The 144179-nt window shown below is 38.1% G+C and overlaps 4 protein-coding genes across 4 annotated transcripts in view; 2 read left to right on the forward strand and 2 right to left on the reverse strand.

The window, feature by feature from the left end:
- LOC139725957 (pyruvate kinase PKM-like) overlaps positions 1 to 20629 on the forward strand; it is a 21507-nt gene extending 878 nt beyond the window's left edge. The window contains exons 2-10 of the mRNA XM_071637040.1: positions 2062 to 2153; positions 3838 to 3957; positions 5005 to 5191; positions 14352 to 14494; positions 15803 to 15930; positions 16689 to 16839; positions 17465 to 17617; positions 19267 to 19433; positions 20299 to 20629. Of these exons, the coding sequence (XP_071493141.1) occupies positions 2062 to 2153; positions 3838 to 3957; positions 5005 to 5191; positions 14352 to 14494; positions 15803 to 15930; positions 16689 to 16839; positions 17465 to 17617; positions 19267 to 19433; positions 20299 to 20590 (1433 nt within the window). The 3' untranslated portion in view covers positions 20591 to 20629. The remainder of the gene's footprint in view (positions 1 to 2061; positions 2154 to 3837; positions 3958 to 5004; positions 5192 to 14351; positions 14495 to 15802; positions 15931 to 16688; positions 16840 to 17464; positions 17618 to 19266; positions 19434 to 20298) is intronic.
- Positions 20630 to 26345: 5716 nt separating this feature from the next.
- On the reverse strand, positions 26346 to 29830 carry LOC139725984 (uncharacterized). Its single transcript, XM_071637067.1, has 3 exons — positions 28626 to 29830; positions 27858 to 28060; positions 26346 to 26473 (listed from the first exon to the last, which is right to left on the reverse strand). The coding sequence occupies exons 1-3, from the start codon at positions 29828 to 29830 to the stop codon at positions 26346 to 26348; spliced, it is 1536 nt and encodes a 511-aa protein (XP_071493168.1).
- Positions 29831 to 46108: 16278 nt separating this feature from the next.
- LOC139725959 (GTP-binding protein Rheb-like) lies at positions 46109 to 109787 on the forward strand. The gene is made up of 8 exons (XM_071637041.1): positions 46109 to 46243; positions 51723 to 51794; positions 83695 to 83845; positions 95705 to 95761; positions 96794 to 96800; positions 105309 to 105355; positions 107306 to 107387; positions 108957 to 109787. The coding sequence occupies exons 1-8, from the start codon at positions 46189 to 46191 to the stop codon at positions 109038 to 109040; spliced, it is 555 nt and encodes a 184-aa protein (XP_071493142.1). The 5' UTR covers positions 46109 to 46188; the 3' UTR covers positions 109041 to 109787.
- A 28448-nt stretch (positions 109788 to 138235) lies between these two features.
- LOC139725985 (uncharacterized) lies at positions 138236 to 142238 on the reverse strand. The gene is made up of 2 exons (XM_071637068.1): positions 141023 to 142238; positions 138236 to 139506 (listed from the first exon to the last, which is right to left on the reverse strand). The coding sequence occupies exons 1-2, from the start codon at positions 142236 to 142238 to the stop codon at positions 138236 to 138238; spliced, it is 2487 nt and encodes an 828-aa protein (XP_071493169.1).
- Between the last annotated feature and the right edge of the window lie 1941 nt (positions 142239 to 144179).

Raw genomic sequence — 144179 nt, forward strand, 5'->3', positions numbered from 1 at the left:
TCATTCTTGAGTATGAACACACACACTCATACACTCACACACACACACAAATTATTAACCCTTGCAATATGCACCGCACTGCGAAAATCAGTCTAGCTTGATTATTGTTTGGGGAACTCTTGCGATAATTTGCCCTGCGTGATGTGTATGAATGGCATGCGAAGAGACAAACAAATTTATTAATCCCACAATCCAACTTGCCATTCTAGGTTTGCACACACGGATGCGAGGGGTCATGCTCTGGTCATTTGTTTAGGCATGTGCAGTCTGGAAAAGTACTTAATTTTTTTTTGTCGTTGTTGTTGTTGTTGTGTGTGTGAACGGTGGCAAATAAAATCATTTTTTGCATTGCGATTAAAAAACCGATAACTCCTGCGTGTGCATGTAGCTAGGAAGTTGCAGGTTTTAAGTTGGAGAGCGTTATCAAACTTGATCGAACAATTAACACACATCTTGAAACTCCCTAAAACTCATATCGAAATGATCTCTGCTTAAAGCCTTACCAAAATACATTGTATCACGCAAGAGTGGGATTAAACAGTGATATGCCACATGCTGAATTGAGCTGAGCTGCTGATATTGTTTGATTTGTGCACAGAGTGTCTCATGAAGCATTCCAGGCATGCACAATAGACCATTGCTGTGGAACCAACCAAAGAAACAAATGAACACATACTTTAAAACAACAACAACAGATAGACAGACAGTTCAGATGTTTGTTACCTTGAATGATGGTTCCTTGTCATGTGAGGATATTCCAAAGTAAACAAGAAGTTGTTTAGAATCAAGGCATATATATTGGAAAGCACAGTGTCGGTAAAAATCTGCTGGAAGTTCTAGTAGACAAACAATATTAAGAAAACTGTGGCATTTTAAATAGTTTCTCTGTTACTACTTCTTACTTTTCTCTGTTCTACTATGCATTCAGCAAAATGAGCCACTGAAAAGGGTCAGCTTGATAGGGAATTTTTGGCTCAAGATGCTTGGTATTTCTTGTGATATTTCTTCTTCTTTTTTTTTTTTTCCTTCACAAAGCAGCACATATGGATTTAAAGATCAAGATTTTTTTTATTTGTCTTCAATGAAAGTAGATTTAACATGTTCACTTTACTACTCTACTGGTCAGGGAATGCTCTGTATTAATGTGATCATTGAAAAATGTTGCCAGTTATGCACGGATTGTTACAAATACCACTGAAACGTGACACTATATCACCCAATGTCGGTTTCAATCAATGTTTAAAGGAATATATTATAGTCCTTTATTACACAAGCGCTTGACCAAAAGTGTGTCAAGCATTTCTGTCATGTTTTTGTTTATATATTGAACCTTACATTGTGGCGTGCAGATGCAGGTTTGTTAAAGGACAAGTTCACCTTCATACAAGTTGTAGCCATGTGGGTTGAGTGAATGCAGCATTTTAGTAGAACACATGATCAGCGAGAGTTTGAGGAAAATCAGACAATCCATTCAAAAGTTATGAATTTTTGAAGTTTCTGCTCACTCAAGGCTGGATGAGAAGACTACTATAGCTTGTGATGTCACATGTGTACAATGATATAAAGAAAGAATAAAGAAAATTGAATACATTTTCTCTTTTCTCACCTAACAGAAGAACACTTGACTTCTCTCTTTCAGAAGGCAGGGGGAATAATACTACCCTTAACATATGTCAGTAACAAGTTGAAGAAATGTGCACTTTATTCAAAAAGTGAAGTTTCGTGAAATTCTCTTTTTATTTTCTTTATATTGTTGTACGCATATGACATCATACACTGTAGTAGTCTTCTCATCCAGCAGTGACTGCACAGATACTTTAAAAATTCATAACTTTTGAACGGATTGTCCGATTTTCCCCAAACTTTCACTGATGTGTTCTACTAATATTGTTGCATTCACTCAATCAACATGTATATGAAGGTGAGCTTGTCCTTTAATGATTTCTCAGTTGCTGTAATTACTTTTTTAAAGGTTTGTAAACAGTGTGTAGAGTGATAAAGAGATTATTTATGCTTTCATTCATGCCAAGGAGACTGACTCATGTTTTCTTTTGTGTGTAGGACCGGCCTCTCGCAGCGTAGAGACTCTCGGAGAAATGATCAAGAATGGAATGAACGTTGCTCGCATGAACTTTTCTCACGGAACCCATGACGTAAGACTGTTCTTTTCATGTTTTTGTTGTTGTTCTTGTCATTGTTGTTGTTGTTGTTGTTGACTTTTTATTTGGTACACTTACTTTCTAAGTAATAGGATTAAAGATATTTTACTAAATTACAAAGAGCCAGCCATTAATTGTACCAAGGAAAGATGACATTTAAAAATCTTTGCAATTATTTTCCCTTCCTTGTTCTCATAGTTGGATGCACTGTGTCAAAATGAGTCTGTTCAGATCGAAAGGCCAGGTCATGCGAAAAGTTGGCATAGGTTTATATAATCGAGGAGAGTAAAAAAGGATAGTGCTACTGTACCAGTAAGGTCTGCCAGAGTACAACACCTGAGATGAGAATATCCACAAGACTGGTGTCTCTTCCTTTTACCAATATTATTTGTCGGTGTGCAGAACTCTGCTATCATCATTGTACTGGTACCGGCAGTTATGGTGCTGCTCAAGTTTCTTGTGACGCTGTGCCACCGACAGACGAAAGGAATATCTTATGGTGTCTGCATCAGGCCATGCCTGGGACTTAATCATTCATTGGAACTGAAATACCTGTGTTGTGACCATCTAATGAGTAATCATTATGAAAGATTTCAAAATGTACAGTTTGTAATCATGATGTAGCATATGTAGCATTTGAAATGATGTGACTGACAATTGGTACTTTCAGACAGCATATTATGAAAGAAAATGCTAGTAGAATCTTCTTATGTTCAAAGTCAAATTTAAATTCTGTAAGATACAATGTATGTTTGCTAGATAAGCAAAACTGTCCAGTACAACCAGAGTAAGCAGTCTAGTTACCTTAATAGAACCTGTTAGATGGTGTGCCTACCTTTAGAAGTAGTCATCGTGGCTCAGTGGATTAATCCACAGTATCTCAATCTCAAGGTCCGTGGTTCCAGTCCGCTGGCAGCAGCAGTTGTACCCTTCATAGGCAAGGCACTTATTCCTCATTTCTGAGTCCTTTGGAGGGGACTGAAGCTATAGGTTGCATTGTAGCTTGCTCATGAGCCCCATAAATGAATGTTTAATTGCCACATGACATAAAATTATCACTTAATACAACAAATTGCGCATAGGAGAAAAGTTGCAATCATTTTCACCTTTCACCATCACCTTGTCATGAAACCTATGAGATAACTCAAATCCTGCCTAATGGAACAACATACAAATGTACGCAAAATTTGATCTTTTGCAAGTAGTTACCCCTATGTGGTCAATATTAACAAGTCCAACACGCAGCTACATCTTCTGGCATCCCAAGAACAGCCATGTTGTGGATTTTTTTTCTCACCAATCTTTATTCCAGATATTCCTATTATGGTCCATTTTAAGTCAGCAGTACATGCACATTTGTTGAATGATGTCATGAACAAATAAGATCAATTGTTTTTGTGATGTGTGTATTTACATATTAATTTGTATTCAAGGGCCACTTCTCATCTGCTTGATGGCTTCATCAGACCTAGAATCTGCTATTAAAAAAAAATAATAAAAAAAGATGCAAGCACCTGCACACATTTTTTTAATAGTTGCAAAGCTTGTACTTTATTCATGCTGAGCTGTCAAGGAAATTTTGTATGTCATTAAAAATGAGAGGAAATAATGGGTTCCTTTTCAACAGTGTAAACAGAATTTCACTCATTTGCAAGCTATGGGGTCTGTCTTTTTGCAGTACCACCGGGAGACCATTCAAAATGTGCGAGAGGCAGAGAAGAACTTCAACATGTCTCGCTGCATCGGCGTTGCCCTGGATACAAAGGGACCAGAGATCCGTACCGGTCTGCTTGCTGGGGTGAGCTTTCTCTTTAACTGGCCTCCTACAGATTTTATCTCCCTGTATCTCTGTCATCAAGTTTGTGCAAGAGTATGCTGGACATGTCAGGAATGTTTTCCGGGAAAATTAATTCTCCAGTTCATGGGAAAGGAAAAGTTCTACTCCATGTATGTCATGTGTAACATCTTGATCTATCACATGAATATGCAGTAGTGGTATGATTGGGACAAATGGCGATGAGATTAGTGATGCTTCAACATGAATGTGGATAGTTGTTTGCCTTGTTTCACTTCACATTTTCCCTTTGTTGTACAAACATAAAAATACTTACCGTGATTGTTCGGGTTTTTTTTTCTTCATCTGCTAACAAATCTCATTGCAGTTTAGTATACATGTATGCAGATTTGGACGTACAGTAGATTTAAACATGCTGTTGGCAACTTTAGAGGTACAGGTGTATGGTCTGGCTTTATAATGTAGTATTTCACACACTGAATAATTGCAATAATTTGAATTATGATGTCATACCATACCGATGAAATAAATGGTTTCCAGATATATGGTGCCTGCTCCAAACCCTATTGTTTGGTAACAGAGGCCTGTCATTGGCTGAATAATTCTTTAAGGGGATAGAGAAAGAAAAACAAATCCTATCAGAGGCAATTTTCTTTTTGTTATCTTCAACGACTACAATATGTTCCTTGTTATGGCAGTAAGTTTGAGTTGCTCTCTTGAGACCAGCATGTATATTATATGGGAACGCTGGCAACATTTTGCCAAATATAGGGAGATATAAAATCCATGTTCCCAGGTCAAAATCATCATACATCCATTGTTTGACTGCTCTAGAACTAGACACAATGTCAAGTTTCTTTCCCTGTGTTTGGGTTTGTTTGTTTGTTGGTTGGTTTTGTTCAAACTGACTGTGGCATACAGCTGTAAGTTAAAGAGTTAAACCGATATTGGATTTGTAAATCTGATTGTTTAGTGTAAATCTGATTGTTTGTGTGAGACAGTCATGTCGGTGTTGATGGCACTGTTTTCATCCACTTGTTTGGGTCACAGGGCGGATCAGCAGAGATCAAGTTGGAGGCAGGGAAGACAATCAGGCTCAGTCTGGACAAGGCTGACTCCGAGTCCGGCTCGGTGGAGAAGATCTACGTGGACTACGCCAACATGGGCAAGGTTCTGGACAAAGGTAGCACAGTGTTCATTGATGACGGCCTCATTGCATTGGAAGTACAGGAGATTGGTAAGAAAGCCTGCTTGACAGACCATTGTGTTGTGACGTGAGTTTATCTCGTGTATGTTTCAATCTTGACCTGCAATTCTTGATTGTGAGACTTCAATTCATTAGTGGGGACATTGCTTACTCCGTTGAGGACGAGTCCCGGGTATACTCAGGCAGGTGTCTATGGGAAATGCGCGTTGTAGCAAAATCAGTCCGTCCTCGACAGGTTAAATGCTTCATTCACCAAGCAGCATTTCAAGTCTGAAATATTATTATAAGTAAAAAAATGAAAGTAGTCAACCAAATCCAAGCCACATCATGGTGGCCTGTGTGTGGTACTGGTACATGGTTCACTTGACTAGGTTTATCTCTATATCATATCCATGGAGAAAAGCTGATTAAATCCCTTTCTGTGCTCATGCAATATAAAGCTATACATTGTAACTTCAGCATTCCAAGCTGTTTCAGGGATGTTCAGTTCATTCCTCTCAAAACTTGGTCTCGATGAAAAGTTAGACAAGCTACTCAGACGAAGCAATAATGCAACAGTACCTAATGAATTCCAAGATAATGCACTATGGACTTATACAGTACTAGGAGGATTGCATTGAGCTTCTTCATTGACTGAAGGTTTCTAGACATCCGTGCCAATTGGCAAAGAAACCACTCCAATGCATACATCAATCAGTGACTAAGATCCAGTGAGGGTTGAGCAACCATCAAGAAAGAAGCTTGGTGAGGTGCAATAGCTGAAAGGAGTCAAGTTACTTTAGATGGCTTTACAGCGTGATGTGATTAAGAGAGGACGTGATGGCATGATGATTGTATTGTCATGACATATTAGTGGGGTCACTTTCCAGATTGTTGATAATTCATAGAGTGTGTTAGTGTGGTTTAAAACGTCTCCGTTCATATCAAAGTTTGCATCACCTATGTAGGAGAGAGACATATTGAAGATTGTGCTTGTTCACTGCTGGGAAGTGATGCACAATTACATATGTTTTTGGTCTTACGGCCCACACTATTGTTTGGATGGAAAAAATGGGTACAGGACAGAAATTAAATGAGAATAAACTTATGTCAATGATATGACCAAAAAAAAAAAAAGTTTCTTGTCAACATTCTCAAAGCTCTCCATCGCTCTCTATCATTTGTTACCTAAATTGTGTGAAACATACAATCAAGTACGCTCTGCATTTGAATATTTCTGCTTTAAGAAAAATAACATATGGTTGATGATTGCAACAAACAGAATAATTTCCAATATTATTGTGTGAATAGTTTGTACATAAGTGGTGATATGTTGATTGAAGCTTTGTGTTTGATACTGAGTCAGTATTTTGTAGCGAACTGCTGAAACTTGGATCTTGAAGAAATGGTTTATGAACTCATTTTTACAGTTGTTAAAAGCATTTGTTAAAAGTTTATCACATCTAGAAGACTGCTGTCTATTCAGTGTTATCACCATGTTCAAAGACAAAACAGATTCTAGTCCGGGAGCCAGCGGGGGTCAGCCTAGCTGAAAAGGTTACCAATTTTTATGTGTATAGCAATTTAGTACATATGCCCCTGAGTATGGAAATGCACGTCTGGCTGGTCATCGGTGGTGGGTGTGGCCAGCAGGGCCACAAAAAGGACCCCCCAAAATTAGGCTAGCCTAGCTGGAAAAGTAACCCCATGAAAACAACTGGAACTTGTTCGTTACACTTACAGGATAAATGAATGACCATTGCCAGACGTTTTAAGTGGTGGGGGGTAGCCGCCAGACGCTCTTAAAGGCCCAACTCCAGCTAGGCTAGCCTAGCTGAAAAAGTAACCTCATGAAAACCACTGGAACTTGTTCGTTACACTTACAGGATAAATGAATGACCATTGCCAGACGTTTTAAGTGGTGGGGGGTAGCCGCCAGACGCCCTTAAAGACCCAAATTTTTCCAGCTAGGCTAGCCTAGCTGAAAAAGTAACCTCATGAAAACCACTGGAACTTGTTCGTTACACTTACAGGATAAATGAATGACCATTGCCAGACGTTTTAAGTGGTGGGGGGTAGCCGCCAGACGCCCTTAAAGACCCAAATTTTTCCAGCTAGGCTAGCCTAGCTGAAAAAGTAACCTAATGTAACCCACTGGAACTTGTTTGTTACACTTACAGGATAAATGAATGACCTTGCCAGACGTTTTAAGTGGTGGGGGGTAGCCGCCAGACGCCCTTAAAGACCAAACTTTTTCCAGCTAGGCTTGCCTAGCTGAACAAGTAACCTTGTGAAACCCACTGGAACTTGTTCTTTACACTTACAGGATATATGCATGACCGTTGCCAGACGTTTTAAATGGTGGTGGTGGTGGTGGGGGGGGGGGGGGGGGGTGTAGCCGCCAGACGCCCTCAAAGACCCAATTTTACCAGCTAGACTAGCCTATAATATAGCTGGAAAAATAACCTCCTGAAACCCATTGGAACTTGTTCTTGTGATACACTCAAAGGATAATTGAATGATTGTTGCCAGACAATAGCCGCCAGACGCCCCAAAGACCAAACTCTTACCAGCTAGGCTAGCCTAGCTGAAAATTAGGAAAGTAACCCCATGAAACCCACTGGAACTTGTTCTTACACTTACAGAATAAATGCATGACCGTTGCCAGACGCTTTAAGTGGTGGGGCGTAGCCCCCAGACGCTCTCAAAGACCCAATTTTACCAGCTATAAGGTTCACATATTTCAGAAATGATAGCAGTGTAATTCCATAACAATACCGCTTGCTTGCGAGTTCACCTGTCTATAATCTATGCATGCCTTATTCTTTTGTTCTGCTTCCTTGAGCCCCAACTCATGCATTCTTATGGTGACTCTCCCATGTCATTATCCTTGTTCATTGCAATTTGTTCTATTTTTTAAAAATATTCTTATTCTTCATCCCAATTATCACAAATTCTGAAACTCTGTCCTGAGTATAACTAATTCATAGCTGTACAAATGTAAAAATCTGAGAATCACCCGGAGGTCTCCTTTAATGGGGGAGTTTCTTGAGCGCACAGGGAAACATGCTTTGAAATATCAATAGAACAAGTGTTGAGACGAAATACTGTAGAAATATGAGAATATACAGTGCTGTGGTTTTGGTAGAAGAAATAGGGTATCTGTATTTGTCCTCAGTGATAACCAAAAAACTTATTAGGAAAAAATAATAGACATCAAAAAAGAATTGCCCAATCAAACATGTCGGGATTTTTCTCAAACATCAGTGTTCTCATTTTCTTTGCAGTGTAAAACAAAAATAAAAAAACAAAAAAACAGGGCCGGGTACGGCAGCATCCGGATGGAAATTGGTGGGATGGGCGTGAACCCGCGGGTATTATAACATACTGACGTGAAAAAAAAAAAACAAGACCAAAAACTACTTTCTTTCTGTGCCCTGGGGAGAAATATTCATCAATTGCATTTTGGAAATGTTGAAAATCACAACTTTTGATGAAATTGTCAGTATCTCTTCTTATATGAAGGCTTTTTTTATAATTAAGTTTCTTTCCTCTATGACCATGATAAAACAAACCCCTGATGATTAAATCAAAAAACAATCAAAACTTGGCAAATGAACTCTTTGGACATTAGCAAAAGGGAATACATTAACAGTTTTTGCAAACACTTTATACAATTGTCTAATACTCCATCAAGCTCATAAAAAATACAATTTTACTGCAACAAGAAATCTATTCAGTAAGACTCGTCCTCGATGTACATAGCTTAAAATGCCAACTTTTTAAAAATAATTTCCCAGCTCTTAAATTTACTTTAAAAAGGGGAAGTAAAGCTCAACACCTTTGGCCTATGACTTTTTAGGTACCGTATCACCTTACGGTTGAGGAGATGGGTAAAGAAAAATTATTAACGAAATAAAACTTATAGGAACATGCTTCACATGACCTCACCGTTTTCTTCTCTTAAGAAAGAAATGAAATCTGATGAATTATTTAAATTGTTCAAGAGTGTTTTTGAACATAGTACATTGCAAAAGCAGAAAAAATCAGTGTTTTTAAGAAACATAACTCACAACAACAAGGAATTCCTGTCGTGTCTAGTATTGCACGTTTTTGGTTTGGAGGGTTTTGGATGCTAATATTTCAAGACAAGTTTATGCTCCGGCACTTCAATGAACTTAAATGTAAAGTAATGATCAACCTCTCTTGCCAATAAACTCAACATTTGCTGTTCTTCAGTAAAGTATATGACAGAAACATATGAGAAACATGTCTAAAATTCATATGAATAAGCTCACAGCAACAACAAAAATATTATGTTATCTATAAACTAATACTGCATGTACTTAGTTTCGAGGGATTAAGATGCAAAATGTTATGACAAAAGCCCCTACGTGGCTACCAGCAATTATACATCCTTCAACTTCTTTAGCAAATGAGCTCATGTGTATCATCTTCTTGTTGAGAAGACGAAGATGAGTAATGATAAAATAACCAAACTATCAACTTTCCTTAACATGTTTTACATGAAATCATTATTGCCTTCTCGTAACGAAATTGAAAAAAACCAGAACATCTGAAATTGTTCAAAATCGCTTCTTGATAACGATGAAAGCAAAGGAAACTTAGTGTTTGTAACCACTATGACACGTGTCTACGGATCTGTCATGCTCATAAGAAACGTAACTCACAGGAATATAATTTTATACAGTAAGTACTTGGTTTGGAGGACATTTAGATGCCAGCTTTTCAAGAATAATACACCAGCACTGACATTAACTGATGAAAAAAAAAAGGAATGCTCAGCTTCTTTATCCAATTAGCTCATAGGTAATTCCTTGTAGTTGAAAAAAAAAACACGAGTACACATAAAAATATAGACTTCCCGTAACATGTATCACAGGTCATGATCTCCACATTTGCTCCTCTTAACTTAAAAGAAATAAATATACATTTAAATTTGTTTTAAATGACCTTTAAAAAATATGAAGAAAAAAATTATGTGTCTGCAAAGGCTTGACACGTGTCTAATGCTGGGTCACGCTCATATTAAACGTAGCTCACAGGAACAAGGAATTCACGTGTGTATAAAATAATACTGCAGAGAGGATGCAAAGTTGAACCCTTTATTGAGGGTGCGAAAATGTTCCCTTGGGTACATCTTTCCACCCACACTAAGTGGTGCTAGATTGCACCTCTTCTTGAGGGTGCATCTTTCCACCCACACTAAGTGGTGCTAAGTTGCACCTTTCTTGAGGGTGCGATCTTGCACCCTTAACCTTTCAGCGCACCTTTGCACCCCGTGTCGCCTTTACATCTTGGTGCAACTTTACATCCTTTGGTGAGGGTGCAAGGAAACACCCAAAGTTCCAAGATTGTGCCTTGTTTTGAGGGTGCAATCTTGGAACTTTGGGTGCTACTTTGTACCCGCAAGAAAGGGTGAAAGTTACACCCTCGGGAGCAACTTTGCCCCCTTGAAAAAGGCGCAACCTCGTACCTTTAGGTGCAACTTTACGCCCAAAGGATGCAAGAATGTACCATCTCTTGAGGGTGCATTCTTGTGCCCTATTGGTATGATGTTGCACCTATGTGGTGCTTATTTTGCTCCATGACTGCTGCAAAATTGCTCCTTTAAAGGAGCAAGTCAGTGTCACTGCCTGCTCCTTTATAGGGACAATATTGCCCATCATCTCAAGGTGGAACTTAGCATCACATAATCGGGTACGATTTAGTTCCTTAACTACTCTAAACCTTGAATAGTGCGAACTGATGTAAGCCTATTTGCTCAGTATATAACTTATGTTGTTGTTGCACTCTGCAAAGTAAATAGGATTAGTGTAACTTGGATCTTGTGAATCATGAAATGTGTGTGCGTGTGGAATTTGTGAGTTGTGAAAATGTTAATGTAAAAGTTAACTTAGTTGTGTTTGAATATTATACTGAAACCAAAAATTTACCCAATTACCTTTTCAATAGTGAGCACTATATCTATCAAGCAGTTAACCTTCTCGGCAAGAGTATACATCTGCATGAAGGAAGAGGTGAAAATATGATATGCAGTTGTCTGGATACGTTTTATTCAAAACGTTCTTGAATGCGTACTTATTCACATATTATATAAGAATAACATATGCTTCTTACCAGTACTCAAAGCCTCTAAAACAAGAGCATGCTTCTTACACTTCTAAAGTATACACCATATCTTAAAAACAAAATGTAAGAGGATTTAAGAAGCTGTTTGTATGCATTCAAACGAATCCATATTTCTATCTAAAATCTAAAACGTGTCTTGTAAAATGGGAATTCGTTTTATAATGACGATGCCAATTGTCTTAAAGTCCTTATCACAACATGTCTTAGAGTTCACGCTTATTGAAAACATGAGATTCTTGGCACGTAGATTACAACTATGGTTTAAAGAGTTAACTGAGATACGCATATCGTATACGGGCATTTCGATGAAAACATTTAAATACAAGGTACTGTAAATAATATGAAAATCAAACTTGATACCAGCCCTTATCGGCAACCAATACAGACTATGGAGGACTGCAGTTATAATTGTGTTCAGATATTGTTTTGGGTGATACACGCATGCCGACTGATTTGGGATCAATTCGAGTCCCTCGAGCTGAGATTCCGGAACTGCAATGAGCAAACCATCATTATGCATAACAAAGTGACTGAGAATAATTCATGCACCAGTTTCTGTTTCGTTGTTCTATACACAGAAAGTTGTTTCGTTTTCCAATTCTGTGCAGGCACACAGAGATTTACAGAATTCAATCATCTTTGGCTATAACGCCATGGTCGCGTGCAAAATGAATGCAGCTTATCTAACTTAACCTGTAGTTACTGAATAGGAGACTACTGTATATTCAATTTATACACTATTAATCGGATGATAGAACCTGTCAAAGAGTAAATTGCGGATATCATATGCCATTGTCAAATTCACTTTCTGTTCTATTGCGGATATCATATACCATTGTCAAATTCACTTTCTGTTCTATACATAGTATCAATGGAATGTTATGAACCACTTCAGCATTACCAATCATCATAATTATTTCCCTGAAACGGCTGCATTTGTATGAGCGGGAAGAGTTTGGCATCATACATAGCAAGAGTCGTGACTACAAAACTAAATAGGGCCTACATGTATTATACAAGGTTTTAGGACACTTTGAATCATGCCCCCCCCCCAAAAAAAAAAAACAACAACAACAAAAAAAAACCAACAACAACAACAACAAACAAACAAAACCAACAACTTAGTGAAATGTTGTACAATGTATGCCCTACTTCCATTAACCTATGATCTTTGACCTTTGAATACATGGTCCGCATTTTTTCAACGAATAGGCATTTGGATGCAACGTAGGTATTATATAAAAGAAAAAAAAAAATGTTTTAGGAAAATACATTTAACCACTTCAGAAATAATTATGGAACAAATAGCAAAACATTGACACGTTCACTTCTTCCGTAATGACATGACAGAAAACTTTCCTCACCGAATCGTTCTGCCGTAATTCATGAGCAAGTCATGGATAATCATATACTTAGTTCGATTAAAAGTATACATTGAGTCATTGCAAAAGCATTTAATGAAAAGTATGCTTCAGAACTACATCATTGTCATTTATTCTATAACACTAAAAATATAGAGCTATTGGTCCACCATATTGCCTAACAGGTCGTTGTCCTCCTACCACATTTGTTTAGCAAATAAGGCACAGAATTTAATTTTGCACTTGTTGCCAAAGACTCTAATCTTCTTTACCGCTATTCTCAGACATGGTATGCTGGTGCTGTATGAATTAGAAACGGAAGCTTACAAATATTCACCATCTAACAAGGCAAAAGCGAAGTGATGTCTCGTCCGCGTATATCGACTTTGTGATTACAGAGATTTTCAAATGGCATAGGCCTAGTTCGTTGACTTTTTGACTGTTGTCGTAGTCGGACTTCACCAATATTAACACTTGACAGCAATCATTAGATGATCTGAGGAGTGAATTTGGTGGTCATATAGCTCAAAAGTGTGGAAAGTTATTGAAAGAACACCAGAATACTATGTCGACAGTGTTTATCAGGTGAGATACAAACATAGAACAAGTTCCAGTGGGTTTCAGGAGGTTACTTTTCCAGCCAGGGCTATAGTCTAGCTGGTAAAATTGGGTCTTTGAGGGCATCTGGCGGCTACCCCCCCCCCCCCCCCCCCCCCCCCCCCACTTCTTAAAACGTCTGGCAACAGTCATGCATATATCCTGTAAGTGTAAATAACAAGTTCCAGTGGGTTTCAGTAGGTTATATTTTCAGCAAGGCTAGCCTAGCTGGAAAAAATTGGGTCTTTAAGGGCGTCTGGCGGCTACCCCCCACCACTTAAAATGTCTGGCAATGGTCATTCATTTATCCTGTAAGTGTAACGAACAAGTTCCAGTGGGTTTCATTAGGTAACTTTTTCAGCTAGGCTAGCCTAGCTGGAAAAAGTTGGGTCTTTGAGGGCGTCTGGCGGCTACCCCCACCACTTAAAACGTCTGGCAATGGTCATTCATTTATCCTGTAAGTGTAACGAACAAGTTCCAGTTGGTTTCATGAGGTTACTTTTTCAGCTAGGCTAGCCTAGCTGGAAAAATTTGGGTCTTTAAGGGCGTCTGGCGGCTACCCCCCACCACTTAAAACGTCTGGCAATGGTCATTCATTTATCCTGTAAGTGTAACGAACAAGTTCCAGTGGTTTTCATGAGGTTACTTTTTCAGCTAGGCTAGCCTAGCTGGAGTTGGGTCTTTAAGAGCGTCTGGCGGCTACCCCCCACCACTTAAAACGTCTGGCAATGGTCATTCATTTATCCTGTAAGTGTAACGAACAAGTTCCAGTGGTTTTAATGGGGTTACTTTTCCAGCTAGGCTAGCCTAATTTTGAGGGGTCCTTTTTTTGGCCCTCCTGGCCACACCCACCACCGATGACCAGCCAGACGTGCATTTCCATACTTAGGGGCATATGTACTAAATTGCTATATACATAAAAATTGGTAACCTTTTCAGCTAGGCTGACCCCCGCTGGCTCCCGGACTATTCATTAATCCATTTGTAGTTGGCCTTCCTGGATTGACATATACACTGTACTAATCAGCTGTATGATCGATGGTTCTCCTCTGCTTCTTTTCTGTTTTATCCTCTTGGGAAATGCTTGTAATGTGTAACAGGAGCCAGTTACTTGGACTGCAAGATTATCAATGGGGGTCTGCTGGGGAGCAGGAAGGGAGTAAATCTGCCTAATGCTGAGGTGGATCTGCCGGCTCTTTCAGAGAAGGACAAGGCTGATCTCCAGTTTGGGCTTGAGAATGAGGTGAGAACTCTTCTTAGCAAGATTGATTCAAGGGCAAGAAAATATAATTTTTATGGAAGTATGTTTTGTTTTTGTTTTTGCTTTTGTTTTTGAAACTTTGATGTAGCACTCATAGTATGTGCAATTTCTCAGCCTATTTAACAAGACTGTACGAGCTGAAATTTTCAGGATAGTTTTATTTTTGCAAATAGCCTTTAAGCCTAAAAAATAACAACAAGCGTATTATCGCTGGGGTGACAAGCCCTTGTATCTCAAATGTTGGTGATAAGGACTATTTTGGATTAATGGTCAGATAATCAGTGAAGTGATGTCCTGTCCAAATCCTAGCTGTCTTACCCCCAAAATGAAGCCACCATGGCATGTCAAAGGAAAGGTTATCCCATTTGATATAGTGCTTTGGCCACCATGTTTTTTTTTTGCTCTCCTGAACATTTGAAATTTTTTAGATACGAGGTCTTGTCGCCCCAGGAGTGCTTGAATAAACAATTTCTGTAAAGGTTTAGCAATATGTGATATCTGCCCAAAGAATCTTGGCTAAATAAACTTTTTTCGAAGTAAATGCTGAAGGAAAAAACAGAAATATAGCACGTTTTCGTTATAAATAACAACCATTGCAGAGTTGTGCTGCAGTGTTTGTAGTCATTTAACAGTAAGACCTTATACCCATGCTCCAAAGCTCGCTGGCTATGTGCCTAGGGTATGATGACTTTTTCTTGTCCTCTCTGTGACCTGTCTTCTCAATTGTCTGGTAGTAGTCAGAGGTCCATTTCATAGAGAGGTTTTTAGCGAATGCTAGCTACAAGAATGGCAGTCAGCATAATCCGAGTGAAACACTACTCATTCTTGCATGTCTGCTTCTATTAGAAAAGCAACTCTTCTCTTTCTGCAATTTCTGTTGATTTATATTAAAAATTGGATTTAATTAGGGAGTAAACTCCTCAACCTTCGTCTGAAGTTAATCTCCGTTTGGGCCCTGTCCCACAAAAAAAGTATGTAATTGTAAGCTACACTAATTCCAGTTTTCATGTTAAAAGATCCAATGCTCACAACTGATCAAATTTCGCCCACTGCTATGCAGTTTTTGTTTGCAGTTGCCATGGTAACAACTGCAATTTTCACAACTGGTAAGTTGCAGCCCAACTGCTGTGCAATGTTTGGTAGGCTGTGATTGTGTTGTAATTTTTCAATGTGAAATGGATGCAATGAATGTCTGCACCTTTAATAAGACTCTGTAGGCCATGACAGCCTGTCTGGCTCTAGACTGATGACATTAACCTTTTCATGTGGTCTGCCCCCCTCCCCACGAAGGTCGAGATGGTGTTTGCTTCCTTCATTCGTAAAGCTTCGGATGTCTCCCAAGTGAGAGAGGCTCTAGGGGAGAAGGGAAAACACATCAAGATCATCAGTAAGATTGAGAACCAGGAAGGGCTGGCCAAGTAAGTCCTCCCAGATCCAGATTCATTCATTTTTAGCTCACCTGAGCCAAAAGCTAGAGGGAGCTATTCCTATAATTCATCGTCTGACATGCATTGCGGATTAACTTTTTACATAGCTTATTCTTGAAAACCCCTTGACAGATTAACACCAAACTTAGCAGGTAACATCCCTGGTGTTATGGAATCTCAATTTGTTCAATTGAACCAGAAATGCTCTGAGTAAATACTGGTATTAGTAATTCAAGTTTGTTTATGGCAAATCCAGAGGTGGCCCCCATGGGGCCACGACCAAATCTGGGGCCACTTACTACATTTTGATCTTCTCGTTGAGAAGACTTTGAAGGCATTATTGCCAGTGTGACAGAATATAACTGGCCACCATGCTTCCTAGAGCCCCCGCCTCCTAAATGTGCTATGTTTTTCCTATCTGTAAGAATGCGTGGAAGGAGAACTTGCTTTACTCAGATGAGTACTAGATCCACTGGGTCTCTTGTTTTATGTAGATCATATGTCATGGTTACAGTGTGACAGACGAAAGAAATTCTGAAAACATCACTCACTCTGAAAGCCCTCAAGACACTATTCTCCTACTACCAAAGCCAATACTTGTCTTCACTTCTGGTGCTGCTTAAATTGATGTTGGTCCATCTTAATCAGCTGAACTTGATATTCTGCTTGATTTATCTTTAAATCTAGCTTTTAGGTACAGTAAGCATCAAACTTTGATATGTCCCTTCTATGCCTATCCTAATTCTCAGATTTGATGAGATCTTGGAGGCCAGTGATGGCATCATGGTTGCCCGTGGCGACCTGGGTATCGAGATTCCTCCAGAGAAGGTCTTCCTTGCCCAAAAGATGATGATCAGCAGGTGCAACAAGATTGGAAAGCCAGTTATCTGTGCCACCCAAGTAAGGAGCAGCTTGGAATCAGTCTGAAATGTTATTGTTTGATGCCTCATGCAAATACTTCATAACATTACTAACATGTTTGGAGAACATCAGTTGGGTATTTGATATGATGGGATAAGATTTTACAGATTGTACTATGCTATGTAATTCTACAAGAGATATATTGTTTCAGCTGTTTTGGTCAGAATTATTTTGTTTTGTTTTGTTTTGTTCAGCTGTACAACGTCTCACTGTATATGTTGCATTTTATCATTAGATGAATAATATTCCACATCCTCTATTACATGACGTGTTGAAATTCATGAGGTTAAGAGATTATGCCTGCAGAGAAAAGTGTACTTTAGCTGGAATGCTCTTGTGAAAGTGTTGAGTTTCTTAGCGATTTATTATTACTGTCTTTAAAGATCAGAATTCAACCTTCTCTGCCTTTCTGGTCAGCAGAGAAAAATTGATTTTATGCCAGTGTGCAAACGAAGACACAGTATGGGTACTGATCCTTCAAAATTCATGTTTATCCCTGAATTCAAAGCTAGCTTTCAGAGCTATTCCAAAAAGAGGAGAGTTTGTGTGCCATACCAACCTCTCTCCCAACCTCCGATGATAACCACGCCTTTCTCCCCTCCAGATGTTGGAGAGTATGGTCAACAATCCACGCCCCACCAGGGCCGAAACAAGCGACGTGGCCAACGCTGTTCTGGATGGAGCTGATTGTGTCATGCTGTCAGGGGAGACGGCCAAAGGAAAGTACCCTGTGGAAGCTGTGCGCATGATGCACAACGTGAGTACTCACTGCTTGCAGTAGTACTAAAGATAAGAATTTAAAATCAGGGAACATTTTTATGCCTCCGCCAACGAAGTGGCCGGAGGCATTATGTTTTCGGGTCGTTCGTCCGTCCGTCCGTACGTCCGTCCGTACTTCCATACGTCCGTCCTGTTTTGTTTTTGTCGATATCTCAAGAACCGTGAGGTGGTTTTGCATCAAACTTGGTATGAGGGTATATCCTGGGGGGATGATACTTTGTTTGGATTTTAGGGTCACGGGGTCAATGGTCAAAGGTCACAGGTTATTTTGTGAAAAAAAGGTTGAAATTTCATGTTTTTCTCCATATCTCGCAAATGGTTCAAGGTATCTTCATGGAACTTAGTATATATGCATGTACCGATGGGCAGTGATTATCTAGGGAAGTTGGGGGTCATGGGTCAAAGGTCAAGGTCAACTCCTCAAAATATCACTACTTTACTTATATTTATGCAATGCCTGAAGGATTTTTTTTCCTTGATGTATGCATGTATAACCCAATATATATTCTGTGGGAAGTTTCTTGCCAAAAGGTCAAAGGTCAAGTGAAAGTGCTAAATTGCACTTCTTCCTCCATATCTCAAAAGTAACTCAAGGTATTATCATGAAACTTACATATTTATGCATGTTCTACCTAACAGTGATTCCCTTTGGAACTGTGAGGTCAAAGGTCAAAGGCCAGGTTTAGATAATACTATTTTACCATTTGATACTGAAATTATACTTTTTCTCAATACCTTGAAAATTACTCAATGCATAAACTTATAAAAGGGTCAAAAGTCAAGTAAAAATCATCAGTTCCCCCAAATACCTGCACTCTTGACGTTTTAATCATTCATCCAATTGAACCTAGTTCTAGGAAAGTGAACATTCAGCACATTTGTGGCAAACCTGTCATTTTAATATTTTGCCAATTGTGTGAAACTGTCATCACACATTGTCAAGACATTGTACTATAGACCTATTAGGAGAACCATGCATTATGGCGGAGGCATACACCAGTCGCCGTAGCGACATTTCTAGTTTTTTTTAAATTCATTACTGGATATTTGTTGTTGGTTTGCATTGGAAAAAAAGACCCTTTCTGTTTTGACACTAAAGGACATTTTTAAAGTTAAACAGGGAGAGAAATTGCAATGCTTCTACAATTACCTCATTGACCCAAACCAACCACGAGCACTTGCCCCTCCCCCCCCCCCCACACACACACACAATAAAAAAAAAAAAATGCTCTGCATCCCCTGTTGAATTATTATACAATTAAAACAAAGTAAAAAGTGGTTTGGTTCAAAGCTTGACATAATTTGCAAAATACATTGTAAAAGTGAAAGTTTTTACCGTGTGAAAGTTTTCGCACGACCAGAAACTGGTGTGAAAATAAAAGCACATGAATATTCTTGCGTGTTATATGTACCACTTTATAATGTCTTGCTTCTGCGGAATTAAATATGTTAAATTCTTCTTACGAGTTCAAAAGATATCTCACGCAAAAATATCCACCTTAACAGTAGTTAACTCTTTGGTTGATTCTGAGCACAGTGGGATGGTGTGATATGTTACATACAGTCATGCTAGGAAGACCAATTTTGTTTCTATCCCCTTATCCCCACTCCCACCCCCATCTCTAGATCTCTCGTGAGGCGGAGGCAGCTGTCTTCCACAGGCAACAGTTTGAGGAGCTGACCAGAGAGGTGGACATGCCAACCAGCGCTGGTCTGACGGTTGCCATAGCAGCCGTGGAAGCATCCTACAAATGTCTGGCTGGAGCCATCATTGTGCTTACAAAGACTGGCAGGTGTGCTTACAAACTTGGCCGTAAAACTGGAGAAAAGCGACATTTTTGTGTGTTTTTTTACGTTATGGAGTGGTGTGTTTACAGTCCTCATAAGAAAGGAGAGTGTTGCTTAATTATTTTGTCAACTCTTTTCTTTTATAATACAGATGTAGCACAGAAAAGGGGGACATTGATTTTCATTTCTTTCATTCACTGTTCTTCTTTAGTTATTAGGCGCGGTCAGACTGGCAAAAGATCGAGAAGTTTAAGATCGCGATCTTTAAGATCTCGAAGTTTTGCCAGTGTGACCGCAAACTTCCCGCGAAACTTCTTGATCTGTTTGCGGGCAGTGTCTCCGAAGCGCGAGGTCATTGTCATGTACAGGTGTGCATTGTTACGTCACAATCACTATCCATTGGACGGCGCACTCTTTCTTGTGCGCGTACGTATGGCCCAAACTTCGCGATCTTAAACTTCTCGATCTTTTGCCAGTCTGACCACACAAATTTTAAGGGCCCAATGTTTTAAGTTTTTATGGCACGTTTCTTTTTTGCCATAAATTTTTACCCTTTTATATCTCTTTTTATCTGTTATATCTCTTTTTTTAATCTTTTATATCCCATTCGCGTACAATTTCTTGTACGCGAATGGGCGAGACACATTATGGCACTTGCCTTGTTCTTCATCTATAGTGGGCAAAGGGCAACCTCAGTATATGGCCTTTCCACTGACAAAGCACTGTCAAGGGGTATGAACCAACTTTGGTAGACTTTGATATCTTACTACTGGTCAGAAAGAAATCCTGTGCAATGGGTTATGTGGAAAAGATACCGTGGTAATCAGCTTACCGTAATATCACCTCTAGCACTGTTCTTCGTTTTCACAGATCAGCCCATATGATCTCTCGATTCCGTCCACTGGCGCCAATCTTGGCCGTGACGCGAAACAACTGCATCGCTCGCCAGATTCATCTCCATCGCGGCTGCTTTCCAATCCTCTACCCCCATCCAGAGGAGAAGGACCGCGTCTGGGCGGAGGACATCGACAAGCGCGTCAAGTACGCCGTGGAGACCGGCAAGAAGAGAGGCTTCTTCGAGGACAACACACCGCTCATCGTTGTCACGGGCTGGCGATCAGGACCAGGGTTTACCAATACCATGCGCATCATCTATTCATAAATGACACACCCCATCCCCCTAGCCCCTCCCACCTTGTTTCGTGTCAAGCAGAACATTACACCTGGTACACCATTGTCTAATATTGTCAAAACTTTTATCTATATAGGAGTATGAATATTAATGCATCTTATAAATCAAAGCAGGAAGAATTCTGCAGAATCCCCCTTTGTTCGTTTACATCTGGTCATCTGTTGTCTTTCGAAGAAGTGCACCCTTGTGTCATTATATATCTGCCAAAGAAGCTATTTACACATCCTCCAAAGGCCATGGTAGGTGAAGTACCGGTATCAAAGGGCAGTGTGTTTTTATTCATGTCTACTCAAGAGGGAATTGTATGCCAATGCCTTCTCTATTCAGTGTATGACAAAAAGTAGCAGGGTAGGCTCAGTGCAAGTTGTCCCATATGAGATTGGCATTTCAGAAGTATAAATTAACAGAGGTTGTCATAGACAGTTGCTGTAAATGCCAGCACTTCTTCATGAAATATATGTAGTTTCTTCTTTTGAAGTAAAACAGGAAACATGTGCTCACATATATATTTAAATTATCATTTGAGCCTGTAGAGTTAATACCTCATCTACATGGTGTCTTGCTCACTCACACTGCATTTGATGCATTGAGTCCTTTTGCTTGTGAGGATGCCGATGATGAGATGACTTGCCAGTGAGTCTATGTCACAGACTCAATGGAGAAGGCGAGAAAATTTGACTTTGTGCCAAAGAAAAAGTGCTAGACACAGGATGCAGTGTTTCCCCCACAGCTATGCCAGCCGGTTACACATTGCGTAACAGTCTGTCCGATACTCTGATGGCAATCAGTCAATCAGTGAATTTATTGTTACCTTTTTTTCCCCCTTCTTTTCAGACAGTATGTTAACAGTATGCTGAATGCAAAATGAGTTATATCCTGTGAATGGTTGGTGAACATAGTGAGAACATAGCGAGATTATATTATGCAATTTATGAAGAGACATCTATTTGGGTGCTTGATTTGCAAGCACTCTGCGTGGTGAATATGCTTTGGGTTTTTAGTTGACGTGGTGTGAGATAGGGTAAGGTTTTTGTCATCACACTTTTCTTGGTTGAAATTTTGCGTTCTGAAAATGGAGAGGTAAATGTCGTTGATAGATTGTGTTCAGTAAAAATGATCTAAAATTGTATAGCACAAGAAGAAGTGGCAAAGAGTGATATTTCAGTCAGTTTGTTGCTGTGCATGTTATTTTCAGCACGGTTAACTTATAAAACGAATAAAGTGAATGGTCAAGTCAAGCTTTTCCTTTCTGTTTGATGGAATGTGACCCTAATATTTCATCATGGATATGCCATGTGGGCATTTCTACACCACTCTTTGTTCAATGAAATTATGAAATCTTACAAGCCAGAATTAAGAGATAGTTATGTATAAAATGATATTGATATATTGGTGAAATACAGTAGTTGTCTAAAAAGGGTCTATTTTTTAGATGAATGAGGTTTTCACTGTGTGCTTGTGTTGTTTTGTGCTACTGTACCCATGTTGGCTCGATGTCTGTTTCAATACACACATTGCCTGCTATTAGAACTGATGTGAGCAATTTTTTTTAGCACTTTGAGTGCTGTTATATTTCATGTTATATTTTTGTTTGTTTTGTTTGTTATTAAGTGATAAGTGGGACACTTAGTGCAGCAGTATTAGGCACATGATATTCATGTCTCGAATTAGAACAGTGTAATCATAAGTGCTGCATGTCGTTACATACTACCAGTAGTTGTTGGGAAAGAAATCTTTTTATCCCTCCACACAGTGAAAGCTGGCCACACTTAATGTCAAAATTAAACCTGGTAGTGCTGCTTTAATACTGTTCATGGTGGTATGTCATTCAACAAAAGAAAGTCAAAAAGTACTGTGGCTACAGAGTTCCAGTCTCATGTGTGTCAGGTGTAGGAGCTTCAGGCTTCATTTATGTCATGGTATGCAAGTATTTATGTGTTCTACATCCATTAATTAGACTGCCAGGGAGCCCCATCAGTAGCAGTGTCAATACTATAAAGCTGTGTATACACTTCTGTGGGATGAACAGCTGGGCGTTCTGTCTCTAGGTTGTCTGAAATCAATCTCTAATGTGAGAAATTTTAAAGCATGATATGAGAGTTTGACTAGAGAAATTTTGTCTCCTTTGGTCGCTATGTTGTGACCCCTAAAAGCTTGTTCCATTGTATTCGATATAATGGCCTATTAAATAGCGTCTGATATAATAGTCTGTGATGGACAGATTGTATTGGTTTTATCAGAGGCAATAAAAGCAGTGGTATGGACAGAGTGATTTGTGAAGCTGCATATTATATTTGGTTATATCTGATTTTAGCAATTGTGGGGAAATGCCCACTACAAACATGGCTTGGATCATTAATTTGTCCACATTATACAGTGCACTCCCGTTATAACGAACACGTTTATGACGAAATTCCGGTTACAACGAAGTAAAATCGAGGGCCACAACATTCTCAACTCTATGTATTTTTATTGTTTATTCATTCGGTTATAACAAAATTTCGATATAACGAAAGAAAACTGCCGGTTCCGAGGACTTCGTTATAACGGGAGTCCACTGTACACACATGTACGCAGAAATCTTATTGGCATAGATGCAGAATAGATAATAAATACGAGCTCATTCTCACTTTTCACCATTACAAGATTTTCCCAGTATACATGTAGTTTTGTAACATGCATATCCATGGCACAACTCACACTGTGTAGTGAGCTAACTTTGGAAGCACATAACATAACAAGATTTTGTTACTGCAAGAGGATTTTACTGCCGCAGTGTAATCGGTTCTTATTTCCCTCACTTCCCTTGTTCATTGAGAGATTGAAAGAATAGGGTGAAAATGTCACTTCTCAATACACGTCTAAAGGATTCAGGAGGCACTTGTATGCATTACACACACGAACACGACGCTAAATGTCGGGCCTTACCAACACACAAAGTGAAGGGGGACTTTGACCCTCACTGTCCTCAAACCCCCTCCCCCCCCCCCCCCAAAAAAAAAAAAAATGATGTACCGCTGCCCCTGCTCTCTAAATGGCATTTACGCACACAGACCCACAAATGAAATTTATATTCATACCACATACTTTAGCACTGGAGGCTGTGCGATGGATGGGGCAAAAAACAGAATGTAAAAGAAAAACAAATTTATTTAATAGTACCATTAATGATTTCAGGGATTATCAGATAAGCTGAAATTGAGCATGCTCTACCAACACATTCTCTCCATGACTAATGCCAACTTTCAAAGCAGTAGCATTATCGTTTCAAAAGTTACTAGAGTTGAAAGTGAAGAGCATGCGAAGGATTTTCAAGAAATGAAATAGGGCCCTCTAAGACATACCACTACTGTAGAAAAACTGCTCAAAACACACTTTCCCATTCATTCTGTGATCCCAAACTTAAGGAAAATATACATGAAAAATAGCTTTCAGAAAATATGAAAACTCAAGATTGACTTGGCTGACCCCTTTCATCTTTTTGTGAGTCCTCACGTAAAATCAAGGGTTGTGACTTCTTGTTGGTTTTGTGATGCAAATATTACATGTATCAATATGACAGAACTCCATAAATGTATCATGCTGTCAGTACATGTACTAACAGTTTATTTACAGAACACAAATTTTCGGGCACCCTGCCCTTTACAAAGTTAGTTTATATATATATAAATGTATATAATTATGTATATATATATATGTATATTATATAAGTTGCCTATATATATATATATATATATATATATATATATATATTTATATACAATTGTATAGGCAACAAATTTTGCACCTGGGACGCAGCTGTACAGTATGTATTGCAACCCTCTTATTAAAGGGGATGGCTAGTAACCCATCAGTGGGAATGCTGAGGGATGATTGTTCCAATCCTTGTGGGATTCATTTAAGAGTACATTATATATCTACTGTTGTGTGAAAATTATTTGCTTCAGAATGGTCTCATATTCAAGTACATGTAATGTGCAGATTAATGCCCCGTCACTGACCAGGCACGCTAACCTGGAAACATTAAACTGCACATTACTTGAATATGAGACTATTCTGAACAAATAATTTTCACACAACAATAGATTTATAATGTACTCTTAAATGAATCCCACAAGGATTGGAACAATATTCATCCAGCATTCCCACTGACTCCAACTGATCAGTTACTAGCCATCCCCTTTAAGCTTTCGGGCTTCGCCCTTCGTCAGAAAGATTTGTTGCCAATACATTTAAGTCTCCTTGCACCCCCCCCCCCCATGTTTAGTTTTAGCCCATTGCTGCTAATATATAGGATTACTAATATCTTGACTTACCGCATACTAGCATTAACACATTGACACTCAAGAAAAACAATGGTTGAACTAATTATACGATCAAAAATAAAATGCATTTTATAGCATATGCAACTTCATCATAACCAAGGCAATCTATGTATGTACATTGTATTGTGTTGGTAATATCAGCTATGAATGCCACTTTAAGAATCGTTTGAAGCAATGATGAGAATGATGTGGACTGGTGAATTTAATGTTTGGGTAGTGTGCTGTGAAGGTATCAATAAAAATTGCTAGATGATCTGTCTCGCTATGTGGCAAAATCTAATATATCTCACTGATGTAGGTGAGATAAATCAAGAGCTACAGATTTCACTTTGGGATGAAATCCTGTGGAGATGCAGACTGCAGCGTTTTGGATCACCACTGTTCCACTTTTATCAGCCATCTCAATAATTACGTCTGCATGGCTTTTCAGCATGTTAATTGTGCAATGTTCCTTCGTGTGGTTGAATTTGGTTGATCATCATTGATGCCACAGAGAAAGTTGTTAAGATGTCGCTACACGATGGAGGTCAAGTTGTCGATGTACGGGTTCCTCCCAGCGGGCAGGGTCTATCTGGCCTTCATCAGTGAAGGTGACTTTGTAGCAGGCCGAGTGGAAGCAGTATCAGCCAGCTCATCCTTCTCAGCAAAAAAATGCATGGAGCCAGACGCGTTTGTTGAATGTCTCAACGTCCTGACAAAGACATAGCTTGTCATGATGTTGGCATGAACAGCAAGAAACGCCCAGGTCAAGGGGCTTCTCTACACAGACACATACACGTGTACAATGTAGTTGGCTGGATAAATTAGCTATGTTACTCCTCATGGCAGTAAAATCACTCTGCCATGTTTTATCTATCTGATATATTGGGGAGTTTCTCAGTAGGTCATGGAGCATTTTTTCCTCTTGTATGCACAGGAACGTTGTAGATCTGAACTGTCCTCTCAGGTGTTGGCAGACAGCCACATGGCTTAATAGTGACCCCTTCTTGAAGGAGTTAATCAGCAAGAGCATCCTTCTTCTGCTGTAGGTCATCACTATTAAATGATCTTTTGTCTGCGGCAGGCTGCAAACAGCACAAGTTTTGCAGAATCTTTCATCCCATTAGTCACTTGAATACTTGAATACTCATCCAACTCAAGTAAAGAAAGATAGAAAACAAATTTAGTGCTGATACTTATGGAGGTGGAAACAAACAGGCCCCACCCCCCACCCCCACCCCCCACCCCCCACCCCCCCCCCCCCCAAAAAAAAAAAAAAATCCATTGCTGGAATAGCAGCAAATTGATAGGTTACACACTGCCATCTCAAACTGCCCTGACAAGTAGGTTCATAGAACCCTGTAATGTGCTGAGACCATTGGCAACAGTCCCAGCTTCATGACAGTTTCCATGATTCCTAATCACTGTGTAGGTATCAGTTTAGCCATCTCGTCCGTCCACACTCTGTGTCTTGTTTCATCCATGCCTTCTCTCAAAAAGTCTAAGAGTCGCTTGATGTCACGGATCACATCCTTGAACTCCTTCCCATCTGTATATGAATGCAAGGGAAAGAAAGGTATTACGAGTCCATTGCTGATATGGGTACGAATGGAATGACTGTAATAAAATTGGAGGACACTGTACATGCATCTCGAACAGTAACTGGCAATAGATAGGCCTATCCAAGAACATATCTTCACACAGTCACGATCTAAAAACATCCACTGCATTTCATACCACAGGTCTACATGTAGACATAAAGACAGAATCTAACAAATAATATAAAACAGAATACACATGATATAGGCTAAGATGTAGAAACATAAGACAAGACTGAAACAAATGGAAAAGTTTTTATCAGGTGTACACTTCATGAAGAAGGTGAGCTTATACTACGAAATTCTCAAATCTTGATTTTAGCTATGCGAAAATTAAATTCCCTCTTTGCCTCTGAAAATAAAACATAGCAAAGTAACAAGACCTGACGTTGCAATGAACCTCAAAGTGTCAAAGAACAACCAAACTTTACGTACACTTTGTATTTGAAGCAGAGTCATCACCAATAAGCTAGTTAAGTCACTGATACCTCTCCCCAGGAACATAGTTTTTGTTAATAGTATTGGTGGAGATGAGGATTGGGTTTTAACTTACCAAGAAACCACTAATGAAATAGTACAGAGCATTTATCTGATGTTTATCTGAAGTTTATCTGATGAAAATTGGTTTTGGAATGGCCAAGACATTCCAAACCAAAAACAAAGTGATCCTAATAAAAGGTGGGTCCCACCTTTTACTAGGATCACTCTGCTTTGGATTATCTCAGCCACTTCAAAACCAATTTTCATCAAATAAATGTTGAATTCCTCATAGAATTACATGCTCTTTCACATTTCGGAAAAGGTTTCTCATTATCTCACACACACAAAAAAGAACAAAAAAGTTAGAAACCTGAAGTTAATTAGCTCTTCACTAAAACTATACAACTCCTTTAATTTATTCATTTTGAAAGGGGGGGGGGGGGGGAGTGGGGGAAGATCAGCTGGAGATGTTACTTCATCTCCACTTGGTAAATGTCAAATATACTGAGGTGTCTTCTGATAACTATAGAAAATGTCTCACAATTTCCTTGGAAGTAATTGAGGTCTATTTGAGTGACCTAAGATTAAATGTTGGCATGTTTGTCTCAACAAGCCTATGTTCAATTTGTGGGTTTTTCTGCCTAATTACAAGCTAATAGGTATTCATTTAATTTCAGAGGTCAATAGAGTACTGGTACATTTTTTTTCTTTCTCGTATTTGTCCTTTTCTTGAGGCTACACGCTAAATCTATTTGGATAATATAAAAATACTGTTGCTAGTAAGACTGTTGGCTGCTGGAACTCATCCCCCTTCCCTCCACCCCCCTCCCCCCTTTCCTTCTTCGGAGACCCCACCTCTGATCATCATGGCCCAATTGGCAAAGGCTCTGCTTGCTAGGACATCCAGAAGCCTATCAGGGTAGATGTTCTGCATTGCCATGGAAACCGCCAGTGTGAGAACATGGTGTCCATCTTCACTTGACATCAGGGCGACATGGTCCGCCAACCTGTTTGCTATCCTTCTGGATGACGACGGGAAATTCCAGCTGGACGGAGGCCTGAGCATCATTCAACCAAAATGAAAGGAAAGGTACAGGTACATATGTTACATTACCTCCATATTGCTCTCTTGTGCATATGTAGCTGACTCTTGTTGACGAAGAAATTGGCATTTCATTTGAACCAATTGTAGTTCAAGAACCCACATTGTAACATACAACATATGAATGGATAATTTGTCATTGCAAATACTAGATTTTACAAACTACATTTGTACAACATCTCCCAAGTCCCAGCCCTGTCTTAATTAACAAAATTGACAGGATTTTGAGACATAATGTACAAAAAAACATATATTACCCCTCCACCCCCCAAAAAAACACACAAACAAAACAAAACAAAACAAAACAAAACAAAACAAAACAAAACAACAAACAGAGAGAGAAAGGGGGCAGTAGGAATAATCGAGAAAATTCTCTAAATCGGTTTCAATTTTGACATTGATGTTTTACATGCTACTACAGACTTTGATATTGAGTGAGCGTCTCTCTTACTACTTGTCATATACATGTACTGGAACTACCTTTTTCATCAAATTTCACTTGAGAGTTGAAATCAGAATACCTGTGGTTTACTTCAGCCAGTGTTTTCATCAGAGTTGTGAAGTCAGTCAAGGTAATCTCCCCTGGATGTCCATTCATCACTCTCCGGATGACAGAATCAAACAGCAGCGGTGCTTCGATGCCAAGGGTCCCATAGACCTTGACTGCATCAATCAGCCAATGCATCTTCCATTCTGCCAAACTCTCGAGGATTCTGTCGCAAGCTGCTTCAAAGAAGTTCACGTCTGCATATCGAAGACCTCCCAAAGCACAAATTAATACATGCAGCTCTTCATCTGATATGTCTTTCATTTGTGCAGTCAAGACAGGACAAGCCAGGTCCAAGAGTATGTCCAGTTTGTACTCCATACGATGGAGAGCCTTGACAGCCTGAATGATGTTGTCCACAGTCCTCTCCTCATTAGCAGCGAGGATTGCAAGGAGCATGTTGGCAAGTTTGCCACGAGGAACACTCTCAAGGGTTGAACCGACAGCACTGATGATATTCAGAACCTGAGAGAGAGTAGTCAGCCGAGAGATGTGCCTCGGGGTCAGAAGGCTCACAGCCGTCGTGAGAGCCGACACTCTGGGATCATTCTGATCCAAGTGATTCAGGACACCGGCAAAGTGGGCAAGTTCTGAAGCATTGAATGTGTTTATCCGATGTTCTGCCTGAGCTAGGAAGGTGTACATCATGCTACTTTTTAGAGGTACATGCAGTTTTTGCAGGGCACCCAAAACTTCTACATACAGGGCATTGTCCATGTGGCGAGATTGCTGCAAAGCTTCATGACACAAATCCTTAAACTTTGGGTCGTATAAAACCGGCGCTGTTGTGATCCTGACTAGTCCATGGGTTTGTGTAGAACTAGACCTCCTGTCGTTCAAGTGAATGTCTGCCAGTTTGGACAGGGCACGGCCAACATGCACCTCCGTCCATCTTCCCTGACAACCCTCCAAGACCCTGATGACTTCGGAGGCTGTCGAGGCATCATGGATATCCTGCAGGACAGAGAGCGATTGCTGGTCAAGGTCCTCCAACTGCACCAGGGCTGAACTAGGGGCATCCTTGAAGTCCTTCTTACGTGGTCGATCCAACTGTCCAAGGGGCCACTGCCATGATGGCTGGGAATATCCTCTCCATTGCATCTGACATCCTCTGAATTTCTGAAGCACCAACACAGCTTTGCCCACAACATCTGCAGACAATACTGAATGCCGCCTCATTGCACATTCTTGTACAATAGGGTGCTTGACTCTATTTACCAACAATGGGTTCTGAACACTAAGCTTGCAACTTGAGCAGTATCGCAACATGAAGCATCTGGAGGTGGACGTTATTTGTGGATTGCAGGCCATAATTCATTCTGTTTTGCAGAAACTGTTGAGAGAATGATGGAAAGAGGGTGAAGTAACATTATCAAACAAAACAGAAAAGAGGTGTATGTTTGCAAAACATTAAACTCAATTTACTGGGGGGGGGGGGGGGGTGCATTTAGATAGGCCTACAGTAGTACAGTACAACTAGTGGACTCCCATTACTAGTATAATGAAGTCCTCGGGACCGGCAGTTTCCTTTCGTTTTATTGAAATTTTGTTACAACCAAACAAATAAACAATATAACGAACAAAGAGTGGATCATTTTCCAGCCTGGATTTTTACTTCGTTTTAACCAACCGGAATTTCATTATAACTGTGTTCGTTATACCATAACGGGAGTGCACTGTACCCCTACACACCTAGCCTATTAAAAGTACATTGTTTTGCCATATATCTCGCCATTAAACATTTTACCATGTTTACAGTGTCACATATTTAACATTCAAACACAAACACACACACACACACACACACCATATCACGTCATACACTAGACAGATTAAAAGATCCGTGTGTCCGGAGAGGAGTCTTTTATTTTTTTGACGTTATCGCTCTTCTCCGTAGAAGGAGGGGATCAGTGAAGCCAGACGCAGTCTCCGCGGAACATTTCCCCGACGACCAGATACAGACCTATCTTTCGGTCAAGTCATACACCTACACATAGGTGACTCATAGACTACGACAGCATGGAAAATGCTATTCTCAACTAGTCTGCGACCCAGGGTCAGGGAGGCAGGGTTAGGAAAATGCATGATTAAAAAAGATACCTGTGTATATATGCATCATAATTTATCGTAGATTTCTACAGTATATGTACCATCTACATTGATCCAGATGTTTCGTAAAGCTTTAATGAATTTTATCAAAACTCTTCTCAACATAGTATTTACTTTAGTAATTTAACGTTAGATTCCATAAATGGTTAGAAAGAACACTAAATTTTATTCAATGTTTATAATTTAGAGGGTAAGAAAAGTCAGATCTCGAGCGAAGAGGGACTAAAACTTACCCGGTTGTAGGAATAGAGGATCTAAGCACGTCCGTGGAAGTTTTTCGCAGTCATACACAAATCGTCATATCAAAATGTGTACTGTCGAAGTTAGAGCAGACTCTCTGCTCTTAGCATCTGAATTGTCAAAACATACAAATCTACGTTTGGGACTACAGACTGAGTTGAGCTGAGCCGAGTCTGAAGAATTTACATTGAATGTACAGCTTTTTTACAGTGGTGTTCACTGCACTCGCGAGATCGAGCAGGCAGACCATGCGTGGTTTGTGAAGTTAGTCTCCTATAAATACGTCAACAACAGTATTTTACAGCACATTCTGATCCATTTTGGGGCAATATTAGTTGGTACAAAACAGAATTAACGTGGTCAATCTATAAGACTTCGAAGAAGAAAACAAAAACGAGAAAGATGTGTAACATTGCGATGAAGAATAACTTTGAGGGAGAAGCTGCAGGAAGATGAGGGGGAACAAAAAAGTAACCAGTGGCGGATCCAGAGGTGCGGCGTACCGGGGGGCGCCCCCTCTTTATTTATACATTTGCGTACATGTACACATGTATTAATATACATGTATTTTTTCTTTCTTTTATTCCTGAGGGACCTTGTCTCACAAGCTATGCATGGGCGTCACCAGGGGGGGTGCGCTGGGTGCGAACGCACCCCCCTTCAGAACCTTAAAAAAAAAAAAAAAAAAAAAAAAAAAAAAAAACGCTTCAGTCTGCGAGCGACCTCAACGCCGGACACTAAAAAATTGTTCTTTTTTCATTTTTCTTCTTATTTTTTTTTCCACCAGGAGGAAAACTAAACAAAACAAAAACAAAACAAAAAACAAAAACAATCGCACCCCGGCTCTGGCAGCACTGATGCTATACATGTACATCACGTGTTTACTATCTATCGCCCGTACTGTATACGTAAGGTATATTTCATTCATTGTGCAACGGATTATCACTTCAGAAAATACAAAAGCTCCGTCGCATGGTAGGGAGATACCACGCCCACCCCCTCCCCCATTACAGGTCTCCAATCAGTGGCGTAACGGGGGGGGGGGGGGGCGGCGCTGGTTGAAAAAAAAAGATCAAAATGGTAATTCAAGGGTTGGTAAACTGCTTTTGAAATTGACATGAAAGGGTGAGCAAGAAATTATTTTTTTTTCTCTAAGATTTCTTTTATCCATAATTAAAGAGGCATCAATAGTGTGAAACATTGTTCAAAAAGCCCGGAGCCGACAAAAGATTGTGATTCAGCGTGATTCCTGGTTGGCATTCTGAATGATAAGCAGGATGGAGCAGTGTACTCAGAACATCCGAACGGCAAAGAGTCGCTGCAATGTTGCGCCATGTGATGTAGAATGTACACCTCTGTACCTTACACTTTGTTATATCAAAGCTAGATCACTGAGTGTTGTTTTACATACTATAGTCTATAAAAAAATGCCTTGCATTGCCAATAATAAGACTTGACCTGGGCTATTTCCCAACTTTTCCATGTATAAAACACACACACACAAACACAAACAATTAGGGGATGCTCTAAAGTGCAGATTTTAGACGTCCTTCCCCCGCTTGGTCACTTCGACGCCCCCTCGCTGGTCATACCTCCCCCAATCATGAACATAAACCGACATCCTTGACTATCAGTGGCACACCGCCTCCCCCTCCCCCCTAATTTCCAAAGCGAAAAAACATAGTTACAAACGGCAGTTTTGGGACTGTAAAATGTCAAAATTTTCACGCTCGCTCGCTCCGCTCGCTCGTTTTTAATCGCTGTGCCATTCTCCTGATGTTGCTGCCAGTATTAAATTGCCAGCAGTTGCGCCCGGTGCGCGATTTTTTTTTCCGTAACCCTAACGCGTCGAAATTCCCCATTGTGTCACTTGAGCAAAGACTATCAGTGTACAAGTTGGTTTTTTGTACGCATAAGCGTGGACTTCACGCAGTTAGGCGTTGAGTTCGTACTGTTACACAGTACAGCTGTATACAGAGTAACATTGGCATGGTCGTCTGCTAACCACAGAATCAGATTACAATGTGAGAATAGGACGCCGTCCTTCAACCAGAAACGTTCAACGGGTTTGTGTGTATGGGTATGTGTATGCGCGTGTGTGAGTGTTTGTTTGTGTATGTGTGTGTGTGTGTGTGTGTGTGTGTGTGTGTGTGTGTGTGTGTGTGTGTGTGTGTGTGAGCGTGTGTGCATGTGTGTGTGTGTTTCCACTTCACGTCATGTCATTGCCATCGCGTTCGGCTTTGCCTTATACCCCTTTCCCGCTGAAGAAAATCTTCCCCGGGGGCACCTGGGGGCACCCGGGGAACCCCTCAGTGTGAAAGGTCACTCGGTTGAAACCTAGGGGAAGCCTAAGTGAAACACCGATGAAATTTTGGGCAATTTTTACCCGAGAAGCGTCCTGGGTGAACACCGATAGTTCAACGGGAGATCACCCGGTGGTTCACCGAGAGCGCCCAGCGTGAAAGGTTGTCTCGGTGAAACACCGGGGAAAATATGCAGATTATGTCAAAGGTCATGTTTTGTTTCTGGTCATGCACACGTTTTCAGCTAGCTAGCGCGCACTCGACCTCCCAAATCCACACGTACAGGGTACTAGTAATTCATGTTTGTAAACATACACACGACACTACTGTGTGCAATGTGGCGTTCACAGTGCGACGGCATTGTTTTGCATCGTGCTGTGCATTGTATTGTTTACTAGTAATTAGCACGCCGTGTACTGTATACAAAGCTGATATAGGTTTACAGTGTACATATGTACTTGATCGATTTGATGCTTCCTCCTTCTTCGTCTTCCTCTAGTGTCTAGCTCTTAACTCTTCCAGTAAAGTCTGATACAGTGCGCCTCTTGCTTGATTTTTTCGTATTTTGTGCTTTTCTCGTCAAGTGCTGGGTTTACAGTGTGCAGGAGAAATCCGTTGACGTTTTGTGCTGTTGAAATTTGAGGGAATTTTGCAAATGGCTGGAGCGTGGACCAAAGACGAAGAGAGACTGTAACTTCAATTACGTAGCAATTGAGGCAGCAGTGAACGAAGAACTGAGCGGGACGTCGGCTGACGCTGCCGCGTACGAGTCCCTCCTCCGAAAACTTGCTGAACATGGGATCGAAAAAACCAAATCGCAGATGCACAACAAACTCAAGTACATAAGATCACCCACGTTGCGAGCAGAAAACCCGTCTAGGGGAAAGTTTCACTGAGAGCAGTGTGAAACGACGGCACTCAAACTTTCACCGAGAGGTTCCCCGGTGAATTCACCGGGGAACCTCTCGGTGGTTCACCGAGACGGGCAGCGGGAAAGGGGTATAAGATGGTATTTCTGTAGTTTTCTTCGCCGTCTGCTGACACTTTTCCTTTGTCTCGCGAGCACTATAATCGTGTATATCTTTTGTGTCATGTGTAATCTTTGAGTATTGTATTCACTGGTATATTGTTATCTATACTCTTTGTTTGCTACTCTCATACCCCAAGAGGGGGTCGAAAGAGTCAATAAGATTCACAAAATTCACAAATATTTAGGTCTGCAGCGATTGCTATTGTTAACAATGATCATGTTTATGAAGCCCCACAAAACCAGATTCGAAGAGGGCACTTGGTCTTTGGTAACATGGATGAACTCCCTATAGGTTAATTTGGGTTTATCCTCCAACTTCACAATGATTCAGAAAGGCGTAGTAATAGGCTCCTTTTTAGTTCAGGTTCATATCAACGTATATGATTACATTCTCATGCAATAACATCCATGATGGGGAAGGGAAGAGAAACTGCGGGGGAGGGGGGGGGCTAGTAATCATCGAATTTGAACGATGAAATCTCTCTATAAATATTTGAATTTATCAGCTTTAAAAAGGCATTGTGGATCGGCATTTAAAAATCAAAAGATGTGCTATTTCCATCAAAATCAATTCATTTTCCCAGTCCATATATATGTGCAAAATTGCTCTAGTATCACGGTTTGAATTGCTCTATCAATATTTTTTTTTGATGTTCACTACGGTCTTTATTATTGCCAACCCTATAGTCCTCCTCATCATTTACCATCGTCACCTCTACCATCACGACCATCACTGCAGGAAACCCAAACCCAAAAAGAAATGTGGATTGAGTGAAAGCAGCAACATTAGTAGAACACATCAGTGAAAGTTTAAGGAAAATCGGGCAATCGATGCAAAAGTTATGAATTTTTTTAAGTTTGGATGTTAGAACCACTGGATGCATGACATCATGTGTGGGCAATAACAAAAAGAAAATATAAAGAAAGCAAACATGTTTTCACTTTTCTTGAGTAATGGAAGAGCATTTGATTAACCACTTTCAGAAAATAGAGGGAATGATTACTATCCTTAACGTAAATTATGTCAGTATCAATTAAGTTGATGGAATGTATAATTTCATCGATTTTTTTTTTTTTTGGAATTCTCTTCATATTTTTTTTATATTGTTGCCCATCACGGTCTCTATAATACTCTTTATTCAGTGATCACAACACAAAAAATATAAAAATGAAAAACTTTGCATCGATTGCCCGATTTTTCGTCAACTTTCACTGATGTATAATGCTATTGCTGCGTTCACTCAATCCATATTGGTCTTTGGGTTTTGGTTTCCTTTAATATCAACCAATCATCACTACCATCATTGCTTTTATTAGATTACCATGCACGACCATAACAAAACATCATTACTATCATTTCACAACTGGATAATATCATCTTATCACCACGATTATCACTTGTATTACCATTGTATACATATCACCACAAGCAATGTATCTTCCACCACTATCAATACTTTTTTCCATGTCATCAATCCATCAACAACAACTTCACGAAATCTCTTTCAAAGTTCAAATTCAGCATCATCATCATTATCATAAGTCTAAATAAGCATTGCGACTGGCAACATATTCATACTCGATCCCTCCCTCCAATGCGCACATGGCCTAGCACCCGTAATTGAATGATGAAGAGAAACGATTGAATACTAAAACACTGATTTGTTTCTTAGTTTGTAAGAACACTAGCCGCATTCACACGTACAAAATAGCTGGTTACCGAGCGCACTCCAAAACTCGAGAGTTCTTTTTTATACTCGCAACTTTTTTATAAACTTCATGATCGATAATCACATTATAGAAACAAACACCAGGCTTTAACTGGTATCAGATTCCCAGGTGGGTTCATGACTTTAAATGTGTATAAACCATTTGTTGTCGACTGACACCCAAAAAGGGAAGCCATGCGTGATTTGTTGTCTCGAAGTCGTGCAGTATCGTACACATAAAAAGTGATGAGATATTAGAGCTGTGATAGAAGTTTACCAGTAAATGAAGTTTATCAATATCAGCATAGCCATATGTTTACTATGTGAGAGAGAGAGAGAAAAAAAAAGAATCAAACCCACAGCTCCGATTCTCAAGTAAAACACATTTGTAGAAGAGATTTGAAACGATCGTTTTATAATGTGTTATTTGGCACAAAATAATTTCACTTATTTTTGATAATATTAATCGATAACCAAATGAAAATCATTTTGCCCGATATTAGCCAAATTTAAGATCTTTTCATTTAGTTGGAGCAATGAGCATTAGTTCAGAGTCACAGAGGCTACTTTCGAGTTTGTATGAAATACATTCATATTCCTAGGAAACTGATAACTACAAGTTTGAACGATGATAGCACCCAAAATATCATGGTTATACAGTGTATACAGTTCATTATTGAGAAGGTTCGTTATTCAGAAGGTTCTTTATTCCGAAGGTTCGTTATTCCAAAGATTCGTTATTCCGAAGGTCCTTTATTTCTAAGGTTCGTTGTTCCGAAGTTTCGTTTTCCAAAGGTTCGTTATTCCGAAGGTTCGTTATGGACCCTATTTCATTGTCGGATCAATGAACCTTCTGAATAACGAACCCTATTTCATTTTCGGATTAGCGAACCTTCGGAATAACGAACCCTATTTCATTTTCGAATAAACGAGCCTTCAGAAAGCGAACCCTATTTTTTCGGATAAACGAACCTTCGGAATAACTAACCTGCGGAATAACGCCACAAATGTTCGGATCAACATACCCTTTTTGATTTTCGGATTAACGAACCTTCGGAATAACGAATATCCGAAACACACAAATTCCCTATACTTAGAGGTTTCTTAACCCTAAATTCAAGAAAGGTTCGTTAATCCGAACATTTTGTGACATATTTCGAAGGTTCGTTAGTCCGAAAATAAAATAGGTTTCTATTTCAAAGGCTCGTTTATTCGAAAATGAAATAGGGTTCGCTATTCCGAAGGTTCGTTAATACAAAAATCAAACAGGGTTCTGGAATGGGTCATAAGACTTTTTTTGTTCAAAAGTTATCTGGATGTCTATAACGTCCAAACGTTTTTCTGTCGGTCCTTAAAAAATTAGAAAGGTTTCTTGTTATCTTAACGATTAAAAAAAGTTTTTTTATAACGTCCAATTGAAACGTTTTGAATACGTCGAAAACCTTCCAGAAAAATGATGTTCTGCACAATGTTTTGACAAAACGTCCAAATAACGAACTTGCAACGTTTCAAGAACGTTTAGAAACGTCTAAATGTCAGCTAGGACCCAGATTTGTATCATGGTTGTACTTTGAGGTACTCACATGCGCTTTATTAGACCTTAACCGCCCACGATCTAAAAATGACGTCAAATCACGTCCATTTTCCTTGTTTACATAGTTTTCGTGAAAAAGGTGTCTTTCAGACGCCTTCCTTTTTTCTTTTCCAATTTACACCAAAAAGGCATGAATTAACGTGTAGATGACGTGCTCATGACGTTATACTGACGTAAATCTTGTCTTTAGAATTGTGAGTTACACGTCATTTAGACGAATCTAATGACCACCAATGACATCTTTGGGACAACTTTTATTTGAGCAAAAATACGACATATTGACGTCAGTTTGAAAAATACGACATATTCACGTCAGTTTGAAACGTTTATATGATGTCAAGTATCTGTGTTTATTTTCGTCTATAAGACTTTAAATTAGTAATCTACACGTCTTTACAACGTCTTCGTATAACCAACCAGGCGTCAGAAAGACGTCACAAATATGACGTCTTTTAGACATCTTCAAACAACAACACGACTTATTGGCGTCAGTTTGAGACGTCTAAACAGCGTCTGTTTTCTCTGCTTATTTACCGCAAACAAACGAGAGTTATGACGCCTTTCTAAAGTCTAGATAATGACGTCTCTCTATGTCTTCTATTTGAGCAAAAAAAAAATAAAATCTTATTTTTGACAGTTGACTGACGTGAAATTGTCGTCGTTCTGACGACAGTATGCATGTTGCAAACTGATATAACTCTATAGAATTATAATTCGTAGGCCTTATTATATGAAGTCACAAAGACGTCGCAAAACTGACGTAAATTTAACGTCACGTCATTAATATGACGTGGTAAATAGGTTGCAAAGCAAAGTAGATTCTATTTCACTAATACGTCGTAAATATGAAGTAAATAATACGTCTCAAAACTGACTTGAATTTTACGTCTTAACCCAGCTAACACAAAGACGTTTTCTAAACGTTCTTGAAACATTCCAAGTTCGTTATTTGAACGTTTTGTCAAAACTTTTTCAGAACGTCTTCTGGTGGAAGATTTTCGACGTATTTAAACGTTTCAATTGGACGTTATAAAAATGTTTTTTGAACGGTAAGATAACACTAAAAAAAACTTTCTAACGTTTTAAGGACCGACAGAAAAACGTTTGGACGTTATAGACATCAAGATAACTTTTGAAAACCCTCTAGAACGTTAAAAAAAAGTCTTATGACTCGTTCCAGAACCTTGTTTGATTTTTGGATTAACGAATTTCGGAATAACGAACCCTATTTCATTTTCGCCGGAATAAACGACCTTTTGGAATAGCGAACCCTATTTTATTTTCGGACTAACGAACCTTCGGTATATATAAGTATGTAAGTATATAAGGAATTTGTGTGTTTCGGATATTCGTTATTCCGAAGATTCGTTAATCCGAAAATCAGATATGGTATGTTATTCCGAACATTTGTGACGTTATTTCGCAGGTTAGTTATTCCGAAGGTTCGTTTATCCGAAAAAATAGGGTTCGCTCTCTGAAGGCTCGTTTATTCGAAAATGAAATAGGGTTCGTTATTCCGAAGGTTCATTGATCCGACAATGAAATAGGGTCTGTAACGAACCTTCGGAATAACGAGCTTTGTTTCATTTTCGGATTAACGAACCTTTGGAAAACGAAACTTCGGAATAACGAACCTTCGGAATAACGAATCTTTGGAAGAACGAACCTTCTGAATAACGAACCTTCTCAATACGAACTGTAACCATGATATTTTGGGTGCTATCATCGTTCAAACTTATAGTTATCAGTTTCCTATGAATGTATTTCATAAAAACTCGAAAGTAGCCTCTGTGACTCTGAACTAATGCTCGTTGCTCCAACTTAATGAAAAGATCTTAAATTTGGCTAATATCGGGCAAATTGATTTTCATTTGGTTATCGATTAACATTATTAAAAATAAGTGAAATCATTTTGTGCCAAATAACACATTATAAAACGATCGTTTCAAATCTCTTCTACAAACGTGTTTTACTTGAGAATCGGAGCTGTGGGTTTGATTCTTTTTTTTCTCTCTCTCTCTCTCTCTCACATAGTAAACATATGGCTATAACATGCTGATCTTGATAAACTTCATTTACTGGTAAACTTCTATCACAGCTCTAATATCTCATCACTTTTTATGTGTACGATACTGCACGACCTTGAGACAACAAATCACGCATGGCTTCCCTTTTTGGGTGTCAGTCGACAACAAATGGTTTATACAACATTCAAAGTCATGAACCCACCTGGGAATCTGATACCAGTTAAAGCCTGGGCCCTGTTGCATAAAACCCTTACCGCTGGACCTACTGCTCCTTTCTAGCGGTAAGTCTTCAAATTAGCGGTAAATTTTATGATCCTTGATGCTGATTGGCTGTGACGCCTAATTTTGACGGCAGTTACCATCGAAATTCAACGGTAAGTTTTATGTAACGGGCCCCTGGTGTTTGCTGCTATAATATTATATCGATCATGAAGTTTATAAAAAGTTGCGAGTATAACAAGAACTCTCGAGTTTTGGAGCGCGCTCGGTAACCAGCTATTTTGCACGTGTGAATGCGGCTAGTGTTCTTACAAACAAACAAACAAACAAACAAACAAACAAACAAACAAACAAACAAATCAGTGTTTTAGTATTCAATCGTTTCTCTTCATCATTTCAATTACGGGTGCTAGGCCATGTGGGCATTGGAGGGAGGGATCGAGTATGCATATATTGCCAGTCGCAATGCTCATTTAGACTTATGATAATGATGATGATGCTGAAAACTTTGAAAGAGATTTCGTGAAGTTGTTGATGGATTGATGACATGGAAAAAAGTATTGATAGTGGTGGAAGATTATATGTGGTGATATGATTGTATACGATGGTAATACGAGTGATAATCGTAGTGATGATGATAAGATGATATCCAGTTGTGAAATGATAGTAATGATGTTTATGATCGTGCATGGTAATCTAATAAAAGCAATGATGGTAGTGATGATTGGTTGATATTAAAGGAAACCAAAACCCAAAGACCAATATGGATTGAGTGAATGCAGCAACATTAGCATTCTATACATCAGTGAAAGTTTGAGGAAAAATCGGACAATCGATGCAAAGTTTTTCGTTTTTATATTTTTTGTGTTGTAATAACTGAATAAAGAGACTGCTACATAGAGACCATGATGGGCAACAATGTAAAGAAAATATGAAGAGAATTCCGCACAAAAAATCAATAAAATTATACATTCCGTCAACTTAATTGATACTGACTTAGGTTAAGGGTGTCATTCCCCTATACTTTCTGAAAGTGGTTAATGCTCTTCCATTACTCAAGAGAAGTGAAAACATGTTTGTTTTCTTTATATTTTCTTTATGTTGTTGCCCACACATGATGTCATGCATCCAGTGGTTCCAACATTCAAACGTTAAAAATTCATAACTTTTGCATCGATTGCCCGACTTTCACCGATGTGTTCTACTAATGTTGCTGCTTTCACTCAATCCGCATTCAATTCCTTTTGGGTTTTTGGTTTCCTTCAGTGATGGTCGTGGTGGTAGAGGTGACGATGGTAAGTGATTAGAAGGACTATAGAGTTGGCAATGATAAAGTGAACATCAAAAAATTATTGATAGAGCAATTCAAACCGTGATCCTAGAGCAATTTTGTACATGTATGGACTGGGAAAATGAATTGATTTTGATGGAAATAGCACATCTTTTGATTTTTGATGCCGATCCAAAATGCCTTTTTAAAGCTGATTAAATAAAAATATTTATAGAGAGATTTCATCGATCAAAATCGAGGATTACTAGCTCCCCCCCCCCCCTCCCGCAGTTTCTCTTCCCTCCCCCATCTTCATCATGGATATTGCATGAGAATGTAATCATATACGTTGATATGAACCTGAACTAAAATGGAGCCTATACTACGCCTTTCTGAATCATCATGAAGTTGGAGGATAAACCCAAATTAACCTAGGAGTTCATCCATGTTACCCAAGACCAAATGTCCTCTTCGAATCTGGTTTTGTGGGGCTTAATAAACATGATCAATGTTAACAATAGCAATCACTGCAGCTGTAGACCTAAATATTTGTGAATTTTGTGAATTTTATTGACTCCTTAGACCCCCTCTCTGGGTATGAGAGTACAAACAGAGAGTATAAATAACAATATAACAAACCAGTGAATACAATACTCAAAGATTACACATAACACAAAAGATATACAATATTATATAGTGTATATGGGAATACAAACATGAGTAAAATTAAAATATACACAGACGTTAATCTACATGTAAATAGCAGATTACAAATTTGACAAAGAAGGTTGCTTGACTATAACCTACCGCTACGTGTCGCTACGTATATAAGATACTTTATGATTTATTCCAAGCTTCAATTAGATTTCCAATTTACTTTTTGCAAGATATTGATGACGACGTCGAGTTTGCACGCATCCTAATAACGCAAGTCTCGCGAGACACAGGAAAAGTGTCAGCAGACGGCGAACAAAACTACAGAAATACCATCTAAGGCAAAGCCGAACGCGATGGCGATGACATGAATTGTGAAGTGGAAACACACACACACACACACACACACACACACACACACACACACACACACACACACACACACACACACATACACAAACAAACACTCACACACGCGCATACACATACCCATACACACAAACCCGTTGAACGTTTCTGGTTGAAGGACGGCGTCCTATTCTCACATTGTAATCTGATTCTGTGGTTAGCAGACGACCATGCCAATGTTACTCTGTATACAGCTGTACTGTGTAACAGTACGAACTCAACGCCTAACTGCGTCAAGTCCACGCACATGCGTACAAAAAACCAACTTGTACACTGATAGTCTTTGCTCAAGTGACACAATGAGCAATTTCGACGCGTTAGGGTTACGGAAAAAAAAATCGCGCCCGGCGAGCCACCCCTCCTTAATTTCCAAAGCGAAAAGGAATAGCTACAAACGGCAGTTTTTAGAGTGTAAAATGTCAAAATTTTCAAACTCGCTCGCTCCGCTCGCTCACATTTTAATCAATTCAATTCAAACTTTATTTCATTTTTCGAAAAGAACATAAACATTTCACTTTCTTTGGTATCATAAAATAAGGCTGCATAATCAAAACAAAGTAAATTGAGAAAACATAATTGCGGAACCTTGGGGTGACAAAAACGTTGTAAGGAAAATTGATTGACTGAAGTGATACAGACAATGTAATCGTTATGCCATTCTCCTGATGTTGCTGCCAGTAATTGCCAGCAGTTGTGCCCTGTGCGCCACCCCCCCTTAATTTCGAAAACGAAAAAATATAGCTACAAACGGCAGTTTTTTTGACTGTGTCAAAATTTTCAAGCTCACTCGTTCTGCTCGCTCGCATTCAATTTTATGCCATTCTCCTGATGTTACTGCCAGTAATTGCCAGCAGTTGCGCCCTGTGCGCCCCTTAATTTCCAAAGCGAAGAAATATAGCTACAAACGGAAGTTTTTTTTGCCTGTAAAATGTCAAAATTTTCAAGCTCGCTCGCATTTAATCGCTTTGCCATTCTCCTGACGTTACTGCCAGTAATTGCCAACTGTCGCGCCAGGTGCCCCCCCCCTAAATTTTCAAAGCGAAAAAATGTAGCTAAAAACGGCATTTTTTAAACTGTGAAATGCCAAAATTTTCGAGCTCGCTCGCTTCGCTCGCTCGCATTTAATCGTTGTGCCATTCTCCTGACGTTGCTGCCAGTACTTGCCAGCAGTTGCGCCCGATGCGCCACCCCCCTTTAATCTCCAAAGCGAAAAGATAGAGCTAAAAACGGCAGTTTTTGGACTGTAAAATGTCAAAATTTTCAAGCTCGCTCATTCCAATCGCTCGCATTTACTCGTTATGCCATTATCCTAATGTTGCTGCCAGTAATTGTAAGCAGTTGCGCCCGGTGCGCCCCCTTCATTTCCAAAGCGAAAAAATATAAGCTACAAACCGCAGTATGGGATTGTAAAATATCAAAATTTTCAAGCTCGGTCGCTCCGCTCGCTCGCATTTAATTGTTCTGCAATTCTCCTTTTTTTTTTCTTTTTACAAAAACTAAGGTCCCTCCGTGGGAGGGGTATCCCCCTCTTACACCCTCTCCCGCTCGGTTGCTTCGCTCCCTCGCCGAGGATCTCACACCGTCACATAATGTACCCCCGTAATAGTCCTTCATGATATTTTTATTTTTCCCATGCTCTGTAAACGCGACTTTTACACTCTTGTTTTTTTTTTCAAAAAGTTCCTACAGTGGGAGGGGGTATCCCCCTCTAACACCCTCCGCACTGAAGGAGCGGAATGGATCATCGCCGAGGATCTCACACCGTCACAATAATGTACCCCCGTATATAGTCCTTCATAGCGAAAGATTCGTGCATGTATACAATCACATGTATAATGTACAATATACAGAGTATGTGTAAATGTACATGATGACACAGGAGCCAAGAATCACACTAAAAAAAATCTCACAGTTTACATTTACTGTCAAAACGCACCCCCCTTGAAAAAAAGCTGGTGACGCCCCTGCTATGCTTCACTAAGGTCTCCTCGTTTGCCTTTCTCAAAATATTTGTTACCCTTTCTTTATCATTTCACATATACATGTTATTATAATATATATTTATGTATTTTCAAAAATTTTAGTGTTAGTTGTTGTTGTTCCTATATACTCTTGAAAGAAAGTGTCAATGTTATTGTTATGTTATTGTTATATTGCTTATTGTTGGAAGAAAGACAAATGAATAAATAAACTTGAACTTGAAACTTATAAACTTTTTGTTAAAATAAAGAAATAAAAAGAAAACATGAGGGGATGCGCGCGCCCTCCATTAACTTTGCAAAGGCTCCTCCCCTTTATGGAATTCCTGGATCACCATTGCCCCTGGTAAGAGTTATAAAAAGCTGCTCAGTGACAGGCAAGTGAAACAGTGGCTTAGAAGTATCGCGATTCAATCTCGATTCCTATTCTAAGCTTAAAGGGTGTGTACAGTTCTGGTCGAGGTGAAGATTGAACTTTTAACATTTTGCGAGATATTCAGAAACCACTCTATGAAAATGTCAAAGAGCATGCAGTTCCAAGGGGTATCAAAAGTTTATTCGATGAAAATCGGTTCGAAAATGGCTGAGATATCCAAAAACAATGTGAAACAAAGAGATCCTAATAAAGTTGTGGCATGTCGCCTTTTATTATTAACACTTTTTTGGATATCTCAGCCATTTGAAAACCAATTTTCATCAAATAAACGTTGAATCCTTCTTAAAATTACATGCTCTTTCATATTTCATAAGAGGCTTTTCATTATCTCATTTAAGAATGTTCAAAACATGAATCCCTACCTCAACCAGTACTGTACAGTCCAATCCAAATGTAAGTTAGTCTGATATAAAAAGAATAAAATCTTATGAGTTCGACAGTAAAAATTTGACTGAAACCAGATGAAAAATAAGGAAGTTACTAGTATGACATTTTGAAGTTTTGCTAATTTCTGCCCAAAACAGTTCTTGTATAAATAGTGGATATGAATATGCAAATGAGTGAGGCTAACCATAATATTATACCCTCACAATTTTCCATTGATCTTGTAAAAAAAATACGAAAATTCAATGTTTCTGTCATTGAAGTCTGAAACATGATGTTAGTCCTGGTTGAAAAAACTTCAGAATAGTCATCAATTACATATGTACGGACATAATTACGTTTGAATTAAAAAGCGGAAATTTAGTGTACAAACTCTATGGATAAGTTGTGAGGGTTTCGGACATACATGTACTTACTTTTCCATAATTTGCATATTCATATTGACTGTTCAAGAACTCTTTCCCCCAAAAGTAGCAAAACTTCAAAATGTAATAACTTCCTTTCATCCAATTTCAATCAAAATTACACCGTTGAACTCATAATATTGTACTCTTTCTCATCAGACTAACTTATATTTGGACTGGATTTCCCCTTTAAGACATCAGTGTCTGATACTGTAGCAGAAACACTATCAGAGAAGAGCGTCCTCCTTGTTGTTAATTATCCTACATCAATTATTATTTATTATTATTATTATTATTATTATTATTATTATTATCATTATTATTATTATTATTATTGTTATTATCGTTGTTATTATTATCATTATTATTATTATTATTATTATTATTATTATTATTATTATTATTATTATTATTATTATTATTATTATTATTATTATTATTATTATTATTATTATCATCATTATTATTATTATTATTTTGCCCTTCACATCTTACTTCCAGCTGCAAGACAACATCATCAAGAATAGGGCATATAGCCGATTTATACGCACACTGGAAACGCCTCCCGAGTACTATTACGCCAGAATAGCCTGAAGGAGAGACTATGCTTCGCAGCTGGATTTATCCGACATCATTATTACGATTCGGAGGCCGATCGGCGTTTTGATTATTGCCATCGAGCGCCGAGCTAGGCAAGGTTGCGACAAGCCCTGCCGATTTGGTCAATTTGTGTTATTTTCAGAGCGTTGAATACTTCTAGACAACCTCAGAATGCCTCCTGATACCAAGGCTCGGCAAATTGCCGTCATGGGCTTCCGATCAGTCGGTAAGACTCGTTGGTCTGAGTGTGTAAAATAAGAAAGGCTCAGTATGTTTATTGCCATTGTGAAAAGACAATAGTCCCATTCATTGGTTTGGTTGTGATGATGCGTATATTTGGATGTTGTTGTAACTGATCATGAGCTGAGATGAGGATGAAGGTGGAAAGAGACGGTGATACACGCTGTCTTGGAAATCCGTACATTGTTGTTTGTTGAAGGTTATCAGTTATGAAAAATTCGGTCTGCTCTGTGTAATGATAATGATTATTTAACGTTTCAGGTGTTGAATAAAGGCTGCCGCACCCCCTTATTTTCTTTTTCTTTTTACCTCCGCCAAGGGAGGAGGTTATGTTTTCATTGACATTATATTGTTTGTTTGTTTGTTTGTTTGTTTGCCTTGTGCAAAATAACTAAAACGTTGTGAACGGATTTGGATGAAACCTACAGAGAAGGTTGAGAATGATACAACACAAGTAACATGAGTAAATTTTGGTACCGTAGTGATCAGGAAATGATTTTTTATGGATTTTAATTTATGAAGGATTTTCAATATTTTAGCCAGTAGGATCAGAACTTGGGAGTTCAAGCTGCGTATTTTTGAGGTTTTCATACGCGCACTAGAGTGCATGCTCAAGTTTCTGGTGCAGGGTGAGGCGCGCCGCGCAGCTGGCATTGATGACGAAACAAAAGGCTTAGAACTCTATTTGGGGAAATCTGGCAATTTTCAGCATGCATACGTATGGGTAGAAATCACTGATCTCTGTGGAAGAACAAAATCAGAGGTGGAAATGTGCTACTTGGCAAAGGTCTGCACTCTCAGAGTGCTTCTCTACTCTAGTTTATCTTTGTGACTTTTTTATGTCCCTTTTTGTAAATAGATTAATCTAGGCCTTAAAGCATGCTGCCCATACTACATAATTGTCCCCGCCGAACGAGTTCGAGCAGGGGACTATGAAACGGGCTCCGTACGTGTGTGTGTCCGTGTGTCCGTCCGTCCGTCCGTCCGTGTGTCCGTCCGTCCGTCCGTCCGTGTGTCCGTGTGTGCGTCCGTGTGTGATCAAAATCTTCAATTTGCTGCTTCTCTGTCATTTATGAGCCAATTTTGATTCTGTTTGCTTTATATGATAGCACTACATGGGAGCTTTGAAACTTCTACACAGAATTTCAGTCGTGACCTTTGACCTTGACCTTTGACCTATATTGTACATTTTGCTACAAAATGCTACTCCTTCGCCATTTCTAACCCGATTTCGATTCCGTTTGCTTTATATGATGGCACTAGGTGAGGGCTTCAAAACTTCTACACAGAATTTTGACCTTTGACTTCTTTGACCTTTGACCTTGATTTTTGACCTATATTGTACATTTTGCTACAAAATGCTACTCCTTCGCCATTTCTAACCCGATTTCGATTCCGTTTGCTTTATGTGATGGCACTAGGTGAGGGCTTCAAAACTTCTACACAGAATTTTGACCTTTGCCTTCTTTGACCTTTGACCTTGATTTTTGACCTATATTGTACATTTTGCTACAAAATGCTACTCCTTCGCCATTTCTAACCCGATTTCGATTCCGTTTGCTTTATGTGATGGCACTAGGTGAGGGCTTCAAAACTTCTACACAGAATTTTGACCTTTGCCTTCTTTGACCTTTGACCTTGATTTTTGACCTATATTGTACATTTTGCTACAAAATGCTACTCCTTCGCCATTTCTAACCCGATTTCGATTCCGTTTGCTTTATGTGATGGCACTAGGTGAGGGCTTCATAACTTCTACACAGAATTTGACCTTTGCCTTCTTTGACCTTTGACCTTGATTTTTGACCTGTATTGTACATTGGCTACAAAATGCTACTCCTTCGCCATTTCTAACCCGATTTCGATTCCGTTTGCTTTATGTGATGGCACTAGGTGAGGGCTTCAAAACTTTACACAGAATTTTGACCTTTGCCTTCTTTGACCTTTGACCTTGATTTTTGACCTGTATTGTACATTGGCTATAAAATGCTACTCCTTCGCCATTTCTAACCCGATTTCAATTCCGTTTGCTTTATGTGATGGCACTAGGTGAGGGCTTCAAAACTTTTACACAGAATTTTGACCTTTGACCTTGATTTTTTACCTATATTGCACATTTTGCTACAAAATGCTACTTCCGGCGGGGACATATATTACGCACCGCGTAATTTCTACTTTTCCTTGTTGAACATGTATCAATGATACATGGTGTTTACTTGCTAGGACTCTAGTAGGAGTTTACTTGGATGTAAAGCGTTGCTCATTTACCCCTCCAGGTTTCACTATCCCTCTGATATGGGCCAGGCTGTACTTTAGGGGATGGCTATGTCAATAAAACCAATATTTCTTGAGGATAGTTTTGACATTTGAACTGGTTTTCACTTGATGCTTTATTGCTGTGACTGGCAAGTTTTGCTCATTTTGCACAAGTGTGTATTTGTAGGGTTCTACCTGTCCACTATTGAATGGGGAGGGCGCTTCAGGAATGAAAGCCTGGTACAGCAACTTTTATTAGACTGTTTTGATCACAGACTGCTCAAAAACAAAAACAAAAGCAAAACTCGTTACTTGGGCATATTGCATCAGCTAGACATGTTTTTTCGTAGACCCTTTTGATATTTTGCAAGCAAATTCCAAAGCTAAAGTTGGAAGAGAACTTTCAGCCCCTCTGAGAAGTACAGGTATGTTTTATCTGACATTTGTTTGATGCTCTGTTTAGATTGAAAAATTGAAAAAATGACTTTGTTGTATGCATCATATATCATTTTTTGTACTTAGCCGAAATATGGTGTGAAGAAAGAGAGAGATAATGTAACATGTTTTGTGTGTGTGTGTGTGTGTGTGTGTATTTTACTGAACAGTACATTGTAATTTACAATGTAATGTAGATACCTGATCATTTTCTCTATACTTCACTGTTAATGCAGTAATGTGCCCCCCTTGCTTTCCTACTCAGTTGATATTTGCTCAGGAAAACAGCAACTACAACAAAATCCCATGTACCTACAATGTATTCTGGCCACTTAAACCTGGTTGTGGGCTTAAAGTTTTACTATAAACTTTTTGCTCCTTTGCTTCTCCATATTCTGGGCTTGGTCTTTGTCACCTTTTACTCTAGGTACTCTAGTCCTACTGTCCGTTCAGAAGTTTAAGAACTTCTAGTCCATTATAATTTTTGATGTTTGGAACTGATCTGCTGTGCAGTAATTCATTGTAATTCTAAGTCTAATTCTGCTAGTCTGTCTGGATATACACTACTCAAAAAAAGTTAAGGACCACTTTTTAATGTGTGTATACAATTTTCAAACCGGGTGTTGTATTTCTAGAAATACCCGAATATGGCTGTCTTGAATCTCCTCAAACACCCTGTAACAATTTCACACATGGGTGGTTTCAGTTGTTGCATGATGTCTCTCGCATTATTGCATATCCTGAAAAGTGGGCCCATTGTGAAGTGGTACAAATGTGTACAAATGTGTACGTTTTAAAAAGTGGTCCTTAACTTTTTTTGAGTAGTATATATGATTTCTGAGCAAGGTATACAGAAGTTGTAGACTTTGTTGCTTGTTTTTGCACTTTCTCAATTTTCTATGAATTCCTTTTCAAACGAGGGTGCCATATTTTGGAGCAATATTCCATTGATGGGCAAGATTTCCCAAGTTCGATGAAGTGTTGTGAATCAAGGGAAGAAAATGAACATGGTGATATGAATGTGAGGTGACAGTATGGTATTGTTCCCAAGACACTGTAAAAAGCAATCTGGATCTCCCAACTGTGAGCTATGTTTGTGTTGTTTATACTGCACACTGGCTGGATGGTCCAGACCAGTAAAAATCAGTGTCAGACCATGCAACAACTTTTTCAGGAATGGACCAGTTAAAATAAAAAGAAGAAGAAAATCTGGGTACCTACTGGTCTGACAAGGACAGATCGGGCCAGTAGAAAAAAAAATGGGTTTACATTTGTAACTGTACAGCCCTGCTTTACCTAGATTCCTTTTAGTATCAATAAAGTGCATACATTCCACCATACATTAAAATAGTTTCAAAACTTGATTTTTTTTTTACCACTTGTCCCAGGTTGTATGCCTGAATTCAAGGACATGGGCATTTCCCCCATATGTAGCGGTATTTCCTCAATTATGACGTGTGTAGCACTGATTCACAATAGATTGAGCTTGATTGCTATCAGTCAGTTAGCAGTTAAAGGTGCAGTTTACCATTGGAAGCTGTGATTTTGAAAATGTTTGAGTTATCACATAAAATATGCATAAGTTTGGGTCAGTTGTATCACAAAACATCCTACCATATAAAAATTTTGCAATAAAACCTAAAATGAGATACTAATTACTATTTGTCTGAATAAACCATAACTGTAGACAGTTTCATATTCTATACATTTTTTTTTATTATACATGTAACTATTCATATTTTGTGCATTTAACATTACTTTACATTGACTATCCTGATTGAAATGTTTACATTGTTTGTTTCTATCCCTAACTCATATTTTAGAACTATTTTGAAGCACTAAAGCTGGGTTTTTGTTTCATCTGCAAATCAAATAATGCCTTTGATTGCCAAGATTTTTGTTATTGTGATCCAATTACTTTGATAACCAAGGTATAAGATTTTATAGTACAGATAGTGACTTTGAAGTTTCGTTTATGTGTTTGTTTTGGGTGATCAATTGTTTTTTTTTTTAATGTTTAACTGCATTTTATTGCTTAGTCGTGCTGTGTATTTTACAAACTATGTTCCTTTCAGCAAATTCCTTTGTGATACGCTTTGACATTCAAGTGCTTGTATTTGGCTAAATTACAGTTCTAAAACAAATAGGCTTTCTAAGAAAAAGTTATTTCAGGATTGTACAAATAATGAAATAAACTGGGGAATATAAGAAAATAAGATAAGAAGATAGATAACATTTAAGGAAAGAGAAGTGTCTACCTATGTTGCTCTTTAAATGCTCTGTCCACAATCACATATAATGTCATTATTTGCTATGTGTCAAACAATTTTCATTTGATATTTTGATAATTCACCTTTGATTCATTCCTCAAATATGTCATCTTCAATACTATTCATTTCTTAAATACGATTTTACAGTTTTGGAAATAAAAACAAATAAACAGATAGCTGATGTAGAGTAGATGATATAAAACAATTTATGCAATGTCCCATCATGGTGTTTAAGGTAGGGCATGGTAATCTTGCGACATATCAGTAAAGACATTTTGTTTGCCCTCTGCTTTGCATCAAGTGTGTACATGTTTTTTTATTACTACTTGTATTTCATTGTACTTGTATTGCAAGTACACTGTACTAGTACTAATATATGTGAGTGAGGCATCTTCAACAATGATTATGTTTAAACACCTGTATCACAGATTTGATTTTTTCTTGAGTACTAACCATACTGCTTCCATTTTCTTTGCACTGTCAATTTCTCTTTCATTCTTGCAGGAAAATCATCCCTGACAATTCAGTTTGTGGAAAATCAGTTTGTTGATTCGTATGATCCTACCATTGAAAATAGTAAGTATATTATTTGTAGTGTGGAGAAGAGGTATGTTTATAAGAACTTTGTCAAATCTATTCAGCAGGCCTTGTGTGGTAATGCTGTCGAGAGTTTCATATAAAAAATGTCAATTGCCTTTCTGTTGTGGCAACTTGCAAGCAATTTCACTAGAAACAATTTAAGTGCCAGCATAATTTTGAATATACACACAAATTATAATGCAAATGAAAGTGTGCATGACCATAAAGTAAAATGAGAAACATGCAATATATCTGTTGTCTGGGCGTCATGAATATTCATTTGTGCAAAGTGGGTGTGGCCTGTTCGGCCCACGTTGGAAAAAAAAAAAGATGGATCAAGACTGGGACGATGCTGTTTGAGGCGAGGGAAGAATAAAGTTTTCCTGTTACTTTAAGTCTGATATCATTGGTGGTGGTGATTTGTTTTGTTGTCAGACTGTGTGACATGTTGTTGTGCCACCAGTATTTTGCTCCCTTCCGTAATACTGTCATGCAATCTGCGTCACTTTGATTTCTTGATCATACAATTGTGCAACTTCTGCAACAAGCAGGTTGATGCAGATCTTGACACAATGCCAGGAGCGATCCAGCACAACCTGAATTCACAGTGCATCATAGGAAATGTCAACTGAGTTTGTGAGGAAAAAACATAGGGTAATGTGAACTGCATAATCAGGCACCCCCTCCTCCCCCCCCCCCCCTGCCTTTATGGCTCTTTGAAAAAAGGGGGGGGGAGAGAAATCAGAAAAAAAAAAAACACCCATGACAAAACCACAAACTCCAAGAACACACTTCATACTAAACCTACAAACAGGGAGGTGGGAAGAAAACACATGTAGAGAAAGGCATTATATTCTAGCAATATACTTGGATTACACTGTAGGTACAATTGGATTACACTGTAGGTACATGTACATAACCTGTTACATGGATGGAAAACCACTTGCCATTATCATCAAGATTTTGTCTCCAATATTTGCTTTAGTCCATTGTCTGACTTTTCTGACAGCAAACTTGACTGTTTCTTCATACTCTCCCCTTCTTTATGTCTCTGTCTCTTTGAATCCACAGTATAGATATTTGTTTTTATCTTTTTTCCTCTCACTTTGCCTTAATATCCCACAATATACTCCTTAATATTAGTGGTATTCCGTTCATTTCAAATCTTGTAAATCTATTTTTGTGCTCATCTTTGCATACTCTGCCAGTTACTGGCATGCACACTTAATGGATACCAGCATAAATTTGGGGCCCTGAGAGTTCTACTTTCAAATGTATTTGATATTTTCATCATTCATTCATTTTCATTCCAATTAGGGTGCTGCCAAGCTTTTTTATTTTTTTTACCACTTGCTCGGTCAGGCAAGCAGATTTCAAATTACTGCAGAACACTTGCCTGATCATGAATTTTACTTGTCTGAAAAGAGAGTTCAAAAATATAAGAAAGTGATATATAGAAAATGTTTTGTAGATCAAGTGCTTAATAACGCACAGTGATTCCCATGATTAAACACGTCGGAGTTACAAACTTGGTCCGATTGAGTGCTGGTGTTGCATTGCCTTGGGGCTTCTTCACTCTAGTGTTGGAAAGTTGCTGAAATGAATAAAGTGCATCGCATCACTAAAAGGGCTTCTGTATGGTTGACTTTGTAGGTTTGTAGGAGGGAAAAAGTGAAACAAGAAAGTGGCTTTAAAACTTTTTGCCTGCCCAATTCGGGCAAGCATTTTTTCTCATTGTTCTAAAACACTTGCGTGACTTGGGTTTTCACTTGCCCTGGGCAATCGGGCAAGTGCTTATGTACCCCACCTTGTTCCATAATACTGGTCAGGTGAATGTGTACATTGTTACCAGGAAGTGATGGCATCTGTTTACTTAATACTGTGTGAAATAGATCAAAGTACGTAGCCATCATACAGTGTGCTCAAAATATTTGCCTCGTTAGAGCCTCAACACATGATATTAAAAGGAAATAACAAACCTAGCACTACAAAATGACATTGAGAAAGGTATGATGGTAGAGGCTTGTTTGTTTTGTTGTTGTTTTTTGGTACCACCGTGTCACTGGCAGCAAATGTCATTTGGAAGCTCAATATTGATATATAGTGTTCTTGAGTGTTTCCTCTAAATGATACCACAATGTATTCATGATGGTTAAAAAAATAACAGAGTTAGGTGAAATGATGTAAGGAGATACAGCAAAGCATTAATGTACCAGTAGATGTAATGACTGAAAAGGTACTGTACGAGCTGAAATTTTTGCGGTGGTTTTATTTTCGCGAATTTCACGAATCGCCTTTGAACCACGAAAATAACAATGGGCGAATAACTAAGTTCAGTTAGACCCTCGCAACCGTAAAATTAACAACACGCGAAAATGTCCTCCAAGTAGCAATTCGCGAAAATATCTGTACGCGAAAATTTCAGCTCATACAGTATTGTAGATTATTTAAATGCAGAAAGATATACCACAAATAATGTTAAAGAAGGAAATTAGTATTAACCCTGTGTGTATAATTACAGAAACTTTAAAAGTCTAAACCCTACCATCAGAGCACATTTTGTCCTTCTGATATGAATTAATAGAGGTTTGATATTCTGTCATTTCGTGTATCAAAGTATAATGTGATCATAGGTACACTTACATTGTACACTGAACTCTTGAAATTACGTGACATAATACACCACAGTAATGTCAGTGATGAGCAGAAGATTACACTTTAAATCTCCCTAAAAATACATGTACAGTGTATGCCTTTTGTAAAGCACAAACTAAATGTTGAGCAACTTTAATCTAATTTTTTATACTGTACAACGAGGAATGTTTGCATTCATTTTAATTTCGCGAAGATTCGCAAAATCAAAGTGCACGCAAAAGTTCTTTTCTACACTATATGCATTGAATGCCAGTGGCAGTCCCCAAAAATTTCGTGCCACAAAAAATGCTGTCTGCTCCAATTTGCAAAAAATTCATGCCACGAATATATCATGTTTTACAGTATTAGGCATGCATTTTGTGTTGATACGTGTTATACAGGTAATTGGATGTACAATTGTATGTTCTTGTTTATGGCTATGTGTGAGAAGAATTTAGGCCCAGCATGCTGTGTTGATAGAAATACACTGCATACAGTAGGCACTTCAGGATAGATGTGTACTGATGCAAGTTCAGACTAACATTGGCCCCTATGTCAGTGTACTTTGGTTTCTTACAAAATCCCAATTATATCAAGTGAAATCAAACAGACTTTCAACAAAGGGATCTTTTATGAGTTTTGGGATACTTTGCAGAGACTCCAACTCTCCTGCTTTCGACGGGAGATCTCCCGCAGAAAGCCTATTTTTGTAGAATCTGCCGTTCTCCCGCTTCAGATTTAATTTCTCCCACTTGAAATGATTTCTTGCTTACAGTACTTTCATTGTATGTTGAAAAATAAGCCTTAAATAGCGCGAGAGAGCATCTAGAACCCTAGACCGCAAGGGACTTTGCGCTCATGATGTGCGTTTCGCGCACATCAAGCTGGAGTCTTCCGTTTGCTAGGGGTTTCAGGCGGGAGAATCTCCAGATCAGAAGGTGCTTGTGGTTGGAGTCTCTGACTTTGATGTAAAGAGCCAATAGACTCTTCAGCTTTGGCGGGTGACAGGGGAAATTGTTCACATTAACCTGTTGAGGACGAGTCCCGAGTATACTCGGGCAGGTACTATGGGAAATGCGTGTTGTAGCAAAATCAAACCGTCCTCAACGGGTTAACAAGTTTTTACACATTGTATGACCCAGGTGGACACCAAAGATGAGACAGCGTGGAAGAGTGCAATTGTGGAGATTTTTAAAGAGCACTTTGCAAAATGGGTGTTAGGAGTCTTTATCTAATATCCAAGGCATCTGTAATTGCCCCAAAATTTGTGGGTGATAATTTTTTTTTAAATTTTATATTGTACTTGACAATTGGTAGTCGAAGCAAACCATGTGGACAATTTGGGTAGAGTATTTTTCATACCAAATGTTCATGCATCTCGGCTGATAGACAAGATATTTTTGCAGTACGTTTAACATACTGACCTGTGTGCTGCATAACATTTTACAGTCATAGACGGATGATCAAATTGAGGTTTTATGTTGCCCTGTTAAAGTGTCTGAGTGTGTTGTATGTGAAAGTAATTGTCACTGTTCCGGTCGCAGTTTATTCCTACGCTGTGCTAGGTTCTACAGTTGTAGTTTATTGTCACAGGGTTGCAGGGCAAATTAATGCAGTCCACTCAGAACGTGAATAGCTGGTATTGTGTGTGCATTTATAGCAAATCACAGAGTAGTTTCACCATGTGTGTATGTGTGTGTTACCATGACAACCATTGACATTTCCCAAGAAAGGCTGTGTTTGCAGTCCTCTTGAATGCAGCTTTTAACCATTCTTGTGATTATAAAGAGCTGAAGGATGTTTCATGTGCAATGAAACTTGAGTGTCTGAGAGAGCTCAGTCTAGTCTTGTCTAATTTTTGGAAATGCTTGATTTACAGTGCATTGCTGTCACTTTGTGATCATTACAACACACACAAAAAAAGATACAAACACCCAAAAGATGCAAACAAACAAGTCAGTTCCACAAAAGAGGAGAATGCAAGACATCAACAACAACAACAAAATACGGCTTCACTATTGCAACTTGTGCAACTTGAATTTTTGTTTATTGTTCTATAGCTTTTTCTTTGTAATCGTTGCCAGGTAATTCCAAAATTTAAGCTTATATATCTGCTGTTCCTATACAAAAACCAACAAGTTTAAGATTTCACATGAAAGTGCTTCCTACCCCTCCCACCTTTTTTTATACTGTGAAAGTCAACTTGAATTCAAGCTATTACTCTGTATAATATACAATGTATGCACCTTCAGGAGATTCATGGACTACAAAGTGTATTTTTCATTTCAATTTATTTTCATATTTCTCACATATATCACAATATAAAATAAATTGATACGAAATCTATACAGAACATAATTCAAAATAGAACTTCACCGGAATGTTCAAAAGTTTGTCTTGGTATACACAAGGTCTGTATACATGCGAGTTAAACTGAGATCATAATGCGAAAAATATGATGGGGCCTGCGTAAAAGCAAGCTTGTATAGAGCCGCAGGTCCCGTGGTAAAATCAGATTAGGGGAAGCATAAGTACAGATATTTTTAGACCATACTATAATTGGGGGATCCGATTAAAACGAACAAGATCAAATCAAATGTTGCTATATAAAATACAGAATAAAACACTGAAAGGTCACATGTTGCAACTATAACCTACTACAAGTAAGGACATTGAGAGAACAACGACTGAGATTGTAAGGATTTAAGTGGGTGTGGAGGTATAGATGATGACGTAACAATTGGCATAAATACATAAATGGAAGGTGGGCTAAAAGAATTTTGTCGTGAATATAAAATATACACACAAGGACAATGGAGCTCAGGTGTCAAATTCCAGCGGGGTCCTAAACCATGCAGGCCGTGTGACCATGGTAACAGACAGCTGCCACAAGAATTCCAACAATCGAGTGTAACAATAAAAACTTAGAGAGCGCAACAGGCAGACTGAATTCAGGGGTCGCATTTAACTTTTTTTTGACTAGCCAGGCGGACTACTTAGAATCAATTTTGACACTGAAGCAATATTTTGGCTAGCCAGACGGACTAGTTACTTCAGAATTTTTATGATTTTTAGCTAGTCCGACGTGATTTTGGGTGGCCAATGGCCAGCGGACCATTGCCAATTTCGAACCCTGCTGATCGAAGAATAATAATGTACATGGTTAGGACCCCGTCGGACTACTTCTAGAAGATAAATAAGATAGACAAGGGAGGAAATACTGAGCAACAAGTACTATACAATATGCATGCCGTAGCTGCTCAAAAGATATTGTTTTAATTTTCGTTTGAATGAGGTTAAAGTGGTGCAGCTTGTAAGTTCCGTAGGGAGTTCATTCCAGTACTTAGGTCCAGTGAACATGATAGTTTTTTTCGCAGAAATTGTTCGGGTACGTGGAAGGTGATACGCATAACGTTGGCGGGTTGGATAATCATGAACTGTATAGTTTCTTGTGAACATTTTGGAAAATGCATCTGGTAATTGGCCAGTTGAGAATTGAAACATAAACAGGCAAACGTTGTAAGAAAATAACTCAGGAATTTTCAAAATTTTATTGCTCATAAAAAGTTCATTCGTATGCGATAAATATCCAGCGTGGTTTACAATTCTAATAGCGCGTTTTTGCACAATAAATAACAAATCGATAAGATTTTTAGAAGCATTTCCCCACGCCAGAATCCCATAATTAAGATAGGGAGATATCAAAGTTGAATATATACTCTGTAGAATATTACATGGAAAATGATAACTAAGTTTGTTTAGAACCCCTGTATTTCTAGCAATAATTCTACTTACATAACCAACATGGGTTCTCCAAGATAAATCACTATCAATGTAAAGACCCAAAAATTTTGTACTGTTGACCTGTGACAAATCAATGTTGTTGATCTTGACAGAAATAGGTAGTACAGGTGGGGAATTACTAAACAAAATATAATGAGTTTTTTCAAGGTTTAAGGAAAGTTTGTTTGCAAAAATCCAAGATTGAACAGAAACAAGTTCTTCATTTATTATGTTTATAAGTTCATCAGGATTTGGATGAGAAAAGAACAAATTTGTATCGTCTGCAAAACAAACGAAGGAAAGGATCTTAGATGAGTTCTGAATATCGTTGATATACAAAATAAAAAGAAGTGGACCTAACAGGGAACCCTGAGGAACCCCGCAAGAAATTAACTTAGGTTGGGAATCGTGACCGTGGATACTTACAAATTGTTTTCTATTTGTCAGATAATCAGAAAACCATTCTAGCGCCTTACCCCAAATTCCATAATGATTTAATTTATAAAGTAAACTATCATGATCTATTGTATCAAACGCTTTTGAAAAATCAAGAAAAACACCAACAGTATGAGATACATCATCTATAGCATGAGCTATCTTATCAATAAACTTGAGTAATGCGTGAGTTGTACTATGTTTTTTGTGAAATCCAAATTGAGAATCAGTAAATATTTTTGACTGAAGAAGAAAATTAAGGGTACGTTTATACACAAGTCTTTCGAGTATCTTTGAAAAGGAAGTTAAAAGGGAAATAGGACGATAATTATTAACAAAATCTTTTCGCCCTTTTTTAAAAATGGGAACAACTCTGGCTACTTTCATTTTACAAGGAACTTTACCACTAGATAAGGATTGATTCAAAATAAAAGTAAGGGGTGAAATTATTTCATGAATCACGTTTTTTACCAAAAAATTTGTGATTCCATCGTATCCCGAACTTTTTTTGTTATTTAATCTATCAACAATCTTTATTATTTCATCTTCAACAATCGGTACAAAAAATAAAGGTGCCACATTCCTATTATCCAGAAAAGAGTGAAATTCCTGGTGCGCTGAAGGGATTTTGTCAGCCAGATTTGGGCCAATGTGTACAAAGTAATCATTAAAAACTGCAGCTATGTCTATGGGGTCGTCAATACGAACATCATCCTCTTGAATATAACTAGGAGCATTATTGTCAGTATTACATTTCAACGCCTGATTTATCACCCTCCACGTACCCTTCACATCATATTTGCATTTATCGAATTGATTCATGAAATACATCCGTTTGGCTAACCGTAATGAAGAAGTAAGGATATTACGATACCGAGTATATCGGGACTTATTCATAACAGTGGGTACTTTACGATATTTACGAAACAGTTTATTTTTCTTATTAATGGATTTTAAAAGTGATTTAGTAACCCATGGCTGCCGAGGTACTTTTTTATGATTTGATTTAAAACATTTACGACAAGGGATAACAGTATTGAGCTGAGTAATGAAAATATCTATGAAAATATCAAATGATAAGTTTATGTCATTTTGATTATAAACAATCGACCAATCAACGAGTTTTAACTTTTCTCTAAGCCTGTTAATATTTGACTCTGACATCACACGAAAACCGGAAGTGTTGTGTTATGATGGATTATACAATTTGTGTACATATGTACATGTACCTGTAAACTCATGGGGCTGTAGCCATAACTGGTAATAGACTTCAACACAGAACCATAAACCAGTCCTTTTGAGTGTGTGTGTAATGCATAGATCTGAATGTAATGTATGATGTTTGAATACCTGTCTGTACTGCATAGTGTTTGGCAACCTGAGTGAATACAAATTGTAGGTATATATGTCATCTTATTTCTTGTTGAGTTTGTGTATTGAGCTTTTATTCCAGTGATTAAGAAAAGGATCACAATTTAAATGCAATGCATTGTGTAACACTGTAAACAGCAGAGTCACAAAAGCAGCAAAATCAGCTAGAATGACCCTTAGGGAGGTTAGTGTAATAGATAGCTTCCTCTCTGGGGTCTTTTAATAGTACTTTGAGGCTGTAAGTCACCTTCACTTGTGTGATACACATTGTCAGTTTTACATTCTCAACTGTATTGTGCAGAACAATTAAAGTACCTGATTTTAAGACTACATTGTTTCTCTCTCTTATTCATAATCAGTTATTGAATGCAAACATAGGCATTGCTTTACAGGTACATGTATGTACTATTGAAACTGTGAAACAAAAGATTTTCACATGCATAGAATTTTCACAATTTTTTTTTCTGAGCCAAGATTGGTGAAATCAAAATACATGAGAAAGTTCTTGTCTGCACTGTAGGCATATAATAATAATAATAATAATGATGAAGTCTTGTATAGCGCCGGTATCCAGTATACGCCGGTATCCGCCAAGTCATATGCATTGAATGCCACTGGCATTTGCGAAAATTTCATGCCCTGAATATTTCTGATTTTACAGTAACTGCTGATTGACCATTTTGATGTGTTATTTCTCTCTGTTATGATGTGAGATGCTGTGTACGGGGTATTAAAGGGGAAATCCAGTCCAAATATGAGTTTGTCTGATAAAAAAGAGTAAAATCTTACGAGTGCAGCGGTGAAAATTTGACTGAAATAGGATGAAAAATGAGGAAGTTATGACATTTTCAAGTCTTGTTATTTTCTGCAAAACAGTTCTTGTACAGTGGATATGAATATAATTTATGCAAATTACAGAGCTAACCATGTCATCCCCTCACAATTTTACATTGATCGCGTACAAAAAACCAAAAAAAAAAAGATGAAAATTCCATGTTTCTGTCATTGAAGTCTGAAACGTGTTATACCTGGTTAAATAACTTCAGAGTAGTTATCAGTTTATATGCCAGGATTTGAGCCGCGGGCGTAATTGCATTTGAATGAAATACAGGAAATTTCAAAGTTTTATGTACAAACTATATGATGGCAAGTTGTGAGGGGATGACATGCTCACTTTGCCTTTTGTATTATACTGTTCAAGAACTGTTTCCCCCAAAAATTGCGAAACTTGAAAATTCATAACTTCCTTGCTTTTCATCCGATTTTGATCAAAATTATACCATTGAACTCGTAATATTTTACTCTTTCTTATCAGACTAACTTATATTTTTGAACTGGATTTCCCCTTTAAGACATTTTGATCTTGTTTCAAATGATCACTACTGCATTGTATGTAGAGCTCTACATTATCATGTTTCTGTTTGATTTGATTATGAAGCTGTTTTGGTACTGTAAAACCCGAAAGGTTTGCCAGCTATTAGATTTTGCAAATTTTGTGAGAGCTAAGATTCAAAAACTAGAAATGCATGCTACAGTATAAAGTTCTTGTCAACACTGTAGAGGCATTGAACGCCAGTGTTCAACATGCTTTCACTTTTCTAGTATAATGAAAGAGCACTTGACTGAACTGCTTTCAGATAGCAGGGGGAATAGTAATTACTATCCTTAACATACAGTACGCGCAATAGAAAACGCCCGACGAAAGTGCGTCCAAATTTCGTCCCAACGCTTTTTTCGTTGTTGATTTCGTCGGGGACGTTTTCAACGCTTTTTGCGTCCAGACTTCATGGACGGATTTTGGACGAATTCAACGAATTCAACGAAATCCCCGAACGCTTTTCCGAAGCTGTGGACGCTTTCAACGCTTTCGACGCTTTCAACCCTTTCAACGCTTTCAACCCTCTGTACACATCACACACACAGCTACACTGTATACAAAGTTAGCTCTAATCGCGAATCGCTAGCTCTCCCTTCGTCGAAGTTGTCTAGGTTTCCCGTCCATTTCTCTCATTTTCTCTCTTTTGCTTTCGTATCATTGTATCCCTTTCTTTTCAGAGTACAATCATACTTCTGAGAGTTTAGTTTTCTCATTTTTATTAAGTGATTACCTTGTTTGCAACAATTTGGGGTGAGTTTTTGTTCGAGTGTTTGTTGAGTTTTTCGATTGAACGATTTGTCGATTATCTTCGTGTGTGCGAGGACATCGTACCCACTCGTTTGTTTCCGTGTAAGTATTTTTACCGTAAAGTGTCTTCATCGTTCGTCTTCACGCATCGGGTTTTCACCTAGTTTTCCTCATCGTAGTTTTCCACATCCATTTTTTTTTTCCGGTGCAAGATACTCTGTGTATTTTCTGCTACGGTAAAATGCCATCGTCGATAGTTTTTGTGTATTCATCGTAGTTTTCCACCTCCATTTCATTTTTGTGTGCCAGATGTGTAGCTAGGTCTGCGATGTCTGAATCGTTTACAGGTTTGTTTTGAGAGGGATTTTGAGGGTTTCGCGGTGGATGAGATTTACTGGAATGATAGTGATAATAATAATGATTCTACTATCTAGTGGTGTTGATATACGAGCTCTTTTGATGATGCAATTTATTTCGTGTGACCGACCATCATGACGTTGGCGATGACGAGTACGAAACGAGTAGCCTACACATGTACAATGTAGGCCTGTAAGACGAGAGTGACACTGACGACATGGCCTGGCCCTGGGGGCGGTTTTAGTGTTGGCTCGCTCGATCGTGCACTGGAGTGGTCTAGAGACCTGCATTTTATTTTTTCATATAATTGTATCCTTTTGCCTTTTTCACTCTGGTTTACTGCTACCAAAATTTATGTCTCTGAAGAAACTCAACCAGAAGTTAGACAATATGTTTGCACATCAAGCCCAAGTCTGTCAATTGCGATGTTCCTACTCCTTTAACTCGAAATCCCATTTTCTTTGCTCATTTTTCCACTGATAAATTATTTAGAACTGTACTGCATTTCTGATGAATTGCTTTTGTGTTATATCAAGAGCCTGCTGAGTAGGTGTTTCATTCTATCCTTTCAACTATCTTTCTATCACTTTCTTCTTTGACCCTGGATGGAAAAGAAAAACCCTATCTTGCCATGTAAAGACAGAACACATACCATCATGAAATATCATGACACTACTAAAGTAATAAAAGAAATAGGAAAGCGATGAAAATTCTTGTTTGTAAAATCATAAATCAAAGGTGATTTCATATGAACCAGCTCTTTGAAACGTATTTAATTTGCCTATTGATACTTGCTTTGCAAGTACACTGTATACGTTTTCTCTCCCATGGACTTTGTGTCCCCCTTTTTTTATGTGCTTTAATGATTATTATTCTAGTTTGTTTTGTCAATATCATCATTATTGCTGTATCATTATTACCATACTTTGATATGGTTAATTGCATTTGTTGATTGACTCTCACTTTCATTTCGTTGCCTCCTCTTGGTACTTGTGCAGATCCTTTCTAGGGCTTGCTGTTTGCTCACCCCCCCCCCCCCCTTTGCTGTTGCTATTTCACTCTTTACCTTTCTTTATCTCTCTGTTGTTCCTTATCTTGTTTGATGTTGCCTCCATATTCATCCTTTTCCTTCAATGGTTGCCCCCTGGCCCTCACGACTATTACTAACCTTCCCCTGCCTTTTGTCTGTCCATCCTCCTGCTCTAATCCCCCTCCCTTTACCTGTTGGGCTCCTTGCCCATGACATCCTACCCTCTCCTTTTGTTTTCTTTGTTTCGTGTCCCTTGCCTGTTCCTGACTGTTCTTGTTGTGTGAAGTCGCTTTACATGTATGTGGTTGCTTTTTCTGCCTATTTGCCATTTTGCTTCTGACGAAGATTCTGCTATGATCGAAAGCTTAGGTCCCTTTTGACTCTATCCTAAAAACATTCATGTACACTCCCAAAACTTGCTGGGCTGTAGTAATGGAAACTTCATTATCTAGCATGGGAGGGGGAATGCTTTCATTTTCTCAAGAGAGCATTTGTGTGAGAGAATGCAAAACTTGATTGAGTGTTGCCAAGTTGTTTTCAAGCTTCTTCATTTTATTTGATCTTAAGCATAATCACTTTCGTAAGTACATGTACAGTACGATTTCTTCTCCCCTGACTGTAATCGGAAAGTTCGCCATAACGATGATCGCTAATGTGTTTGGATGTGCCGATATGGGAAACACGTGGTTCAAAGGAATGCACCATGTGCTACTGCAAGTTTAATGGATAGAATGCGCCATAGGCTTAGTTACGGTAAACAGTTTACTTTCGATGCGAATGATTATTACGTCTTTCAGGATCGAGGAATAATACACACAAAACATGCAAACAAACAAATCCACGAACGAGTGTTGATAACCAAAATTCATATAATGAAAAGTAATAGGCAGTTTTGATGAGCGTGAAATTAATTGTCATAATTTTGCTGTTTAATCGGGTGGTGGCTGCATCACATAGGACATCGCAGTGAATTTGTCTAGGCATATGAGACATTTCATATATTTCTGTGATTGCATTTTTGAGTGATTAATCAATTCCTTTTAACAGTTCGGGAACATATAAATGCATTGTACTTAGATCAAGTACACAATAATCGACGGTTCGATGTATGCGCCTAAAGAAAGGCGAAAGAATCAGAACATCTTTGCAATGATTCCTTTAACTCAACTCACCAGCGAGTTCTTCGATCGATATTAGACCAGTGCGCGCATTCTTTCGACTGGCACCTGGGGTCTGGCACGCACCTGGTTTTGTGGAAATTTCCACAAAGGGAGAGGGTGGGGTTTTTCCAATCCCAAGAGACCGCATTACACAAGAAGACAATCTCGTCGCTTCTATTATTTTCCGTCACTTGTGTTTCCCCCTTATTCTTTGCTAATAATGAACATTTAGGTTGAACTTGATGATGGTTGTTCACACGTGGTTCCTTTTGTTGTGAGGTGTAGGTATTTTCTTTTTTATCATTCTTGGGAGGGGAAAGAAGAGTAAAAGAGGGAAAACTCATTTAAATAAACGAAGGGCACGTACGCTCAGCATCCACAGCAAGCCGTCTTTTACATCAGCATCGTTGATTATCATCACCATCATCAGGCATCACTCCGATAATTTTGTCCTTTTCTTATAAACATTTAGAAACACGATCACCATCACTCGAGATTTACACGTAGCAGTGGCAGATCCAGAGGGGGCGCATGAGGCGCACGCCCCCTTTATTTATCGTTAAAAGAAAAGAAAAAAAAAAAGAAGTGAAACCCGGAAGTGGCACCAGAAATATTACAGAATTCCTGGATCCGCCCCTGCCTGTACGAAAATAAATGACAACAAACAAAGTATCAACAACCTCCCCGACAACTACATAAACATTACCACAGAGCACACCGAAGCGGCTGGGATCAAACACCCTTCGAAATACTGCAGCAAAGCGGGAAATCGCCGTTACTAAAATGCGTATGTACACAGTGCGAGGCAATTGAAAGAATTACCTTTAAATATTTCAGAATATAAAGGGAACAAATTAAGTGATATGAAACGAAAGAAATCGTATACCAAACGAGAGGTATGAGAAACGACCTCCAATATTATAGGCCTTTAGCCGCAGCATATCAACAAACATGAGTAGGCACACGGAATATGCGTGTTTGGGATTCCTCCCTTCTATACTTCTTTCCTGAACTACTAGTATTCCCAATGCCCGAATGAAATAATGACTAGTTTGTTACTCTGATTTCTTCTTCTGAGGTAAGGAAGTTCGTTCATCCGAAAACGAAAGGATTGACACTCCGAAAGTTTGCTAATCGGACAATGCCCCCCCCCCCCCAAAAAAAAAAAAAACAGCCCACAAAATGCTCGTTAATCAAATTATTGGTTAATAATAGTGAAAGACGATAATAATGATAATAATGATAATAATAATAATAATAATAATAATAATAATAATATAACAAAAGACAGAAATAAAACAATATATGGCCCTATAGCAATTACCCGCAGCATGATTACATTTTCGAATCAACAAACATGGATAGGCACAAGGAATATGCGTGTTTCGGATTCGAAATAACGCCGTAACCATCGGAATAGCGCACCCGTTTTCTTTTTAGGAATAATGAACACCAAGGAAATGAATAAATTATTTCAAACTATAAGAATCCAACGTAATTCTTGCCTTAATGATTTTCCTCCCTTCTATATTTCTTTCCTGAACTATTCCCAATGCCCGAATAAAATAATGACTAGTTTGTTACTCTGAAAGTGGTGTTGTGAGTAAAGGAAGTTCGTTTATCCGAAAACGAAAGGATTGACACTCCGAAGGTTTGCTAATCGAACAATGACAAAAAAAAAAATAATAATAGATTTTATTTTCACACTAGGTACGAACGTCTGCAAGGTGTAGGGAATTTGCGTGTTTCGGAACATTTTATCAGTTTCGCATCAGCGAACTTTACGTGGGTACTACAAAAATGCCTCCCCCCTAAAAAAAAAAAAAAAAAAAAAGTATTACACCAACACTTGAGCATAACAACAAACAAGAAAGCTAACAAACAAATAAACAACTTAAGATTTAATCTCATTTAGCTGCTTTGAATATTTCACGTTCCGTCTGTATATTATACTTCTTTTCAGAATTATCTCTCGCTTCCCGCTTCACAACTAGGAAATAAACGATGTCATACTACAAGTATATAAGAATTAAACTTATTGTCTTGCTCTAATATAGAATTAATTATTCCAAAAGTTCGTTTATCCGTGAATACAAAAGGCTCGATACTACAGTACTACGAAGGTTTGCTTATCCGACAATAACGCACCTACCCAATCACAAACATTCGTGCATTTTCGGATTATGAATCATAATATAATTTGACTATCACATTTACGAACATCTATGCTAGTATTTCGTGTAGGGAAGTCGCGTGTATCTGAACGTTTCATTTTCGTACTAACGAACCTTTATATGGGTGCATGGGTACAACGAACATGACCCTCACCCCCCCCCAAAAAAAAAGAAAGAAAGAAAGAGCTTAGTCAAACTAAGAATCAGTCAGAATTAGTCGCTTTGAAAATTCCACGTACCGTCTGAATTATCTCTCTGTCCAATAAAGAAATAAACGATATGAAACTAAGAATTAAACTTATTGTCTTGTTTTAAATATTTTTTTTTTGCTTTTCTGATTCAATAAAAAAACGGGCAATGTAACGCGCAATTGCTGAAGAAAGAACATATATTTAATGACCAAATAATGGCGAACAAATCCTTCTAATTTCTTTTTTCCTCTTTTGGGGGTTAATTTTCTTTCTAATACTCAAATGGATTTTACGTACACGCAATTTTAGTGAAACCATTTTCTTTTTGGTCGGCATTCTACGATAAGGTTCCTGTGGGTTCCCGCTCGCCAAAATTGCGTGATTTCTCTTAAATACTATGAACCCGAATGATCTCTGATTGGTAATTTAGTCTATTTCATGATCAACAGTTGTTTATTTTCTGCTTGTAAAAAAAAAAAAAAAAAAAAAAAAACCACCACGTGAACTATCGTACTAGTACATCGTACATATCTCTGTTTCGTTCAGCCAGTCTCACTCACCTGCCTGGTTCAGCCCACAGAACGTGGTTCAGGCGAGCGAGCCATGCCATAGCAATGGCGACGCACACACGGCGCACTCGCCTTTCCCACCACGTGCACTTTCCCTGGTTAATACGGTTACATGCAGCCAGCAGCATGAAATGTGATGTATCAGGTGACTTTTACTAAATGCAGTGATAACGGTACCGTACTTACAGCTAGGGTAAGGGAAACTAAAACTTTTACAAATTGCTTCAATGAAAACGGCATCGATATATGTATACATGTTACCATTTTAATATTATCATGTGTATCAGGTGAATTCCAGGCCTGTCTACAGTTCTCATTCCGACCGCTGTGCTACTTGCTGAGTCTTGCAGTGTGATTCTTGCCGGCTGGCTAGTGGATGTGGCCACTATACACACGTGTATTCCATGTGCGCCTTGGATCACGGACGCTTCTAACGAAATTTGGACGAAACTGCCGAGCTCCGAACACGCATTTTCCGAACGAGCAACGCATTTGCCGAACGGAATTGAGCGGGCGGTCGTGCGTGAAATGCGTCCACAAAGCGTCCACAAAGCGTCAGAATCGTTGCCACTGGATCGATAACGAAAGTTCGTCCAAATTTCGTCCAGATTTCGTTGCTACTGGATCGATAACGAACTTTCGTTGGAAAACGAAATTGACGGAGGCGTTTCTTATTGCGCGTACTGTATGTCAGTATGAAGTTGATGGAATGTGTTTAAATTTCTATGAAAAATGAATTTTTGTGGAATTCCCTTGATATTGTCTTTATATTGTTGTCCACACACAACATCATAACCTCTAGTAGTCTCCTCATCCAGCAGTTCCAACACCAAACTTTAAGAATTCATAACATTTGCATTGATTTTCCTCAAACTTACACTGATGTGTTCTACTAATGTTGCTGCTTCCACTCAATCCACATTTCTATTTGGGTTTTGGTTTCCTTTAAAGTTTTTACTGTCTTGTTTGTGTTTGTTTGTACATTTGTATTTGGGGTATGTGTGAGCGTGTGTATATATATCTTTTTATGTGTGTATGGCAAAGGATGCCATCAGTCACGTATTTGTTGCACAGGTAGAGCGTGATGCTTTATTTCTATTTCTGGCAGTTTATATGATCAGGGGCACAAATGTAGTAATGTATCAAACCATGGCCATGTAAACCTAGCTTTACCTCACTCACGCCTCTGTCCTACATGTAGCTGCCTTGGCTTGATGTAACTAGCAGGGCCTCTGCAGGCATAACCTGTCATGGTCTGAAAAAGTTATATTTTGCAGGCAGTAACTAACCCATTCATCAGTACAAGTTTATCCTGAAACTGTTGAATGTGCATGCAAACATTTTTAAAATGTATGGCTCAGGGGGCGTTTCATTAAGCATTTTGTCGGATATTTTTTTTCTGTCAGATTTGCTCTCAGCTAATCAGATGCAAGGATTTCAGTAGCTTCAAATAGTTTGTCAGAAAAAAAATATATCTGTCTCAAAGCTTGATAAATGCTCCCCCCCCCCCCCCCCCCCATTGTAATCCGGACTGTGAAATCTATTGTTATGAAATAAATTTGTCACTAATTTAGTTCATAACTGAAGTACACCAGACTGGTATTATACGATTTTTCAAGACTGATTTGGTTTCATTTCAAATCACTTTATTGATAATCATAAAAAACAGAAATATGTACAGTGTAAAATGTGATAGGGAGTTCACAGAGAAAGACAAAGGTTTGAGTTTGCTTTCCAATACCTACCGTACTTGTAGCTTCAATGTACGTGCCAGGCTTTCTTTTTAAAAACTGTTGGATGAAATATTGACACCCCCCCCCCCCCCCCCCATAGTGTGGGATTGGCCTTTTACTTTTCTTGCTTCCGTCAATTCCTTGTCTACGATAGCGATTGGTTTCGCTTGAATTAGTTGTTGCTACAGCAGGCAAGCCTCTGTTTAATGAATGCCTCCTGCAAATTTTGCACTGTCATGACATTTGCAAAGGAAGTGAAAATGGAACTTTTTATTGAATTTGTTGAGGGGAATGTGGGGGGGGGGGGTTGGGATTTCCATAGAAGGCTACCACCTTCAGACGCTTCCATGTCGTGACTGGCACGGACACAGTTGCCAGGGTTGACTGGTGCTCTCTAATGAGATCATATATGAGTAACCACAGTCTGAATTTTTTACTTTATGGCTGCATCCGATTCTTGTCCCCTTTCAAGGGGAAACTGTCTAACAGTTGCACAACATGTCATTATACGATGTAAAGGCAGAAAGATATTGAAAGAAAAACAACAGCAATAACAAAAAAAAAATTTACTTCAGATTGTTTTTGGGTTGTTTGTTTGGTTCTTTTTTTTTTGAACAATTTCTAACAATTTCCAGTGAATGGTTCAAAATGACAAGTATCCAAATCAAGAGCCAACTCTGAACAGCACTGTGCCCTTCTGGCTCTATCATAAGCATTAAAAGTACAATGTACAAGTGTACTTGCAGCTGTATGCATCTATACCCTGGTCATTTTATATGTTTGGCCTACAAATCTGTAGTTAACGTGGTCATTGTATAGTGTATGATGTAGACCCCAACTATTTTCAAAGAATACTGTATTTAAAGCAAGATATTCTTGTGGCATGAAATTTTCACTAATTGGAGCTGACGGCCTACATGTATTTCACGGATGAAATGTTTGCGAATTGTCACTGGCATTCAATGCATATAGTGTAGACAAGAATTTTCATGTGCATTTTAATTTCACAAATCTTGGCGCTCGCAAAACATGTTAAATCAAAATGCAAGCAAACCATTCCTGGTTTTACAGCAGGTTGATCTGGTGTGTTATAAAGAAAAAAAGTATGATCCCGGCATTAATCATTCTTCTCTGTGTAAATATAGCACAGGGACTTCTCTTTAAAATCTGTCTAATTCTTGCTATGAGGTGATCTGGGGAGGAAGAACAAAAGTTCATTTAAAGTTCACATGATATGTGTGTCAAACTTTTATCAATATCTGTGTTTTTTCTTCTCATGGCAAACTCAGTCTATAGTTAATTTACCAGTCCTTGAATGTCACTTGTGTACCAATAATGGAAAGCCCATGATGCAGAACTGACTTGTGAATGCTATACATAGTACTGAGCAACTCAGACATACACTTTGTACAAGTACTACAACTACATCGTACGTGTACTGTAGACCTTCACTGTGAGCCAGCTAATTTTAAATGAGAACATAATTTAATTGTCATTTTATTGGGGTTTTTGTCTTGTTTGTGTGATTATATCTTACAATATAGGCCCTATACAATGTATCTCATGTGTGTATTCAGTAAAGATAGCAAAATTCCAGATGCACAGTTGTCACGGGTGTTGTAATACATATACTGTATACACTGTATGTGTAGGTACAAGTACGTACATGGTACTTGGACAGAAATCTTTGTCATGAATGTTCAATCCCAGAAAAGGTACAGGTATCTCCATTCTTCTACACTCTACACTATCCTGACAGCAAGGCAAATACACCATGTGTGCACATTTAATCCTTGGGTTGATGGAAGACTGGTGGAAAGAGCTTGTTTGAAGACAGTTCAGCAACTTATGGATACAATGCATATAACCTTTAGCGCACAATAACAAGATAACTCCAGTACTGTGACAGTGACTGGGCGGTTACCATGGTAGAGAAGGCTGCTGTAATTAGCACTGACCTTTCTGGGGATCATTGAATTCAAAAAGTGGTGTGTCTTGAGAAGGGGCTGGTTAGAAGCGTGCAATTACAGACCATCTGTGTTTCACGTCACACTTGGTAGACATGCAAAAATATGCGCCTTACAGTATGGATGAATCACTGGTACTGCTTTATGGAGAACCCTTGATTTTCTCTAACCAAATTTTCTGTCATGAATATGTTACATTGTAGGTCATATTCTTCAATAGACTCTGTTTTGTGCTTTTCATGTAATGCTGTACGACATTTATATATCACTTTTTTTCTTGATATTTTAACCTTTTCCTCATCTAACAATCTCTTCCCATATTCAGTGTGTTCTAACATAGAATTTAAAGGGGATGGCTAGTAACTGATCAGTGGGAATCAGTGGGAATGCTGGGGGATGATTGTTCCAATTCTTGTGGGATTCATTTAAGAGTACATTATATATTGTATTGTTGTATAAAAATTATTTGCTTCAGAATGGTCTCATATTCAAGTAATGTGCAGTTTAATGTTTCCAGGTTAGCATGCCTGTACAGTGACGGGCATTAAACTGGACATTGCTTGAATATGAGACCGTTCTGAAGCAAATGATTTTCATACAACAATAGATAACGGAATCCCACAAGAATTGTAACAATCATCCCCCAGCATTCCCACTGATTCCCACTGATCAGTTACTAGCCATCCCCTTTAAGTCAAAAGTGTGTTCGTTCTTTCACTTTAATGTTGCTTTTCAAGATTCCCATCGATGGTGTAAACAATGTGAAATTCCAGGCAACATTCAAAATCATGAGTTATAATCTAGAAGGTTGTCTTTTCTATGTTTATCCAACCTGTCACTGAAACCACGACTGAATAGGAGAAATGTCTTTACAATGAGGTGATCTTTGCACAAAATACCTTGTTTATCCTTCATGATCTTTGTAGACTGAGTGGTCTTTATGCCCAGTAAATTCTAGTTCTGCATTTTACTGTCATCATCATAGCATCCTAGTCTTGATGTTTGTCAGTGTCAGTGAAATATTCAGTTGTCTCATTTCATGGGTACCTCTTTCAAAAAACAAAAAAAAATCTTGCTTGTCACAGTATCTTCTTCAATCACTCTCTTTCAGTCATATCTCTTCAGTCGGTACATTCATATCTTTACTCGCAGAGCTGCTCTTGAAAGAAGTGAAACAGATTGTAGACTCCAGGTTACAATCTGTATATCTGATTGTGGAGGCGGAATGAGAAAGTAAGGTGAAGACAGCTAGATTAACAGCTATCGTGTAATGCTGAGTTTAATAGAAAAATATACAATTTCTATTTTCTACAAGACTATAGTAGCTTTAGCACTAGGCAGAAGGTGTATCTGATTCTGGCATGTCATGGTGAACAAATGACTTTAATGAAACACAAATCCGCAAATTATAGAATCTTAGTAATTATATGCATTAGAGATTGTAAATCAAAACTCTTTGAATCAACAATTGTGCATACATATGTAAACGGCAACAGTTAGAGTATTAAAGAAGAAGAAAGAGTCAGAGAATGGAGTTGAATGTATTCCACAGACAAAAAGCTGGAGAAAGCTCATCTGAAATGGAGAGCCTCATTGACTTGTGATCATCACATTAAATTTAACAACTCAGCAGCATGAGATGCTGATGGCCTGACACTTTGTCATCCTGTACATTTTAACCCATCAAGTCTTGGGGAAATATTGTTGCAGAAATTATCTTCAAGTCATCATCAAGTTGGCAGCTCTGAATTTCTCTGCTGATCTTATATTGCGGAATGATTAGATGGAACTGATAAATCTGCACAAAAAATAAAGATAATGCCACTTTGACTTTAAAGGGATGGTATAGTTTTGGTCGAGATAGGGATGCAGGTTTTATTTTATTTTATTTTTTTTTTTGGGGGGGGGGAGATGATTAGAAACCACTTACACATGTATATGAAATATGAAAGAGCGTACAATTCTAAGAGGAATTCAGTGTTCATTTGATTAAAATTGGTTGTGAAATGGCTGAATTATCAAAAGCAAAGGAAAACAATACGGTCCTAATGAAAGATGGGTCCCACCTTTTCTTAGGACCTCTTTGTTTTTTGATATCTTAGCTATTTCAAAACCAATTTTCATCAAATAGAATTTCAATTCCTCTTACAACTGCATACTTTTTCATAAGAAAGGTTTCTCATTATCTCACAAACAAATTTGAAACCTGAAGCCCCATCTCAACCAAAACTACCAGTATACCATCCTCAGGGCCAGCGGAGCGTTTTCAAAAGTGGGGGGCCCACTTCTGGGGTTTCGTGAGCTATCAAGCAAAAAAAAAAAGGGGGGGTCTTCAGTGGAAAAACATAACCTTTACCACGCTCACACTTCAAGATCTCTATCTATTTCTATATATAGTGCCACTTACGTACTTACGGGTTAAAAAAAAAATGGGGGGGGGGCCCAAAGTGAAGACAGCGTGTGTATTCCTTTGTATGGCGCACAAAAAGTGGGGGGCCCAAGCCCCCACGGCCCCCTTGTTCCACTGGCCATGATCCTTTATTATCCATTAGGTAAAATGTATGACCAATATAAGGATCCTTTATAAATAGTGTGATTTATAAGCATTTGATAATCCTAAAAACCCAGATGAATAGTGGTATGGATGACCACAATAGGACTGAAATGAAAGAAATTTCTATTCAACTTTGAAAAATACATTATACTACAAATGAGTGATGAAAGCTGAAGATATGCAGTTCTCAGAAGGGTTCAAAATTCATCTTCTACCATTTAGAATTCTCTTACAACTGATTAAAAGGGTCTACCAAGAAATTTGTCTGCCTGACACAATTTGCCAGGATAATGTTGTTTTGTAGTATTTTGAGATCAGGTGTAGATTCTTAATTTTGATCATACATAGTACACAACTTTTATTCCTGAAGAGCTCTCCCAATTCAGTGGTGGGTAGGTAGAATGTTCCGTGATGATTGATCTTGCCCAAGCAATGATATTTCCCAACAAGTTGCATGCGATTCACTCTCGCAGGGAAGATCAATGGATACATGGCCCAATTTGTCAATTATCGATTATCGATCACCGCGGTATGAAACATTACGTAGCAACCACAATCTGATATGTTTTCAGATTGCAATAATGTTGGCATACCTTCTTGGCCATTATTTCACTTTTTTGTCAATACTCAACTAAAATCTTGTCATCACAGCATTACACAGTATTTCATGTGTCCATTTATAGCAAAAATTGACAGTTTCTACAGAAACTATGGAAACTATATTTCATATCTTTAATAAGAAAATGATATGCATGTAGCATCAAACCAGAGAAATGTATTATCTGAGAGTTGATTAGTTACAGCAGCTACTCTCGCCTTTCTCATCGTTGCTATGTCTGCCGGGATCAGTTCGTCCCATCTCCGGTGTAATTACGTGAATGTGTGAAGTGATTGTCAGACCCAGCCTGCCATACCCATCCATCCAGAGTCGGAAGCAGAGAACCCTCCTCACTGCATCACCTCCTCCAATTGATCTTGAGAATTCTCCATCCAGTCAACCTTGTGTGCAGGGAGATTGAAGGCAGATCATGTCATTATGTGTTGTTAATTTTATCCGCAGTTTCTCTTTAAAGATGTCAGCCATCTTTAGCAGGGAGTAATTTTCCTGGTATCGCATAACAATTTGCTATACCACGGTACATTTTGGATGTGACTGCTATACAAAATGTCATCGTATAGCTATTTCATTGCATAAACTTGTTTACCATTTTGTTGGAAAAGCATGTCCTTTGACTACAATTACCGTGCAATTTCAAGAGCAGAAATTATTCCCTGCTTCAGCACAACATACAATTGGACTAAAAGCTATACAGAAAAACAGGAAATTATTAGAATTTAAGGAGATGTGTCACATGCTGTAATGCATTAAAACTTGTTCCCCAAAATCAAAGACAGAACGAATTGCAAACTTGTGTGTACGTTCAGCTGCCGTGTTTCATTGTATGTATCTCCACAATTTCATATCTGCAGAATGATAGGCAGATTACATTCTTTGAAAGCATTGACATGTAAGAGGTGGATTGGTTGTTTGCTCACATATTGAATTCAGCTGCTAATGTACCAGGAACACTGCACGGTTATGACTGCACTTGACCTCAATGAGTACAAAATCTGATAAATTCTGCCAAGTTCTGACGTCACTGTGAAAAACTTCAGACCTAGTTTATGATCTTAATCAAACATATGAAATATAGATTAAATTTGCCATGACCGTTGTACTTGCTGTAATATATCTCTGATTTTGTTTGTGTTCAAGTGCTGTTTCAGCAGAAATCATTAGTTACAGTTGATGATAAAATGATAATGAGTACATTTTACTGTTTATGCTGCTAATTTTGAATGCATCAGCTGACTGTCTTTTGGATTGCAAGTTTCATTTTCATTTTAAATGGGATCACATGATGAGATATACTGTTGTCAAAGTCATGTCAAGGTCTAATATATCGGAACCCTAAGGTACAAAAAAAAAAATGCAAACTTGTACAGCGTACAATACATGATGGATGTCAGTTGTACATGTATACTTAACTATTTTAAAAGTACTGTACAATACTGGTTGAGGTGGGGATTCAGATTTATAACTTTTTTGGTGAGATAATGAGAAACCTCTTATGAAATATGAAAGAGCATGTAATTTCAAGAAGGATTCAATGTTTATTTGATGAAAATTGGCCTTGAAATGGCTGAGAATCCAAAGAAGTGATCATAATGAAATTGACAAGCCACAACTTTTATTAGGATCTCTTTGATTTTCCTTGTTTTTAGATATTTCAGTCATTTCAAAACTGATTTTCATCAAATAAACTTTTGATTCCCCTTAGAATTGTATGCTCTTAACCATTTCATAGAGTGGTTTCTAAATATCTCGCAAAACGTTACAAGCTGAATCCTCACTTCAACCAGTACTGTACAGTCCCTTTAATGACTTACTGTACAGTAAGTTTATAAGCCAAATTTACAATCAGGGCCCTGTTGCATAAAACCCTTACCGCTGGACTTACCGCTCCTTTCTAGCGGTAAGTCTTCAAATTAGTGGTAAATTTTATAATCCTTGATGCTGATTGGCTGTGACACCTAATTTTGACGGTAGTTACCATTGAAATTCAATGGTAAGTTTTATGCAACGGGCCACAGATTTGCTGACTCAAACTGTTGCGTGATGGAGTGCCCTGATATACACAGCCATGGTTCAATCATTCAAGTTGACCTTAATCAATACCATAGATTGAAATCGAAACAAACAGATCAATGATAAAGCTTTAATTGAAATCACACATGTAGTTGTTGTTGTTGTTGTTTTTTTTCATGTAAAACATTGATGTTGATCACAGCCAGGTACATACATGTGTAGTAAATTGCAAATTTAATGAGGTGATAGCATCATTACATTATGACTCACCCTTTGTTACATTCACAAAAGAATCTGGTTTTGATTATGATATATTTCTCTTCCTCCCTAATATTATCACATTGCTGGGTTAAACTTACACAACAATAAGTTTACGTAAAGGATATTTCTTTTTACTTTTTACATTTGCCAAGGAAGGAGGTTATGTTTTCATTGGCATTTGTTTGTTTGTTTGTCTGTGCAAAATTCATAACTCAAAAAGTCGTGGACAGATTTGGATGAAACTTGCAGGAAAGGTTGATAATGACACAAGAAACAGATGGTTTAATTTTGGTAGTGATCCAGGAATTTGTATGGATTTTTGAAGGATTTTTAGAATCTTTTGCTGATAGGGTCAATGAACTTGGGAGTTCAGGCTGCACATATTTGAGGTTTTCATACATCGTATGCTCTCTAAAGCCCATGCTCTGCTTGAGCGAGGTGCTGCGCAGCTGGAAGCTGATGATGTAGACAAAAGGCTTAATATACATCTTGTGAAATTGGACAATTTTCAGCATTTGTGTAGGAGTGGAAATTAGCTGCGTGGTGGAGGTCTATGCTCTCCGAATGATTTTCTAGTTTTTTTCCTTGATTATGCTAGAAGAAAGGAATAGTAGTTTTGATATGTTAGTAGTAATGATTTGTTTCAGGTCAGTGGGTTCAATGTCAACTTAAAGGACAAGTTCACCTTCATAAACATAAGGATTGAGAGAATGTAGCAATATTAGTAGAACACATCAGTGAAAGTTTGAGGAAAATCAGACAATCCGTTCAAAAGTTATGAATTTTTGAAGTTTTTGTGCAGTAACCGCTGGATGAGAAGACTACTGCAGTGTATATGTATAACTTAGATGTCACATGCGTACAACAATACAAGGAAAATATAAAGAGAATTTCACAAAATTCCATCTTTTGAAAAAAGTACATATTCCCCTGACTCGTTACCGACAAATGTTATGGGTAATATTGTTCCCCCCGCCCATAGAAAGAGGCAAGTCAAGTGCTCTTTTATTATGCGAAAAAAGTGAAAATATGTTGAATTTTCTTTTACATTTTCTTTATACTGTTGTACGCATATGACTCACAAGCTGTAGTAGTCTCCTCATCCAGCGGTTCCAACGCAAAAATTTTAAAAATTCATAACTTTTGCATCGATTGTCCAATTTTCCTCAAACTTTCACTGATGTGTTCTACTATTATTGTTGCATTCTCTCAATCCTTATGTTTATGAAGGTGAACTTGTCCTTTAATAGACAATCATCACTTCATGTGAATTTGCCAAACTTTGCTCAGCTGTAAAAGTGGATATCTTTATGTAACATGAAGCTAGCTCAAGAATGAGAGTGTGCAAAAGTTAGCTTGAACATGTACAATTGTAGATTGACTTCACGTTTCGAATCACTTTCATATCTTTTACCTTTGAAAGAAACACATACATGCCTACAGAACGATGATGTATGGTGATGATAGTGTTGTAGGTGTGCACTGGTTAAGAGCAAGTGAGTACACAAATTGTAGCGAGCTTGTTCACACTTGTCTTTATCATAGTAAGTGCACATGATGCTGTAAACCATCACACTGAACTAGTCGGTCTATGGGGAATGACTTGGGTGTGATGCTGGGCGTATCGTAATTTTCCCTCCATGTACAGTCTGTAGCCTTGCCTGCAGGCACCTCATGTGTCTTGAAAGAATCATTCTCAACCACAAGACTTGATTAGGAATTCAGGGGGGATGTTAACCCTCCCCCTTCCCCTCAAAAAAAAAAGTTTATATCAAATAATAGCAGTGAAGGAAGAACCACACTACAGGTTTATGGAAGGAAAATGAAAACACAGAAGTAAACTGTTTGATCCTTACATTTTGATTGTAATTGATAGATAAGCCGTGGTACACCTGTATAGCCACTCCAAAAAGATTTGTATGTGCCTAATCTATTTTTGCCTACCATATGACAAGAAATTACATATTCACTTTGATTTTGTTTTTCCAGTCTATTGGACATTTATTGAATTTTAGAGTTGTCTTTAAAGCTGATTAGTTGAAATTTGTTGGTGGATAAAATGAGAGAAAATATAATTTGCTATGTTAAAACACGAAGGAAATGAGGAATCCTGGCTAGCAAATTATAAAACAAGTATTGCAAGAGTACAGGTATTTTCTGCCATCAATAGAAAATGTCATGTCAAGGGAATCCAGACCTTTCTGAACAATTCTATTCAAATTTTTGCCCTTTTCATGCATTCACTTACAAATTCTCCTAATTTTTATTTGATCAGATTTAATCAAGGTTCTCTTGTGCATTTCTCACTCAACTTTAATATGCCATTTGAGTTGAAGATATGGCTGTGCTGCAGAATTGATCCATACATCATAGAAATGCCGTTTGCAACTGTGCACTAATACCATCTACAGACTGAGAGTAATCAAATGATTATGGAGCACTGGAGGTTTATGAAAATAATCATTGTAGTAGCTGTCATAGTGTAGAGAAGGTAATGGAATGAAGGATGAAAACAGGGGTCACCTCTGCAAATCACATCTATCACTTTAAAGGGGATGGCTAGTAACCGATCAGTGGGAATCAGTGGAAATGCTGAGGGATGATTGTTCCAATCCTTGTGGGATTCATTTAAGAGTACATTATATATCTATTGTTGTGTGAAAATGATTTGCTTCAGAATGGTCTCATATTCAAGTAATGTGCAGATTAATGCCCTGTCACTGACCAGGCACGCTATTAAAACCTGGAAACATTAAACTGCACGTTACTTGAATATGAGACCATTCTGAAGGAAATAATTTTCACACAACAATAGATATATAATGTACTCTTAAATGAATCCCACAAGGATTGGAACAATCATCCTCCAGCATTCCCACTGATTCCCACTGATTCCCACTGATCAGTTACTAGCCATCCCCTTTAAAGGGATGGTATAGTATTAGTTGAGGTGAGGATTCAGCCTTTAACTTATTGCAAGATACTTAGAGATGACCTAATGAAACATTAAAGAGCATATGCTTCTAAGAGGAATTCAAAGTTTATTTGATGAAAATCGGTATTGACATGGCTGAGATCTCCAAAAACAAAGTAAACAAAGTGATCCTAATAAAAGATGGGTCCCACCTTTTATTAGGATTGCTTTGTTTTGGATATCTCAGCCATTTCAAAACCAATTTTCATCAAATTAACTTTGATATCCTCCTAGAATTATATGCCTTTTCATATTTCATATGAAGTTTTTCATTATCTTAAAAAAAAAAAAAAAGTCATCAAAAAAGTTGGAAACCTGTAGCATTAGCATCTCAACAGAAACTGAACCATCCCTTTAAAGGTACTCAGGGCTGTTGCACAAGTTCAAACCTATTCACAGTGTGGAGGTATATTTGATGTGATGAGTGTATTGCAATATTTAGTCACTTATGTTCAGGGAAAATCTGTGAAGTTCTACAAACTGTAAGAGAATATTGCGGCAGAATTCAACACTTTTAATCGTTGGATTGGCCCCTCTGAATTTCATTATACATTGTACATTGGAGAAAGATTGGATAGAACTCTTGTACACAGCATATATTTTGCAAGGTTTTTATTTCTGCAAATTTTGCAAGTCGGGTACCATTCACAGATTTTACAACATGCAAAAGCATCAAATCTGATCCCGACATATATGTGGCATGCATGTGTGCATGTTTCTGTCCACCATACTCCTCAATCACAAATTTAACGAATTGCAAAATTGTTGCGATCCGCGATTCACACAAAAAAATTGGACCTGCTATTAAAAGTGTATGTCGTGTATACAGTACTTCAGTTTGTGATAGATGTTTGCACAAAATGAGGAAGAAGTGTACAAATATGTTGCCATTTTGAGAGAGAAAGAGGAAGTGTAATCATTATTTTTTTTTTTTTTTTTTTGGTCGATGTAAGAATCAGCGTCGAATAAAGCAATTATGAGGCTTTTAAAAATTCTGCAATAGAAACAAATACACAATGACAAATAAATGAGCAACCAATTGCAGATGTATTATGAACAACAAAGAGAATTTCAGAAATTCTGCAGTTGGAACGAGCAGGTGCATATTTGTATACCAAATAAACAAATTTTGTAGTAGTATACAGCAATTGAAACCTCCCTGGTAACAATGAATGATAAAGATGATAATAAAAAGATAAAGCAGCAAATCCCAGAAATGTGGTTACTAGGATGTAGAGGGTTAATTTGGAGATGTCTGGACAACAGATGGGGGAAACACAAACACACACACACACACACACACACACACACACACACCCATGTTGTGCATGCTTTAGTCAGACTTCTGTTTTTGTTTTTGTTATTTTTTTCTCTTTTTCTCCTCTCTCTCTCACCCAAGGGATGGGGGAGGGGAAAAAAAAGCCAGGTGAACAAATTTGAGCAGTGTGCTTGGTGAATCCAGTTGGAATCTTAATGGATATGGGTCAGGTCCTTTAGCCTGGGTTGATGTTTACTCAAAGCTTTTTCTACAGCAAGTGAAACAGCAGGCGGCGTGGAAACGAAAGAATTGGAATGCCTTCCCAAGCAGTGAATCCGTTCTTTCTCTATCTTGCAAATTTTATTTCGCCATCTGCACGCTGTTGCCATGGTGCCATCCAGTCATTGCCAAAAGATTTTTGCCCGCCCAAATCTGCAGTTGACCAAACAGCTAAATACTATTAATGAGCAAGTTCATTGCACTTTGCTTGTTTGATCACAAAGTTTGGTAGCCCTCAAGAGAGTGAAACTGTGAATTTTTTGTTACAAAATATAGGTAATTTCATTTGCGTAAAAAGCCTGATAAAGAGTCTATATGGGAAGTTCATTTCTACCGTTTTCTGACTTCTAGACTTTGATTTCCTGTTATTCAATATTTATCTGGAGGACATCATTTCATAGATGTGATAATCCTGTAGTATTGACAGAATATCACAGCATGCATGTAGGCATCTCACATGGGTATAGAATTGCGAAACATCACTTATGGGAGAATTAAACCCAAATACAGTATGTGAATTGAGGGAATGCAGTGCATTAGTAGAATACATCAGCAAAGTTTGAGGAAAATTGTACAATCCATTCAAAAGTTACGAATTATTAAAGTTTTGGTGCACAATTGCTTGATGAAGAGACTACAACACTTTGTGACCTCACATATTGATGGTATAAAGAAGATAAAAACAAAATTGAACTCATTTTCTCTTTTCTTGCATTATGATAGAGCACTTGACTTGCCTCTTTCGGAGAGCAAGGGGAATAACATAACAGATGTCAGTAACAAGTCCAGGGAATGTTTACATGCACTTTTCTTCTTTCTGTTTTTTTAAAGAAATTTTGTGGAATTCTCTTTGTATTTTACTTTTTATTGTTGTACATACTTTACATCACAAAATGTAGTGTCTTCTCATCCAGCAATGGCTACATCAAAACTTTAAAAGTTCAGAAAGTAGTGTAGAGTTCTCAACAGATTGTCCAATTTTCCACAAACTTTGCTGATGTGTTCTACTGATATTGCTGCATACACTCAATCTACAAGTATACATGTTATATGTGGGTTTCATTCCACTTTAAGAACTTAATTTAATTCCAGAAAATATCATATTTGATCAGATTGTGAAAACAGTGAATGCTGTTAAAATGATTCATCTTTATATAATTTCAGTTGAATTATAGAAAACATTGAGGAAGCAAATGGAATAGTGATACTTGATATGAAATGTAAAGATAATCTGTGCTTGTAATGGAAATATTGGTGCGTACTGTAAAACAAGGAATGTTCGCGTGCATTTTAATTTCGCGAATTTCGTGAGAGCCAAGATTCACAAAGTTAAAATGCACTTGAGAGTTCTTGTCTACACTATATGCATTGAATGTTAGGGGCAACTCAAGAAAATTTCATGCCGCAAAAAAAGGACGTCGGCTCCAATTCGCAAAAATTTCATGCTGCGAAAATATCGTGTTTTACAGTATGTGAGGGCGAATGCTGTTGGTCACATGATTATAAAATCATCAATTTTTACTTCAAGCATGCTAGCATCGCCTCATATCTGTAGCATATGACATTGCAAAACTATACAAATGTGGAAATACTACTGAAATCATGCCTGCTTTTTTGTCTCGTGTTTGTATCATATTTTGCTGCATAAATGCAGACGTTCTTCAGGTACTGATGATGGATTTCTAACGCTGACAGTGATGTGTTTAGGAGTTACAATTTTCCAGTAGATCATGTAGAGTGTACCTCATAACTGTCTCTTTAGCTCTTCAAAGGAGCGAGATGCAATGCAAGGCTCCAGACGGTATGGAGCATTTCACCATGCACTCTTTGAACTATTCATGATATTCTAGTGATGTGCAAATAGCATGTGTGTCTGTGATACAATGTCTATCCTAATTGAAGTTGACTGTAATGGCCCAAGGCAATAGAGGGCGATAAGCTTGCTGTGACATTGTTCTCCTTTTTTTGAGGATGACTGTCAATTCTTAAAACAAGTGTAACCTTTGTGTTGATTTGTTTTGTCTGCAAAGGTTGTTTGTTTTGTTTGGTTGTTGTCAAAAGACCATCATTTTTCGGCTGATTTTCTCTGAATTGAATGAGAACATGTTCTCTAAAATGTATGGTTATCAGGAATTTTCTCATAATCCATATTTTGTAAATAGCAATGTCACCATTATTCGTGATGCATGCTTTACATATATGCATGTATGTCAAAAAATGAAGTAATCTTTCAATTTGACTTACCAATCATCCCTCCTCCATGAACAACATGACAGTTTTCACAAGTAGTTTACCATACTTCATACATGTAGATTGTAAACTATCTGCTCGTAGATATATTGACTCATGTGCTTTAGATGTAAATGTCAATTGTTCTTATGTAATAACACATTTCTTTTTTGTTTTCTCTCAGCATTTGACAAACATCTACGGATCAACGGTCAGGACTACCAGCTGAAGATCATCGATACGGCCGGACAGGACGAATATTCCATCTTCCCCCAGTCTCTGTCGGTCAATATCCATGGCTACGTCCTCGTCTACGCCGTCACATCAGCAAAGAGGTTGGCTCTTGTTTGATCAGCAGGCCATCTGGCTGAACCTGACAAGTTACCAAAATCTTGTGTTGTGTTGTTTGATATTGAATAATTCCTGTTATTTTCTGGTTCTATTTTGGACATTGACCTCAGTTCAGGAAAAAAAAAAAACTCATTTGTCGTTCATTTGTTGTTCAAATTCTGGTTTTAGTCACTTTTAGTCTCTTGTGACTAAAAAAGAAAGTAACTTATTAAAAAAAAAAAAAAAAATCCGTTGGTAGTCTGAGACCCCAAGCATCACTTGAACTGGTGGTAGACTCTCCTACGTACCAGGATTCCCCCCCCCCCCCCAAGCAAACTGGAGACTCTAGGGTTATATTCATGTTCTCTGGTGCTATCTTAGCCTAGTCTTTTAACATATGTGACAAAAACTAAAGTTTAGCTGCAGAAAGCTAGATTTTTAGCTCACCTGAGCCAAAGGCTCAAGTGAGCTATTGCGATCGCCCTTCGTCCGGCGTCCGTCGTGCGTCGTGCGTCGTGCGTCGTGCGTCGTGCGTCGTCCGTCGTCCGTCGTGCGTCGTCCGTCGTCCGTCGTGCGTCGTGCGTAAACTTTTTACATTTTCATCTTCTTCTTGAAAACCCCAAGACCGATTTTCATCAAACTTGGCAGGTAGCATCCCTAGGGGGTTAGGAACTCAATTTGTTAAAATGGGCACCATGCCCCACCCAGGGGGCCCCCAGGGGGCCCCCAGGGGGGCCCAAACCCCCCAAAATTAAGGAATCTGTAAAAATCTTCTTCTCTAGAACCAGAAGTGATAGAGCTAAGTTAATACTATGAGTTAGTACATTGATGACTGTAGTTTCAAGTTTGTTCATGGCAGAATCAGGGGTGCCCCCCTTGGGACCCAGGGGAGGGGGGTGGGGAAGGGTTCTAATAGGGCCTAAATTGTACATTTTCATCTTCTTCTTGAGAACCTCGTGACCCATTTTCACCAAACTTGGCAGGTAGCATCCCTAGGGGGTTAGGAAGTCAATTTGTTAAAATGGGCACCATGCCCCACCCAGGGGGCCCTCAGGGGGCCCAAGCCCCCCAAAATTAAGGATTCTGCAAAAATCTTCTTCTCTAGAACCAGAAGTGATAGTGCTTAGTTAATACTATGAGTTAGTACATTGATGACTGTAGTTTCAAGTTTGTTCATGGCAGAATCAGGGGTGCCCCCCTTGGGACCCAGGGGAGGGGGTGAGGAGGGGTCCTAATGGGGCCTAAATTGTACATTTTTATCGTCTTCTTGAGAACCCCATGACCCATTTTCACCAAACTTGGCAGGTAGCATCCCTAGGGGGTTAGGATCTCAATTTGTTAAAATGGGCACCATGCCCCACCCAGGGGGCCCCCAGGGGTCCCAAACCCCCCAAATGAAGGAATCTTTATAAATCTTCTCTAGAATCAGAAGTTATAGAGCTAAGATAATACTATGAGTGAGTACATTAATGACTGTAGTTTCAAGTTTGTTCATAGGAGATCCAGGGGTGCCCCTCTTGGGTAGGGGGGGAGGGGGGTGGTTGGAAGGGTCCAAATGGGGGCCTGAATTGTACATTTTCATCTTCTTCCTGAAAACCTCATGATGGATTTTGTCAAACTTGGCAGGTAGCATCCCTAGGGGGTCAGGATCTCAATTTATCAAAATGGGCACCATGCCCCACCCAGAGGGCCCCAGGGGGCCCCAATCCCCCCAAATTAAGGAATCTTAAAAAAAAAATTGGGCCTTTATTGTACATTTTCATCTTCTACTTGAGAATGCCTGGTCAAATTTTGGTAGAGCTGTGAATAATTTAGGTTAGTGACTGCGTGAAAGGTGAACTTGCGATACTCAGGTGAGCGCTAGACCCGCGGGTCTCTTGTAAGTGGGAGGAATAGGCAGGAGAGACACTGCTAGAGTGGAAGAAATTTAAACTCAGATGGGAGAGCAAGAGATTTTGAGAAAATGCCCTCAAAGCCGGAGATCTCTTGCCAAAAGGGGGAGATTTGGAGTCTCAAATTAAGATAGTGAAACCAAAATATGCGAAGACACATTATATTTGTACTATATCGCATGATATGTTTTCATTTTTATAGTTTTACAGAGTCATACTTGTATGTGTCAGATGTATAGATCAGGTGTAATGCCTTTGATTTTTATTTTCTAGGCCACAACACTTAAAATGAAGACAATAATGCATTAGATCATAGTACATTCATGTGAGTCATAGATCAGAATTTAAGATATGATTTCATTTATATATTGCTGCAGTGTAAGTTACTGTAGGTACTTGGTTAATTATTGAAGGCAGAGATAGTCTCTTGCTCAAGTAGTACATGTACTGTATATACATGAATGACCCGCGAATTCGGTAAACCTAACCTCAGCCTAAATGCCATTAACCCGTCGAGGACGAGTCCCGAGTTTACTCGGGCAGGTGTCTATGGGAAATGTGTGTTGTAGCAAAATCAGTCCGTCCTCAACGGGTTAAAGGGACTGTACAGTACTGGTTGAGGTAGGGATTCATGTTTTGAACATTCCTAAGTGAGATAATGAAAAGCCTCTTATGAAATATGAAAGAGCATGTAATTTTAAGAAGGAATCAACGTTTATTTGATGAAAATTGGTTTTCGAATGGCTGAGATATCCAAAAAAGTGCTAATAATAAAAGGCGACATGCCCCAACTTTATTAGTATCTCTTTGTTTCACCTTGTTTTTGGATATCTCAGCCATTTCAAAACCGATTTTCATCGAACAAACTTTTGATACCCCTTACACTGTTAGAACGCTGTGTAAAATTTCGTTGTTTAAAATATTGTTGTTTAAAATTCTAAACAATGTTGTTTAAATACAGAAAATTGGACCTTGAATGCCTTAAACAGCGGTTGTTTAAAAACAATTCGGCCATGATTGTCCAAACAATTAAACATCGTTGTTTAGAAATTGATGGGCAAGAGTCATGTGATAGTCATGAACCAATCAGCGGGCCTGCATGCATCCTTCGTCGCAATCGATCGCCGCCGGGCGGCGCGGCCACCGCGACACACTAACACGTACACGTACATCACACGTTTATATATCAAGTGGGTACGTCTGCTATACTGTAGCGCGGCTATTCATCATGATGGACGGCGGTGACGATGACTGCAATGCAGCTATATGGAGTCACGAACATTCTCAGCAAATGGGGTCTAGCTATAGAAGAACTTTGCCAGTCATTCCAAGGTATTTATTTATTTAACTGATTGTTACATCGCTTCATGCCCATCTAGATCTGTAATTTGCATGATATATGAAGCTAGTCACGGCTAACGCTTTGGGTTCTTGGCCGGGCTGGGCTACATGTACGCCTCCGCCTTCATCATGCATGTAACGTTAGATCTAACATTGGAGTAACAAACTGTAAGTGTAATGTTAACGTTAACGTTAAGTTAGGTCGTCTGTACCGGTACGTACATTATGTTTTTCAACCAATTCGTGCTTGAATAAACACTTGCATAATTCAATCCTTACATACATTTTCAAAACTTCACATAAAATACGAATTTCTTTTACAAAAACTAATCTAAATCAGCGTACGGAATATTCCCATTGTTGACACAGTAGTCAGTACAGTAGCCTATTCGTTGTATGTAGTTCTATCTGAACAGTAACAGCTGGCACCGTATCACATCATGCAAAATTATAGGCGCAGTGTCCAAGTTCGATGATGTAGAAATCTAACAAGTTGTTAGGCATAGGGTATAACGTGACGGTTAGGGCCTAGCTAGGCAATGCTAGGGCCTAGTCAAGGGCTAGGGCCTATATTTTAGACTGCTGTGCTAGTGCTAAGTTCAATTACACAATGACCTGTCTTGATCACTTCCTACCTTATAATTTAGAACTTTATGGTCGGCTGTATGATAGCCCTACTACATCGACCACCCTCTTGTATGTAATAAACTGACCATGTATTAATTGGCGCACTGAACGCTTAGTACGCACTTTACTGCACGCAAAGCACATAAAAATGGATTGCATGGCTTTGACTGTTGATGAGGATGGTGTGGGAAAACGCGAAAATTCACCGTTCATTAACAAAGTTAATGGTTTTAATCAAGGACAAAATTTCGAATGAATATTTTCACCGAATCGTAATGTAATGTCTATGGAAGTTTCTAAAAAGCTTCTTACAACACGGTGTCGATCAATACAACTTGGTTTGCGTGCATTGTCAATGCAAAAACAGCGGTCGATCTCAATAAGGAGCGTTACCGCGGGGAGCTGAAACGAGGCCACGCAAGTTCGACGGCGATATTTTTGCACTGAAACTTCGAATCGAAAAGGGAACAAAGGCATTTGATAGCCTAGCTCTGGATTTTCTCGATCACGTAGGTCAAGTTTATTGCATGAATTTCAGTGTTAAATATTCTTATCAAGCAAATAAACATTAGGCGGTCGATGAGTAGTAGGTCCAACCGTACAACCAAAATCTACTGTAAACATAATGAACCCCCTAAAATCCAATACTAAAGTGCAAGTTAAGTTCTGCTACTTTTGCTGCATGGAGCAATTCATTCTTTACTGAGCATCATTGCCGTCAATGATGCTCGATGAATTAAGGTCTACGTAAGCTTCCAGTAGAAAAAAAGGCCTAGAACCCCTATAGAAAATGAAGATGAAGACAGAAAACAGATTGTGGTGTTTTTAACGCACAATATAGTCTATGCACCACAAGTAAACTTAATGCCTGTAGTAATAATATACCACCTTTAATAGTAGAGTTCTATTTGTTTAGTGTAGGTAGGTGGTTTGGAACCAATTTTTGGCACTTTTGTCACTTTCGAATAAATTTCTATGCAAAGATTAGGAGCTTTCTTCTGTCAAGATTTCCATGCCAAACGAAGCACATTGTGCAAATTCACACAAACTTGTGAGAAAAATGTTTATAGAATGAACATTTTTGCAGAAGCTAATGATCATGCATAATTCACTCCATCATTTATGTTTTTGTTATCAACTTGAGTATTATATATTTTTTTCCATTTGGTTTATAGCATTCTTTCTGGGCCACCCTTAATATGATTTCAAATGCAATCTTGTTCCCTGATTTGTACAGATCAAGCAAGACTTCAGCCAGGAGATCATGGCTGAAGACAGGATGTTTGCAGCATGGCCATGTATGCTGACAAAGTACTCTAGTATGGGGAATCAAGATGTCCATCGTAGCAAACGCTGCTTATTTGTCACATGGGTGACACCGATGGCCTTTGCCAAGGTACATTTTAAATAGTATTGCTCTGTGTAGAGATTCTAATCTACAGCCCCAGTACCACCCTTTCCTTTTTTGCGTTTGAGTGGAGGTGAATTTATTAACAACATTAACAAAATACTTACAGTATGTACATGACTATTTTAAAAAAAAAAATTGTTAGACCGAGAAATTCATTCAATGCTTGTTAATTAATTTCTAAGACTTTCGCAAAAACCTGCAAAAACTGAAGTGGATCTGTAATTTCAAAGCCAATATCAAAGAGATCATCCGGGCTCTTGATGACTCTGCTTTGTCCATCATTCAACTTGCATGTCATGTTCCCGTATTTGGTTTTGTTGCCGATTCGACATCATGAGCTTCCTTGGCATTTATCATGCACTGATCGAGTGACACATTGCATGCCTTTAGATCTCCATTGATGTACACACTTTTCATGTTCTCTTTTCCTTTCAGACTAGAATGCCCAGAATACAGTTTGTTCCTTTTGTTTGCAATAAAGTGGACTTTGATCTGCCTGCTCTTTCCTTCTTACCTTTTCCCCACGATGATGACAAGATCATGAAGATGAGATGTCCTCTTTCCAAATGTCTAAGCCAACTTCCTTGGCAACATTTGACTCGCCCTCAGTAAGATCTTCCTCTGTCTCCTCAGCCCCCTCTGGCAGGCCAGTCAGGCAGAGATTGTCCCTCCTTAGCTCATGCTGGACCTCGTCCTGCTGGAACTGAATCCTCAAGAGATGACATGTGGATTCAGAACATCTTTAATTGTGCTCATACAAGCTTCTTTCGCTTCTTGTATCACATGCGGTAGTGCAGCTTTAATGACTGTAACTACAGCTCGAATAATTATTTGGGAGAGGCTGTCTCCTGCCCCTCTCTCACATTATAGCACCCCACGGCCACACAGTTCATGTACACTGAAACTTCTGGACGGTTTGTCCTTGCCTCCTTCATCTACCATTCCCCTTTTCTTCTCCACTGCCTGATCAACTCACATGATAATCAAGCTTTTGTCATTATAGGATAGCATTAACAGAGAAGTCTTTTATGAACTATTAAAGTTTTTGCATTCTTTTTCCTACTACTTGGAATAAAAATCACTGGACCTTGAACATCCCTTGCTCTTGCTAATCTAATTAAGATATATGCATATTAACTGATCTTGCTTTATGCAATGCCAGAATATGGCATGAACCTCCTGCAAAAGCCCAAATGTCATTCATATTGCAATAGTCTTTGTTAAGCACTTAACAGTAGTGCAAGATTATTCTTATTAAGGCACTGGCTGTCAACACCATTCAACTTTCTTTCATCCAAGTTCATGGTAACTCTGATTTCTGCTTTGTAGAATAGCATGATGGTTATTACAGCATTGTAATTCTAATGCATGGCCTTACAAGTTTGGCTCTACTCATCCACAATTACTTGCCCGTCTTGGTAGTAAATGCCGTTGCCAGAATCAGTCCCTCATTCAAAATGTGTAGTATTTTCTACAATACCCTCCAAACAACTTTAAAACAGCCCCCCCCCCCACAATATAAGTACATAAGCCAGCATCTGAATATGAGCTGATACTTGTCAGCATTTCTCTTTATCAGCCTTGATTGTGTTAATATTTTTAAAGGGTATATTTGTACTTATCATTAAAAATACTCCCCCTGTGTCATACATTTTGCTCCACAGAGGAAAAAGAGACGCTTGCATTCAGCATGCTGCCACTAGTTTGCCGAGGCTGGACTGCGAGGGTGTGGGGCAAGTGCTCCTTCCAGGAGTCGTTGGAGTTATTCTACGACTTTCAACCTGTAAGTGCCTAACTGTTCGGAGGCTAATCTTCTAAAACAAGTGATGTGTTGCCCTCTTATTAAAATGATGAGATGGACTTTGACATTGCAATACAAAATATAAAAATCATCAAGCTGTGGTCCATAGTTACAGAAATTCCCAGTTATGCTGTTTCATTTGTTAGTTTAGTCCATGGATTCTACATATTTATGCAAATTTACTATGTTGCTAATGTATGCTGTGAATCACAATAATTTTTTTAATGAAAAAAAAAATCTTATATTGCATAGTCAACATACATATTTACTTTATTTTGTGCCTGACTGCTCAATCACACACTTGTCCAATATCAATATGTCCTTTTCATTTTGATGAAAAGGGGAAAAAATTCGCGTGAAATGCAAAATTGGTCCCAAATGTCGCCAATAAGGAATATTCCATTCATCAATAAATATTGCACTTGACCTATGGTATCATTATATTCAGGAAGATGCTGGAAATATATCATGTACCACTCATATACATCCAATGTGATACAGGGTGTCTTCCCCCCCCCCCCCCATACCAAAAAGAAAAAAGACCTCGCATACTCCTTAATGTTCCTACAATGTAAGTGGACAAAATTGTTATACTACTAGTATTGGAAAGAGTAACTTACCCAAAGTAATGAAATGCAATTCAGAAGTAGTTTTTGTTTGATAATACTTTTTGCCTGGGCTTGCCAGCAATAAAATTAATTGCCTTTCAGAAGTTCCCATAGGCCACACAGTTGAAAATTCATTCAGCGAGGTCATGGTTAGCCCTTGCAAGAATAGAATTTTATGTAATACATGGATGTTATATACTACATAAAATACCCAATTTAGGGTATATGTTTGCAAATGAAATGTTGCAGAATTTGGCCAGGCACTTTATTATGAACTCTACCTTGAACATTGGACAGGTGTGGGAAATATATCTGTTCTGATGGACCTCATTATACCAATGCCTCAACCCAACACTTCTGCGTAGATTATTTCAAGATTTTATCGAGATGTATAGTTATGCATGTTTCTTTTCCAATTTCATTTCATTTTACAGGAGGGCACAGACCTGGCTTTCTACATTGGACAAATTGACAGGAAGCAGAGACCACAGTCCTTCATCTTGCTGATGGGAGGATCCTGGAAGAAGCCACTGCAAACCTTTGTCATTGGGAAGTTTTGGCTACACGACGCGAAGACCGAGAATATGAGGAAGCGATCACTTGTGACAGTCCCCGTACTCTGACTCCCGTCCCCATATCTATGCAGTTTCGCTTTCCTGTGCAGGACGGAGGCGTGGGGACAAGATTGCTGATTGGTTGGCTGACTGGCTGGCTCACTCCTGCCCAGCATCGGGACCAAACGCTATTTTGGCCAAGTACCGTACTCGTTTTCTCCCGGACAGGACGTTCCTTGGACTTGATCCTGTGCAGAAGCAAATTTCGCACACGACACGCTTAACTCCAGGCCGCGTTGTGCTTGCGAAAACTCCCTATTGTAGAGAGACAGGGATTCTTGTTTCCAACTTTGACAAAGGCTGTGGACTGTGCATTCAAAGTGCATTATGTCCTAGATGCAGAGTACCAGGCTCAATGTTTTGCTGCCTGGCAGTTCTTGGAGACAGTTGTGTACAAAATGCCTGGTAAAGTGACGTCCAATTCTGTGAGAGAGATCAGGACATACCTGAACTCTTCAAATCAGGAAGATTAGATGCGTAGAATGAGATTTTCATGGTCATCAGAAGTTTAATTGACAAAGTTGACTTTTAGGTCATTCGTCAAAGCAAAGGTTTGGTATCTATGTTTTATTTGTTTATAACTCAATTAGTAATGGATACATGTCACATGGAAAGATCAAAGGTCATGAGAAGATTGTTCTATTAGTGGGTAATGTTGGCCCTTGAAAACTTGTGATAAAGATGGGCTAGAAATGAATTTAAAAGGGTATTTTGCATAGTAGTGACTTAATGAAATATTGGGCAAGATCTTCACAGGTTTATACTGAAGCATGACAGTCAATTTTCAGAAATATAGCAATTGCAAAATTAAAACCTCATATCTGTTGAGCATAATGGAGGTGACACTCTGTACTGAATGTGGCCTTCATAAAATTCAAGATGAACTGTTTCGTAGAATGTATATTTCCATTATGAATTTATTTCATTGTATATAGAGTAATCTTCATTACTGCCATCTCTATCACAGGAGTGACAAAGATGATCTTTGCTGGACAGATGTGCTGTACTTGGCACATCCCAGTTATGGAAAAAAAACTGTATGTGTTCATGGTAGCAGGTATGACTAAACAGGAGTAAGTTTCATTATAATTACAATGTACTGTATATGTTATTTGGTCTGTTGAGATATGCTGAATATAGGTATGGAGTAGAATTTTCACAAGAGATAAAACTTATTTCTTAATGTGAATGGTTTCTCCATCTGCAGTATATTTACAGTCATCATTGTACTGTCAAGGAAATATAATCTAATAACCCCTGACTTACTATTGCAGAGATGTTCCCCAAAAGCATTGCAACTGATATGATTCAAAATGTTGTTACATCAAATTGAACATTGTTAAAAATGATCTAGTTAATAGAGAAGCTGTGTAGTGCAATACCTTCAGTAATTTTTTCTTAGTGGGGCAACAAAGTATAGTATTGGGACAGAAAAGCAAATCCTTAGAGGGCCATTCCCGTATGCTTCGCTTATGAGATTTCCAAGCGCATGTTATAGTGACAAACACTTCAAGAACAAAGCCAGTGGTTCTAAGAAAATCAGATAATTATTCCAGGAAATAAGACTCATTCAAGATTTATCTTGTCTTGTCAGGGTATGATCACTATAAAACTGGATAATGCGTCTGTACGGTGTGCATTGGACTGTAAAAGCATTCTAAAAAATTACATTCTCTGTGTACTGTTCATTCCGTTAGCCCTTTTGGACCCATCTGAGGACAACTGATGGTCCCCATGCACCCACACAATATGAGAAATGAAGCAACAAAATATTCAATGTGGCACAGGTATAGATAATCTCAAGCTGAACACATCCATGTTATGCATAATAATCAATTCTTTAATTATTGCATGTTTCAAATTCAATTTGCCATTGCAGTTTAGTTGAAATATTGTGAAATGTGATTTTTACGGCGTTAAGCGCCTCATTTATATGTAAGTGGAATCAAAATGTACATTTGACAATACACTAAGGTTTAGATGAGTCGAGGTCAATTCAGCTGGGAAATCACTTAACTCAAGCATAACAAAAGCTCGTGATTTTTCCTCTGCAGTCAAACTGCATATTTTTACTAAATCCGCGCAAGTCGACACATTTTTCTCGGTTCTCGAGAACTTCGACTTATCAAAGGTTAACTGTATAAGAAGAATTGTTACTCTGTATATATTCTGAAAATGGATGAGACAATTCTTGATTGGCTCAATTTGTTATTTGTAATAAGTTTGCACATCGATGGACAGATTGACCGATTGAAGGTTTTCTAATGATATGTTGTCAGTGATATAGACAGTGAAAATGTGCTGAAATATATAATTGGCCAAAAAGATAAACATTTGTGTTATTGTGCTTATATACAAGTGAGTTGTACAGTAGTATGAGATTAAGAACTGTTTAAATTCTAAACATGAATATTCAATATTTGCTTTAAACAACCCAGTTGTATAAATTTACTTTTAAACAACCCGGTTGTATAAAATGACTTTTAAACAACAGTTGTTTAGAGTTTTAAACAACTTTTTTTAAACAACTCAGTTGTATAAAATTACATTTAAACAACAGTTGTTTAGACTTTTAAACAACTTTTTTTAAACAACCCAGTTGTATAAAATGACTTTTAAACAACAGTTGTTTAAATTTTTAAACAACTTTTTTAAACAACCCAGTTGTTTAAATTTCTTTTAAACAACAGTTGTTTAGAATTTTTAAACAACAAAGGGTTAAAAGTTTAAACAACTACGTGTTGTTTAATTTTTAAACAACAGTTGAGCGATTCACCGGTTAACTTGTGGTTGTTTAAAATTTTAAACAACCTTGTTGATTTTTTTCTAACAGTGTAGAACTGCATGCTCTTTGACATCTCATAGAGTGGTTTCTGAATATCTCACAAAACGTTAAAAGCTAAATCTTCACCTCGACCAGAACTGTACACACCCTTTAATCTCACTGTAGTATTTCATTCATAAGAGCTTCAATTTTGTTTGTTTGAAGGTTTGTTATCAAAGCACAATATTAAAGTAGAGCTGTGAAAGGTAGTAGTCTTATCTGTGAAAGAGAGCCCTCACAAGTCCATTTGGTAGTGATTGACATTCTTTGCTATTGGTACTTCTCAACCTAACTGATCAAGTGTACTGTAGTATTGCTGAGAAGGAATGGGCTGTACAGTGTGTGTCTCTTTGGTTTCATTACATGTAATATGGCCCTACAGGACATTATGAATGATTGGACACCCTACACTGGTACTCTACAGATAAGATTCATCTCACCATACAGTGTCATGTATAATGTAGCTGCTAAAGCAGTGACAATACTCCCAATGAATTAGATTTCTTGTCTTCTTTCTCTATTCTTCTTTCCCGTTTATTCATCTGTCATCCTTTCTACTAATTTCTCCTGTTTTTCCCTCTCTTTCTCCCTTATTCTTTGTCATCATTTATACCTTTTTTCCTTTTTCGTTGTCTTCTTATTTCTGAATGCTTCTCCTCCTCTGCCTGGTCTTACCTAAGCCTCCTCTCCATATTGTAATGCTTTGATTTTATTTGTATTCTTTCTTCCTTGTTTCTTTTGTGCAGCTTTGAAGTAGTGCAGATCATCTATGAGAAACTACTGGACATGACAGGGAAAGTCAAGTAAGTTTGATACTCAATGATAGGCAGATTTCTTTCTATGATATAACTTTGTGTTGTTGGAGGCAGAATCTCTTCACATGCTTCTCTATTTTAAGGAAAATTTTGATATCACAGTAGTGATTCTCTTTGCACTCTTTTTGATTGCCATCAAGCTTCATCTATTGATTAAAAAAAAAAAGTTAATGATCAAATTTCAGCTATTGCTACCTCATGAATTTATGATTACCGATGGTGAATTGTAAAATCATCTTGCAAAATTTGTGCTTCAGGGATATTCCATTCGTCTCAACATCACACATATCTTTCCAGTTTGAATACTTCTTGATGATGAGGGATTTAGTTTTGTTTTGAATGCACGACAGAAAGAAATATGTGGGGATCACAGTTATTATGTTACTGTTTTTCAAAACCTATCACCTGTTCTCGTGTATTGAAGATTGATGTTGTAAGAGCAAATGTTAATTTGTTTTCACTTTGGCGTGTGTGTGTGCTGTAATAATTCATAAACTGATTTAATGGAACTCTAAAGTGACATTTTAATGATGCTAGCAATCATAATAGTAGTTTTTGTGGTAATAATGAGACTGATAATAAATCTGAAAATAGTCATAACAGTAATAATGATAGTAATGACAATGATGATAATAATAATAGTAATACAATTGCCATATAAACCATCTTTTTTTCACTATTAATAACATTTTCTCTTTGAGACTCTCCCTCCCTCTCCCTTCACCATGATTAAAAAAAAACAAAAAAAAAAAATGGGATAGTAGTTGTCTATATATTATCTTTTATCCTTGGTCTGGGGACATTAATGTCATTAAATTTAAGTGATCCCATAGGAGTGGATTGAGTGCACTCTAGATGTATTTTTGATACCAGTGATCGGGTTAATGATACATTGTGAAGCACTTAGAGCATCACGATACATTAAAAAGGGCAGCACAACAAAACAACTACTTCTATTGCTTTCACTTGTGAAAGGCAAGGCTGGTGAAACCAATGTCATAAGGTTATCATCTTTATCAGCATGCCAGTGGTTCACTTACAATGTATGTTACAGTTTATAGACCCAACACGTTCGGAACGCAGCTTGGAGAAAACCAGAGACAGACTGGATTATTAGTCAATAGTCACAAATTACCTAGGTACTACATATGATTGCATTCAGTCACTCTGTTTAACAATAAAATACTTAAGAAATTGTTTCTGATGGCACAATTTTTTTCTCTTACATTGACTAAGGACACCAAAAAGAATATTTACACAAAAATGTGCTTGTTTTGAGCTTTGTTTTGAGCTTTATTTAGTGATTTATATCAAATTGTCTGATTTCATGCATCATTATGCGTAAATTAGCATAATTTAGCATAAATGTTTGGGTTTTTTTTTAAATTAACTTTATGGTACTTTAGATTACATCATAGGCAATGTGAGTGCCAATTTTCGTGGCAGCGGTCGACGGCCAAGATCTGGGGGGGGGGGGGGGGGGGGAGGGCCTGGGAGGCCCCCCCAGCTCTATCATCTACCTAAATAGCCCGGCCTAGTTAGGGTAAAGAGAAACAGAAAAAAATCAAAACAAGTACATCATATCATACAGTAGGATGAAAGATTGAGCACCACTTTTGAATGGCTGAATTGGGCAGTAGCCAAGAGGGAAGTTTCTTCAATATGTCAGGCTTACACAGACATGTCAGACATATCACACTTTATGGTATATCATGTTATCATGGAGCATGGAGATGAATACGGTGAATATATATTACATGCATAATTCTTGTGTTTCTTTTTGCTGATGTGCCTCATCTAAATTTGACTGTTCTGTTGCATGTATAGATACAGGATGTCACTTCTTCATTGGATTCAGGAGATCGATCACACATGACTTGCAGAGAGACAGACAAACAGAAACACAGACACACATGAACAGACAGACACACATACACACTGATATGGACTGAGAAAATAAGAAATAGTAAAATGCCAAGAAAGGAAGGAGTCGCCCTGGTGATTTGATTTTATATAATGGAAAGAGGTTAAAGGGATGTTGCCATTCATAAAAGAAAATATCTGCATAATGTGCTAATCATGAGAGTGCAGGGTCCTCACAGCCTGCGGGGATGTTGTCTGTTATTAATCACTAGGGGCAGACTCTCGGGTGAGATCCCTGTCAGCTTGAATTCACCTCACATCCTATTTTAGACTCTCTGCCAGCTCACACAGCTCCAGCTGTGTGCAGTGGGAAGGAAGCCTTATTGGAAGCCCTAGGGTGGTAGAGGGTGACGTCCCCCGCAGAAGAAGGGAATTTCTTCTCCTTCTTCTTCTTCTTTGGAACATCTCATGTCATTTGACTTCTTAATTAACAGTACCTAGCTGAGTGCTGGTAATGCTGGATGTAATGAAAAGTGCATTGACACTCATAGCCCTCTCTCATTATGTGTTATGCATTATGTTAAGTATCTGTGTGTTATATTCATTGAAAAGAGATATTATTCAAAGCAGTATTTAGGATGAAAGAAACATAACTTTCACAGTGTATCTTTATTTGAGTGGGTATGAATTAATTAAGTCATTAATGTGTTTATCTATGACCATTGAGGACGAGTCCTGAGTATACTCGGGCATGTGTCTATGGGAAATGCATGTTGTAGCAAAATCAGTCTGTCCTCAATGGGTTAATATACTGTTATATTTATGTATTTACTCATTCATTACATTAATTGATTAATTGATTAATTAATTAATCAATTCATCCATTCATTCATTCATTCATTCATTCATTCATTCATTCATTCATTCATTCATTCATTCATTTATTCATTCATTCATTCATTCTACAGTTATTCTGCTAGTCAATCAGTTGGTTACTCCATAATGTCTTATTTAAAACCTTAGCTATCCCACCCTAAGACTCTTTGGCTTGCTTTGCACTAAACCCCCACATTAGGTACAAATTGACTAAATGTAAACATAATGCATGGCATAGCAAGCATTTCAGTCCAGAGACAGGATTTGAAGAAAATGTTGTGATATGGCTGTAATGGATGCTATGCATATAGGCATCATAAGGCATGGAGTTAAAGATCAGAGCTCCATGGTATACTGTAGGTATGGTCCACTGTAAAAATACTATAGAATGAAATCAATTAGGGTGGGATTTCACGGAGCACGCGAACGATTTGCGAAGGACGCGAATGGCAAAATCCAGCATTCGTATTTTAGTCTGCAAAAGATCGCCAAACGAACGTGAGGGTTCGGAAGCGTCGTCAATTGTTCGCGAATGTCAGTTTTACTCTGGCGAGAATTTCAAAAAAGTTTGAATTTTTTTGCGAATCTTTTCCGCACACTTGGTCGTGATTTGCTCGTGAATTGTTCTCGAAAGTGTCTTTAAAGCCTCGTCATATGCGCAAGACCTTCGCAAGACACGCGCGATGTTCGCAAAATGTTCGTGAAACCCTAAACAGACTCCGAAACTTTGGAGAATGTCTTGCGTATGTTACGCGAAATCTGCGAAGTTTTTCCGATCATTTTACGACGTAATTGCAAACTGTTCGCGTACCTTTTGAGACATTCTCGCGAACGTTTAGCGCACGTTTGGGGGATGTATGACCTATACGTGTTCTACAAATAAAAATCGTAGCATTCATCTAAACATCACAAAATTATTAACAACTACAGTAACAAAAGAAATTAAAGACTAGCAAAGAGAAAGAAATGTTTGATATACACAAAAATCGCAGAATACACTTAATTTTGATCTAAAGTATGCAAAATTTCATTTTAAGAACTATAGAGATTATGTGTTGGAGGAACTGCAAAAAAAAATCAAATGCTTTACTAGTGGAGATAGGTCCTAGGTAAAAAATGTAGGCAAGCACACGATAGAAAAATGAGAGAAAAAGAAAGGAGAAATGAGGAAAGAAAAAAAAAATCAACTTAAGACAGCTTCCACTTCTCCTTTGGTACATTTTATCCCATGATTATTGAAATTTTTCGTTGTTCGCATTTCCGTTTACTTTAGCAATGATATACACGACATTCGCACATACGTCGTGGAAACTTCGCACAAATTGCGCAAGAATAGTTTTCGGCTTCATTGTCGGAGCGCATTCGGAGAAAAACTTTTCCGAATGTTGGATTTTGTCATTCGCGTCCTTCGCAAATCCTTCGCGTGCTCCGTGAAATCCCACCCTAAGGCATTAAATTAGGTTTATGATACATGTACTATATTACACTTTGAGCTACAATGATTCAATTTAGCCCTCAATTTGGGCCAGATTTTTTGTTTTCCCCTGTTAAGAACTGAGATCAAAGTGTATGAGGAGAAGCATGGACTTCATTTTATATTCAGACTTTAAACCAACCACTTCTGTACTTTGGTTATCTCCGTTGGGCATAAAGACAAGACATTAACATGTTACTCATTGCTATAAATAGCTTGCCATGCAAACAAGCATCAAGTTTGTTTGCATAGTGCATTTTTTTTTAAAATAGAAGACATACAAGGACAGACTGTCATATTACAAAATGCTGTTCCCTCTACTTGGTCTTTATATGTGACCCTGCATCAAAAAACAACAAAAAGTTGCCAGACATGGATTTTCAGATAAAGACAGATTCTGAAAGAGCAGACTCTAAGCTTTAAAATGATGTATAACTCAATCCAAATGGACTCCCCTAACCTATCTGAATACTGGAAAGAAAGCACACACTCTGGAAAAGTGCGAACTGAGAAAAGAGGCTGTGAAGTTCAGAGTCTACTCAAGCACTTTAATCTTTACCAAACCGTGCTAGCTACACGATAAAAAGGACAAAACACAGGATGTAAACTGCCGGAGCAACAACAGTGCAGGGATCATCAGATTAAGCTGAAATTAGGCATGCTCTCTTTAATAACACATTCTGTTCATGATTTATGCCAACTTTCAAAGCAGTAGTGTCATCCTTTCAAAAGTTATTAGACTTGAAATTGAAGAGTGTGCAATGGATTTCACAAAATTCAAGATTGATTCGGTTGACCCATTTCACCTTTTTGGAGTCCTCACGTAAAATCAAGGGGTGCAACTTCTTGTCGGTTTTGTGATGCATGGTCACATATTATGTTTACTCTGAAATGGTCAGATGGAAAAAAAACACACAAAAAATAAAGAGAGAGAGAAGAAAATTGTTCCCACCTCACTCACTATTGAGAAGGCCCCTATGGAGGCCAGGTACACAATTGCAATTGTGCAGAAGGTTTGTAGGACTTCACTCAGTCAACTAAAAATATTTGCTTATGATGGCAAGGGGGGGGGGGGGGGGGGGGGGGTGGAGGTGGGGGGGGGGGCTGGGTGAAATGAGTTTTGTTTCCAAACTCAAGACATTTTCTTCTTTCCACCAGATACTGCATTTGGCATTGTGGTTCAATTGGGGAAGTGGTGTTTCACATTGCTCATTTATTTTTTCCATGAACAAAATTAGTCGGGCAAAACTTTTGAATATGCAGAGAAAAATGTAATATTTGTAATCTGAGCAGGTTTGTTTAGTGGAAAGGTCCTGGTGGATTATAGTTGAACCATAGAGGCAAAGAAAGAAAAGAGAGCAGAGAGGCAATAATGTCATATTTTACTTCCTGTGAAAGTGGGCGGTGCCCTTCCTGCAACCCAGCATAGGTCAAGAGTGCAGTTGTGTGTGGGTATATCCTTTCAAACTCTGTCATGTGGGTCACAACATATTAATGTCATTTTGAAATAATGTATAATTCATTTATTATCAGTATCATGATATTGATTGTTAATGTATTCCCTTAATACCCCTGTTCCCCAGGTTAATTCTTCCCTTTAAAGTAAAAAAAAAATACCCAGATTCATTTTGACAGTTGTTGGTATGCACATTGCTCATGCTGTTAAAGAATCAAACTACCTACAGGGCTAGAGGAATGGTGAATAAAATATAGCAAGATTTATGGGCCTAGATCTATGATGTTAGGTATCACTTCCAAGATGAATGTGCAAGGGTATCAGGTGGGCGTTTTTCTTTAGAAAAAAAAAAGTGAAAGAAAAATATCATATTATACAGTTCCAGACAGTGAGACTATCATTCATTTGATACCTTATGAGACTACATTGTATGTCTCATTCTTATCTTTAGTCCTCCCTACTCTCTGTCCCTCCCAATGTATCTTGATTACCCCAACCCTCCCTCAACTATTCCTTCTTCCCTTTCCTCCTCCACCTCCTCCTCCACTCCCCTCCTCCTCTTCCTCCCCTTCTTCCTCCCCCTCCTCCTCCCCCTCCTCCTCCTCCTCCTCCTCCTCCCCCTCCTCCTCCTCCTCCTCCTTCATATTCCTAGCCTTCTGCTCCTCCTCTTTCTCCTCCTCCTCCCCTCCTCCTCTTCCCCCTCTTCTTCTTCCTCCTCCTCCTCCTCTTCCTCTTCCTCCTCCTCCTCTTCCTCCTCTTCCTCTTCCTCGTCCTCCTCTTCCTCCTCTTCCTCTTCCTCATCTTCCTCCTCCCTCCTAGTTACCACTGTTCAATCAGGATGACTTGGAAACAAGTCGGTTAGAGTTAGTCCAAATTAATTGGCCATCAGATATTGAGTCATCTGTGTACTACCTTAAGTTTAGTATGTGGGCCTACATATTGCACAGTAACTTACACACACATGAATATTATATCAGAAAGATATATCATACAGACAACATGTATCTGTACATGTAATTTGTTGAAGACAATTTTTTTTCTGGCTTATGGCAGGTTAGGCTAGGCTTAGCATACTGCTTGACTACATGCAGTGTGTATGTGGGGGGGGGGGGGGGGGGGGGGGACAAATCCTGAGCTAGAGTTGAACATACAATTGTACTTTTGTATTCATAGTTTTTATTAGAGGTTAAAGTTTTGGTTTGTGTGTCTTCCCATTTTATGCCAAAAAGCTATATTTTGTTGTATATTTTAATCAAATTTCTCCCTTCCGTGCAAAGGAAAAAGAAGAATAAACAATTGTGCAAAGTTTTTCCTTTGTACAAACATTTGATGACTAATGTGTCCTTTTCAAGGGTAAAAATAATTTCCATTAGACTGGGTGCCATATTGTCTACCTGGTAATCAAAATTCCACTCTTGTATTATCAGAGTCCCATTTAAGCAGTGGTGACTGTGTTACTGAGAAATGTCCTTGATAAATTAGAACTGAAAGCAGTCATTAAAGTATGATGACATTTTATGGTTTTCTGGGCCCTTGATATTCATGAAACTGTCACAGCTGTGAAAGGGGAAAATTTCTTCAGAGCACACACCATAGTTATTCCTATTGGATCAGCATATTGCCTTTCTTAACCCTATCACACCTATCAAGTAACCTTGGTTCTATGGGAAGCTCCCCGAAAGTGTTACTATTTATTCTTTATGTCCTTACAAAAGAATGTAATAGCTTCTCTGATTCAGTAATTTTAATTGCCTATTGAGATTTAAGTAACGCATGAATATCTTCCTGATTGCTTTTCTTCTTCTCTTCTTCTTCGTGTATACTGTCCAACACCCCTTAGTAGGGGCCAACCAGACAGGGGGGTGCGCTGGTGTTAAAGTTGCGCGGAGAGAGAAGTGTGGGGTTTAGTTGCTTTGCTCCTGAATGTATTGTAGGGTTGCTGCTTTAAAAGAGGCCTTGCTTGCGATGTTGGAAACTGTTGATGGGAGTGAGTTCCAGTCTATGATTGTTCTTGGAATGAACGAGTATTTATAACAGTTTTTGTTCGTGGCGATTGGGATGAAGCTTGTAGTGGATGATTTCCGGAGAACCCTTCAGACCGGACGCAGGGCTTTTCGAACTGGGATGGATAGGCGACCCGCAAGCGCTTCGCGGAATGTGGTGATGCGGCCTACTCTGCGTCGATGTTTCAGCAGCTCCCAGCCCAGCTCACGCTTCATTTTAGTAACACTACTGTGTCTAGAGTAATCACCTCTAACAAAACGCGCTGCGCTGTTCTGCACTGCTTCCAGTCTGTCTACCAGAGTCTGAGTGTGGGGGTCCCAGACTGTAGAACAATAATCTAGTAATGGTCTAACAAGAGTCTTATATGTCGTATCTTTAATTCTCTTGTTACAGTCATGAAGGTTTCGCCTTAGAAATCCTACAACTCTGTTGGCTTTAGCACATGGTGGTGCTTCTCATATTTGGTTATCATTGGCATCCATGCCCTGTATGTGCTCATACACTCGGCCATACATGCCAACAAACTTGCTCCTGTTCTAGATTCTATTCTATTTGATGAATTGACCTCAGAGTAAGTTTGACAGACTGCTAGGGTGTAGCAATGCCACAGTACTTTCAGAAGGTCATAGTTACACAGAGGGGAAAAGAAACATTACATCATTGTCTTCCAGTGGGAGTTGATTTTATGACATTTATGCTACTCCGCAAAGATAGCAAGTCAGAGGATGTGTTTGCCTGCAAAAGGAAGAGTTTGAAGACAATGGCACTGTAACAAAGTAATAAGCTTCCTGAAGCTTCCAGTGATATTAGCCACATGGTCAGCACATGACAACGTACAATTCATGGTTGGAGGGTGATAGTGGCTTGATGACGTAAACTTTTTCCTAGTGAGACCACTTTTAGACACTGCAGGTGTTTTAGTCTCTTTATACGTCATTGGGGAAGATTATCAACAGTGAATTACATTTACAATGTGTGTCATTTTAAATGAACATCAGACTAGCTGAAAATTTGAAACTGAGGGCACAGGGGACTTTGATAATAAAGTTTTAAAGCATCAAACGTCTGCAATGGTGATGAACTTTATTGATTAGGATTCCCATGCGCTTTGCAAAATAACTGCAATGACACAAGTGAATATGCTTGATGAAACAATATACTAATTGTAGAATAGAGAGATTAATGAAAAACCATGGGAGAACTGAGTCAGACTATAGTAAGAGACTAATGCCAAACAGTCTGATATGAAACTAAACTAAACTTATCTAAACTAATCTAGGTAAACTAAGCATCACTGAATTAGATATCTTAAACAAGGAAATGTTCTGTGTGTTACAATTATGTTTTAAGTGCTACATTGTAGAAAATATTTAAAAGATTTGTGTTTTCAATTGTAAACTTATGTTAGAAATTTATTGAGATTGACTACAGTATGATTTCAGGGTATAATTTCTCATTGTTTAAATAGGATACTGTCTGTCTTCATTTTGACACCTGCTTAGCTGTCCAGATCTGATCTGTCCTTTAATTTGTCATGTGACATGGATTTTTTTTTTTAATGGCAAATTTGTGAAATCGAATCAAGTTTAGAGAAATTTATTCTGACAAATGGACATGGGACAGAGTATTCGATACAAGCATGAAATGTAACAGATGCTTTTAATACATCTTTGACATCAAACACATCTAAGCTGTCACAAGACATTTTCAGATACAGTTGTACCATGCTAACTTAGAGAAAGGTTATAGAAGAAGGTGTCAAAATGTACTGGTATTCATTGTCCACTTTCCTATTCATGTCGTCCCACAGAGCCTCATGTCTGTTTTTCTGCTCTGTTTTATCTTGTTTTCTGTGGATACAGCGTTCTCTAGTGTTAGTCGGAAACAAGACAGATCTTCACATGGAGAGGTAAGCTTCTTTTATTGTAAAATTGGATATTTTTGCATGAGTAGTTCTTGATTAATTCTGGTTGATGGCTTTGGCAGCACATACTAAGGTTAAAGGTAAATGGCCCACATTACGACATATTTACTTGCAATGCAGGACTAGGAAATTATGTGAAAAGCTGCAAATTGAAAAAACTGCAACAACAACAAAAAAAAAACAATAAGCAAATGTTTTGCACACTTTTATTTTTCATGTTGGATTCGTGTTGCAGAATATGTGCAAAAATAACCACTTTGACAGGACCATTATGTTTTGTTTTGTTTTGTTTTCTTAGATACATTAACTGACAACATTAGAAATGTCACAACAATATGCATGGTGTAAAAATATAATATGTGTGGTGGAATATGCGAAAGCATGACCAATGTTGAATAGTGCAACATGCTATTAGTCTGTATTCTCGCACCACGTATACCTACACAACATTCAAGAAATATATCATATGTTCATATTTGAGATATTTATTTATATATTATTAGCCAGAAAGGTCCTTTATTTTATAGTGAAGTCGAAGGATCCAACAGTGAAGGATAACGTAATCTATAGCAACACAAGCTGTAGGCACGGAGCTGTGTCTCATGAGTCATTTGTTTGAAATATACCTGAGTTGAGTCAAAATGGGGCGAGTTGAATGATGGTTTACTGCCCAAGTATGTACATACAATTTGTAATCAAGGACTGCAAAAATATGCATTATTTTGAAATCGTAATTGGCAGCAATGAGCTAAACTAGAACAGCAAGGACAAGACTACGAGTTAATTCATTGCATGATAAGTCTTTATGGTTAGAATACTCAATCTACCAAAGCTCGGCAGGTGTTCGACTGTGTGAAATCGACATTGTGGGCAGTCCCCCACCCACCACATTCAGTATACAATACCGGCAAAGCTGCTGATGTATGTACAGAGGCCATCATAAGGATAACAAGATAACAGGACTGCTAACTGTCATTAATTCCACAGTACAAAGAATGTTGTAGATAGAATGTGGTAATGTCGGCAAGAACAAAACCGATGATAGATCATGATATACAGCTAGTGTATGTTTCACTATTTGATTCTCACACTGCGTATTGAATTCCTCTATGCTATGTATGTCCATTACACATTTCATTAGATGCATGTTAACCCGTTGCAACACGCATTTCCCGTAGACACCTGCCCAAGTATACTCGGGACTCGTCCTCAACGGGTTAAGTGTCATACAAACACAAGAATATGACACATATATCTGCTTTTGCCTTGTCACATGTAGTAATGCATCTCTTGACATGGTAGAGAAGTATGAACTGGCGAGTATCTACATAAATAAGCCATTTGCTAGTAGAAAGTTTAGTCAAGGTTTTTTTTTTTTCTCTTTTTATTGATTCTTTGTGTTATTATTTGCATATTGAGAGGGAGAGAAGCCGAAAATGAAACTCTGAATATGTAGGAAGTGTATGGATATGAGGATGTCAAGTCTATCATGTAATTTTTGGTGGGTGGTCATTTTCAGGACTTGCTGCATTATTTCACATTCCTGTGGGAGGGTATCAAAAGAAAATGTCATTATAGATTGATATCTTGATATTTGTCTGTGTGGGTTTTTTTTTTTTTATAGCTATAATGGTCTGGAGAAACTAATTTTAATGAGACTATTAGCCTGGTATTTGGTAGCATGTGTTGTGGTTGGTCTCACAATCAATTTCTCCAGAGTAAATGAACATGTGATGATATTTCCTACAGAAAAGGGAAGTGTTAACAAGAGACTTGAATTAAAAGGAGGGTTTGGTCATTGCTGTCGGGATTCTAATGTGAATACACACAGTATATTCTATGGGCTTCTATTCTTACCTTTGAACATTTTAGACACCCAAACTAATGTAATTTTTTTCTCCATTTTTTCTCTGTCTCCTCATGATGTCATTTAAGGAGTATAAGCACACAACAGGGAAAGCAGCTAGCTGATTCATGGGGTGCCACCTTTGTGGAATCTTCAGCCAAGCAGAATGAGGTAACAGTTAGATGAGGCCCTGTCTTTCCTCCCCATGCACATTGTAAACCAATGTTTGTTCATCTTTAGAAGTAAGACACATACCCTTGTTATACTGGGCGTTAGCTCACTTCTGGTGCATACCTGAAGCGAGCTAACTCTCACTATAAAAGGACGAAAAATAGTTAGCCCGAGCTAAAGTTAGCCTGCTCTAGGGGGATGGATCAGGTCCGCTTCAGGTCCGAGCTAACATCAGTATACTTAATAGGTACGCAAGTTTAGCTCGGGCTAAATTCACTGACCCGTGACCGGAAAGCGTGTACAGTGCTTCCGGGTTGCCAGTATGTACGTTTACTGCTGTACTGTTGCCACCGGCGTGCTGTGTATTACACATTGCATGCACTGATATGTATTAATAGTATTTTATGCTGTCACTGTTCGCTTTTCGGTAAAACTCTCAGTGAACTCTTTGAACTAGCAAACGACATGATTAAATCGTGAGAAAAAAAAATAGACCGGCGCAGTATGTACATTATATATGACTGGTTGAATTTCGCGAGTAATGTAACAATGGAACTGAATTCGTACTCGTAAGTAAATATGAATATTGTCACTGAATTTTCGCACTCGTGGGAAGGACAGCAGGCTGATTGGGGGGGGGGGGGGGGGCGATAGGTCGGTCTCGCACGTAACTTTGGGTGGTTGAGAATGGAAGTATAAAACGACTTAGCCCGAGCTAAAGTTGGTTCACTTCAGAAGCGAGCTAAAAGTCGTGGGCAGTATAAAAGGGGAAATAGTTTCCATACACCTGCAGAAACTGTTGATTATTGTTCTAAAATGGACGCACTTGGATAATGCATTGCGTATAATGAAATGTGTGAAATGACTCTGTGATCACACAATTTCGGTTGGGTAATGACAAAAATACAAACTATTAGCCAAAAAGGTACACAGACAGTATTGTATTTAAGAACATGTTCAATTGTGGTTGCTTTGTAATGTTTAATAATTGAATACCAACTGGGCCATAGCAGTATCCATTCATCTTCTTCGCGAGAGTGAACTGCATTCAGCTTGTTGGGAAATTCTACCCTGAGGGTACGATTGATCATCACGTAATGTTCTACCTTAGCTACCCACTACTTAACAGGGACAGCGCTTCAGGAATAGAAGTGGAGTACACCAATGAATATTATTTGACATTTTTTAAATAAAGAATGTTGTGCTTTTCAAAAAAAATGATATCACCCTCAGCTTGTTCAGAACCTCAGTTCTCTGCAGTGGTATGGCATAATTAGTAGTCTGCTTTCATGTGCATATTTTAAAAAGGTTGCAAAATATTGCAATGTCACATGCTATTTGTGACTCTGTCTTGACTACATTTTGATAGCATGCCAAACTATGCATGCTTACTACCAAGTCTCAATTGAACAACACATTATGCTTTCAGATTCTTCATTTTAGATATAGGATCTGTTCGCTGTTCATATTGTAATGAAATACTGATAATTCATTGTTTGCCGTACAAATAAATAACTATATGATGTAACTCTTAATCCTGAATGTGTGGGTGATCTTTTATCCATACAGAGCGTTGAGGACATCTTCAAGGCAGTGCTGCAGTTAATTGATGGGAATCCACAACACAAAGACAAGGAGTGCACAATTCTCTAAGAGGAATGCATTCAAAAACTTGAACCTCCTCCTAGAAATGTTCAAGAGTAAAGAAAATAAACCTCCTCCCAACCTGAACATGTAATTCCAGTTCCAGTAGTGGAGACCTACCCATGGCTTTACTATCCACTTTCATCCTCTTGAACACATCTTCTACAAAGCCTCTTGTTGCGCATCAGCAGTATCGCCATGGAAACGATCACCGGTGAGCATCCCCACATCCACAAGGACCTGCCTTGCATCAGACTGGTGAAGTGTACTTTTGTGCCAGTGTGTGTGATCAGGAGACAAGAAGCATGTTTACTTCTGCGGAGTGGCTGCGTCGCTTGCATTGGACCACTCGTAGAACACAACACAAAGATTGCTTCTTATACATACTGTTCGTCCAGACGATGCTCTGTTGCACGCGGCTATGTTTCTTCTGCGCCGATGTTGTCTTTTATCTTCATGAAGTTCAGAGATAACCTCATAGAAGCCATGTCAAAGTTGATCCTGGTTGTTGGACTGGGCATTCAAAGTGTTACGCTATCTTGTGATCAATTCTGTTTAATCAGATAAAAGACATTCTTAATCAAGAAGCAAAAGTTAGCGGATGGACTCAACTCAAAGTGTATCTTTCCTGCAGTGCATCGGGTTATGTTGTAATCGTAGGTTGCTATGCAATTCCACTATTATACCACTATACTACCCATTTGAACGTAAACCTTCGCAAAGGCTTATGAATGTTGGAGAATAATTAAGGAAGACTTATGTCTTCAATTTGTCTACCAAAGGTAAGAATAATCACAAAAACAATAGCGCAGCAGTGGAAAAGCCGCATTCCAGGAAATTGAGCAAACTGCATGGAACATACTGACATATACCCAATTTTGAAGCAAATATGTCTGTACCATTTGATGATATCACCACAGTTCCACAAGTGTACACATATGCATGCAGTGTCACTTACAGAATCAAAGCAGTTCTGTAACTGCCGTTTTAATCAATATTCATCAAATTATGTAATACGAAAATTGATGGAAAGGTATGGAATGGTGATGAGTGTACTTGAAGACATTCTTTTCATTCTAAAATTCAATTTTCAGACCAAAGAATAGCTCTACCCTAGGTTGTGACTAAAAAGTTAATTTTCATGTCAATCACCTCAAACCTTTGCTTCACTAATCAGCACTTCCATTGTTGGGTTTCTTGACCAATCCGCACAAATGTCCAAAAGACTCGCTGTATGTGAAAAGAGATAATATAATACTGTTACTCCCAATAGTATCACAATGGACTAAGTGTGTGACTGTATGATATTATCACTGGATTCGTTTAACTTGCATTAAGCCAACTCTCTTCTTCTTTTTGTAGCACCTTTTTTCCCCGTCATCTTTTATTTTGATAGATGTGCATGGGGGTCGTAGGATGACAAGCAGAAGGTCAGTGAAGTGGTTGATGCGTATATCTTTTTTAGTATGATATTTGGCAAATTCGAACTTGTGAGACAATTTCATCAGTAGTTTCATTCGCAATTTAGAATCATGAATACAAAAGTTTTCTCAGTTTTCAAGAGAAAATTTGGGGAATTTCTTCCCACCTTACAGATGACATACAAATGCATTTGTGTTAGACGAGGCAATTTATTTTTGCAAATATCAGTTGACTCGCAAAATTCACAGAAATAAAAGCTCTGCAAAATATACTGTGCATTCAGTAGCTTTGCAACGCATCTCCCATGTGATGACCATCCAAAGGGTAAAGTTAATGTGCATTTTTAGTGTTGACCATAGAAACACTGTCACACTGGCAAAACTTCTCTAAGTTTACCTTTGAGAAGTCTTCATGAAGTTCGCGCTGGCGGCCCATCTTCTCAAAGTTACTGTTCTCAATAAATTCTCAAAGTTTGGGTGTCTGATACACATTCGCAACAAAGGAGAAATTTGTGTGCTGTCTGATGGCTGCAAGGGCACCAAAAAAATGGAATTGGGCTGGGCAAGTGACAAACTTTGCAAAGTTTCAGCTGCATACATTCAGATACTGCACAAACTTTATGGAGAGTTGTGGGAGGTCATGAAATTTCCCTAGATTTTAAAGGGAATTTCAGGAGAAAATTGTTAGAAGTTTGCAGTCTCACTAGCAAAACTTTCAGGACATGAACTTTGAGAACTTAAACTTCAGTGTGACAGCAGCTGTATACAGGGCGGATCCAGGGAGAACCGCAACCGGCGCACGCCCCCCTTTTATTTTTTGTCGAAACAAAAGAAATAAAAAGAAAAAAAAGGGGGAGGGGTGCGTGTGACCCCCCTTTTATTTTGTAAATGCGCCCCCTCTTTACGGAATTCCTGGATCCGCCCCTGTGTATATGTCACCAATTATCCTTTTTGTAACCGTACCTTTGTGGCGGTGTTGTCTGTGGCCACATTTCAAATGATACAGGATGTTGTAGGTTGTAGGGTAAGCCAGAGGGAATATTTTATTAAAACCAATCTGAGGTTAGCTGTTCACATGTCGTCATAGCAGCAGTCTTGGGTTTTACACTTTATCCATGGAAACAGTGGTATCTTTTTCATATAGCTTTATCGCTTTAGCTTTCAATCGCTTTCAATACCAGTAAGATGTAGTAGGTTTGAAGTGGTGTTAAAAAGATGATTCAGTGAATATTTTCACTGTTTTCCAGTGGCAGGAAAAGAGATGGCATTTCAAACAGTTTCTAAAAGCTGTCTGTAGATTGAGTTCCGTGAAATATTGTAGGTCTTACGAAACAGGGCTACATTAAGAACAAACAGAAAAAAGAGCATCCAAATATTGGCTAGCTTGCAATATGCATTTTTATTGACTGGTTTCAGCAACAGTACAATTTATACAATTACAGGTATGAGGGCTTTGAAAACAAAACAAAGCGAGTGCATTTTATTGCATTTCAGGCCTGCAGCTACACAGACTGTGTAATGAGCTATTTGCAAGCATTGGTCAATTAATCAGGAATTTGTATGATGTGCTCTCCCTTTTAACTTCCTGATAGGATAAACAATTATACATAGGAGGCAGGAAATGATAAAATAGATACATTTTCTATTTAATGTGTTGAATTACCTGGCTGAAAGTGAAAGGGGGTTTCATCTTTCAATTAGTTTCCTCCCAAGCTAGACTAATGTATATCTTGTAAATGCAAAGGTATTAATTGCTGTTTTTATCATCAGTAATTCACACATTTGAGTGTGATTATGGGCTAGTAAGTGGCAGCACGAAAGAATGGAAGCTCAAATATGAGAAGTATGATGTGTTTTTAGAATAGACTCATTCTTATTGAGATAAAAAGCCTGTTTAGAATGAGATTTTCAACACAGCTGCCACATTCTACAACATACGAGGCGTATTGTCTAATCAAGAAAATATACAAAAAGACATGTAATTTGAAAAGGAAATGTATGAAAAAGAATCTACGAGTATACTGTGTTGTTTTTTTTCAGGGTTGAATTACTGAAATGAGAGTGGAGGTAATTTATGTGTGATGATGTCATATGATGAACCCCAAACATGTATGCAGTCTTCAAGTAAGTATGCTTCTTCAATTGGTATAAACAATGAGACCTGATGGCTGTAATGTTTGAGAGTCTGCTTACGTGCTCCATTTGGGAAATGTACATTTGTTATGTATGTCCAATTTCTATGAAATCTTACCAATGTTACAATAAGGCACATCAGATCTTTCACATTGAGCTTCTGGATAGCTCTGAAGTTTGGAACGGAAGACAGATCTGTTTGTGTGTAAACATTTTATTACATATGATATTTGAATGGTTGCACACCGAACAGATAAAAGTTTCCCACTGAAATGGTCTAGTCAATCTCAGTGGATGAGATGATGCTACAAGAAGACATTTTTTTATTTATTTATTTATTTATTTTTTTAGGAATGCATCGAATTTAGAAGCCAGCCCCTCACCTCTGTTCTGCCACTCGATGTTACGCATCTTTATCCCATCAGCTGGCAGCAAAGTTTCAAGGATGTTGCGTAAGAAGTGGACAATCACTGCAGATAAAACTTTACACAGACAGCCAAGAAAGGTCCAGGTTTAAGGATTTAGATGATGGAGGTTGACCAGACAGTCATGAGAGGTCAAAGTTTGTGGATTCAAATGACAGTATGGCCAGCCAGCCAATAGATGTCAAGGTTTGAGGGTTAAAATTATATATTTTGGCCAGACAGCCAAAAACGGTCCAGGTTTAAGCACTGAAATGACAGAAGTTGGCCGTAGACACAGCTTTGCATAGTGATGCAATGGGAAACCCTGTTATAACGAGCTTGCTTACAATGAGGTTCTGCTTTTAACCCGTTGAGGACGGACTGATTTTGCTACAACACGCATTTCCCAAAGACCCCTGCCCGAGTATACTCCCGACTCGTCCTCAACGGGTTAACAAGGTAAATTCGGCAGTCCTGAATTTCCATTCCTGTATTTAACTGTTCTCTTTTTAGAATGTTTGCAACGAGGTATAGTTAGCAGTCCCAGCTTCCTTGTTATAACATGATTTCCATGTATTTACCTTGGTACCCTAACAAGTCTTACAAATGTAGATCTCTTCAAGGCTTATGTGGAAGGGAGGCTGTTATGTCTATCATGGTGGGAAAGATCCAGTCCTCTGAAGGCTGCATTGATGAAGATAAGGCTCTACATTTCCCTTTTTACTCCCTTGTACAGCTATTTATGTACACACACAAGATAGACTTTGACTTGAGACCTATAGTTATGATAATAATACAGACATTCTGCTTGTATAGCGCTTGGTACATTAAAGTCTATGGCTTTACAATAATTCTAATAATCCCAAGAGAGTTTCAAAATACATATACTACAAATGATATTAATAACATTTCAAGAAACTGCAAAAGTATTGTGGAAATAAATGTGTCAATAACAATGGCTTGGCTACACACATTTATTATACTTGTGTGCATTCAGCCAGTCTAAGATTGAATGTATGTGTGATGGTGACAGAGAGGTATAAAGGTTTTCATTCTCGAAATCCAAAAAATTATTTCAATTTGCATTCATAAAAATAGAAGATTTCAGTGTTTGAAAAATCAATCTGTTGTCTGTTTAGGAGGAATGAGAGGAACATTACAATTAATTACATCAAATATGTAACTTTTTTTTTTTGTAAGACTTGTGAAACGAATGTAACAATCTATTTTTAGCAAAACGTTACCAGGTGTATGTGTACATAGCATTAAAATCTTATATATCTATTTACATTGTATTAAGGAAAATCAAGGTAACCTCAACCAAAAGATATGTAAAGAAGTCAGTGTATGCTAAGCAACACACTTGTGCTCTCACGGCTCACCACATCCATGGTCTTGGAATTTGCACAAAGTGAAGAGATGTCATTTTCTGTGTGCGTTTGTATCAGTTCAGAATTAACACTATCTTTCATTATTGTCAAAATCTTCCTGTGTGCATTTCTGGTGGCACAATGAGACTTTGGTCACTAGAACTTTACAAAAGCAAGGAGACTGCTCCATATCCATGATGGATATGTCGAACATGCATACGGTTTGTGATCCGCTCAGATGAATGAGTGGTGTATGTACTCCATTTATTTGCAATGCTCTATTTATGTGATAGTGGGTGCAAATTAGTTTCCATTTGCTTTTGGACCAATTGATTTTGGGATCACAAATAAAAACAAACATTTATCTGACAGAGGGCATTCTAGAAATTTAGCTTCATGATTGACTCAAGCAGAGCATGTCAAATATGGGCATTTCTCCAGTCATACTTTCACATACATGAATAAAATGCTGCTTTTATTGGTGCACTCTTGATTGCAATGAAATCAATCAGTAGTTGTGGTTTAGCATTTTTTTTTTTTTTTGGTACCACATGTAAGTTCTTGAGGCATTAGTTTCTTATCTATCTGAGGCTACTGGTGTACTTCATAGTATGCCGTCATATCTGGGGCCTGTTTCATAAAGATTGGGCATAAGATTGATTTTACGCTTGAATCACTGAGTTACACTTGATGAATCGAGCGTAAGATCAATTGAAACTCTTTTCAAAATGGGCCCCTGGTTCTTTAGATGATTTTAGCCAAATTATAGGTCCACAAAGTCTTGCTCTTTGTGATAAAGGGACTTACCCTGTGATGAGAAACTGAGACCCAGAAATTAAAGTGAATAACCAAAGCGACAAGATTGTTTTATTTCCCCCATGACAATATGTGACTGTGCACCTCAAAACGAACATAAAGTCGCACACATTGGTTTTGCGTGAGGACTGAAAATAAGTGAAATGGGTCAACCTAGCCGAACTTGACTTTTTCATATTATCTAAAAGAGCGGGTCTTCTTTTACATTATGCTAAAATTTGGTATCATAAAACGGGCAGGAAAGTGTGTTTTTTAGCAGTTTATCTCAAACATTTTTGGTAGAATAGTGTGATTATGTGTGTCTTTAGAATCCCTTTTTCATTTCTGAGAAACCTTGTCCACACTCTTCACTTTCAACTCTAATAACTTTTGAAAGGATGGTGATACTGCTTTGAAAGTTGGCATTAATTATGGACAGAATGTGTTAATGAGGCATATTTAATGTCAGTTTAATCTGATAATCCCTTCATTGTTGTTACTCTGATGGTTTACTTCCTGTTTTTGTCCCATTCATCGCACAGCCAGCACAGTTTGGTGAAAATTAAGCGCTTGAATAAACACTGTACTTCAGAGCCTCTTTTCTCAGTTCACACTTTTCCTGAGTTTGTGCTTTCTTTCCAATATTTGTATAGGTTAGGAGAGTCCATTTGATTTGAGTTATACATCATTTTAAAGCTTAAAGTCGGCTCTTTCAGAATATGGTCTTAACTAAAAATTCATGTCTGGCGACTTTTTGTTTGTTTTGAGGTGCATTGTCACATATAGCAAAGCAGCTATTTGATGTACAGACAGAATGACTGTATACAGGTTTCTCTTCATGATATACAGTCATTATAATGGATTTGTTCCCTAATTACACAGTGTCTCTATACCATCACATTGTAGGCTAACCTTGAGGTCTGGTTGTTAAGCTTCGCTCACTGTGTTGAGGGGATGTCCCCATTTCATAACGAGCTGATAACAGTGTTGGTTGGCTGAGAGAACAATTACTCCAAATAGCTGCCTGTTTTCAGGTTGTGCACCTTAGCACACATGCATTAAACTTTGAGAGATGAATATTCATAGTAGCAGAAGAGATTTTATTATCTCTTTTTTTTTAAAGATTATGCTTCAATTTTACACAATTGCAATGTTATTAAATTGAGTGTCCAACACAATCATCAGGTATCTGTAGAAGTCATATTTCTTAATGGTACAGCATGTTTGTAAAAAGCATCAATGTGTATTGGGAGATATAGTGTTCAGAGTACAGACTGGAATTTTGAGATGCATATTATCAAGAATGTAAGTCTGAGGCAATGAAAAATATGCTCTGTACAGACGTAAATGTAGTCCCTCAATTTTGTGTTGAGGACAAAGATCTTTGGTTTCTGTGACAATACCACAAGGTTAAAGTGGAATAAAGAGGGATTTGACTGTAATAAATTGTGGAATCTTTTCGAGTTCCCTATGTATTGTATATACATACTATTGGTGACATAAAGTTATATGAGACACTATAAAGTCGATAAATGTTTCGGTCATACAACAGGGTTTTACCCAGACAGTTAGACCTACGATGAACGATGTACTTTGGCCTACTTGAGCCTACCACCAGTGCTGTGCTGGTTCTATAATCCATACAGTTTGTTCTCCATTAAGTGTGAAACTCATTTAGTGTTTCAACAATGAGGCACTTATAGAGTACATTGTTTGCAGTCAATAATAATAAATACTGTCAATTTCTGTGGCGCCATTTTCCATTCTGATTAAGTACTCAAGGCGCTTTACACCAAAGCAAGCAAACGGAAAATACATGTACCGTAAAAGAAGAAGAAGAGTTAGATGTCTGTTTTTAAAATGCATGGTTAAACAAGTAGGATTTTAGGTTGCTCCTATAAAAAAATGTTAAGGAATTTGAGTCTTTCAGCTCACATGGAAGTAAATTCCACAGTGTTGGTCCAACATGACCCAAAACTAGTCTCCACCAAGATTTCCTAAACATTGGCAGCAGTGCAGAGGTAAAGAGACAGAAGTGTACAAAGAACCCTTCCTTTAAACCTCCTATGTTGTGAATGTGATGAGGAAATCCATTACAAGACAGATTGGTTAAATACATATTCTTATTGTCAAAAGATGCTTATTTCCTGTAGTCTTTGAAATACAGTTGACTCCCATTATAACGAAATCCTCGGAACCGGCAGTTTTCTTTTGTTTTATCGAAATTTCATTATAAATAATCAAGCAAATAAACAATATGGAAACATAAAGCCGATAATTCTGCGACCTGGATTTTTATTTCATTGTAACCAGAATTTCGTTATAACCGTGTGTGTTTTAACGGGAGTGCACTGTATGTGGATGAGTAATACTCGATGACGTCATTAAATTCTGCTGAAGTCTGGATGCATGATGATTTTGTTGATGCATCAAATTAATATGCAATCTGATGGCGAATGTTGTGGTCCTTCTGCAAGTTTATTATCCAAATCTATGACAGCCATATTGAATGTGACCCCCTTGCCTTATTTAGGTTTTGAAAGAAATAATATAGAGATGCTATGTAAAAGAAATACACTTTTGTTTCATATTTCAAGAGCTTTTCTCTTGTCTGTAAGTTACCACTGGGATGAAACTCTGTAAGAGTGGCTCATTACAAGGTATTGTACCTCTTCTAACCCGTTGAGGATGAACTGACTTTGCTGCATCACAAATTTCCCGTAGAGCACTGTCTGAGTATACTCGGGACTCGTCCTCAATGGGTTAACAAGGTGAATGCGGCAGTCCACATTTTTCTTTATATTTTTTTGGTCTCTGTTCCTTTTTTTTATGCCTCCGCCACAAAGTGGTGCCGGAGGCATTATTTAATTACAATGAAGTAATAGTTATAACAAGGTAAAATCAACTGACTCGGTGACCTTGCCATGGGGTTTCCCCTTAGCCATCTTGACTCTTCTTGACCTCTCTACTCCCCCCCCCCCCCCCCCCCCCAAAAAAAAAAAAAAAAAAAAAAAAAAAAAAAAAAAAAACCTGGCTAGTGATAAGGTCAGAGTAAAGATTAGGGTTAAAGGGATAGTTTAGTTTTGGTTGAGACCTAATTTCTGGTTTCTAACATTTTTTGGTGAGATAATGAGAAACCTATGAAATATGAGAGCATGTAATTATATGAAGAATTCAACGTTTATTTGATGAAAATTGGTTTTGAAATGGCCGAGATATCAAAAAAGAGCAATTCTAATAAAGTGTGGGACCCACACTTTATAACGATCGTTTTGTTTTACTTTGTTTTTGGATGTTTCGGTCATTCCAAACCCGATTTTCATCAAATAAACTTTGAATTCCTCTTAACATGGTACGCTCTGTACTATATCATAAGTGTTTTTGTGATATCTCGCAAAAAGTTGAAAGCCCAATTCTCATCTCTACCAATACTGTATCATCCCTTTAAGGTTAAGTTTTAGGATTAGAGTTTGGTTTAGGGTTAGAATTAGGTTCAGGATTAGGATTAGGGTTAGGGTCAGGAGAAGGGTGTGAGGTAATTGCCCAGGTGGGTAATTGTCATGTATCACTTTAAACACATTTCTTTGGATATGTATCAAGTGGGTATGTTACCACACCACCACCTCTTGCAGGATTCTTCGTCAAAGTCATATAACCTATATTCAACTATTGCTATTTTGTTTTTGACAAGATCAATGCTTACCTCTACTTTCACTGTACTGAAATGGCTAGGGTTCAAGAGTCAATATTAATGTGGACTTCCTTTGATATTCAGCATCAATGTGGAGGCAGTTTGTTAAATCTATAGTTATTAAATTTGTTAAAAGACATATATATCATAGAGACCCCAACCCCGTGCAAGCATCTTTGGAATGGAAGTTTCTCCCCTGCACCCCCTTGTAGCAAACTGGAGACTCTGGAGACACAAACATGCACATGATGTTATGTGCACATAGCACAAATCAGTTGAAGGGGGTCCAGGGCTTGTTTAAAGGTTTTCAAAGCTTTAGGGTTATAGAAGCTCTCTGGTGCTATTTTAGCCTTATTTGTGAATATATATGACAAAAATTTTAGCTTGGTAGGAGGAATGTGCATCTTTAGGGGAACATATAACAGCCAGAGTAGGAGAAATTCAAACCCAAGCTGGAGAGTTGGGGTCTCTGTGTAGTTAGGGTGTCTTTTATTAGAGGTATAGATGTTTGTTTGTGTGTTTGTTTGTTTGTTTGTTTGTTTGTTTGTTTGTTTGTTTTGCTCTTACAGTACAGCAACACAGTGAGGGCAATGGAATTCTTTTAGTCTTTGTGTCAATTTGATTCTATTGTACCATCTCTGCCACTGGAGATGATATCACCTGTCTGGTAGAAAAGCAAACAGACAAACAAATTAGGGAATAAGAGACAGAGAGAGATTGCTGACAGGCACTGTCTTATTTTACAAAATTAAGCGAAATACAATCAAACCTTTCTTAGGGATCACCTGTCTATAGGGGCCACCTGCTATATGTAACCACTGAAAACAATTCCCTCAGAGAGAAAAAGCATGCTACGTGTTGAGGATGGTTTGATTTTGCTACAACACGCATTTCCCTTCGACACCTGCCCGAGAGTACTTGGGACTTGTTCTCCACGGGTTGAATTACTTGTTTATAGTGGCCACCTGTCTATAATAGCCACTTTTTGTCATTCTTTGGTGACCACTATAGACAGGTTTGACTGTATCTCTAAAAATTTGTCAAGCGATGTTGAAATTTGTTTAATCATTTTGCCTCATATACTTGGATGTTGTTCCTCACACTGTTGATGTGCAAATTAGAGTCCAGATTTCTCCTCATTAATTGGTACTGTGAAAGTGAGAACTTTGCTTTTTAACACAATGTTGAATCATCTGAGCTATTGTCTTACAGCAGACTTTTGTCTTATTGAATTACGATGTAGCAGGATTTGTGATAAAGATACGTTTGCCTGATGTTCTGGATATTTTTTTCCCATTAGCAGATAATAGTGAATTTTGCTTCTTACGTAAGAAATTATGTGTAGACCTTGAAATAACAAAAGCAAAAGCAATGACTGATGAAGTTGACTCCATACCAGAGTGGATTTGCTACACTTTGTATAAAAGACATGATAATGTGCATATGCCATATTACGAATACAATGACATTCATGTATGTATTGTCTACATTAATCATTTGTGTTTTTGTATGTGTACATAAAACATGATCTTCACATGTGGTGAATGAAATACCAGTAATAAATGTCACTAGACATTATGCACCTTAGGTATCAAAGTGTGTTACACGTGCCGTGTTATATCAATTACGATAGCATGCTCATTTGATTTTTATGTGAAGATTGCCTGAAGCTTTTTTCTTCAAAGACACAGTAGCATGGATTTACCATGGAATGGGAAGGCTGACCCAGCTTGGATATTGTATTTGAGAATCCCTTAACGAATTGTGTACAGCTCTGTCACTGATATCTGTGTGAGTACACACACAGCCAAAGAATCTCAACTAGAGTTGACCATTACCGATGAGCGTACGCTTCAATGCACATATTCTCTGACTGGTGCTATCTGTGGTTTTTTAATATACCCTGGTGTGCAGTGAATGATTCGGGTCATCCATGAATCCCCATGCTACTAGGTCTGTAGAGAAAATAATGTACACACAATCAATCATATATAATATCTAATATTGAAACAGAGAAAGGGAAAACTGACCAGAAACAAATAGTGAAAACTTTGAGCAAAGAAAATGGGTTTTCTTTGCTCAAAGTTTTCACTTTACATATATGTATATATGTATATATGTATATATATATATATATATATATATATATATATATATATATATAAATATATATATATATATAAATATATATATATATATATACATATACATATTATATATATAGATAATGTATATATATATATATGTATATATATATATTATATATATATATTATATATATAGATAATATATACAAAATATATTCGCAGCATATATATAATATAGACATATATATGGTATATACATATTTATATAGATATAGATACATTAAAGATATATTCACTCATCAAAAAGCTAAAGTACTAGTAAACATTTTCACATTTATTATAATATTATTTTGTACAAGACTTAAAGGAAATTCAATTGTTTTCAAACTTGGTAGCTAAGCACATATTACTGACATTACTCATGATTAAACAGATTTATTACCTTGTTTGTTCCAAGGTGCAAAAGTAAAAGTTGCACAATATGTAAATGTTTGCATGGTTAATTGCATGTTTGATAAGATAAACTATTAATAAGAGAGATTTTTTTTTTTGCAGTTTTTCTTTCTTTAAAGTCAATATCTTGTTGGCCACCATAAATGTCAGTCAGTGTAGCACATTAACAGAATATTCTCTCTCTCTCCCTCCCTCTCTCTCTCTCTCTCTCTCTCTCTTGTGGGAAAGAAAGAAAAATGTGCCAAGGCTCATTCCAACATAAAGCCTTGTGTAACCTTCCTCATTTGTTTCCATTCTAACAAGCTAAATTAAAATGGAACTTCCTCTATTTGTGTTATATTTCATTGGTTTTTATTACAGTTATCATAATAGGAAATCTGAATATAAAAAGTGCTCTGTTTGTGTTGAGTATATAAAACACAGCTTTTCTTTGTATAAGTTCAAAAAAAAATGTATTCTGGTATCAGTAAACAACAAAAAAATAATAACTGCTTGCATAGCTGTTGTCCTTAGTGAATGATAATGTTGAATATTTTCAAGACCCACCGCTTTCTCAAATTTATCCTTCACAGTTCGGAAATGGTTAAAAAAAGTCTACTTTTGCTTTTCTAAGATACTAACATGACTAGAATTATAGTTCATGCATGTTTCCTCTATACATATTATGTCAAATAGCTCTCACTTGTATCTATATGAATTACACATAAAAACACCCACAGAGACATCACATAACACACACTCATAACACACACACACAAACACTCACACCCATACAAGCTGCCTGCCAAGTATGCCCTATTAAAGGGGAATGAAACCCACATACCCTGGATTAGATGCACCAATATTAGAATATTTATTTTCATTTTTTTTTTATTTGTTTCCAATCATTTTCTTTTGTAGGGTAGCCCTGGTGCCCTGTTCAACATTATGTATACAGATAAAACTGTTATAAACAGGAAAACAAAAATGCACACAATGAAATAGCATATCCTGCACGGATTACAAATCAACCTCGGATACTAAAATACAAAACATATAAACAAACTCAAACATTACATTATATTACAGTGATATAAAGTTAGAGGAAAATCGGACAATCCGTTCAAACGTGAATTGTGCCGCCACCGCTGGATGAGAAGTCCATAACAGGTAGTGACGTCACGCATAGACAACATAGGAAGAATGAAGACAGTTTCACAAATTTTCATTTCTTTTTATGAAAGGTCCACATCCCCACCTTTTAATACTGTCACATGCATGTTAAGTGTATTGAATAAAATTATCCGTTTTCTGAAAGATATAAAGTCCAGTGTTTTTTTTTTTTCATTATGCGAGACAAGTAAAAATATGTTGAAATATCTTTACATCTTTGTGTCCATTCGTGACCTAACAAATAGATTGTGGTCTTCCCATCCAGCAACTACCGCATGATAAAAAACTCATTAACCATGAACTTTTGAACGGATAGTCCAATTTTCGTAAAACTTTTGATGTTTTTTTAAGTCTACTAATATTGCTGCATTCACTCAATCTACACGTGTACGTGGGCTTCATTTCCTTTAATCGCGTTAATTACCCTTCAAAAGATTGTTGTACGATTGTCAAATAACTGACCGTGGTAATAGATTACATGTATTTCTTTGTTTCGGTTTCAGAGTCAGTGGAGCTAATGTCAGTGGCGTCTGCGGTCGGGGCATATCAATTTCCGATTCTCGTTTGAATTGAGCGGGTAGTGCCGAGGATAGCGCGCTGACTATAAAGTCGGTAGCGCTTTGTTTTATGAAGCACAAGTGCTTAAAATCATATACATGCATAACTACATGACTAATTTTGTCTTTGGTACCTCCTTAGACGTGCATGCGCATGAGCAGAAACTTTTGCTCCAATACAGGGACCTACAATCGGCATAAATTTAACAGGGAGGTTTCCAGAGCTCTGGAGCCTCTCTCCATATTATACTCCGATATACTCCTTTAACCATGTGACTCAGCCAACCAGACTGTCGGAGAGTACATTGCTGTTCGATCGCCTTGAGGCCCATCCATGCAGACTCTCCAAGCCAGGCCACGAGGCGATTTCACATTTCGATTTTGTACAAACCAGACCATCCACGCGCAAGAATCATATCCCTGCACGTATAGCAAGAATGTTAAAAGGTACAAACTCAGCAGGGTTTGCAAAATTGCACGTGATAGAGGTAGCTTTAAAGAAAAATTTAATGGAAGCAGATTCTGGTAGGGAAAGGGACAGTAACAAGACATCGGCTCACGAATTTGCGGCATCAGGGAGGTGAGACGAAATTCACCTCTCTGTCGTTATCAAATCACCATGCAGTATCATAGCTTAACATTACGCAATCTGCATCTGTATAAAGGCTACTGAAAAGACAGATAAGACGAACAATTAAAGAATATAATCCCATAATGTTCATCTTCCCATATACACTGCAGTACCAATATTTATTCACGTATAATCAAGTCCGGTTTCACAAGATAACACTGCAAGTTAACTGCGGTATATTTGCCATTGTTACAATAGTCGGCCTATCAAATGAAATACACGATTGGTCGAAGATGCTCCTATATAGTATACGGCAACTGCAAGAATCATACGGGGCCTTATTGTTTAAACTGTCTCGCTAAAGGACACAGTAAGCCTGTCATGGTATGACACGAACCCTAAACCTCTGAGCTGTGTGCGCAGTTAACAAACCACGGCACCTCTGCAGGGGCGGATCCAGGAATTCCGTAAAGGGGCGGCGGCTTTGCAAAATTAAAGGAGGCACACGCACTCCCCCACCCTCACTCTGTTTTTTTTTTTTTTCTTTCTTATACTTCTTTTGTTTCAACCAAAAATAAAGAGGGGCGCGCGCAGAAAGACTCGGGGCGCGCGCACCTTGCGCCCCCTCTGGATCCGCCACTGCCTCTGCATGATTCTCGTAGTGATCAATGAAATCTCCTGTAAGTCGAGCCCTTTCCGCGTAGAACGATACATATTGGATAGGTATAGGCTACGAGTAACACACGGAAGGTCTACATGTCGGACCTTTACCAAGAAAAAGAACTTAACGTGATCACCGAATCTAAAAACTGCTACACATCATCACTGCCGATAAAAACTAACTCGTTAATTTTTGCATCTATGCAGACCATAGACTTCTTGGATATTGGATCTAATCAACTCTGTGACCTAGACTCAAACAATGAAGACATTACAAAGAATAAGAAGTGCAGATATAACTCACATTAATTGACTGATTGAAAAAAATTCGCAAATAAAAAAGGGACTGTTGTTTCGAAATATAGACCTACCATGATAAAACATTTGGAAATCATCGAAAATCATGCATCGACTTGTGTAATGGTGACAGGGTGTCGCAAGTGGTACATGTCGTCTGCTTGTGATTAGCAATCCGAACGGATATTTTGAGTTTTAGTGGTGAAAGATAGATTGTCCTTGTGAATCTGAAAGGCTCGTAGGAACATCGCGTGATATACCGACATTATCATTCTACAGTATTCACAAACAATCTATGAATTTATTGTCTACACATCCCGAAGGACCTACGTTTGCTTCGAATCCCGGCGACTTCTATGTACATGTATACACGAGTGAACCCATTTTCGGAGAAGGGTGTCTTAAATATATCAAAATATGAGGTATATTTACAGTGTACGATCTTACTGTTCTTGTGAGGAAAAAAACGTGAGGGGGAGAAAATTGTCATATATCATACCCAGAAGGGTGCAATAGTGATCTGTTCATGAGCAACAGGGTCGAAAATGTGTATAAACCCGTCTGTTGCATTAATCTATTATCATGCATGCACTTGAGTTTAATACAAGTTGTTTTTTTTTTCGAGAATGATAAAGATATGGGACTTGTGGAGTGATATACTGTTCTGGATAAAAGATTGTTACGAGTATAGAGATCCTGGTTTTGACGTGTATATCAAAAACTAATACAGCTAGTAGTTTGTGCTATTAGGCATTACCAGCATGTAGCACAAAATATCACGACAATTTGCCTTCTTTTATCGGTCACAATAATGAATTTGAAGTAGGCCTCACTAATTAAAGAAAGGCCAGCTAATCGAGTAGCTCGTATGTGCTGTCTATTTTTCCTTCATAAGTAATAATATATCTTATTCATGAATCTACATGCTGTAATAAGTTTTATTACCATTCGATGTATGTACAGCGTGCTTACATTAGGGTACCTCCTTGATTGGTGACCTTGGAGAATACACTGTGGCCACATAATAGGGATTGCTCCATTTACAGCGGAATATGACCAGGGCTTTCCGTGTATGGCTAACTTGCAATACGAACACCAGCATCTGTATTGCGCTTTAATAGGGCAGCTACAAAGCATAACCCGTTCAATCACATACTAGTGTGTAGTACACGGTACTATGTACATGTACTGAACCTGTACTGCGATACACAACACGTAGCTTGATAAGGCATTCTGTTGACTTTGTTGTAGTCCTGCATCTGATCTCTGGCTGCACTCTGCCGAGGGGAATCCCCCTCGCACTGAAATTGCGCAATAACAGATACAGATCATTGCTCATCGTGTGTTGTGCATAGAGCATGGAGCTACATAGGTTAGTGTGGGTAAAAGTTCACGCGGGTATGGCTTCCCATTTGAAGCCTCAATCCAGGGGTCGCATAGCAATTCTTCCACACCCTTTGCTATGAATGGGTATTCCGGTATTTATTTTTCCCAAAGGAAATGGAAATACATGTACACAGGACTAGTACATGTACAGTGTATTGAATGGGCCTACAGTATTATGTTGGGCATGCACCACAATCTTATCTTTATCATTATCTGTAGGGCCTTATAAGTTATTATTATTATCATTATTATTATTATTATTATTATTATCATCATTATTATTATTATTATCATCATTATTATTATTATCATCATTACCATGATGGGCGTGCGCCCCCTATTTATTTTTTTTGTCAAAACAAAAGAAATAAAAAGAAAAATGGGAGTGCCGGCGCCCCCTTTACTTTTGCAAAGGCGCCTCCCCTTTACGGAATTCCTGGTGGATCCGCCCCTGATTATTCTCATCATCATCATCACTATCATCATTACAATACTCTTCGTCTGGCGTTCGATGTGTGTGTATAAATGCCGAAATGTACCCTACATAATCTTCATACTCCTGCAAGAAACCGGGAAGGCTTCTATGCCACGAGAAATATTATTGTAGTATGAAATTGTTTATGTTTTCCCGTTGCGCATTGGGTCATATTTTGCCATTATGTATGATATTGATTTAGACACAAAAGCTGGGTTGGGATGTCCCCTACAAACGAGGAAATAATACAGAAAGATACACTTATACAGTATACATACACGTGTGTTGATGTATATCAAGATACTTTATTCTTCCTTCCGTAATTTTGTTTTGTTTGTTTTGTTTTGTTTTTGCTTCTTTCTGTTTTTCTTTTTTTTCCCCTTTGTACGTGTACATTTACAGGACTGTGACAATACATAATCATTTTCAGTCAAGTGCATTGTCATAAACATAATAATTATCACGAACAGTATGTGTAGTGGACTATGTATGTAGGGCCCATATACGTGTACAAATGTGAACAGTACTACTGGCAATCTTGCAGTATTTACTCTGGCAATGACAGCTTGTGTGATATACAGAGACCTTCAGCTAGCCAGATTTTTTTTTTTTTTTTTTTAACCAAGAACGTCAGCCAATAGCGTTTTACCACGCACTATAGGTTATACATTATTAGGCCTATACACAACGTGACACAGCCCCAGGGTTGTGCTTCGCATTATCTCAGGAAGTTCGACTCTTTGTACAGTACTTGTATACAGTGTTTACATGTATAGGTCTCTATAATCTCCACACAGACACACCCATCAACCTTTGAGGCCATTTTCGCAAAATCCCCCACTCAAATTGACCCCCCCCCCCCCCCCCGCACCCCGAGTCCGTATTCCCCTACCCTGACAAACGTTCGGCAATCCTCATGGAGTTAAATTTTGTTAGTTTAAAGAATTCTCTCTAATCAAAATAACCATATTTATAGGCCTATTTATACCTTTAAACAGGTTCGTGTGGAACACTTTTTCTATATGGTTTAAACCCTTTTTATTTTAGTATAGTATCTTTGCCATGACACAGTAAAGTCCACTTTATTTAGAGACCCGAAACCTATTATGTATATAGCAGTTAATATGTCGAGTACATGCTTTATTTAGCTTACCGCAGATGGGAACATTTTATTTTGTCACGTTTGTGATAAGGTCCCAGTTCGTATAGTGACAAGCATTGAGTTGTCTGAATCTTGGCATAGATTATCCAAAGGTCGAGAGAAAAATGCTAAATTTTGAAGACTGTTTGGGGTTTAAATGGCCCTCTCCATCAGGTCATCAGTATACTTGTACATGTACTATACAAACTTGGCTGGTTTGTCCTTTAATTATCGTATTAAAAAAAAATACATGTATACTTCTACATGCTTAAACTCTATTGTACATGTATGTTATCGTATAACCATTACTACGCCGGCATATAACTTTTTAAAATACAGTATATATCGGTACTGTATTTAAGTAGACTTCCAGAATTACTCTCAATTTTACTCGCAGAATTATGACAGTTTAACGTTCCTTTTCCAACCGTGCTGACTGCTGAGTATATTGTTGAGATATATACTTCAGACCTTTTCTCCAAATACAGTAATAAAGCTGAAAATTTCATGACGAAGGGGGAAGGAAATGTGAGCTAGAAATTTCCAATTAATGTATTCGGACCCCGACAAAATACCATCGTTATTCTCGATTCAAAAGGGGAGCGCATTCTCGAGTGACATAATATGCAATAACATGTGCGTGGGTTAGTTTTGTCTTGTTTTGTTGTTTTATTGTTTGTTTGTTGTTGTTTTTGTGTTTTGGGGTGTTTTTTTTTTGTTTTGTTTTCTTCTAGTCTCTGAGGCTTACAGATTACCGAAAGATTTCAAAAAAGACGCTAGAAGATTATTTGTGACATTTTGCAAAATTCCTCTTGTTATCAATGGATTTTTAATTTTTCTATCACTTTTCCTTTCAATTGCGGGGATATGTTTCTTAAAAAAAGAGAAAAAAAATATATATTCCAGAACGCATCATAAGCAATATTTGGGTCTGCGCAAAGTAATACATCATCCCATGTTTCCGTGATTAAATCGTCGTTGAGTAATGATATATTTTCTGATGTGAATTTGCGCTTCTTCTATACGTTCTGTTTGCTTGACATTGGAATATTGTGTCTCATCACAGATTAAAAAAAAATATAGGTAAATGATCAGATATATCACTATACAAAAGACCAGATTTCGAATGATCAGTGTCAATATTAGTATAAATATTATCAATCAATGTTGATGAGTTAACCGTAATTCTCGAGGGCTTATCACTAGTGACATTACAGAAATTTGCTTGTAAAATATTGCAAAACTTATTCTTAATATCATTTTCTTGATTCAAAAGATCAATATTGAAATCGCCCATCAAATAAACATCTTTGTTTTCGTGATTGATCAGCTCTATAAAACATCCAAATTTTGCAACAAGGCAATCGCCAAATTGTGTCTCGCCCATTCGCGCACAAGGAATTAATATTTTTATAACTCCCAGAACTTAATTGACCTGCTTATGACCTTTGACCTTGTGGTGACCTTCAACACCCTAAGGGAATTTACCATCCAAGTTTGGTCACAAACGGACAAAGGGATCAAAAGTAATGAGCCATAATCGAAACGCGCCATAAAAACTTAACATTGGGCCCTAAAAATTTGTTGACCCCTTTCTGTGACCTTTGACTTTGTTGACCTTTAAAGGGGAAGGCTAGTAACTGATCAGTGGGAATCGGTGGAAATGCTGGGAGATGATTGTTCCAATCCTTATGGGATTCATTCAAGAGTTCATATATCTATTGTTGTGTGAAAATGATTTGCTTCAGAATGGTCTCATATTCAAGTAATGTGCAGTTTAATGCTTCCACATTAATCTGCACATTACTTTTGTTCTGATTTTCACACAACAATAGATATACAATGAACTCTTGAATGATCCCATAAGGATTGGAACAATCATCTCCCAGCATTTCCACTGATTCCCACTGATCAGTTACTAGCCTTCCCCTTTAACTCCCCAAGGGATATCTACCGTCCAAGTTTGGTCACATACGGATATAGGGATCAAAAGTTATGAGCCACAATCAAAACGTGCCCTAAGAACATAACATTGGGTCCTAAAAGTTTGTTGACCCCTGTCTGTGACCTTTGACCTTGTGACGACCTCCACCTCCCCAAGGGACATCTTCCATCCAAGTTTGGTCACAAATGGACAAAGGGATCAAAACTTATGAGCCATAAACGAAATGCGCCCTAAAAACTTAACATTGGGCCCTAAAAGTTCGTTGACCCCTGTCTGTAACCTTTGACCTTGTGGTTATCTTCAACTTCCCAAGAGACATCTACCATCACCCAGGTTTGATTGCCATTGTAGCAACATGTGCTGAGTTACGTGTGATAAGAGTCTTGCAAGTAAACTTTAACGTATGACCTCAAATGACCTTTGACCTTATCATGTGACCTCTTACGGCACCATAACATGAAGGTACCCCAAGTGCATCCATCAGCCAAGATTGATTGCCATTGTAGCAACATGTGTCGAGTTACGTGTGATAAGAGAGTCTTGCAAGTAAACTAACGTATGACCTCAAATGACCTTTGACCTTATCCTGTGACCTCCAACGGCACCATAACATGAAGGTACCCCCAGTGCATCTATGACCCAAGTAAGGTTGTAATCCAAGCAACTTATGTGAAGTAATTTGTCAAAAGAGAGTCTTGCAGGTAAACTTTAACATAGAAAAGAGTCTTGCACATACTCTTTAATATATGACCTCAAATGACCTTTGACATCATCACATGACCTCCGACAATACCATAACATGAAGATACCCCTAGTGCTTCTATCACCCAAGTGTGGCTGCCATTGCTGTAACAGTTGCCAAGTTATGCATCATAAGAGAGTCTTGCAGGTAAACTTTAACATTTGTGACGGACGACGGACGGACGACGGACGGACGCCATTTGGATCCCTTAGTCTCGCCTTCACCTCCGGTGGGCGAGACAAAAATGAATTGCTGTCTGTATGAGGGGGCTTGCATAAAACACAAAGTATCATATTTCTTCTATTACACATAATTGATTTCAACACACATGCAATCAAATTCATTTCCGTTATATACCAAATCAGGTCTTACTTTAAACGATAACGAGTGTGATAAAAACAGGGCAACTCCGCCCCCTCGTCCGCATTTTCTATCAGACCGGACAACAGAATATCCATCAATGTTATATAAAGGGGGAGATTTGTCGTTAAGCCATGTTTCTGTGACACCAATAACTGAAATCTTCATATTTATCGCAGACAACAATAATTGCATATTTTCAAAATTTCTTTGAAGACTGCGGGCATTAACGTGTAATATACTGAAAAAAAAAATCATTACTAGAAAATTCTGAATTGAACTCGTCAGGTAAATAATATCGACATTGGACATCTTTACGTGTACATATATTAATTTCATCCATATTTAAAACAAGAACAACACATGGACCATGACATGGTCGTGAACATTTCTTACGAATTACTGAAAGCAGACAAGAAGAGAAGGAAAGAATAGAGCAAGTCATACAGAATGTGCGTGTGAATGTATGAGTGCTGGTGGGTGGGTGCGAGGTGCGACATGATATATCATCATGGAACTTCATTTCATGAATTACAAAATTAGCGATTGTTTTGCACTTCTCAACTGAATTACTTTCGATGAAACATAGGGACGCTCCACGCGATCAAAAATACATACTAAAAAAAGGCTCAATTTCGAATCGAGCTGTTTGTCGAGAAGACTATAACAAACAAAATCGTTATCATATATTATAATGTAAAGAAACTTGTCAGTATAGCAGACAACTCGCAGCAACAATGACAGCAAAATATCAGTTACTTAATATCGTTTAACATTCATCCAATCTCAACAATATTCACTTAATTTTTTTTAATTATTCATATAATTCTAATATTTGTCCGATCTCACCAATAATCTTTTAATCATATAAGAACATTTGAAATATATTTCTTTTTATCTATAGGTGTATGAAATTCAAATCAAATACCAAAAAAAGAAGAATGTCCGTTTAGAACGGAAAAGATTCAGAAGAAAAATGCAACAAGCGAGGCATGTTGAGGTCTGGTGTGACATAATAAGAAGCATAACAATAAAATCCAACATTTAGATATTATGATGGATGGTATATCATTGGAACAAAAAGAAAGTATCAAATTCCTCGGAACATATGAAAATATGAAATGAAACGTTCATGTACAATATATCTCTGATAAAGTGTCTCGTAATGTTGGTATACTCCAGAAGTTAAAGTACTATGTCCCTCAGAATATTTTATTTATGTTATATGATTCGTTGATATTATCGCATATTTCTTACTGCAACATTGTATGGGCAACTTCAAGAAGCCACATTGATAGTACATGTATATTACTTTTACAAAAGAAAGCTATACGTATATATGCACCAACTCAGGTTATCGAGACCATTCAGATCCTTTATTCGCAGAATTAAAAACACTTAAGGTAAATGACATTAATTTTTTGCAAAACGCACTCTTTATGTTCCGCTTACATAATGGTCAGTTGCCATCTTCTTTTTACTCACTATTTCAATTAAACAAGGACCTACATTCTTATCCAACAAGACAATCTGATAAGTTTCATTTATATAATCCCAAAACAGTGACGGCTCTGAAATCTGTCAGACACACCGGACCCGATATTTGGAATTCTCTTCCTTCTGAAATTCGAAGTTTAAAGTCCATGTATTCTTTTAGGAAAGCTGTAAAAACAATGTTGCTTTCTGGATATCAGTAATTCCGTTGTCATTGTTAATGTATTATACTCGAAATTCTTTCGCAGAAATATCGACGCATTTAATTTATTATGAAATAATAATTAGATAACTGACCATGACCTGTATCAACTGTTCACCAGTACCTCGGTGAGAAAATATTTTGTCATGCCTCGCTAATCAGTGATACAGGTGATTTCATTTTGTATAAACTTTTAGAGAAAGCAGACAAACCTCTCCTTTCCCTTTCAACTATCCCATCTCTATGCAAGTCATCCTCCCTCCTATTCCCCTTCCGATTATGTTATGCTACGGGGGCTGCACGCAAATCAAGCCACGCTTATGCTGTAGCCCCTCTGTATTATTCATTGTTGTGTGTTTTGTTGTACTCTTGCTGTGCATTATACAAAGGCAATGAAGAAGAAAATGCAACCTATATTTATGTTTGTATATGAATGTGTATATACAATGATGATACAGAAACCAATAAATTAAATCAAATCAAATCAAATCAAGAAGGGATACACCTTTAAGGATAAAGTCTAATACATGTACTTGTACGTTATGGTACAGAAAAAGGAAACGAAGAAAAGTTAATCCAGCGACAAAGTGAAATGATGTGAGCCCAATGACGTTTATTTGAGAACGATAGAAAGTATACAATCTTTCAGTCGTTACTACCACATATACGTTATATCGAGTTAACAAATTAGCGTTTTGTTTTACTGTCACATGAATGTACACGTATTTTGGTGTTTGCTTTTTTTCTCCATAAAGTTGTACATGTATTGATTTTCTAGAGGAATCCTGGAAAGATACAGGGCGCAAATTTATCGTGTCTACATGTTGTATAAATTACATCCCCGTTAATGAGTCTACTACATGTATTCCTAACTCTTTGCATATCCATGTTACCTTTACTTATAAGAGTACAAATGCAGGGGCAGATCCATGAATTCCGTGCAGGGGAGGCGCCTTTGCAAAATTAAAAGCGGGCGCGCGCCCGGTGCGCCCCCCTCTGGATCCGTCACTGCACATGGGACACTATTATTAGCTGCTGCGGGAATTTACAACCATGCAGTAACAACTCACTTGCAGGCAGGCCAATAGGGCTTTGATTGGAACTCAGGTGTACATGCATTCCTTTGTACCACGTGCTTACAATCCAGCTAAAAACGATACTGAAAATTATTCTGCATGGTTCCGCCAAACGGGCGCTGTTCGTTATTCCGAAGGTTCGTTAATCAGGAAATGAAATAGGGTGCGTAACGAACCTTCGGAATAACGAACCTTATTTCATTTTGGGATTAATGAACCTTCGGAATAACAAACCTTATCACATTTTCGGATTAACGAACCTTCGGAATAACAAACCTTTGGACTAAAGAACCTGCGGAATAATGAACTGTAATCTAACCAAACATGAAGAAAAATACAATGACAATGGTAAATGAACAGTAATTTGATACATTTTTGGACAGCATTTTTCAGTTCTACATGACAATACCACACACCAGTTGGTTATACATTGTACATTGTATTCATTTTGAGGAACAGGGACATAAAAGGGAATACATGGGCCTACAATATTGTATCTTGTCGGATAGAAATTGTGCCAATGATTAATTCTGTCTTAATCCAGGTCCTATACAATGTACTATAAAATGCTTAATATCAATGTAGTGTTCTACCGCTACAACACACACACACACACACACACACACATGCACAATAATTACACAATGACTTCAAATACATGTACACAAGTACATTTCTCTCTCTCTCTCTCTCTCTCTCTCAGGGTTATGCAATACAACTGATACATGTGTACCTGTCTTAAATATAGGCTTACAGTGTACTCCCGTTACAACGAACACGATTACAGTGCTATTCTAGTTAGAATGAAATACAAGACAAGATAGTGTACAAATTCTCGTCTCCAAATTATAATCTACACATTTATTTCACTTTCTATTCGGTAATAACGACATTTTTATATAACGGAAGACCTGTGCCGGTACCGGAGGACTTTGGTACATGTACAGTATAACCAAGGAGGTTTAAAAGATTGAGTTCCAACTGGCTGTAATTTTTCAAACTACATGTACATTTGTACTGTCAGTTTTCTATTGATATACAGTGTACAAAAGAATTCCACAGATGCATTTGTGCCTCTGTGTACTGTCAGTTTTCTATTGATATACAGTGTACAAAAGAATTCCACAGATGCATTTGTGCCTCCGATGATCGGGGTTCGATGCCGCCGTCCTTCTAAGCAATCTGAAGATTCACTTTGAACGTTAAGATAACGTCGTTTTTATACCAATTGTTCGTTATTTATTAAATGAAAGTAAGTTTCACTTAAGTGCTGTGTACGAAACAAAAATAAATTCCGTCCAGAAATACATACAATTATAGGCCTATGTGCAAAAGTGTAAATCTGAGCTGTGTATATGTCGAAAAAATATTAAAAACTGTACCCTCATTGGAAAGCCGATTTTATCATCTTTCCGATCACTTCCGACAAATGACACTGATATACATGTACTTTGTACAATGTAAGTGTAGCACGTGATTGAGTATACATGTATCTTAATCTTCAAGTATAGATCTTTATTCATTTAGGCCTATATGTTAGATCAGTGTAAACTACAAACGTACTATAAAGTCATGTATAAAGTTAAGCAATTTTGATTTTAAATTAATTTATTTTTTGCGCAGTTTCTATTCGCACGTCCCCCTGTCTGTACCTGTATGTATACCCCTCATGTTTTAAAAGCCATGGCGAAAAGTACCGTCATATAGACACGTATAGATCTTCCTTGGAGAGGTCACTAGTTATGATGCAATGACACATTCATCCATTGTCTTCCTATCTGTGGGGGCAGGTCCAGTTTAGCCCATACATGTACTTCAAATATTTCTGAGTGGCGAGACCAATTAAGGGAAAAAGAATGTTGTTACTCCATCTCTTGAACTTCCTTGGTATTTCATGTAGGCCTATAACGGGAGTCTTCTGTATCATACAGAGTAGCGTTTTATTTCCCTCCATTTCCAACAAACATGAACTATGAATACATTATGCAGAAACATGAAGCCACTGTGTGGTCATGATCCCTGGGCCCTCCATTCAGTTCTAGGCAGGGGCAGTGAACGGAAGCGGGGCACCTGCTAGCTTTTTACAAATTCAGCTATAGCGAGCAGTGTACTCGCACGCACACAACGATCGGATCGAAGCGACGCTACTCTCGCAGCTCGCTGGTAGCGAGCTGTGTGTGCGAATTCATTGCTCTCTGTGTGCATGTGCTGAAAATTATGGCGAACTGCCTTTGCAAAAGGCTGGGCACTTCGTCCCCCCCCCCCCAACACACACACACACACACACACACACACACACACACACACACACACCTTCAGAAAAAAGGTCTGAAAAAAATCTTAAAGGGACGGTACAGTACTGGTTGAGGTGGGATTCATATTTTGAACATCCCTAAGTGAAATAATGAGAAACCTCTTATGAAATATGAAAGAGCATGTAATTTTAAGGATTCCACATTTATTTGATGAAAATTGGTTTTCAAATGGCTGAGATATCCAAAAACGTGACAATAATGAAAGGCGACAAGCCATGCCTTTTATTAACACCTCCTTGTTCAACCTTGTTTTTGGATATCTAAGCCATTTCAAAACCTATTTTCATCAAATAAACTTGTGATACCCCCTAGAATTGCGTGCTCTTTGCCATTTCATAAAATGGTTTCTAAATACATGTATCTCGCAAAGCATTAAAAGCTAAATCCTCACCTCAACCAGAACTGTACACACCCTTTAAGAAACTTCACACCAAAACCCACGATTTTTCGGCCCGCAGCAATTTTTTTTTTCAACCAAACGTTCCTAGTAAAATCGATAAGTGGAAAAAAAAACACTGTACTTTAACTTCATGTTTTTATATAAAACAACAAAGAGACAATGTTTGCCAATTCAAAAGAATTTGACAGTTCTTTTAATACAACATTGTAGCTATATTCCAAGTGAGATACAATAGAATTACATCAAACACACCTACTCACACAAGGTATCACTGTAATCGGAATAACAACAAAATTTTCACTTAACAAATAGAGTGGAGCATATTAGGCCTATAGGAAATCTATAATGAGTATCTATGCCTGTAATTAAAACCCATGACAATTACTTTATATCACATTTATTAATATATCAGGAAACAAAAACAAATGTTAAGAATTGTCAAGAATTGGGACCTGCAAAGCCACTGTGTTATCCACTATCCATCCGAGGCTCCACTATACGATTATAACAAGTTTTTATACACTTCTCCCATTCTAAAACATTAACAAATCATGTGGAAACATTAGGACATTCTAAGTCTTCTCATCACACCCCCCCCCCCCCCCCCCCCCTCCCCTTGGGTTAGTAAATTCAGACCTAGCAGAGTTTGTTCTGTCTGGACAATGAACTTTATTCACTTGAAAATATTAATTGACCCTTCGATTTTGATATAAAATTCCGTAACTACTTGTACTACATGTGATGAGAAAGCCACTAAACCTTGGGTATGTAATAAATGCTCACACAAGATGCTACATGTAATACAAATATATAATCCGTACGGTACACTAACTTAAAACAAAGAAGATAATCCATCACTATCTTTTCTACATGTCTTAATTTAGTATTGATTAAAATTATGTTCATTCTTTTCTTTTCTTTTCTTAGGATAATCCAATTTCCTAGACATATGAAAGATGCAGTATAGTACATTTGCATATTAATTTACCAATTTCTACCTGATTATGTTGCCCTGGGCTAATGGAAATAGATGTGTACACTTGTGTACATTGTACCAGTATTTGAAATGCCATAAATTGCATTTTCATCACCAAAAATCTAAATTCTGTGCATTACAGGTGGTTAACTTGTTTGGGGAATACATAGTTCTGACATACATTATCTTCTTTTCCACAATTACAGTACCGTAGTAATTCTTTCTACCATGCTCCTTGGCATGTCCTACATGGTTAGCTGTTACTGAGTGTTCTGAAATCCGAAGTTAAATGGGAGCATGGAAAAACAATCACTAAAATTCCTCTCTTTAGGCAGGTTTAAAAACACAAAGAATGGTGGAATTATGCTTTTTGAAGAGCAATTGTGGACTAGGAGGGGGTTTATTGTTAATGTGAAATGGTATTTGATTGCATGCTCATGCAGATCTGGAAGTTAAGACAAGGGCAATAAAAGAATTCCATTAACATGTAGTCTGGTCAACATATATATTTACCTTCGAAATTTGTGGCTAATCTTAACATTCACTTAATTTGTAACACCTCTGTCATAAAGTCAAGGATACATTAGCATTACCAGCCAACCTAATATCATTTTATGGCTGTAAACATGTTCATCAACAACCTAAGTTGTAAGTACATTAATACAGATGTAGTATGTAAATGCTTTTTTGTTAACTGAATGCAACATATGCATGATTTGACATTCGTTTCAGTTGACAGCTATTCTCTATTCCCAGGTATGTTGACTTATAAAATGCAAAGTTTATAGAAAATACCCATACATGTACCTGTACATGAATATATTTGGGAATTAAATGAATTACAGGGCCTTCTTAATTACTTTTATCCCTACAAATGTAGCTATGTCCTGGAATGTGTGAATTCTGTTTATTAAATGAAACACATTCAAAAATGTTTAGGACACTGTCAAAATTAAATGAAATGATAAAAAAGGAACACAAGAAATCAACAGAAACTTTATAGTGGGAAAAGAATCACTCTCTTTACAGTCACTATATCATGTACAATGTACTTGTACTTTCCAAAACAGATTCAATGCATCTATCTGTAGTACCTTAGCATTACTCCTTAGCTGAGCCATACATTTCACCTATGATTTCAAAGCTTTCAACTCCACCCCCATTCCCTTCAAAGTGCAGGTTGATGTGGGATTGCCTAGCCTGCAGGGGAACATACGCTGGAAATTTGATATCACAGACAGGACACTGCTTCAGCAGCATGCCCTCTTTTGATGAAGCTGCACCACTCCCTCCACTACCTGTTGCTGCTGATGCCTGCACATCACCATGGTGACCATCTTCCGTGTCACTGCCATCTGGCGAGTCTCTGTGCATGTGCTTCCGGATGTGTGCAATGATGTCCGCCCTTGACGATGTGCCCTTGAACTGACAGTAGCAAATGGCACATCGACGGTCCCTTATGCTCTGTTCTGCAAAGCGCATGGCAGAACTGCCTCTCATGTTCTCCAGTGTTGGTGAAGGTATGCCCCCATCCTTGAGCTGAATTGTGCTCCACTCTACCGAGGAGGGTAGGAGCATATCCTGTTGAGAATTGACATTGTCTCCTGTACACTGCTGAACCTGACTGTGCACATAGTGGGGAACATAAGGATCATGATGCACAGCCTCGCGAGATACTGCATTGCTGTAGGGATGGTGAGCATGATGCAACCATGTCTCCTCAGTGTCATCAAAGTTGCTAGGTCTCCTCACGCCTCCTCCTCTAAGTCTAACTCTCTCAGGCACTTCATTCATGTTGCTCCGCCTTCTCTGAAAATCCATCGCTCTGACCTCTGGGGGTGTATCAGGGGGTCCACGCACTTCATAATCTTCATCGGAATCTGAATGGGAAAGGTTAGATTCTATGTGCCAGTCCTCTTGAGAAACTTTGCGTGGAACAACTCCATTCGTCTTTGCTAGCCCTGTTGCTGGAGGAAACACACTTTCCCAGCTGCTTGACTTGACATTGGCTTCCTGGTTCACCAACTCTTTCTTACGTGAAAGAGCGCCCTCTGGACCTGAGTACGACTTTGATCGTGCAGGAAGATTGGAATTCTGAAGGATGGTCAGCTGTCTTGGGGGCAATGGTCCCCTGATTCCATGGAACATTCCGGGCACTGGTCTGGGAGGGAGCAGTTGCCCATTCCTAGTCGCCACTGTCTGATGGACTGGCTGAAATGCACTCTTACCCCCTGGTGCTCCAGGACTGACATTTGAAGTAGATTCTCCACTCCTTAATCCACTTGATAGTGCCTGAGGTGGTGACACTGGGCTACCAGATAGAAATCTACTAGCCAGCAAGGAACTCTTCTTGAACATCGGGTAATTTGCATCTGGAAGAAGACAAGACACATGGCAATCACAAACTACAGTGACATGCACTTTTAACAGTATGGTCTCTTTCATCTATTTTGCTTTCATTTATATCGACAACAAATATACATAAAACAAAACAATTCAACTTCCAATCCATCAAGTAGCATACTTAAACACAATACTGTACATGTAAAGATTGCACATTTTTAATTTTGTTGTCTGATGCTATGACGGCAGAGGTTAGATATGAATGTTCTACCAATCAAAGGGTACTACAAGGGTACTAACTTGAATAAGATTCATCTCCAAGAGATCATCTTGATTGCAATTAGACAAGAAAATTAAAGCAGAAATGAAAAAAATGACAAAAATTTAGCAAAATGATGACTTGACTAGTGTAACTCTTAGCAACTCCATTTTTTTTTTTTTCAGTTGGTGAAGTTACGGTGTTCAAGGATAGTTAACCTACAACATTTGGTAATTTGTAAATCAGGGGAGCAGTTCATAAAGCGTTTTGTCAGACAAATTTGTTGGTCAAATTTTTTCTCAGCCAAAATGAAAGGATTTCAGTTTGTAGCAGTATCTGACAAAACACATGCAACTTGCAAGCATAGAAATTCAGACATGACAACTCCAAATCTCCATCAAAAATCTGAATTTCCAGGAAAAAATGGAACAAAACTCACTGTGACCTTCTGGTACTGCAGATTTCTTCATGTCTTATATTTCTTGTTGAATTCTCAACATGCTCATCTAAAGGGAATTTTCTCTTCTCAATTTATATTCACTCATGTACTTTAGACTGTTGCTCCAGGAGGAACTTGAAAGAAACATGGCTGCTGTTTAAATCATTTTGTACTATCTTTGTTGCAAAGCATAGGTCTTTCAATTACATGTACAAAACTAGTGGTGAAGGATTTCTACAGTGAGGGACTGCCACTTCTGAGAACATTTAATTTCAAGGTAATTTGGACTGAATGTCTGAACAACAGCTACACAAGACACAAGCTACCCATGAGTGCACCATGTTGAATGACTATGGCTATATTTTCTTGATATCACAGACCCAGTAGCATGAGGATTCACAGAGTAGGAAGACTGGCTCAGTTTGGATATACACGTACTTGTATTCCAGAAAACCCTGTGACAAATAATGCACATTTATCACAATTCTCTATTCAAGGAGGCCTACACACACAGCTGAAGAATCTTGATCCAGGGATGCTCATCAGAATGAAACAGAAGGCCCAAAATACACATGTACCTTTACATGAAGCCACTCTGTACACAAAAGGGCCTGAACTTTGACACTACCAGGGCCTGAATTCAGGCTTTTGCCGCAAAAATGGCTTCCCTGTTGATACTTGTAAGAGTCAACTGTTTCAGATGAGTGGACGCTTCCATGCTCGTACTCACTAACCTGTGCTATTCCTGTTTTTCGAATGTACCCCTGTGGACAGCGAATGAACTGGGCCACCCATGACTCCCCACGCTACTGGGTCTTTAAAGAGATCAGAAGCTGGTATGCCTTACCTCCTGGTCCTGCCATTGAAGGACCATCTTCTAAATGTCTTCTGCAATTTTTGCAGAGCCGCCTCTCTGATTCCAACACAGTGACCTTATTTGAAAGACTTTCAATCACAGAGTTTGTCGTCATCAGCATGTTACCAAGGTCATAGGTTTCCAGAGACTCTTTCTGAGGAAGATATAGCTCGCTCTCCTGCCTCTCAAGACTTTCCTTTCTCCTGCGTGCCTCTCCACTGGCATGGTAGGTTCCCACTGCCTTGGCCATACTTTCTAACATGATCTTGAATCTAAGTAGCTCCGTGACTGCCAACTCAGAGTTCTCAGCTGGCTCATCTTCAGGCTGATCAAGAGAATCTTCCTGTGGCATCAAAATAGATCTGGCCAAACCATCACTCTCAGATTTAATAATATCAAAATCAGAGCACATCCTTGTGTGCAACTCCATCAACTCCTTATCTGGGTTCTCGACATTTCTTTGTAAATCTTGCTTATGTACATTATACCACACGTCAATGTCATCCTCAGAAACAGAGGGCAGGATTTTCTTGTCTTCACTTACATTGTACAGACTCCATAGCAGTACCCTCCAAACCCTTCTTACAACAGATACCAATACCCCTGAGTCTCCCTCTCCTAGAATCGTTCTAATTCCTATGGGGAGTTCAGTAGCAGTACCCTCCGAGTGTCCCTGGACATGACTAGTCAATTCTTCTAAGAGGTGCAGAAATTCCAAAGCATGTTTAACTGCTGCCTTGGATTGTTTAATGTAGACCTCTTGACCCCTTCTTCTTCTCTCCAATGAATCTTTCTCCTTTAGCAGTTGCTGATGAATATGCACCACCTCTCTAAACAATTGTCCCGCCTCCTCACCAAACTGGATGTCAGCTCCACTTACATGTATACCTGCTGACACATCAACAGCACACACATCACCACCATTGCTCCCAGGTTCACTTTGACAACCCAAGGATACTTCAGACTGACTTGAAGCACCAGGGCTTTTTGCTTCAAGCTCAGTCCCATAACTCTCACCAGATCCATTTTCCAAACCAGTTGCCTTCCCACTTGGATTTCCTTGAGACTGCTCTAGTTGTAACTGCTTTACGGTGTCACTTAGACGCTTATTGGTGTCACTTAGATGCTTATTCTGCGTTTTAAGGCCTTTGATTTGGGCCTTGAACTGAGTGATCATAGAATGAAGAGCCTCCTGGCCTCCTTCCATCTTTCAAATTGTGTCCACACGGTTTGTGGGACCGTCTACACAGAAGGTCTGTGTTCCAGAAGTGTTCTTTAGCAACGTATGATCATTATGACAACATGCTGGGCTTGAAAGCCCTTTAAAGACAAAATCCTGAGAGATGGCTTAGTCAGCATTCTCCATCTGCTGATTAAATCTGGCATGGAAACACAAAAAGAACAAGCATCAATACAATAATATCGCATAATTAACATATCTATCATGTATGCATAATATTCAATATAATATTCAATGCCTAAAGAATTTCGGTAGGAGAAAGTTAATGATTCCCCTAATTGTTGATTCTGTGTTGTCACAAATGAAGACAAAGAATACCTGTACCTTTACAGTGATTTTTTTTTAAGGTCATTGCAGCATTTTTACCATAATTTGTAAACACAGTAAAGATGTGCACAATATCTGTTCGCCAACAGAATCTGAAATCTTGCCCAGCTCTAGGCTACCTGCCTGTAAAGATTTCAAAGAGTTTGTCACATATTCCTTATTGTTACGTATTTTAAGAATTTTCCTCGTTCTTTCTCTCTGAATTAAGAGATTTGGTTTGCTCTGTTTAATTTATCCCATGCAATTACATGTATCACCTAAAAATAAGAAAACATAAAAAATGAATGGGTCAATGCCAATGGTCAAAATGTTATCATGTTTGCTGAGATCATTAATCAAACAATATGCCTAGAAGTGAAGGATAAAACAAAATGCAATATTCCCTGACATTCAGTGTCTGATCTGCTTTGTTCTGTTTTTGCTCCCTCTCTCTCAATTTGGTCTAAATTTTTAAGAGACAAGTTTTGAATGGCACCAGGGCGATTAAACAGAAAAGAGAGAAAAGAAGGCATCAAGAAAAAAAAATTATTGTATCTATACTCTATCACTCTGGCTCCTCACAGAGGACATGACAATCACTGTGCACATGCAAGGTACTACACGTACATAAGCACTTGCCTGATTGCCAAAGGCAAGTGAAAATCAAAGTTGGGCAATGAACGAATGGGAGAACAATGCTTGCCCGAATAGGGCAAGCAAAAAGGTTTTGAAGCCACTTTTTTCACTCCCCCCCCCAAAAAAAAAAGCTCACCATAAAAGGAAACCATACAGAAGCCATTTCCCAAATGCTACATAACGATCAAGCCAAGTTTGTTGAGCACTCCTTTGTGTTTATGCATGCAAATATATGTGTACTCTTTATTAAAATGAATGTGTTTTATAAAGCTCTTGACTTCTGAGTGGTTTTCTATACCAGTTTCTCATATTTTTGGACTTCCCTTTTGGGAAAGTAAAATTCATGTTTGGGCAAGTGTTCTTGAACAATTTGAAAATCAGCTTGCCCCACTGGGCAAGTGGTACAAAAAAAAAATTAATGTAGCACCCTGGATATGTACATGTAGTTCAAATTTATTCCCTTAATGGACTTGTTTTTTTTACTCATGACATTGTATTTCAGTTCATTACTCATAACCAGCAAGAACAGGTCTAAAAGGATTTAGTTTCATTCCGAACTTTCAAAACGACCTCTCTCATAACATACAAATGTACATGTATTGTATGAAATTTTAGCATTTTCCACCTTTAATCAAGTGAGCTGTTTCAGTGCAGGATGAAAAAGGAAAAGTTACAGGGTCATGACAGATTAATACTTAAAGCACAGGTACAACACAATCATCTAACAAGCAACTTGTCAAAGCTATTTCAATTTAGGGAACAATTATGTCATTTTGAGCTGTAAAATTCCTTCTCGAGGCTTCTCTTGGGGGAGGCAGTGTATATCTGTGTTATATAAAGTGTAATGTGAACATTGATGGAAATGACTACATAAATAAACAAATGATAAAATCTTGGGGTTTTTTTTATATCTGTAGTGCATATTTTCCAACATGTTGTTTACAATGTATGCTACGTCGAGCTCTA

This window comes from Diadema antillarum, unplaced genomic scaffold (genome assembly GCF_040938485.1).
Source record: "Diadema antillarum isolate AM-2024a unplaced genomic scaffold, OU_Dant_1.0 seq00000069_RagTag, whole genome shotgun sequence".
NCBI lineage: Eukaryota > Metazoa > Echinodermata > Echinoidea > Diadematoida > Diadematidae > Diadema > Diadema antillarum.

Bases quoted from the DNA above. Each gene is read 5' to 3' on its own strand.
- LOC139725984 (XM_071637067.1), bottom strand. From the start codon at position 29,830: ATGAGGCGGCATTCAGTATTGTCTGCAGATGTTGTGGGCAAAGCTGTG. The intron at 28,061-28,625 runs GTATTCTGATTT...AATGATGCTCAG, and splicing joins CTGGCTGAAGTAAACCACAG to GCCTCCGTCCAGCTGGAATT. The intron at 26,474-27,857 runs GTGGGGTCTCCG...ATTCATATACAG, and splicing joins TTGGGCCATGATGATCAGAG to ATGGGAAGGAGTTCAAGGAT.
- LOC139725959 (XM_071637041.1), top strand. From the start codon at position 46,189: ATGCCTCCTGATACCAAGGCTCGGCAAATTGCCGTCATGGGCTTCCGA. The intron at 51,795-83,694 runs GTAAGTATATTA...GTTTTCTCTCAG, and splicing joins TGATCCTACCATTGAAAATA to CATTTGACAAACATCTACGG. The intron at 107,388-108,956 runs GTAACAGTTAGA...TTATCCATACAG, and splicing joins CTTCAGCCAAGCAGAATGAG to AGCGTTGAGGACATCTTCAA.
- LOC139725985 (XM_071637068.1), bottom strand. From the start codon at position 142,238: ATGGAAGGAGGCCAGGAGGCTCTTCATTCTATGATCACTCAGTTCAAG. The intron at 139,507-141,022 runs GTAAGGCATACC...GTCTTCTTCCAG, and splicing joins TTCAATGGCAGGACCAGGAG to ATGCAAATTACCCGATGTTC.